The 138,651-nt window shown below is 56.0% G+C and overlaps 2 protein-coding genes across 2 annotated transcripts; both read left to right on the forward strand.

The window, feature by feature from the left end:
• The first annotated feature begins 855 nt into the window (after positions 1 to 855).
• MUC5AC (mucin 5AC, oligomeric mucus/gel-forming) lies at positions 856 to 49,180 on the forward strand. The gene is made up of 51 exons (XM_064288934.1): positions 856 to 942; positions 2,767 to 2,837; positions 3,886 to 3,953; positions 4,254 to 4,515; positions 5,003 to 5,117; positions 5,504 to 5,594; positions 6,133 to 6,242; positions 6,425 to 6,638; positions 6,739 to 6,867; positions 7,076 to 7,193; positions 7,351 to 7,489; positions 8,891 to 9,001; positions 9,401 to 9,470; positions 9,553 to 9,690; positions 9,780 to 9,944; positions 10,654 to 10,748; positions 11,745 to 11,871; positions 12,128 to 12,383; positions 12,487 to 12,539; positions 13,255 to 13,355; positions 13,712 to 13,863; positions 14,171 to 14,309; positions 14,801 to 14,914; positions 15,117 to 15,296; positions 15,911 to 16,150; positions 16,680 to 16,836; positions 17,323 to 17,451; positions 17,701 to 17,863; positions 17,967 to 18,010; positions 18,096 to 18,293; positions 19,022 to 19,105; positions 19,442 to 20,550; positions 36,931 to 39,928; positions 40,263 to 40,435; positions 41,039 to 41,213; positions 41,720 to 41,973; positions 42,212 to 42,395; positions 42,743 to 42,959; positions 43,472 to 43,650; positions 44,080 to 44,167; positions 44,539 to 44,642; positions 44,807 to 44,838; positions 45,374 to 45,545; positions 45,845 to 45,946; positions 46,324 to 46,361; positions 46,730 to 46,852; positions 46,988 to 47,086; positions 47,499 to 47,618; positions 47,815 to 47,878; positions 47,964 to 48,078; positions 48,671 to 49,180. Exons 1-51 carry the CDS (start codon positions 856 to 858, stop codon positions 48,948 to 48,950), a joined length of 10,746 nt encoding a protein of 3,581 aa, XP_064145004.1. The 3' UTR covers positions 48,951 to 49,180.
• A 6,803-nt stretch (positions 49,181 to 55,983) lies between these two features.
• MUC5B (mucin 5B, oligomeric mucus/gel-forming) lies at positions 55,984 to 112,838 on the forward strand. Its single transcript, XM_064288935.1, has 61 exons — positions 55,984 to 56,078; positions 56,512 to 56,587; positions 57,264 to 57,288; positions 57,403 to 57,574; positions 59,662 to 59,842; positions 59,961 to 60,013; positions 60,929 to 61,092; positions 61,849 to 61,963; positions 62,629 to 62,705; positions 63,185 to 63,247; positions 65,184 to 65,255; positions 66,235 to 66,306; positions 66,657 to 66,918; positions 67,052 to 67,166; positions 67,341 to 67,431; positions 67,694 to 67,803; positions 68,438 to 68,636; positions 69,027 to 69,152; positions 69,718 to 69,835; positions 69,951 to 70,089; positions 70,377 to 70,487; positions 70,833 to 70,902; positions 71,402 to 71,539; positions 71,895 to 72,059; positions 72,443 to 72,537; positions 73,272 to 73,398; positions 73,940 to 74,195; positions 75,173 to 75,228; positions 75,501 to 75,601; positions 75,900 to 76,051; positions 76,559 to 76,697; positions 76,786 to 76,899; positions 78,754 to 78,933; positions 79,537 to 79,776; positions 81,912 to 82,068; positions 82,534 to 82,662; positions 82,974 to 83,118; positions 83,435 to 83,478; positions 83,562 to 83,795; positions 84,805 to 92,309; positions 92,360 to 92,853; positions 92,897 to 94,017; positions 96,794 to 97,017; positions 97,359 to 97,530; positions 98,846 to 99,102; positions 100,295 to 100,484; positions 100,793 to 100,933; positions 106,529 to 106,625; positions 106,721 to 106,899; positions 106,976 to 107,045; positions 107,712 to 107,812; positions 108,365 to 108,396; positions 108,711 to 108,891; positions 109,122 to 109,226; positions 109,335 to 109,372; positions 109,897 to 110,013; positions 110,537 to 110,623; positions 110,731 to 110,853; positions 111,248 to 111,293; positions 111,557 to 111,665; positions 112,262 to 112,838. The coding sequence occupies exons 1-61, from the start codon at positions 55,984 to 55,986 to the stop codon at positions 112,464 to 112,466; spliced, it is 16,572 nt and encodes a 5,523-aa protein (XP_064145005.1). The 3' UTR covers positions 112,467 to 112,838.
• The last annotated feature ends 25,813 nt before the right edge of the window (positions 112,839 to 138,651 follow it).

A 138,651-nucleotide genomic window follows, 5' to 3' on the forward strand; every position in this document is an offset into this window, starting at 1 on the left:
CAAGATAGCCCGGAGAGAATGCCCCCGACCCCAGCAGTGCAGAGACCACCCAGACCTGCTGGTGCCCCTCCTGCCAGGACCTGCAGGAAAGGGCCAGTCTCACCCCAGGTGAGCCCTCCTGTGAGCCGAGGAGCTGCTCACCTTGACCATGGTGTGTGGCCACCCAGGAGGGACAGCTGAGTCCAGCCCTAATGCCCCCAGCTGCCCAGATGAGGACCCCACCGCTCACACGCCCCTCATGTGGAGCAGACTGTCCGTCACACAATGGTACCTTCTCCTCAAAGCCCCATCAGTGAGAGGTTCTCGACCTGTCCGAGCCAGGGCTGCCCTGAGCTGGAGCCAGCCGTGTGGGCACTCACCACTCCCAGCTCTAAGCCACAGGGTGGACCAAGCTGGCCTGCTGCCCACCTGGGATGGGGAGCCCTGGGTCTGCGGGGCTGGGCTGCACTATAGGAGGGGTCCTGTGGCTCAGAGTTTGCTGCCCCCAACCTACTGACCACGGCCACCCAGGGAGCGAGGGTCTGACAGTGTCTCCAGACTCTGGACTCGGAGGTCAGGCTGCAGGCCCAGAGAACTGCCCTGGAAAGTCCAGGGGTGGGGGCCCGGGAAGAGGATGCCCTCAGACCAGGACTTCGGGGGCCCTTGGCAAAACTGGCCCCACCCCAACAGACCCGCCCATCTCCTGCCTGCCACAGTGAGAGCCCACTGTTTACCTGGGCGAGGGGGAGCCACAGGCCCCGCCCTACCCGCCCACGTGAAGCCCTGGGCCGTGCCAGCCCCTGGGCTACAAAAGTCTCCTGCAGACTCCATCCCCTCTTTACGGCTGTCCCTGGGGACTCTCCCCTCGCCCACACCATGGCTGTTGGCCGGAGGAGGCTGGCCCTGCTCTGGGCCCTGGCTCTCGCCCTGACCTGCACCCAGCACACAGGTATGGCTCACAATGTCCACCTCTCCCAGGCCAGTCCCAAAATCCTGGGGTAGCCCTGGCCCAGGCAGGCCTCACTCTGAGTGGGCCCATGAGGGGTCTCGCAGCCCCTACCGGTGGCCCCAGCTGGCGCCTCATGGGATGGGGGATGTCTGGGGACTTCAGAGTCCGGGATGCCTACAGGGCTTAGTGGTGGGAAGGCAGAACCCAGGCATCCTAAGCACCCTGCCTGCCCCATCCAGCAACTGATCTTCGGTGGCTGGCTCAACCCTCCAGCAGTGGCCCTGACCCTCCAATGGTGGCTTTGGCCAGGAGGTCCAGTCCTCACAGGACCCACTGCTGCTCGTGGCCCCAACCAGCCAGGCTGGTCAGAGTGGGTGCTCAACCACCTGCCCCTCAGACGCCCCCCCCACCACCACTAGCACACTCCGCACTTGGGCATCAAGGTCTCCTGGTGGGTGCCCAGTCTTGGTGGAGGGCATGAAGTGAGTCCCAGGGAGAACCTACATTGCAAGGGTAACAGGGAGTCTCGTGGGCCCCCACGGCCCTAGACTGCCCATGGCAGATCCTCCGACATGGGCCTCTGCTGCCCAGGGACACTGAGGCCAGGACAGATATGCAGTGACAGCGTTTTTCCAGGAGGAGTTGCCCCAGGGAGGAGCTTGATGTTTCTGGGGTCCTGGCCAGTAGGGTGGGCATTGAGCCCTCGGCATGGTGGGGACCTCAGCATAGCATGCTGAGTTTCCAATGCCATGGCCACCTTGGCTCCCACCCAGGTAGCGGGCTCATCCACTTGGCCTGTACTGTGGCTCGAGCTCCCTGTGTGACCAGAGCTGGGAACGACCTCCCCTCTTTGAATTTGGGCCACCCCCTGGGCCCCCTGTGGCCCAGGACCACTCACAATGGGCCCTCACTCCCTGGGGCATTCGCAGAGCCTTGGAGAGAGAGTGGGAGAGGGTGGCATTCAGGGTCAGGCTCAAGGTGCAGACCAGGCTGGGAAGTCTGGAAGACAAGATCGGCTGTGCGGCTGACCCAGCTCCCGAGGGGCTCCGGAGGGTTTCCGTCCTTGGCTCACCCACTTGTCTGCCCTTGTAGGGTCATCCTTTGGCAGGAGATGCAGAGAACACCCAATAAGGACAGAACAGTAGGGATGGAGCCACTCTGAGCACTCCCATTCCTGACCCCCCAGAGTCCCACCATGCTCAGTGTCCCCTGGAGCACTGACCACCTTCCAATAAGCTGCAGCTGTCTGAGGCCATCCCTATATCCCCCCACCAGGGCCCAGTGCATGAGAGATTCCCAATGCAGATGGATTGGTCGATGATGGATGGATGAATGGATGGATGGATGGATGGATGGATGGATGGATGGATGGATGGATGGATGGATGGATGGATGGATGGATGGATGGATGGATGGATGGATGGAAGGGTGGGTGGATGGGTGGATGGGTGGATGGGTGGATGGGTGGATGGGTCGATGGGTCGATGGGTCGATGGGTGGATGGGTGGATGGGTGGATGGTTGGATGGTTGGATGGATGGATGAACAACCTGGAGACAGAGGGAACCCCCCACCAAATGCTGAGCTCCCATTAGGGCCAAGACTAGGGGAAGCTCACAAGGGTCTCGGCTGAGTTGCCAGCCCAGAAGGACCCCACAGGCTCAGCCTGTGAGGATAGATACCCTGGTTGGCTGAGGCCCCAGCTGGCCAGCATGGCACCCTCACCTAAGCCCACTCTGCCAGCACAGGGGACTGGCACACTGCTTCCCATCCCTCAGCCACACCTCTCTCTCCTTCCACCCACCCTCTGACTCAGGCGCCTCCCCTCCTCTCCCACAGGCCATGCCCAGTATGGCTTCACGGATTCCAGCTATAAGTACTACCCGGACCTCTCTACCATCCAGCCAGGGCCAGGTGGTAAGTTTCGGCACGCCATCCTGCCCACTCGCCACAACTCAACACAGAGCCCCAAGTGCTCACTCACCTTGGGTGCCTCCCAGACAGCCCCCACCAGAGAAACACCCCCACACACCACCCCAGCCCACTGCATGCAGCCCCTCTGTCCACCCCACTCTGTTGCTGGCCCAACAACACCCCTCTCACATCCTGTCGCAGTCTCCTCATGTGGCCAATTGACGAGACAAGCTTCTCTCCCTGAACAGGGCCTGTATGCCCACCACCACTGGTCTGCTGGGGCAACTGTGTGCCGAAGGCGTGTCCCCGGAGTAGGGCCACACTGCCCGGCCTTCCCACCTAGTCCCTGTGCAGGGCCCATGGCGTGACCTTGGCCACAATGTCCAGGCCAGGCCCTGGAGGGAGCATCAGAGAGAGGGCTCAGTCTGGGCAGGTCCCACAAGACCTTGCACCCTGGCCGGGGCATTGGAGCTCACGTGTGCTGGGTTTCTCATCTCCGTGTCCCAATTTGGCTCATGTATCAGAGGCACACTGGTCTTCTTGGCCTTGGCACCATGGTGTGGGTAGTGCTGTGCACTCCAGGTGATGGAAGACCACTGGCCACCGTCCCCTGTGGCTGGCAGAGGCGGGTGCAGGGGCAGCTCCAGGGCAGACCCAGGGTATCTCATTTTGCCTCTCCACACCTAGAGCTCAGGGAGGGGTCACCCGGGCTTAATCTCAGCACCCAGGAGATTGTCTTCAGCTGCCCATGTTGACTCAGGCATTTTTGAAATTCCGGGCGCAGGGAGCCTTCTGTGTGTAAACAGAAATTTCTAGGCCAGGCGAGAGTGAGCCTGACAGCTCTAGGCTGAGAGGGACTGAAGCAGCCAAGGAAAATCTGAGTCCCTGGCTGCAGTGGCCTTATCTGCTCCCATGTGTGTGCATAACGGAACGAGGTGTTGGCACGCTGCAGAACTGCCTCAGAGGAGGCATTTTGGGTCAGCCACTCTGGGCAGTGGATGCTCCAGACCATGGGAATGGGGGCTGTACCTCACACACACCTGTCCCCACAGGTGACCCACTTGGTGGTGTGACCATCTTCCCACCATTGAAGACGGTCCCTGTCGTACGAGGTGGGTGAAACCCAGAGGTGCTGGGCCAGGGACGGGTGTGCTTGCTGGGTTTTTCTTTCCCTCAAAACCAGAGGAGCCCATTGGAAGGGGCTGGCTTTCAGGGTTCACACTGAGTAAGTCTTCAGAAAGGGCTGAGAAATCTCCCAGGAGGACATTCCCACTATTTCTTTGATCCAAGCAGACTTTTTCCCAGGGGCCCACCTGGGGCAGCAGCATGTCTGTGGGAACCCAGACAGGTGGGCTGAAGACAGTGGGCGCCTTGCCTTCAGAAAGCCCCCACTGCTTCCCCCCCCACCCCAGCCCTGAACCCAGCACACAACGGGCGAGTCTGCAGCACGTGGGGTGACTTCCACTACAAGACCTTCGACGGTGACATCTTCCGCTTCCCTGGCCTCTGCAACTACGTCCTGGCCTCACACTGCCGAGCCGCCTATGAGGACTTCAACATCCAGGTGCGCCGCAGCCAGGAGGCCAACGCCACCACACCCAGCAGGGTCGTCATGAAGCTCGATGGCATGGTCCTTGAGTTGACAAAGAGCTCAGTCCTGGTCAACAGCCGTCCGTGAGTCTGGCCCTGGGAATGCCCAGGTGGCCCTGGGTGGGGACACCATTTTGGGGCAGGGCAGAGAATCTTCAGCCTCAGGAGGGATGTGGAGTCATTGAAAGTCCCTGAAAGTGGGGCCAGCATGCACCCTCCCCAGGCCTCCTGTGCTGGCCCACCACCCACTCCCTACCCCGGTAGCCCAGGGCACCTTGCTCTGCCTCTGGAAGCAGGCTCCTTCCTCTGTCTCTTGGATGTCAGAACCAGGGTCTCACATGTCTGTCCTGTGTGCCACCACTGGCACCACACACGACCATGTGTCTCACATCCCTATCCTGTACGTGATTCCACGTGCCACACACCAGCACAGTCTGTGACCACAGTGAACTCTTTATACACGTGGCTGCAGGGACCCTCCAGTTGTCTAGAGCACAGACCCCCTGCTGGGGCCCTGTCCTCAGTGAACCCCTCCCCTGGTCATTCCCCCTCAGCCTAGCCCCTTCTGCAGGGTCCAGCTGCCCTTCAGCCAGTCTGGAGTCCTCATAGAGAAGAGCAACATGTACCTGAAGGTGGTGGCCCGGCTGGGGCTAGTCTTCATGTGGAACCTGGATGACAGCCTCCTGGTAAAACGGGGGTGGGAGAATGGAGTCCTTGATTGGACAGACAGCCATTCTCTCGAGACCACTCTGGGGAAGGCAAGTGGGATGGTGGCCCCTTCCTCACCATGGGCGAGGAATGGTGTCCAGACTCAAATGGAGCCCATGGTCTGCACCCCCTGACTTGGGGACCCACCTATGGGGTGCCTCCTCCAGGGAAGGTCTGTCTTACAGCCTGATACCACCCCAGACACTCCCAGGTATGCAGGGGCTGTGGGAGGGTCTCATGGCTGAGTGTCCTCTGTGTGAGTCGAGCCCCTCCTTGGGAATCGTGATCTCCCAGATCCCATCTGTCACTCACGTCCGGAGTGTCCACAGTGGGGACAAGCATCTGATGTCACCTTTCCTTTCAGCTGGAGCTGGATGACAAATATGCCAACCAGACCTGTGGGCTGTGTGGAGACTTCAATGGCCTCCCCATCTTCAATGAGTTCCTCTCCAACAGTAAGCATCTGCTTCACCCTTGCTTGGGCTGTGAAGGGCTCCCACTTCGAGCTCACCACCACACAGAGGAGCCAGGAGGTTTGATCCTTCAGGTCCCAGCCAGACCCTTCCCAGTGCGTGCACACATGCACACATGTACACACTCATATCCTGGCACACATGTAAACACACACAAGCACACACATATAAGCACATACATACTCACACATGTGCACACGTGCACACAACCCCAGCACACACGCACACACTCACAGTTCTGGCACGCACACATGCACACACACACACATCCATGCACACAAAATCCCAGCACACACATGCACACCTGCAAGCATTCACACACAGGCACACATACTCACACAAGCGCACCCATAGACACCTGCACAATTCTGGCACACAGAAGTGTCCTCAGCCCTGCAGGGGAAAAGCAAAGTTCCCCCTTGGGCCTCTTAGCCCGTCTCTGGGAACCAGCCTGGTGCTTCACTGCTGGGTGAGGAAGGCCGGGAGCCCACAGGCGGTGCCCACATCATGTGTCTTGCAGACATCAAGCTGACCCCTACTGAGTATGGGAACCTGCAGAAGCTGGATGGGCCCATGGAGCAGTGCCAGGACCCAGCCCCCGCGCCCACAAGGAACTGCACGCCTGGCCTTGTATGTCCTGGAACAAACCCTGTGGTGTAGCGGTGGGTGGAGCTGCTCCTGCAGACACGGGGCTGAGGTGGTAGTGAGGGTCTCAGCCTGGGAGATGGAACGGTGAATCTTGAGGGCCAGTCTGGTGGCCTCCCCACTTGCCCTGGACCGGGACTCAGCGTGGCTCGCGCCCCTGCCCTCAGGAGTTCTGCCAGGGGACTCTCCTTGGCCAGCCGTTTTCGGGCTGCCATGCCCTGGTGGACGCCAGCAGCTACATTGCGGCCTGCCAGCAGGACATCTGCCTCTGTGCCAACGCCAACCCCACCAGCTGCTCCTGCCCCACCCTTGCTGAGTATGCACGGCAGTGCGTGCACGCTGGGGGGGTGCCCCAGAACTGGCGGACCTCCAGTCTGTGCCGTGAGTGCCTCCCCCACCCTGCTGCCCACCCGTCACCCTCCAGCCTCACACCCCTGAGGCAGGGACGAGTGTGACATGAACCCCATCTTCCTGGTCGCAGCGGCCCAGGCGTGCCCCTTCAACATGGAGCATCGTGAATGTGGCCTGCCCTGCCCTGACACCTGCTCCAACCTCGAGCGTGCCCAGCTCTGTGAGGACCACTGTGTCAGCGGCTGCTTCTGCCCTCAAGGTGAGACAGCACCCCACCCCTTCCTGCTACCCCGCTGGCCTGGTGCAGCCCCAGAGAAACACAAATGCCCTGGGTACCAGGAGCCTGGTGCAGCCTGGGCCCCTGTGGCCCCAGCCTGAGGCATCCTGGGTCCCTGGGGTGTGAGGACACGGGGCAGCCCCTCTGGGGCCGTGGAAGCTGAGCATGAGAATGTTGCCCATTCCTGCAGGGTTGGTGTTTGATGACATCAGCCAGAACGGCTGTGTCCCTGTGGCCCAGTGCTCGTGCATTTACAATGGACTCTCCTATCCCCCTGGGGCAATCTACTCCACCGACTGCACCAACTGGTATGTTGTGGGGCTCTGCCCTCCACCCTGGGTGAGGCTGGGTGGGCCCCCGGGGGCTATGGCTGGACACTGGCCCTAGTCTCCTAGGAGGGAGGCTGGGTGCTGGCTTGGGGGGCTTCCAGGGGCCAGAACCCATGTGGCGCCTCTCCCCCCTCAGCACCTGCTCTGGGGGCCACTGGAACTGCCAGGAGGCCCCATGCCCTGGCACCTGCTCAGTGCTCGGGGGCAGTCACTTCACCACTTTCGATGAAAAGGAGTACACGGTGCATGGGGACTGCAGCTACGTGCTGGCCAAGGTACTGCACTCGTCCAGGCACGGCCAGCTTTCGGGGGCATCCCTACCTGCCCTGCCCAGCACCCCACCACCCAGCCAGGGCAGCTAGTGAAGTCTTCGGGTCACCACCTGGCCTTCCCAGCACCAGTCCCCATGGGGTCACTTAGTCTGGATGACCCTGGTGGGTGCCCTGACCTCTCTGTGCCTCGGTTTTTGTTTTCAATCTTGTTTTTCAGTTAATACACCTCATTTTTAGAGCAGTTTTAGATTTAAAAAAAAAAATTGCACAGAAGACATGGAGAGTTTCCATATTCCTCTTTCCCCTGCATAGTTTCTCCCGTTATTAATATCTTGCATTCCTGTAATACATTTGTTACACTGATAAGCCAATATGGATACATTGTTATTAACTCAAGTCCAGAGGGTCCTTTAGGCTTCACTCTGTGTTGCACAGTCCTGTGGGTTTTGACTAAAGCACAGTACCATGTGTCCACCACTGCAGTATCTTGTAGGATAGTTTCACTGCCCTAAAAATGCCCTATGCTCCCTGGCCAAGAAACCCCGAGAGTATGGTCCCGGGACACACTTTCAGCTCAGTAGTGAAGTCACTCCTGTGGTTTACCCTTCAGCCAAAAAGATTAGACAGGCCCGTAAAACAAAACAAAACAAGACTAAGTGGGCATACCAGCCCAGGGGCAAGGACTAGAAGGCAGGAGGGGACAGGAAAGCTGGTAATAGGGAACCCAAGGTTGGTAACCAATATAAGAAAACAATGTCACAAAACTGTTTAATGACAAGCTAGTTCTGTAAACCTTCATCTAAAGTATATATATATATATATAAAAAAAAAAAGCCCTGTGCTCTCCCTGTTCATCCCTTCCCCTCCTACGTAGCAACCAACAATATTTTCACTGTCTCTATGCCAGGTTTTTTTCTATGCCAGGTACCATTGAGTTATATCTGACTCACAGTGACCCCATGTGTGTCAGAGTAAAACTGTGTCCTATAGGGTCTCAGTGGCTGATTTTTTCAGAAGTAGATTGCCAGGCCTTTCTTCCGAGGTGCCTCTGGGTGGATTCAAACCTCCAACCTTTTGGCTAGCAGCCGAGGGCTTAGCCACTTGCACTGCCCAGGAACACCACTGTTTCTCTTGTCTCACCCCTTCCTGAAGGTTCTAGTTGGCTAACATGCGGCCATGTCACGCAGGCTGCTCTTGCTGAGCCATGCACTCAGGCTGTGTGTGTGCCTGGGGTCCCATCTGGGAAGGGGGTCCTAAAGATCCCTCCTCGCAGGTATTCTGAAATATGCATGAGCTACCTGGTGCCAAGTTCACGGCATGTGGTGTAATGGGGATTTGCAGCAAGGGCGGCTGGAGTGGGAGGATGGGGGTGTGGCAGGAGAGTGAGGACTCCGTGTCCTGCAGCCCTGTGACAGCGGTGCCTTCACGGTGCTGGCAGAGCTGCGTAAGTGTGGACTGACGGACAGCGAAACCTGCCTGAAGAGCGTGACGCTCAGCCTGGGCAGCGGGCAGACCGTGAGTGTGCCCAGACAGGGGGGCAGTAGGGGGAGGAAGCAGACCACGAGTGTGCCCGGACCCAGGGGGGAGGGGGATGGGGAGGGCCCATGTCTCCCATCTCTTCACAATGTTGCTTACTCAGGGGATGTCGGAGTTACTGTCCACAAACCCACCAGGTCAGTGACTTCTCTGCTGAGGTCAATTTCTCCATTCTGTAACTTGAGCGTTTTCATTCCTAACGAAATTCTCGTAGAAAATGGAAGAAGGCAGGGTGAGCTCCTCCTGTCCCACAAGGCCCCCCTGGCAAAGTTCCTCCAGCCCCTCTGAAGACACATTTCTCAGCTCCCACGGGGCCGGGTTTGGGGGCAGCAGGGATTGGAGCCCTGGCTCAGCCACTGACCTTCACTCCGCCCCCAGGTCATCGTGGTCAAGGCCAGCAATGAGGTGTTTGTGAACCAGATCTACACCCAGTTGCCCGTCTCTGCAGGTGAGGGCTGCCCAACAGGCCCATGCTGCCTGGGGGGCCTGCCCCTCACATCACACTGAAGCCCTGTCCTCTGTGCCTGCAGCCAACGTCACCCTCTTCAGGCCCTCGACCTTCTTCATTATCGCCCAGACCAACCTGGGCCTGCAGCTGGACATCCAGCTGGTGCCCACCATGCAGGTCTTCCTGCGGCTAGTGTCTGAGCTCCGGGGGCTGACCTGCGGTAAGAGGCACTCCCTTCACCCTGGGTGCTGGACCCCTTGCTGGTGGGGGCACCCCAGGGACTTACGCCTGCCCTTTGTCCGCTCCCAGGACTCTGCGGGAATTTCAACAGCATGCAGGAAGATGACTTCCGGACCATTAGCGGGGTGGTGGAGGGCACGGCCGCCTCCTTCTTCAATACCTGGAAGACCCAGGCCGCCTGCCCCAATGTCAAGAACAGCTTTGAGGACCCCTGCTCCCTCAGCGTGGAGAATGGTACGTACTTGCTCGCCTGCTTCCCTGCTGCGTCCAGGGTGAGGTTACCACCCTTCTGTGCTTTCTGTCACGGTGAGGCTTGTCGTGGGCTGTGTCTGTTTATGTGTAGCATCCTGACATTTGGGCCACAGAATCAGGGTAAAAGAAAGGCTACCAAAAAAAAAAAAAAAAAAGCCAAACCCATTGCCATTGAGTTGATTCTGACTCATAGTGACCCTATAGGATAGAGTAGAACTGTCCCAGAGAGTTTCCAAGGAGCACCTGGTGGATTTGAACTGCCGACCTTTTGGTTAGTAGCTGTAGCTCTTAACCACTACATCACCAAGGTTTCCAAAAGAAAGGCTGTAAGTCTGTATTTGACCCCAACTGCTCATCCCCTGGATGGCGTGGGGGGATTCAATGTCTGGGTGTCTTGGGCTCCTTCCCCTCCCTCTGGTGACCCAAGACACAGGAACCCACCAATGCCTAGAGAAGGGTCTGCATGGGCTCTGCGTGTCTGTCCACAGTGGCAACCACTAGCACCTCTAGCGGGGATGCAGCTTGGGGGGCTGGGCAGAGCAGCAGGACAGAGAGAGCAGGGAGCCACCCATATGTGGAGTCTTTGGTGTTTGCATCTTGAATGGTGCTAGTGACGCTGTAGGTCCAGTGAGGACTGGTCTGGGGTGGTGTGTGTCTGAGCCGTCCGATGTCTGTCTCCCTGCATCCACAGAGAAGTATGCACAGTACTGGTGCTCACAGCTGACAGACGCCAAGGGCCCCTTCGCCCATTGCCACGCCTCCGTGAACCCTGCCACCTACTACTCAGTAAGGGCCACCACCTGTGCGCCTTGCAGCTGAGCCCCCGCCACTGGCTGTGAATCCACCTTCGGAGACAGGAGAAGGCACTAGAGGGGGGAGGATGTGAAAGCAACTGTGAGGGCTGGAGGTGACCTGCCCCTGCACCACGTGACTCTCCTCACATGACTCCAGCCTTCCACCGACCACATGCGGTAGAGCCTGGCACCAAGCTTGGGTCTCCAGGTCCATCCTCCTGTCCTGTTCTCCCTCCCTCCATCCAGCCACCTACCCACCCATCCACCTAGCCAGCCAGCCAGCCAGCCGTCAACCCAGCCACCCATCCACCCATCCACCCATCCACCCATCCACCCATCCACCCATCCACCCATCCACCCATCCACCCATCCACCCATCCACCCATCCACCCATCCATCTATCCATCCATCCATCCATCCATCCATCCAGCTGTCAACCCTGCCATCCCTCCACCCACCCCCACCCTCAACTCTCACGCCCACCCATCCATTCACTCATCCATCCATCCACCCCCCCTCACGCCACCCACTCACTCACCCACCAATCCATCCATCTATCCACACATGTTCACTGTGGTCATTCCACACCTCCAGCCCTATACCAGGCACAGAGGTTCACTCTGAGGGTTGTGGCCAGTGGATTATAGTATAACCTCTATACTGCAACCCCTGCTAGGTTGTAGTAACAAAAGTCTGTGGTCCTCCAGGACCTCAGCCCAGCCCATCATGGGAGGGGGTCCCGCACAGGGGCCTGGCTATGAGATCCTCCATGCAAGTCCCATAGCAGACACCCAGTGTCTGGGGGAGAGGCTGGCAAGAACCAAGGGAGAGGTCCCGAAGGAGGTGGTGCAACCCTGGTGAGAAGGACAGGGAACTCAGAAAGGAAGACGCAGTAGGGTTGAGGGCCTGGACACAGAGCCTGGACATGAGGCCGGAATGTGGGGTGAAGATGCTTTTGCGGGGTCCCTAACTGCCCCCTGCCCCCCAGAACTGCATGTTTGACACGTGCAATTGCGAGAAGAGTGAGGACTGCCTGTGCGCCGCCCTGTCGGCCTACGTGCACACCTGCGCTGCCAAGGGTGTGCTGCTGCAAGGCTGGAGGGACGGTGTCTGCAGTGAGTATGCGGCTGCCCAGCCACTGGTGTCCCCAAGGGGCTTGGGCACACACTCCACACACCCCATCCCTGCACTGGCCGCTTGGCCCTGAACTCTTCAAATGAGGACAGGGAGGCTGCAGTCTGGGGGTGGACCCTGGTGGTGGTGGGGCAGAGATAAACTAGAGGCTGGGGTGCCTCATGGGGACCCTGGTGAGGACAATCCAGCTTTGTGCCCACGAGTGTCCTGAGTCCCCTCTTCCTGGGGTCTCCACAGCAAAGCCCGCGACCACCTGCCCCAAGTCGCTGACATACCGTGACCACATCAGCACCTGCCAGCCCACCTGCCGCTCCCTGAGCGAGGAGGACGTCACCTGTCACATTAGTTTTGTGCCCGTGGATGGCTGTGTCTGTGCCGAGGGCACCTACCTGGATGACTCGGGCAAGTGTGTGCAAGCGACCAGCTGCCCCTGCTACTACCGGGGCTCACCCATACCCAGTGGGGAGTCGGTGCACGACAGCGGGGTTGCCTGGTAAGAGCCCTTGGCCAGGCAGGCTGGCAGGTGGGAGGGCAGGCAGACGAGTAGGGTCTGAGGTCAATGTTGGAGCAAGACTCTGACTGCACTATTCTCACAGCACCTGCACCCAGGGGAAACTGACCTGCATCGGAGGCCACGCCCCTGCCCCAGGTGAGCCCTTGGCCTTGGAATGGAAGGGAAGGGCAGCAAGGTCACGAATGGGTTTGGGGCCAACTGTCCCCCAAGCCCACCTGGCTCAGTGACTGTTGATCAGCTCCTCTGGGTTGGGGGGGCTCATGCCCCCCCGGGCTCAGGGAAGGAACGGGAGTGTGTGTGCCACACACGCACACACATGTGCACACTCACACTCATGCACATGTACTCACACACACACAGATACACACACAAGCATACACAGAGATACACACATGTGAGCACGACACACACACACATACACACACACGTGTGCTTGGAGGATTTGGCCCAGGAGCTGTGACCAGCATCATGGGGCCCAGGGGAGGAGGGTCACTCCTTCAGCTATGCTGGGCCTGGATGGCCAGAGGTGGGCTTGGCGGTGGTGGGCTAGTGTGCCTGGCTGCCAGCTGCTACCCCAGGGAACTTTGGTTTTCATGGGATGGAAGTTTCTGCCTCTAAATGTGCTGCGGCCTCCACTTCCTGGCAGCCCACTGGGTTTCAGCCTGTTGACAGTGACCACCTTTACGTGAACAACGGCCCTGTCTGGTCCCCCTCCCCCGCACCGGGTTCCTTGAATGGGTTAAGCTTAAGCCCCAGAGCAGCTATGTTCTCTGTACTTGGTGACGGGGTACCCTGCAGAGCGCCAGGTGGGTGGGGGGGTTCGGTCCCCTGAACGGCACCCTCCCCCCAGTCTGCACTGCACCCATGGTCTACTTCGACTGCCGGAACGCCATGCCTGGGGCTACAGGGGCCGGCTGTCAGAAAAGCTGCCACACCCTGGACATGGCCTGCGTAAGTACATCGGCCCAGTGGTCCCTGCCCACCCCTCACACCTTCACAGCCCCCACCGGGAGCAGAGGGGGCAGGGGGCCTCACAAGCAAGAAAGACCCTCAGGGACACCTGGGGCTGCACTGTGACCTGCACATGCCCTGCCGGGGTGGAGGGTTCCTAGGAGACCCCAAGTACTGCCTCCTGGGCTCCCCACCCCCTTGCTTGCTGGGGTCACTGCTCCTGGGGCCCAGCACAGGCCACCCAGACTGGACGGAGTGGGCCTTCTGCTGTTCTGTCTGAAGGCACAACATGCCGTCTCTGGTCCTCGTCCACCCTGTCCCCAGCCTCACTGCCTGTGTGTTCACTACCCCTACAGTACAGCCCCCAGTGCATCTCCGGCTGTGTGTGCCCAAATGGGCTGGTGTCAGATGGTGAGGGCAGCTGCATCGCAGAGATCGACTGTCCCTGTGTGCACAATGAGGCCAGCTACAAGGCTGGCCAGACCATCCATGTCGGCTGCAACACCTGGTGTGTGCAGGCAGGCCCGTGTCCCAGGGGAGGGCATCTGGGCCCTGTGGGGTCCTCGAGGTGGGCAGTGTCACTCAGAAGCGAGCAGGCCCCCAGAACAAGGTCCCTGGGATTCATGAGCAGCTCATTGGAACAGATGTCACCAGGACTGGCCTCGCCATCGAGCAGGACCCTGCCTTGTCTCCTGGGTGCTGGTACCCCACCTTAGGCTCAGAAGGTGTACCTCAGTTGAGACTCCAGGAGTCAGGCAAGCAGGGCTCACAGCCTGGGTGCCCCTTACAGCCCTGACTCTATACCTGCTCCACAGCACCTGCAAGAACAGAATGTGGCAGTGCACCCAGGAGCCCTGCCTGGCCACCTGCACTGTGTACGGGGACGGCCACTACATCACCTTCGATGGGCAGCGCTTCACCTTTGATGGGGACTGCGAGTACACACTGGTGCAGGTGCTCAAGGGGCCCCTGTGGCAGCCTCCCTGGGGCTTAGCGACACCCCCAGACTCAGGACTGTTCCTGAGGCTCGGCACACACCCAGGCTCAGTGCCCCCTCCCCTCATTGTTTATTGCTCCCCTCCCCCTGGGCTCAGCACCCCACCCCAGGCTCAGAGCTCCATTCCAGGCTCAGCATCCCCCCTGCAGGCTTAGCGCCCCCCTGAGGCTCAGCACACACCCTGACTCAGCGCCCCCCCCCAGGCTCAGTGCACACCCAGGCTCAGCACCCCACCCCAGGCTCAGCACCCCCTCTGTGGCTCAATACCCCCTGCGGCTTAGTGTCCCCTTCCCCACAGCTCAGTGCACCTCCCCCCTGGCTCAGCCCCTCTCCCCTGTGACTCAGTGCCCCTCCCTGTTCCATTGGGAGCCCCATGGTATGGGGGTTAGTCTCCCACCTGGTCCCCCGGAAGGTGAGGAGACACCTGGACAGCCTCCTGCTTTCCCAGGACCACTGTGGCGGCAACAGCAGTGCTCAGGGCTCCTTCCACGTCGTCACTGAGAACATCCCCTGTGGCACAACCGGGACCACCTGCTCCAAGGCCATCAAGATCTTTCTGGGGGTGAGTGGGGGGGGGCCGGGCTCTTCTCAGTGGGATGGGTGAGCAGTTGGGGAGGAGAGAGGGGCCAGGGGCTGTTCCGGAGAAGCTGTCCTCAGTGGGGTGGGCAAGGGGCTGAGGGGGGCCAGAAGTCTGTGCCGCAGCAGTGCCACACGAGCACCTTGGGCAGGGGTGGGGTCTGAGTCTCCGTCTCCCTCGCCAGCAGAGCTACGAGCTGAAGCTGAGTGGCGGGAAAGTGGAGGTGATCGAGAAGGGGGCAAGGCAGGCAGTGCCCTACTCCATTCGCCAGATGGGCATCTACCTAGTAGTGGACACGGATGCCGGCCTCGTATTCCAGTGGGACAAGAAGACCAGCCTTTTCCTCAAACTGAGCCCTGAGTTCAAGGTCAGCCGGCGCTCAGGACACCCTCTGTTCTCCCACTTTCCTGGGAGAGGCTGTTCCCTGCACTGAGAGGCAGAGGACCCACTGGGAACATGGGTGGTGCAGGGGGAGAGAGGAAAAGAGAGAGAGATAGAGACAGAGAGGGGACAGACAGACAGACAGACAGACAGAGGGAGAGTTGGAGGAACCTGAAGCCTGCCCTCAGAAAGGATTGCTTGCAAGGAGGTCCCTTAGCTGTTTCTCACCAGACCTTTTTCCTCAGAGAAATCCACCCTTGCCTCATCCCTGAGACTCTGAGCTGACCTGTAGAGTGGCCAGGCCTCCACCCAGGTCTAGTCAGAGAAGAGGGGACAAGTCCCGCATCCTACATCCTCATCCCGCCGGCATGAACTGGCCGCTGGGGAAGGCGCACAAGAAAGGCATACTTTACTCTCAGATTGGGAGCTTGTGGTCTCCCGGGAGAGCGGTGTAGGCAGGGCCAACCCAGGCTGAGCATGGGGGTACACTGGGAAGACCCTCCCCCATCTCCCAGGCCTTCCTGGGGTCCCTGGTGCCCCAGTGGGGGCAGTGGACCCCTTCCTGGTCCCCGGGCCCATGATCCCCGCCCCCATCCGCAGGGAAAGGTGTGTGGGCTGTGCGGCAACTTCGACGGCAACGCCATCAACGACTTCACCACGCGGAGCCAGTCGGTGGTGGGCGATGTGCTGGAGTTCGGCAACAGCTGGAAGTTCTCGCCATCCTGTCCAGACGCCCGCGCCCCCAGGGACCCCTGCACCGCCAACCCGTACCGCAAATCCTGGGCCCAGAAGCAGTGCAGCATCCTCCACGGAGCCACCTTTGCCGCCTGCCATGCCCACGTAAGGAGCCGAGGGGACCACCCTGGTCCTGCTGTGGTCTGTGGGGGAGGGAAGGGCCCAGGATGCAGGGAGGTGCAGGGGTCGGGGTGAGGATGTGAGAGAGGAAGGGACAGCCATTAGGGTGGGGATTTGGGCAGCTGGGGACAGCTGGAGCCAGGGGGACAGTATAGAAGAGCTGCAGAGCGCCCACCCGGGCCAGTTAAACAGGTTTGTGCACAACCCCTGCCAGCCACTGGATCAGGGCTGCAGCGCAGCCTCCATCTGCAGACAGGCTGAGGATGGAGAATGCCCCCCACAGCCAGAAAGTCTGTTGGAGTGCAGCACATTGCTGGAGGCAGAGGAGGGTTTGGGGTGCACTGTTTAGCGTGGGGATCCAGCTGGTGGTTGTTTGGGGTCCTGTGATTGCTCTTCCTGAGCTCCGGTGGACACCATGAGCCAGGGCCCTGACCCTAAGGAGCCCGGCGGGGGGACCTTGGCTGCACCCCACCTGCCCCCGGCCCAGGGAATCTGACGCCTCCCTCCCCTGCAGGTGGAGACCACCAAGTACTACGAGGCCTGCGTGAGCGATGCGTGCGCCTGCGATTCCGGTGGCGACTGCGAGTGTTTCTGTACAGCCGTGGCCGCCTATGCCCAGGCCTGCCAGGATGCGGGCGTGTGCGTGTCCTGGCGCAGCCCTGATGTCTGCCGTGAGTGGTGCTCTGTCCACGGTGCTGAAGGGGCAGGAAGTGGGGGGCTCTGAGCAGCAGCACCGCCCAGTATGCCTGCCTGAGGGGGAGTGGGCAGTGCCGCTGAAGGCGGGCGCTGACCCCAGAAAACATTCTGGAGCCAGGGGTGCTGGCAGAGCCCCCTCCCAGCCCAGATGGAGCCTAAACCAGGCAGGGCATAGCTGGGGAGCCCTTCCAACAGCACCCCTGGGAGGCCAGGGGAGACTCCTGACCCAGCCCTCCTGCCCATGCACCCATTCCACGGGTGGGCACCCTGAGGCCCTTCTGAGGGCACGTCCAGAGGCACAGGAGAGGGAAATGGCTCCTCACCACCTGCGGGACTTCCCAGACTCTGTGTCAGGGGATGCTGCCCTCTCCCCAAGGCTGTCCATTCGAGGTCACTAAGGGGGCTTCCAGCCTTGGGCTCTGGACTCAGTGACCCCGCTGAGCGCCCCCTCCCATCCCCAGCTCTGTTCTGTGACTACTACAACCCCCACGGGGAGTGTGAGTGGCACTACCAGCCATGCGGGGCCCCCTGCATGCAGACTTGCCGGAACCCCAGCGGTCGCTGCCTCCACGACTTGAGCCACCTGGAAGGTGGGCCTCCAGTAGCCTGCAGGGCAGGGGAGGGGGCCCTGTGGGACCTGGGGGTGGTGGTGTTGGGTCCCTGCAGGGCCAGGGGCTGGCCTGAATCCCTTGATCCATGCTGGGGTTTGTCCCGGGTTCCTAAAACCTGAATCGGGGTCTGTCCTGGGGTTCCTATGATCTGGGGCCCATAGCCACCTACCATCCCCCACAGCTTTGCAGGGCTGGGTGGGGGTAGGACTCAGGTCTCTGACCCTGCAGGCTGCTACCCCAAGTGCCCTCCAGAGGCTCCCATCTTTGATGAAGATGAGATGCAGTGTGTGGCCCACTGCCCAACCCCACCGCCCCCACCACCCTGCCGCTTTCGGGGCAAGGACTACCGGCCTGGCACCTCGGTGCCCACCAATGAGAACTGCCACACCTGGTGGGTCAGCAGGCGGGGTGGATGGGGCCCACAGCATGCAGCAGGAGGGGGGCAGGGTGGGCCCCCACATGCCCCCACTCCAATCGTCTTTCTTCCATTCCAGCATCTGCACTGAGAATGGTGTGGTGTGTGCCTATGATGCCGAGGGTGAGTGGCTGGTGGCTCTCTGGGAGTGGGGTTCCAGGGTTCCTGCTGTACCCCACCTCCTGACACCTCACTGTGCTCTCCACAGCTTGTGTCTGCACCTATGACCAGCGGCACTTCCGCCCTGGGGACGTCATCTACCACACGACAGACGGCACTGGCTACTGCCTCACTGCCCACTGCCTAGCCAACGGCACCATTGAGAAGAAGATCAGCTTCTGCGACACCAGCACCGCACCCACCACCACCTTCTTCTTCTCCAGCACCCAGTATGGTAAGGCAGCATGTGGCTCTCACAGGGAGTGGCTGTTCACAGACAGGCCCTGGGCACCACACTGGGGCTTATCCGCTGATCTGGCCAAGGAGCTTCCTGCTGGACGTGTTCACACTGGGCTCCACAGCCTGAGGCAGCCTCTGAGGGGTTGGCAGGGGCACAGGGATGATGCTGTCATACTCTGTCAGTTTCCCTGCAGCTGGAGGATGGCTCTGGGTCCCAGGGGTGAGGGCCAGTTAGGGCAGGTGCTAGAGCCATGTATCCCGGGCAGCTTCTGGGGGCGATCTAGAATTTGCGGGGACCTGGGACCCACACCTGGGGAGTCTTTGCCTGATCCATTCCTGCTGCTTACCTCACACGCACACCTGACTGCTGAGTTCTCACCCTCTTCTGACAGGGAGATGTTTTAGGGATCCTTGAGCTCTATCAGCACCCCAGGAGCAAACTGAGGTACCTCCAAGTGAGGCTGTGAGGCATTGTCTGGGAAGTGCATTTCCCTGAACAAGAGCAGTCCACCAATTCATTCAACTCATGTGTGTACCATTCCTTGGGGAGTAGGTAGATTCCTGCTCCCACTAAGCTCCGGTGATGGTCAGACAGACAGACAAGCAGGCAATGTGGCCCCGGGTTCAGACTTGAGGCAGATGGTGAAGGAACCAACAAGGCCTAACTGGGTGATGGGGAGGCCCTCACCAAGCTGCGGCCCTGGCACTCAGTCCCTTACCTTCTCTCACCCACAGGCATCTCTCCTGGGTCCACAGTGAGCACAGTTACAAGCAACACCTTCTCAACAGCCCCAGTCACCTCCCCTGGGTCCATAGTCAGTACAGTTACAGCCAACACCCTCTCAACAGCCCCAGCCACCTCCCCTGGGTCCACAGTGAGCACGGTTACAAGCAACACCATCTTAACAGTCCCAGGTACCTCTCCTGGGTCCACAGTGAACACAGTTACAAGCAACACCCTCACAACAGCTCCAGCCACCTCCCCTGGATCCACAGTCAGCACGGTTACGAGCAACACCCTCATAACAGCTCCAGCCACCTCCTCTGGGTCCACTGTTGGCAAGGTTACGAGCAACACCCTCTCAACAGCTCCAGCTTCCTCCCCCGGATCTACAATCAGCATGGTTACGAGCAACACCCTCTCAACAGCCCCAGGCACCTCCCCGAACCAAAGCTGTGGGGAGATTTGCCAGTGGACCCCATGGCTGGATGTCAGCCACCCGGGGCGGGGAGTGGACAGTGGCGATTTTGACACACTGCAGAACCTGCGTGCTCACGGGTTCCGAGTTTGTCAGGTGCCCCGGGCGGTGAAGTGCCGTGCTGAGAATGCTCCCAACTTGCCACTGGAAGCTCTGGGGCAGCACGTGGAGTGCAGCCGGACAGTGGGGCTGATCTGCTACAACAAGGACCAGGCCTCAGGGCTTTGCGACAACTACCAGATCCGCGTTCTGTGCTGCTCCCCAGCACCCTGCCCCACTACCAGCCACAAATCAGCCCCAACTTCCACCTCTGCCACGTTCAGGGCAACCCAGACCACGGCAGGGACCAAGGGACTGTTCACAGCCACCTCAGGCCCTGTGCACACAGCTAGCACCACTCTCTCTACAGCTAGCACAGCACCTGCCACAGGTACCTCTGCACCTGCCCCAGGTACCTCAACACCCATCAAAACAAGTCTCTTGACCCCCAGCCCAACACCAGAGGCAACGACGGAAACAACATCCTCCACTGAGCCCAGCAAGTCTCCTTGTTTACTAGAAATGTGCGAGTGGACAAAGTGGCTGGATGGCAGCTACCCTGAACCTGGCATGAATGGTGGCGATTTTGACACTTTCCATAACTTGAGAGCTGAAGGCTATAAATTCTGTGAGCATCCCAAAGAGGTGGAGTGCAGAGCCACTTGGTACCCAGACACTCCGCTGGACGAGCTGGGGCAGGACGTGATCTGCAACACAAAGGTGGGGCTGCTCTGCCTGAACAAGAACCAGCTGCCTCCAATCTGCTACAATTATGAGATCCGCATCCGCTGCTGCGAGGTCGTGGACGTGTGCAGAACGATAACACCTGTGGTTCCTTCATCCGTACGTACAACCACCAAGACCTGGGTACCTAAAACCATTCCCACCTCTCAACCCACAAGCATGACAACGGTTTCAACCACTTCATCCCCTGTCCCTACACACAGTTCAATCCCTGTCCCCACAACGACAACCCCTGTCCCTACAACCAGCTCCATCTCTGTCCCTACACCCAGCTCAACCCCTGTCTCCACAACCACAATCCCTGTCCCTACAACCAGCTCAACCCCTATCACTACAACCAGAATCCCTGTTCCAATAACCACAACCTCTGTTCCCACCACCAAAACGTCTTTTCCTACAACCACAAGTACCGTCCCTACAACCAGATCAATCCCAATCACTACAACCACAACCCCTGTCTACACAACCACAGTCCCTGTCCCTACAACCAGCTCAACACCTATCACTACAACCACAATCCCTGTTCCAATAACCACAACCTCTGTTCCCACCACCAAAACCTCCATTCCTACAACCACAAGCCCTGTCCCTACAACCAGCTCAACACCTATCACTACAACCACAATCCCTGTTCCAATAACCACAACCTCTGTTTCTACCACCAAAACCTCTGTTCCTACAACCACAATCCCTGTCCCTACAACCAGCTCAATCCCTATCACTACAACCACAACCCCTGTCTCCACAACCACAATCCCTGTCCCTGCAACTAGCTCAACACCTATCACTACAACCACAATCCCTATTCCAATAACCACAACCTCTGTTCCCACCACCAAAACCTCTGTTCCTACAACCACAATCCCTATCACTACAACCACAACAACTGTCTCCACAACCACAATCGCTGTCCCTAAAACCAGGTCAACACCTATCACTACTACCAGAATCCCTGTTCCAATAACTACAACCTCTGTTCCCACCACCAAAACCTCTGTTCCTACAACCACAAGCCCCGTCCCTACAACCAGCTCAACACCTATCACTACAACCACAACCCCTGTCTCCACAACCACAAGCCCCGTCTCTACAACCACCTCAACACCTATCACTACAACCACAACCCCTGTCTCCACAACCACAAGCCCTGTCCCTCCAACCAGCTCAATCCGTATCACTACAACCACAATCCCTGTGCCTACAACCAGTTCAATCCCTATCACTACAACCACAACTCCTCTCTCCACTACCACAAGCCCTGTCCCTAAAACCAGCTCAACACCTATCACTACAACCACAATCCCTGTTCCAATAACCACAACCTCTGTTCCCACCACCAAAACCTCTCTTCCTACAACCATAAGTCCCGTCCCTACAACCAGCTCAACACCTATCACTACAACCACAATCCCTGTTCCAATAACCACAACCTCTGTTCCCACGACCAAAACCTCTGTTCCTACAACCACAAGCCCTGTCCCTACAACCAGCTCAACCCCTGTCTCCACAACCACAATCCCTGTCCCTGCAACCAGCTCAACACCTATCACTACAACCACAATCCCTGTTCCAATAACCACAAGCTCTTTTCCCACCACCAAAACCTCTCTTTCTACAACCACAAGCCCTGTCCCTACAACCAGCTCAACACCTATCACTACAACCACAATCCCTGTTCCAATAACCACAACCTCTGTTCCCACGACCAAGACCTCTGTTCCTACAACCACAAGCCCCATCCCTACAACCAGCTCAATCCCTATCACTACAACCACAACCCCTGTCTCCACAACCACAATCCCTGTCCCTGCAACCAGCTCAACACCTATCACTACAACCACAATCCCTATTCCAATAACCACAACCTCTGTTCCCACCACCAAAACCTCTGTTCCTACAACCACAAGCCCTGTCCCTAAAACCAGCTCAACACCTATCACTATAACCACAATCCCCGTTCCAATAACCACAACCTCTGTTTCCACCACCGAAACCTCTGTTCCTACAACCACAGGCCCCGTCCCTACAACCAGCTCAATCCCTATCACTACAACCACAACCCCTGTCTCCACAACCACAGGCCCTGTCCTTACAACCAGCTCAACACCTATCACTACAACCACAATCCCTGTTCCAATAACCACAACCTCTGTTCCCACCACCAAAACCTCTCTTCCTACAACCATAAGTCCCGTCCCTACAACCAGCTCAACACCTATCACTACAACCACAACCCCTGTTCCAATAACCACAACCTCTGTTCCCACGACCAAAACCTCTGTTCCTACAACCACAAGCCCTGTCCCTACAACCAGCTCAATCCCTATCACTACAACCACAACCCCTGTCTCCACAACCACAATCCCTGTCCCTGCAACCAGCTCAACACCTATCACTACAAACACAATCCCTGTTCCAATAACCACAAGCTCTTTTCCCACCACCAAAACCTCTCTTCCTACAACCACAAGCCCTGTCCCTACAACCAGCTCAACACCTATCACTACAACCACAATCCCTGTTCCAATAACCACAACCTCTGTTCCCACGACCAAGACCTCTGTTCCTACAACCACAAGCCCCATCCCTACAACCAGCTCAATCCCTATCAATACAACCACAACCCCTGTCTCCACAACCACAATCCCTGTCCCTGCAACTAGCTCAACACCTATCACTACAACCACAATCCCTATTCCAATAACCACAACCTCTGTTCCCACCACCAAAACCTCTGTTCCTACAACCACAATCCCTATCACTACAACCACAACAACTGTCTCCACAACCACAATCGCTGTCCCTAAAACCAGGTCAACACCTATCACTACTACCAGAATCCCTGTTCCAATAACTACAACCTCTGTTCCCACCACCAAAACCTCTGTTCCTACAACCACAAGCCCCGTCCCTACAACCAGCTCAACACCTATCACTAAAACCACAACCCCTGTCTCCACAACCACAAGCCCCATCTCTACAACCACCTCAACACCTATCACTACAACCACAACCCCTGTCTCCACAACCACAAGCCCTGTCCCTCCAACCAGCTCAATCCGTATCACTACAACCACAATCCCTGTGCCCACAACCAGTTCAATCCCTATCACTACAACCACAACTCCTCTCTCCACTACCACAAGCCCTGTCCCTAAAACCAGCTCAACACCTATCACTACAACCACAATCCCTGTTCCAATAACCACAACCTCTGTTCCCACCACCAAAACCTCTCTTCCTACAACCATAAGTCCCGTCCCTACAACCAGCTCAACACCTATCACTACAACCACAACCCCTGTTCCAATAACCACAACCTCTGTTCCCACGACCAAAACCTCTGTTCCTACAACCACAAGCCCTGTCCCTACAACCAGCTCAACCCCTGTCTCCACAACCACAATCCCTGTCCCTGCAACCAGCTCAACACCTATCACTACAACCACAATCCCTGTTCCAATAACCACAAGCTCTTTTCCCACCACCAAAACCTCTCTTCCTACAACCACAAGCCCTGTCCCTACAACCAGCTCAACACCTATCACTACAACCACAATCCCTGTTCCAATAACCACAACCTCTGTTCCCACGACCAAGACCTCTGTTCCTACAACCACAAGCCCCATCCCTACAACCAGCTCAATCCCTATCACTACAACCACAACCCCTGTCTCCACAACCACAATCCCTGTCCCTGCAACCAGCTCAACACCTATCACTACAACCACAATCCCTATTCCAATAACCACAACCTCTGTTCCCACCACCAAAACCTCTGTTCCTACAACCACAAGCCCTGTCCCTAAAACCAGCTCAACACCTATCACTATAACCACAATCCCCGTTCCAATAACCACAACCTCTGTTTCCACCACCGAAACCTCTGTTCCTACAACCACAGGCCCCGTCCCTACAACCAGCTCAATCCCTATCACTACAACCACAACCCCTGTCTCCACAACCACAGGCCCTGTCCTTACAACCAGCTCAACACCTATCACTACAACCACAATCCCTGTTCCAATAACCACAACCTCTGTTCCCACCACCAAAACCTCTCTTCCTACAACCATAAGTCCCGTCCCTACAACCAGCTCAACACCTATCACTACAACCACAACCCCTGTTCCAATAACCACAACCTCTGTTCCCACCACCAAAACCTCTGTTCCTACAACCACAAGCCCTGTCCCTACAACCAGCTCAATCCCTATCACTACAACCACAACCCCTGTCTCCACAACCACAATCCCTGTCCCTGCAACCAGCTCAACACCTATCACTACAAACACAATCCCTGTTCCAATAACCACAAGCTCTTTTCCCACCACCAAAACCTCTCTTCCTACAACCACAAGCCCTGTCCCTACAACCAGCTCAACACCTATCACTACAACCACAATCCCTGTTCCAATAACCACAACCTCTGTTCCCACGACCAAGACCTCTGTTCCTACAACCACAAGCCCCATCCCTACAACCAGCTCAATCCCTATCACTACAACCACAACCCCTGTCTCCACAACCACAATCCCTGTCCCTGCAACTAGCTCAACACCTATCACTACAACCACAATCCCTATTACAATAACCACAACCTCTGTTCCCACCACCGAAACCTCTGTTCCTACAACCACAATCCCTATCACTACAACCACAACAACTGTCTCCACAACCACAATCGCTGTCCCTAAAACCAGGTCAACACCTATCACTACTACCAGAATCCCTGTTCCAATAACTACAACCTCTGTTCCCACCACCAAAACCTCTGTTCCTACAACCACAAGCCCCGTCCCTACAACCAGCTCAACACCTATCACTACAAACACAACCCCTGTCTCCACAACCACAAGCCCTGTCCCTCCAACCAGCTCAATCCGTATCACTACAACCACAATCCCTGTGCCTACAACCAGTTCAATCCCTATCACTACAACCACAACTCCTCTCTCCACTACCACAAGCCCTGTCCCTAAAACCAGCTCAACACCTATCACTACAACCACAATCCCTGTTCCAATAACCACAACCTCTGTTCCCACCACCAAAACCTCTCTTCCTACAACCATAAGTCCCGTCCCTACAACCAGCTCAACACCTATCACTACAACCACAATCCCTGTTCCAATAACCACAACCTCTGTTCCCACGACCAAAACCTCTGTTCCTACAACCACAAGCCCTGTCCCTACAACCAGCTCAACCCCTGTCTCCACAACCACAATCCCTGTCCCTGCAACCAGCTCAACACCTATCACTACAACCACAATCCCTGTTCCAATAACCACAAGCTCTTTTCCCACCACCAAAACCTCTCTTCCTACAACCACAAGCCCTGTCCCTACAACCAGCTCAACACCTATCACTACAACCACAATCCCTGTTCCAATAACCACAACCTCTGTTCCCACGACCAAGACCTCTGTTCCTACAACCACAAGCCCCATCCCTACAACCAGCTCAATCCCTATCACTACAACCACAACCCCTGTCTCCACAACCACAATCCCTGTCCCTGCAACTAGCTCAACACCTATCACTACAACCACAATCCCTATTCCAATAACCACAACCTCTGTTCCCACCACCAAAACCTCTGTTCCTACAACCACAATCCCTATCACTACAACCACAACAACTGTCTCCACAACCACAATCGCTGTCCCTAAAACCAGGTCAACACCTATCACTACTACCAGAATCCCTGTTCCAATAACTACAACCTCTGTTCCCACCACCAAAACCTCTGTTCCTACAACCACAAGCCCCGTCCCTACAACCAGCTCAACACCTATCACTACAACCACAACCCCTGTCTCCACAACCACAAGCCCCGTCTCTACAACCACCTCAACACCTATCACTACAACCACAACCCCTGTCTCCACAACCACAAGCCCTGTCCCTCCAACCAGCTCAATCCGTATCACTACAACCACAATCCCTGTGCCTACAACCAGTTCAATCCCTATCACTACAACCACAACTCCTCTCTCCACTACCACAAGCCCTGTCCCTAAAACCAGCTCAACACCTATCACTACAACCACAATCCCTGTTCCAATAACCACAACCTCTGTTCCCACCACCAAAACCTCTCTTCCTACAACCATAAGTCCCGTCCCTACAACCAGCTCAACACCTATCACTACAACCACAATCCCTGTTCCAATAACCACAACCTCTGTTCCCACGACCAAAACCTCTGTTCCTACAACCACAAGCCCTGTCCCTACAACCAGCTCAACCCCTGTCTCCACAACCACAATCCCTGTCCCTGCAACCAGCTCAACACCTATCACTACAACCACAATCCCTGTTCCAATAACCACAAGCTCTTTTCCCACCACCAAAACCTCTCTTCCTACAACCACAAGCCCTGTCCCTACAACCAGCTCAACACCTATCACTACAACCACAATCCCTGTTCCAATAACCACAACCTCTGTTCCCACGACCAAGACCTCTGTTCCTACAACCACAAGCCCCATCCCTACAACCAGCTCAATCCCTATCACTACAACCACAACCCCTGTCTCCACAACCACAATCCCTGTCCCTGCAACCAGCTCAACACCTATCACTACAACCACAATCCCTATTCCAATAACCACAACCTCTGTTCCCACCACCAAAACCTCTGTTCCTACAACCACAAGCCCTGTCCCTAAAACCAGCTCAACACCTATCACTATAACCACAATCCCCGTTCCAATAACCACAACCTCTGTTTCCACCACCGAAACCTCTGTTCCTACAACCACAGGCCCCGTCCCTACAACCAGCTCAATCCCTATCACTACAACCACAACCCCTGTCTCCACAACCACAGGCCCTGTCCTTACAACCAGCTCAACACCTATCACTACAACCACAATCCCTGTTCCAATAACCACAACCTCTGTTCCCACCACCAAAACCTCTCTTCCTACAACCATAAGTCCCGTCCCTACAACCAGCTCAACACCTATCACTACAACCACAACCCCTGTTCCAATAACCACAACCTCTGTTCCCACCACCAAAACCTCTGTTCCTACAACCACAAGCCCTGTCCCTACAACCAGCTCAATCCCTATCACTACAACCACAACCCCTGTCTCCACAACCACAATCCCTGTCCCTGCAACCAGCTCAACACCTATCACTACAAACACAATCCCTGTTCCAATAACCACAAGCTCTTTTCCCACCACCAAAACCTCTCTTCCTACAACCACAAGCCCTGTCCCTACAACCAGCTCAACACCTATCACTACAACCACAATCCCTGTTCCAATAACCACAACCTCTGTTCCCACGACCAAGACCTCTGTTCCTACAACCACAAGCCCCATCCCTACAACCAGCTCAATCCCTATCACTACAACCACAACCCCTGTCTCCACAACCACAATCCCTGTCCCTGCAACTAGCTCAACACCTATCACTACAACCACAATCCCTATTCCAATAACCACAACCTCTGTTCCCACCACCAAAACCTCTGTTCCTACAACCACAATCCCTATCACTACAACCACAACAACTGTCTCCACAACCACAATCGCTGTCCCTAAAACCAGGTCAACACCTATCACTACTACCAGAATCCCTGTTCCAATAACTACAACCTCTGTTCCCACCACCAAAACCTCTGTTCCTACAACCACAAGCCCCGTCCCTACAACCAGCTCAACACCTATCACTACAACCACAACCCCTGTCTCCACAACCACAAGCCCTGTCTCTACAACCACCTCAACACCTATCACTACAACCACAACCCCTGTCTCCACAACCACAAGCCCTGTCCCTCCAACCAGCTCAATCCGTATCACTACAACCACAATCCCTGTGCCTACAACCAGTTCAATCCCTATCACTACAACCACAACTCCTCTCTCCACTACCACAAGCCCTGTCCCTAAAACCAGCTCAACACCTATCACTACAACCACAATCCCTGTTCCAATAACCACAACCTCTGTTCCCACCACCAAAACCTCTCTTCCTACAACCATAAGTCCCGTCCCTACAACCAGCTCAACACCTATCACTACAACCACAATCCCTGTTCCAATAACCACAACCTCTGTTCCCACGACCAAAACCTCTGTTCCTACAACCACAAGCCCTGTCCCTACAACCAGCTCAACCCCTGTCTCCACAACCACAATCCCTGTCCCTGCAACCAGCTCAACACCTATCACTACAACCACAATCCCTGTTCCAATAACCACAAGCTCTTTTCCCACCACCAAAACCTCTCTTCCTACAACCACAAGCCCTGTCCCTACAACCAGCTCAACACCTATCACTACAACCACAATCCCTGTTCCAATAACCACAACCTCTGTTCCCACGACCAAGACCTCTGTTCCTACAACCACAAGCCCCATCCCTACAACCAGCTCAATCCCTATCAATACAACCACAACCCCTGTCTCCACAACCACAATCCCTGTCCCTGCAACTAGCTCAACACCTATCACTACAACCACAATCCCTATTTCAATAACCACAACCTCTGTTCCCACCACCAAAACCTCTGTTCCTACAACCACAATCCCTATCACTACAACCACAACAACTGTCTCCACAACCACAATCGCTGTCCCTAAAACCAGGTCAACACCTATCACTACTACCAGAATCCCTGTTCCAATAACTACAACCTCTGTTCCCACCACCAAAACCTCTGTTCCTACAACCACAAGCCCCGTCCCTACAACCAGCTCAACACCTATCACTACAACCACAACCCCTGTCTCCACAACCACAAGCCCCGTCTCTACAACCACCTCAACACCTATCACTACAACCACAACCCCTGTCTCCACAACCACAAGCCTTGTCCCTCCAACCAGCTCAATCCGTATCACTACAACCACAATCCCTGTGCCTACAACCAGTTCAATCCCTATCACTACAACCACAACTCCTCTCTCCACTACCACAAGCCCTGTCCCTAAAACCAGCTCAACACCTATCACTACAACCACAATCCCTGTTCCAATAACCACAACCTCTGTTCCCACCACCAAAACCTCTCTTCCTACAACCATAAGTCCCGTCCCTACAACCAGCTCAACACCTATCACTACAACCACAATCCCTGTTCCAATAACCACAACCTCTGTTCCCACGACCAAAACCTCTGTTCCTACAACCACAAGCCCTGTCCCTACAACCAGCTCAACCCCTGTCTCCACAACCACAATCGCTGTCCCTGCAACCAGCTCAACACCTATCACTACAACCACAATCCCTGTTCCAATAACCACAAGCTCTTTTCCCACCACCAAAACCTCTCTTCCTACAACCACAAGCCCTGTCCCTACAACCAGCTCAACACCTATCACTACAACCACAATCCCTGTTCCAATAACCACAACCTCTGTTCCCACGACCAAGACCTCTGTTCCTACAACCACAAGCCCCATCCCTACAACCAGCTCAATCCCTATCACTACAACCACAACCCCTGTCTCCACAACCACAATCCCTGTCCCTGCAACTAGCTCAACACCTATCACTACAACCACAATCCCTATTCCAATAACCACAACCTCTGTTCCCACCACCAAAACCTCTGTTCCTACAACCACAAGCCCTGTCCCTAAAACCAGCTCAACACCTATCACTATAACCACAATCCCCGTTCCAATAACCACAACCTCTGTTTCCACCACCGAAACCTCTGTTCCTACAACCACAGGCCCCGTCCCTACAACCAGCTCAATCCCTATCACTACAACCACAACCCCTGTCTCCACAACCACAGGCCCTGTCCTTACAACCAGCTCAACACCTATCACTACAACCACAATCCCTGTTCCAATAACCACAACCTCTGTTCCCACCACCAAAACCTCTCTTCCTACAACCATAAGTCCCGTCCCTACAACCAGCTCAACACCTATCACTACAACCACAACCCCTGTTCCAATAACCACAACCTCTGTTCCCACCACCAAAACCTCTGTTCCTACAACCACAAGCCCTGTCCCTACAACCAGCTCAATCCCTATCACTACAACCACAACCCCTGTCTCCACAACCACAATCCCTGTCCCTGCAACCAGCTCAACACCTATCACTACAAACACAATCCCTGTTCCAATAACCACAAGCTCTTTTCCCACCACCAAAACCTCTCTTCCTACAACCACAAGCCCTGTCCCTACAACCAGCTCAACACCTATCACTACAACCACAATCCCTGTTCCAATAACCACAACCTCTGTTCCCACGACCAAGACCTCTGTTCCTACAACCACAAGCCCCATCCCTACAACCAGCTCAATCCCTATCACTACAACCACAACCCCTGTCTCCACAACCACAATCCCTGTCCCTGCAACTAGCTCAACACCTATCACTACAACCACAATCCCTATTCCAATAACCACAACCTCTGTTCCCACCACCAAAACCTCTGTTCCTACAACCACAATCCCTATCACTACAACCACAACAACTGTCTCCACAACCACAATCGCTGTCCCTAAAACCAGGTCAACACCTATCACTACTACCAGAATCCCTGTTCCAATAACTACAACCTCTGTTCCCACCACCAAAACCTCTGTTCCTACAACCACAAGCCCCGTCCCTACAACCAGCTCAACACCTATCACTACAACCACAACCCCTGTCTCCACAACCACAAGCCCTGTCTCTACAACCACCTCAACACCTATCACTACAACCACAACCCCTGTCTCCACAACCACAAGCCCTGTCCCTCCAACCAGCTCAATCCGTATCACTACAACCACAATCCCTGTGCCTACAACCAGTTCAATCCCTATCACTACAACCACAACTCCTCTCTCCACTACCACAAGCCCTGTCCCTAAAACCAGCTCAACACCTATCACTACAACCACAATCCCTGTTCCAATAACCACAACCTCTGTTCCCACCACCAAAACCTCTCTTCCTACAACCATAAGTCCCGTCCCTACAACCAGCTCAACACCTATCACTACAACCACAATCCCTGTTCCAATAACCACAACCTCTGTTCCCACGACCAAAACCTCTGTTCCTACAACCACAAGCCCTGTCCCTACAACCAGCTCAACCCCTGTCTCCACAACCACAATCCCTGTCCCTGCAACCAGCTCAACACCTATCACTACAACCACAATCCCTGTTCCAATAACCACAAGCTCTTTTCCCACCACCAAAACCTCTCTTCCTACAACCACAAGCCCTGTCCCTACAACCAGCTCAACACCTATCACTACAACCACAATCCCTGTTCCAATAACCACAACCTCTGTTCCCACGACCAAGACCTCTGTTCCTACAACCACAAGCCCCATCCCTACAACCAGCTCAATCCCTATCAATACAACCACAACCCCTGTCTCCACAACCACAATCCCTGTCCCTGCAACTAGCTCAACACCTATCACTACAACCACAATCCCTATTTCAATAACCACAACCTCTGTTCCCACCACCAAAACCTCTGTTCCTACAACCACAATCCCTATCACTACAACCACAACAACTGTCTCCACAACCACAATCGCTGTCCCTAAAACCAGGTCAACACCTATCACTACTACCAGAATCCCTGTTCCAATAACTACAACCTCTGTTCCCACCACCAAAACCTCTGTTCCTACAACCACAAGCCCCGTCCCTACAACCAGCTCAACACCTATCACTACAACCACAACCCCTGTCTCCACAACCACAAGCCCCGTCTCTACAACCACCTCAACACCTATCACTACAACCACAACCCCTGTCTCCACAACCACAAGCCTTGTCCCTCCAACCAGCTCAATCCGTATCACTACAACCACAATCCCTGTGCCTACAACCAGTTCAATCCCTATCACTACAACCACAACTCCTCTCTCCACTACCACAAGCCCTGTCCCTAAAACCAGCTCAACACCTATCACTACAACCACAATCCCTGTTCCAATAACCACAACCTCTGTTCCCACCACCAAAACCTCTCTTCCTACAACCATAAGTCCCGTCCCTACAACCAGCTCAACACCTATCACTACAACCACAATCCCTGTTCCAATAACCACAACCTCTGTTCCCACGACCAAAACCTCTGTTCCTACAACCACAAGCCCTGTCCCTACAACCAGCTCAACCCCTGTCTCCACAACCACAATCGCTGTCCCTGCAACCAGCTCAACACCTATCACTACAACCACAATCCCTGTTCCAATAACCACAAGCTCTTTTCCCACCACCAAAACCTCTCTTCCTACAACCACAAGCCCTGTCCCTACAACCAGCTCAACACCTATCACTACAACCACAATCCCTGTTCCAATAACCACAACCTCTGTTCCCACGACCAAGACCTCTGTTCCTACAACCACAAGCCCCATCCCTACAACCAGCTCAATCCCTATCACTACAACCACAACCCCTGTCTCCACAACCACAATCCCTGTCCCTGCAACTAGCTCAACACCTATCACTACAACCACAATCCCTATTCCAATAACCACAACCTCTGTTCCCACCACCAAAACCTCTGTTCCTACAACCACAAGCCCTGTCCCTAAAACCAGCTCAACACCTATCACTATAACCACAATCCCCGTTCCAATAACCACAACCTCTGTTTCCACCACCGAAACCTCTGTTCCTACAACCACAGGCCCCGTCCCTACAACCAGCTCAATCCCTATCACTACAACCACAACCCCTGTCTCCACAACCACAGGCCCTGTCCTTACAACCAGCTCAACACCTATCACTACAACCACAATCCCTGTTCCAATAACCACAACCTCTGTTCCCACCACCAAAACCTCTCTTCCTACAACCATAAGTCCCGTCCCTACAACCAGCTCAACACCTATCACTACAACCACAACCCCTGTTCCAATAACCACAACCTCTGTTCCCACCACCAAAACCTCTGTTCCTACAACCACAAGCCCTGTCCCTACAACCAGCTCAATCCCTATCACTACAACCACAACCCCTGTCTCCACAACCACAATCCCTGTCCCTGCAACCAGCTCAACACCTATCACTACAAACACAATCCCTGTTCCAATAACCACAAGCTCTTTTCCCACCACCAAAACCTCTCTTCCTACAACCACAAGCCCTGTCCCTACAACCAGCTCAACACCTATCACTACAACCACAATCCCTGTTCCAATAACCACAACCTCTGTTCCCACGACCAAGACCTCTGTTCCTACAACCACAAGCCCCATCCCTACAACCAGCTCAATCCCTATCACTACAACCACAACCCCTGTCTCCACAACCACAATCCCTGTCCCTGCAACTAGCTCAACACCTATCACTACAACCACAATCCCTATTCCAATAACCACAACCTCTGTTCCCACCACCAAAACCTCTGTTCCTACAACCACAATCCCTATCACTACAACCACAACAACTGTCTCCACAACCACAATCGCTGTCCCTAAAACCAGGTCAACACCTATCACTACTACCAGAATCCCTGTTCCAATAACTACAACCTCTGTTCCCACCACCAAAACCTCTGTTCCTACAACCACAAGCCCCGTCCCTACAACCAGCTCAACACCTATCACTACAACCACAACCCCTGTCTCCACAACCACAAGCCCTGTCCCTCCAACCAGCTCAATCCGTATCACTACAACCACAATCCCTGTGCCTACAACCAGTTCAATCCCTATCACTACAACCACAACTCCTCTCTCCACTACCACAAGCCCTGTCCCTAAAACCAGCTCAACACCTATCACTACAACCACAATCCCTGTTCCAATAACCACAACCTCTGTTCCCACCACCAAAACCTCTCTTCCTACAACCATAAGTCCCGTCCCTACAACCAGCTCAACACCTATCACTACAACCACAATCCCTGTTCCAATAACCACAACCTCTGTTCCCACGACCAAAACCTCTGTTCCTACAACCACAAGCCCTGTCCCTACAACCAGCTCAACCCCTGTCTCCACAACCACAATCCCTGTCCCTGCAACCAGCTCAACACCTATCACTACAACCACAATCCCTGTTCCAATAACCACAAGCTCTTTTCCCACCACCAAAACCTCTCTTCCTACAACCACAAGCCCTGTCCCTACAACCAGCTCAACACCTATCACTACAACCACAATCCCTGTTCCAATAACCACAACCTCTGTTCCCACGACCAAGACCTCTGTTCCTACAACCACAAGCCCCATCCCTACAACCAGCTCAATCCCTATCAATACAACCACAACCCCTGTCTCCACAACCACAATCCCTGTCCCTGCAACTAGCTCAACACCTATCACTACAACCACAATCCCTATTCCAATAACCACAACCTCTGTTCCCACCACCAAAACCTCTGTTCCTACAACCACAATCCCTATCACTACAACCACAACAACTGTCTCCACAACCACAATCGCTGTCCCTAAAACCAGGTCAACACCTATCACTACTACCAGAATCCCTGTTCCAATAACTACAACCTCTGTTCCCACCACCAAAACCTCTGTTCCTACAACCACAAGCCCCGTCCCTACAACCAGCTCAACACCTATCACTACAACCACAACCCCTGTCTCCACAACCACAAGCCCTGTCCCTCCAACCAGCTCAGTCCGTATCACTACAACCACAATCCCTGTGCCTACAACCAGTTCAATCCCTATCACTACAACCACAACTCCTCTCTCCACTACCACAATCCCTGTCCCTAAAACCAGCTCAACACCTATCACTACAACCACAATCCCTGTTCCAATAACCACAACCTCTGTTCCCACCACCAAAACCTCTCTTCCTACAACCACAAGCCCTGTCCCTACAACTAGCTCAATCCCTGTCCCTGCAACCAGCTCAACACCTATCACTACAAACACAATCCCTGTTCCAATAACCACAAGCTCTTTTCCCACCACCAAAACCTCTCTTCCTACAACCACAAGCCCTGTCCCTACAACCAGCTCAACACCTATCACTACAACCACAACCCCTGTCTCCACAACCACAACCCCTGTCCCTAAAACTAGCTCAACACCTATCACTACAACCACAATCCCTGTTCCAATAACCACAACCTCTGTTCCCACCACTAAAACCTCTCTTCCTACAACCACAAGCCCTGTCCCTACAACTAGCTCAATCCCTGTCACTATAACCACAACCCCTGTCTCCACAACCACAAGCCCTGTCCCTACAACCAGCTCAAAACCTATCACTGCAACCACAATCCCTGTTCCAACAACCACAACCTCTGTTCCCACCACCAAAACCTCTCTTCCTACAACCATCAGTCCCGTCCCTACAACCAGCTCAACACCTATCACTACAACCACAACCCCTGTCTCCACAACCACAATCCCTGTCCCTAAAAGCAGCTCAATCCCTATCACTACAACCACAATCCCTGTCTCCACAACCACAATCCCTGTCCCTACAACAAACTCAATCCCTATCACTACAACCACAATCCCTGTCTCCACAACCACAACCCCTGTCCCTAAAACCAGCTCAATCCCTATCACTACAACCACAATCCCTGTCTCCACAACCACAACCCCTGTCCCTAAAACCAGCTCAATCCCTATCACTACAACCAGAATCCCTGTCTCCACAACCACAATCCCTGTCCCTACAACCAGCTCAACACCTATCACTACATCCACCATCCCTGTCCCCACAACCACAAGCCCTGTCCCTACAACCAGCTCAATCCCTATCACTACAACCACCATCCCTGTCTCCACAACCACAATCCCTGTCTCCACAACCACAAGCTCTGTCCCTACAACCAGCTCAATCCCTATCACAACCACCATCCCTGTCTCCACAACCACAACCCCTGTCTCCACAACCACAAGCCCTGTCCCTACAACCAGCTCAACACCTATCACTGCAACCACAATCCCTGGTCCAATAACCACAACCTATGTTCCCACCACCAAAACCTCTGTTCCTACAGCCACAAGCCCCGTCCCTACAACTAGCTCAATCCCTGTCACTACAACCACAACCCCTGTCTCCACAACCACAAGCCCTGTCCCTACAACCAGCTCCACATCTATCACTACAACCACAATCCCTGTTCCAATAACCAAAACCTCTGTTCCCACCACCAAAACCCCTGTTCCTACAACGACAAGCCCTGTCCCTACAACCAGCTCAATCCCTATCTCTACAACCACAACCCCTGTCTCCACAACCACAAGCCCTGTCCCTAATATTAGCTCAACACCTATCACTGCAACCCCAATCCCTGTTCCAATAACCACAACCTCTGTTCCCACCACCAAAACCTCTCTTCCTACAACCACAAGCCCTGTCCCTACAACTAGCTCAACACCTATCACTACAACCAGAATCCCTGTCTCCACAACCAGAATCCCTGTCCCTACAACCAGATCAATCCCTATCACTACAATGACAACCCCTGTCTCCGCAACCACAATCCCTGTCCCTAAAACCAGCTCAACACCTATCATTACAACCACAATCCCTGTTCCAATAACCACAACCTCTGTTCCCACCACCAAAACCTCTGCTCCTACAACCACAACCCCTGTCCCCAAAAGCACAGCCCCTGGCCCTGAAACCACAATCACTGTCCCTACAACCACTTCCACCACTGTTCCTACAACCACCACGAGTCCTGTTCCTACAACCACTCCCACCCTTGTCCCTGAGACAACCCACTCCAGGACCATCACCACCAAGTGCCGAAAACGGTGCACATGGACCAAATGGTTTGATGTGGACTTCCCAGCCCCTGGGCCCCACGGTGGAGATGTGGAAACCTACGAGAACATCATCAGACATGGAGAGACAGTCTGCCACAGGCCCGAGGAGATCACGAAGCTGGAGTGCCGTGCAGAGAACCACCCCGTGGTCAGCATCCAGCAGCTGGGGCAGGTGGTGGAGTGCAACCCAGACGTGGGGCTGGTGTGCCGCAACCAGGACCAGAAGGGGCAGCTCAAGATGTGCTTGAACTATGAGATCCGTGTGCTGTGCTGTGAGCTGCCTACTCCTCCTCCAGTAGCCTCCACAGTTCCAGGCACCTCACCTGTGACTGCCACCAGCTCAACAGCGAGCACCACGTCTGTGTCTACAACTTCAAAGCCTGTGTGTAAAAGCAGCTCAAGCACTCCTAGAAGCACAACGGCCGCAACCACTCCCTCCTCTCTGCCTGCTACCGCCACAACCCCTGCGCCTACAACCACCTCTGCTCCTACAACCACAATCCCTGTCCCTAAAACCACAACCCCTGTCCCCACAACCACCACCTCTACTCCTACAACCACAATTCCTGTCCCTAAAACCACAGCCCCTGTCCCCAAAACCACAATCACTGTCCCTACAACCACTTCCACCACTGTTCCTACAACCACCACGAGTCCTGTTCCTACAACTACTCCCATTCCTCTGTCTACAACCACTCCCACCCTTGTTCCTGAGACAACCCACTCCAGGACCATCACCACCAAGTGCCGAAAACGGTGCACATGGACCAAATGGTTTGATGTGGACTTCCCAGCCCCTGGGCCCCACGGTGGAGATGTGGAAACCTACGAGAACATCATCAGACATGGAGAGACAGTCTGCCACAGGCCCGAGGAGATCACGAAGCTGGAGTGCCGTGCAGAGAACCACCCCGTGGTCAGCATCCAGCAGCTGGGGCAGGTGGTGGAGTGCAACCCAGACGTGGGGCTGGTGTGCCGCAACCAGGACCAGAAGGGGCAGCTCAAGATGTGCTTGAACTATGAGATCCGTGTGCTGTGCTGTGAGCTGCCTACTCCTCCTCCAGTAGCCTCCACAGTTCCAGGCACCTCACCTGTGACTGCCACCAGCTCAACAGCGAGCACCACGTCTGTGTCTACAACTTCAAAGCCTGTGTGTAAAAGCAGCTCAAGCACTCCTAGAAGCACAACGGCCGCAACCACTCCCTCCTCTCTGCCTGCTACCGCCACAACCCCTGCGCCTACAACCACCTCTGCTCCTACAACCACAATCCCTGTCCCTAAAACCACAACCCCTGTCCCCACAACCACCACCTCTACTCCTACAACCACAATTCCTGTCCCTAAAACCACAGCCCCTGTCCCCAAAACCACAATCACTGTCCCTACAACCACTTCCACCACTGTTCCTACAACCACCACGAGTCCTGTTCCTACAACTACTCCCATTCCTCTGTCTACAACCACTCCCACCCTTGTTCCTGAGACAACCCACTCCAGGACCATCACCACCAAGTGCCGAAAACGGTGCACATGGACCAAATGGTTTGATGTGGACTTCCCAGCCCCTGGGCCCCACGGTGGAGATGTGGAAACCTACGAGAACATCATCAGACATGGAGAGACAGTCTGCCACAGGCCCGAGGAGATCACGAAGCTGGAGTGCCGTGCAGAGAACCACCCCGTGGTCAGCATCCAGCAGCTGGGGCAGGTGGTGGAGTGCAACCCAGACGTGGGGCTGGTGTGCCGCAACCAGGACCAGAAGGGGAAGCTCAAGATGTGCTTGAACTATGAGATCCGTGTGCTGTGCTGTGAGCTGCCTACTCCTCCTCCAGTAGCCTCCACAGTTCCAGGCACCTCACCTGTGACTGCCACCAGCTCAACAGCGAGCACCACGTCTGTGTCTACAACTTCAAAGCCTGTGTGTAAAAGCAGCTCAAGCACTCCTAGAAGCACAACGGCCACAACCACTCCCTCCCCTCTGCCTCCTACCACCACAACCCCTGTGCCTACAACCACCTCTGCTGCTACAACCACACTCCCTGTCCCCACAACCACACTTCCTGTCCATACAAGCACACTCCCTGTTCCTACAACCACAACAATCCCAACCACTCCCTCCCCTGTGCCTGCTACCACAGCCCCCGTTCCTACAACCACCTCTGCTCCTACAACCACACTCTCTGTCCCTACAACCACAACTCCTGTCTCTACAATCACACTCCCTGTCCATACAACCACAACTCCTGTTCTTATAACCACAACCCCTGTCCCTACAGCCAGAACCTCTGTCCCTACAACCACAACCCATGTCTCCAAAACCACAACCCCTGCCCCTGCAACCACTCCCACCTCTGTTCCTACAATTGCCTCAACCCCCACAACTCATGTTCCTACAACTACTCCCATTCCTCTGTCTACAACCATCTCAACCCCTGTGCCTGAGACAACCCACTCCCAGACTATCATCACCACCTGCCCAAATCAGTGCACATGGACCAAATGGTTTGATGTGGACTTCCCAGCCCCTGGGCCCCACGGTGGAGATGTGGAAACCTACGAGAACATCATCAGACATGGAGAGAAAGTCTGCCACAGGCCCGAGGAGATCACGAAGCTGGAGTGCCGTGCAGAGAACCACCCCGTGGTCAGCATCCAGCAGCTGGGGCAGGTGGTGGAGTGCAACCCAGACGTGGGGCTGGTGTGCCGCAACCAGGACCAGAAGGGGAAGCTCAAGATGTGCTTGAACTATGAGATCCGCGTCCTGTGCTGTGAGCACTACGATGGCTGTCCCCTGACCTCTGTCCCCCCCAACGTGACGTCCCCCACAGCAAGCACATCACCACCAGAATCCACCTCTATCACTGCTACCACATCATCGCCCAGCCCTGTGACAAACTCTACCACGATCTGCTACTGTTTCGTGGCTAACAAGTTATACGCCGCTGGTAGGTGGCAGCTCTGTCTGTGCGTTTGGTGTGTGCTAAACCTGGTGTGAGTGTCCCGTCTGAGGAAGCCCAATCTGAAGGGGATGGGGTGGGTCCTTATTGTTCCTGTGGCAGAGGTTGGATTGTGTCCAAGAGCAGCAGCTCTCTGCCCTGCTTGCCATCTCTCTCTTCGTCAGCGTCCCCATCACCACTGTCAGAGGGGAGGAAGAGGCCCCCTCCAGGGTGGCTCTCCCCAGGGTGGACGCACCTGATGGACAGGAAGGGTTGAAGTGCTCCTCCGGCATGTGGCTCCCTGAGCTGGCCGTGAACCGCCAGTATGACCCTTGTCCTGCAGGAGCCACCATCTACCAGAAGAAAGATCTGGATGGGCACTGTTACCACTCCCAGTGCACGCAGGACTGCCATGTTGTCAAGAATATCAGTCATGACTGCCCACGCACCACGCCAGCTCCCACGCCAGAGACTTCCCCTCCACCCAGGTGCACAAATGTGGTTCCTCCAAGAAAGGTAATCCCACCTTCCCCCCTTCTCCTGAGGAAACGGTAGTTGGGAGCTCAGGGGTCCAGACAGGAGCCTTCTGTGGACAGTGTGAGTCCATAAGGAGTGCAGAGTTAGGGGAGCCAATTCAGACTGACCAGGAGGTGTCCCGTCCTGGGGGTGGCAGTGCCTGCCAGGGACTGGGGGTGTGGGGCCGGATATGTGCCTTGGCTGGGAATGGGGGGACCGGGGCCCCCAGGAGGCCCTTGATGCTCTGGACCAGCCAGGGAGGCATGTGGGAGGTTGAGGCCGACGCCCAGGAGTGGTGACCAGGGAAGTCCATGTCTGAGGAACAGGATGGGAACGGGGGGCAGAGAGAGGGCCACCTTCTACCCGCTAGGGACCCTCAAACCGGCAGAGCCTGGGAGCCCGAGGTTGAAAGTGGCTGGGCTGCTGGGGTTGGGGGAGGCCTGACCGTGAATGGGGGCCCTGAGGGCACAGTGGATTCCATTTCCCACCTCTCTCTGAGAGGAGACTGTAGGGGCCCATCATCCCCAAAGCAGGCCTCCCCCATACCAGGGACCCTCTGAGACGTGGAGGGGCTGAGACTCTACACTGTCTGTGCTCCCACAGAAAGGCGAGACCTGGAACATGCCCAACTGCACCCAGGCCATCTGTGAGGGCAACAATGTCACCACCTTGCACCAGCGGAAGTGCCCACGACCCAGGGCACCCACCTGTGCCAACGGCTACCCAGCCGTGAAGGTGGTGGACGAAGACGGTTGCTGCCATCACGACGAGTGCCAGTGTGAGCCAGCCAGCCAGTGGGGATGAGGGGGACAGGATGGGGGCGCAGACAGGACAGAGCATGGGTGGGAGGGTGGGCAGGATGGGGTGCTCAGGGCAGAGAGGCCTCCACTGAAGCAAGAGAGAATTGGGTTAGGCTCCAGGAAGGACTTTTAAACAGCCAGGCAGCGGAGGTGGAGTGGCCTGGGTGCTGGTGCAGAGCTTCTGCCCAGGGGTGCTGGTGGGAAGAGCCTGAGCCGCGGAGCTGTAGTGCTTGCTGGGCGGGGGAAGGCGAAGCGTCAGCCCTGATCCTCCAAAGCCATCTCAGCACCTCCTGGCAGAGCTCTGGGAGGGCGTTGGGTGCGTGTGCTCCAGGGTCAGAGCCCACCTGAACCACACCTGCCCCCCTCACCTGCAACCGCAGTGGTGGGTGGGGCCAGGCCTTGGATGTGACCCACGGATGGGGAGAGAGGTGGTCTTCGGGGTAGCCTGGCCGCCTCTGCACCATCAGCTGCCTTCATCCCACAGGCGTCTGCAGTGGCTGGGGTGACCCCCACTACATCACGTTCGATGGAACCTACTATACCTTCCTGGACAACTGCACCTACGTGCTGGTGCAGCAGATTGTGCCCAAGTATGGCCACTTCCGTGTGCTGGTCGACAACTACTTCTGCAACGCAGAGGACGGGCTGTCCTGCCCCCACGCCATCATCATTGAGTACCAGCAGGACCGAATTGTGCTGACCCGCAAGCCCGGCGTTGTGGGCGTCTCAGCCAACCAGGTGGGCAGGCCTTTCTGCTGGGCAGGGGGTACAGGGAGACACTGTCGTGGGGTACCTCTGGATGCTGACTTGGGGTAGGGGCACAGGGGAATGCTCCCTCATGGGGCACTTCTGGATGCTGTCTTGGGGCAGGGGCACAGGGGAACACTCCCTTGCCGGCACCTCTGGGACCAGAAGTGGGTCCTGGCCCCCCAGCATTGCTGACCGGCCTCCTGGCCTCTGTCCTGTACGTGCCCAGATTATATTCAACGGCAAGGAGGTCCATTCCGGCTTCAGCAGCAACGGAGTCGACATCGCCCAGGTTGGCATCAAGATGTACGTGAGCATACCTGCCATCGGCCTGCAGGTCATGTTCTCCGGCCTCATCTTCTCAGTGGAGTTGCCCTTCAGCAAGTTTGCCAACAACACTGAGGGCCAGTGTGGTGAGCAGCCCCCGCCCCCTGCCTGGCCTCTGCCCTGACCCTGGGACCACTGTTGGGAGGGTACCGGCATTGGAGGAGGGTCAGGCTGGGTAAGCCCCACTGGAGTGGCAGTCTCAGCCAAGGAGAGGCTGCCCCACAGCCACCAGCCTCGAGTGCCCTGCTCTCCACGACCCAGCCCAAACAGCACATGCCTGCTGTCCTGTACCCTGTACACTGGACTTACCCAGGGTCCTGCTTCTTGAAGTCAAGGCACAGGGAGGTGAAGGGACTGGGCAGGCCCAGCTCATCATGAAGTGGCTGCTCTGGGACACCAGAGCTGATTCCCTGACCCCAGCACCCACCCTCAGGCACCTGCAGCAACAACCCGAAGGACGATTGCCGCCTGCCAGGAGGGGCTGTGGCTACCTCCTGCTCCAAGATGTCCAGCCACTGGAAGGTGACCATGCCTGACCAACCGCACTGCTACAGGCAGCCCCCGACACCCCTGCCGACCACCCCTGACAAGACCAAAACCACGCCCACCCCATGCCCACCAGCGCCCATCTGTCAGCTGATCCTAAGCAAGTAAGACACCAAATGGAAGGGGACAAGGAGGGGGAAGGGAGGAGGCAAGGGCTGTTGGGGAAGGAGAGGTGGGACCTGGTAGGGGGGAAGGTCAGGGCTTGGGAGAGGCTGCTGTGTAGGGCATGAAGGGCCCATCCACGTGGCTCCGAGCAGAGTGGGCAGCGATGGGCATCTCAGGCTCAATGGGGCTGTCCAGCGGGTCAGCCTCTGGGGCTGTATCTGCTCCCAAGATATTGTTCCGGGCGTGAGCAATTATGCCAAAGAGAATCAGGTTTGCAGAGCCAAGCAGAGACCAATGGAAAATTCAGTGGGGAATTTGCAGAGACACACTATGCCACAGCCAAATGCCCAGCCTGGCACTTGAGAATTGGTGTCCTTGTCTCAGCTAGGTGGGAGGTCCACAGTTGGGAGTCCGAAGTCCCCAGAAGGAGGCATCACGTTGGTTAGGGCCCTGTGTCTGGGAACCCCTGCTGCCACGCTGGTGGGTAGAAGAGGTGCCCCTGTGCCCCCAGGGTCTTTGAGCCGTGCCACAGTGTCATTCCCCCGTGGTCGTACTACGAAGGCTGTGTCTTCGACCAGTGCCACGTGACAGAAGTGAACGTGGTGTGCTCCAGCCTGGAGATGTATGCCTCTATCTGTGCGTCGCACGGCGTGTGCATTGACTGGAGGGGCCGCACTAACAACACCTGCCGTGAGTGTTCCCCCCCCGCAGCCCTGCCCTCAGGACACCCTGCCTGGCCGGGGAGGGAGGCACTGGGTGACCATTGGTGGGCAGGAGTAGGTGGGCACAGCGGGCTTCCTGGAGGAGGAGGACGCTAACCCTAGGGAGGGAAAGGAGCAGGTAGGCACTAGGGGCACCCTGGCCTGGGGCACAGGGGTGGTGGTCGTGGGCTCTGGCAGCCTGGGTCCATTCAGGCAGGTGGGGCAGGTGAGGCTGAAACAGTAAGCGGGCAGAGCTGGAAGGACCCAGAATTTGGGATGTGGGTCTAGAATGACAGGTGGCTGCGGAGGGTCAGCATGTGGCTGGGGTACAAAGCGTCCATTGGGCAAATCCAGGCAGGACAGAGGCTCTGAGATGGGTGCTCCCAGACTCTCAAGGTGGGCTTCTTCCTCCTTGCAGTTTTCACCTGCCCTGCCGACCAGGTGTACCAGCCCTGTGGCCCAGTCAACCCCCCCTACTGCTACGGAAACAACAGTGCCAGCCTCCAGTGCGTACCCATAAGCCCACCCCAGCCTTCTGTGTGTATCTGTAGCCCCCTCCCCTGCCCCTGCATACCTGTCACCCCCTCCTCAGCCTAGTACAGTATCTGCTCCATACTTGCTGCCCTTACCCTAGAACCCACAGACCAAAAAACCTATTGCCATGGAGTCTATTCCAACTCATAGCAACCCTATAGATCAGAGTAGAGCTGACCTATAGGGTTTCCAAGGAGTGGTTGGGGGTAAATGCATCGCAGATGAGCCCCAGGCCCCACTCAGGCAGTATCTCCCCCCATGGCCTCCCGCCAAGGCCCAGAGGGGGACCCTCCATCTCTGAAAGCCCCTGACTGGCCCAACTCCTCCCTCTCTCTCCCTTCAGGTTCTTTCAGGACATCGGGTCCTTCACAGAGGGCTGCTTCTGCAATGAGGGCCTGATGCTTTTCAGCCCGAGCACTGCTGTCTGCGTGCCCACCGGCTGCCCACGTACGTCTGGGACTGGTGGGCTAGGGCAGGGAGGGGGGCCAAGAGTGCGCCTGAGGCTCTCTGCCAGGGCCTGGGGTTTCCCCGGTCCCCGAGTCCGGGCCCCACCCTGTAAGGCCTGGGCTGCGGCTGCTGGGTGAGACCCTCGCTCCCCTCTCTCCCTCCAGGGTGCCTGGGGCCCAGCGGAGAGCCGGTGGAGGTGAGCATGGAACATGGGCTCTGTCCTGGGGTTGGCGGTCTGAAACCCGGCACCAGAGTGCCAATGCAGAGCAAGGGGGCCAGAGAAGGGGTGGAGGACAAGGCCCCGAACAAGGTTCCCTGATGTGCTCCACCCACTATACCACCCTGCCATCTCCCAGAGGACACCTGGGGGCCCTTTGGCCTGGAGGCTGCCCTGTGTGGACCCCGAGTTGTCCGTGTTCTTCCTTCAGTGGGGCCCTCCTGCTCTGCTGGACACAGTGACAGCATTCAGCAGGGGGAGGGCGGCTGGTCACCAGCATGGTGGGGCTGGGCCAGCCCACCTGGCCCCACCCCACCTTGGACTCTGGCAGGCACTGACATCTTCCCTCCACTTGTTTTCTTTGTGGCCCCCCTGTCTGGGAGCTCCAAGACCCTTTAGCCAGCCTCTCCCCAAGCTCAGCAGAGGACTCACAGGGGCTCCTAGCCCAGCCCTAACAGAGCTGGCGTGGAGGAAGCTGCCCCCTGACCAGCCCACCTGCCCTTCCCCCCCACAGCTGGACCAGACCATTATCCACAACTGCCAGGAGTGCACCTGTGAGAGCAGTACCCGGACCCTGGCCTGCCGGACACTGACTTGCCCACCGGCCCCCAACTGCCACACGACTGGCCATGTGCTGGTACACACACCCCTGAAGGCTGGCCAGTGCTGTGTAGAGTACCATTGTGGTGAGCCAGGGCCAGCGCTGGTGGGCAGGTGGATGGTGGGCCCAGGCCTGGGGGTGAGTGTGTGCACGGGGCACACACACTAGAGTGCTTCCTGGGGCGGGGGGGGGGGGACCCAGCACCCTCCACCCCGCTGCGACATCAGCTGGTGACCCTGACTAGGTGTGCCCTGGGGAGTCTGGGTGTTTGAGGGAGGGTGGGGTTCCTTCTGCCCTCCCCCATGAGCCACTTCTTGGCCAACACCCCTGGAGGCCCCTGGGAGGCCTGAACGCAGACCGTGAATGCCTCCTCCCACTCCACAGTCTGCAACGCCAGCTCCTGCCCCCAGCTCGCCCCCTGCCCCAGGGGCTCACACCTGGTCCAGAACCCCCAGGAGGGAGAATGCTGCCCAAGCCAGAAGTGCAGTGAGTGTCTGGGGCCCGCTGGGGGCTTGCCCCAGACGACCAGGGCTTGTCCACCAAAGGCCCAGCTACAGACTCTAGCGACGAGCCCAGAACGTGCTGGCTGCTCTGGAGGCCGGAATGGGCAGAGTAGAGGGTTCGAGGCAGGGGTGGTGGGTCCAGGTGGGATGACGGATTGAGGTCAAGGTGAGGGAGCAGCGGGTCCAGGTGAGGGAGCAGCGGGTCCAGGTGAGGGGAGACAGTGGGCCCAGGTGAGGTGGGACAGTGGGTCAAGATAGGGGCATGGGGCAGGTCAAGGTGAGGGTGGGGTTTGGGGGTGGAGAATGAGCAGGGATCTCTACCAGACAAGGTCTGGAGCCTGTTTGTCTCTTTCTGAGCAGTTTATGATGCCTGCGTTGTCAACGGCAGTTTGTACCAGGTAAGAATCAGCTGAAGGGGACCTCTCTCAGCAGGAAATGGAGGCCCCCTCTCCTGGGCTTTCCCCAGGACCCCTGACCTCAGAGAAGCGACTTCTGAGCAGCGGTGGGCTCCACCCCTCCCCCCACCCTGACTACAGCCAGGCCACGCTGGCCTCTGCAGTGTGAGCCCTGCCTTCCCCTGCTGGCACCCACCATGGGGCCCAGCTCTGGGCTCTGTCCTTGACGGTGGCACCCAGGGCTGCCATCTCTGTGTCAGGAGGGTCACCCAGGGGCTGGTTGGCTTGGCTGGCGCTAGGAAGGGAGGACAGAAGAGGGGCTGCACCTCCCGCGAACTTGCTGACGCCCACCCTCCTGGGACCGCCCCCAGCCTGGCGCAGTGGTCTCCTCCGACCTGTGCAAGACATGCAAGTGTCAGGCGACAGACGACCCCGAGACGGAGCCATTCGTGGTAACCTGCGAGACCCTGGTCTGCAAGCGCCATTGTCCCGTGGTGAGTGCGCCCCCTCCTCCCGCTCCCCTTCCCCCTCCGTCATCTCCTCTTCTTCCCCTCTCCCCATCCTCGCCTCCCTCCTGCCGAGTCCTGGGGCGGCCTTGGGGCTCAGGCCGCGTGCTGCTGCCCCCACAGGGCTTCGAGTACCGTGTGCCCGTGGGCCAGTGCTGCGGCTCCTGTGTGCAGGTAGCCTGCGTCGTGAACACCAGCGATGGCTCTCCCCACCTCTTCTACGTGAGTAGCAGCTGCTGCCCGGGGCGAGGTGGTGCGCCTTGGCGGAGGCGCTGGGGCAGAGCAACCCCCACCCATTTCCGGAGCTCCAGGGAAAAGATACGGGGCGTCCTCAGGGTCCTGGGGGGTGTGAGGGCGATTGGGCAGATCCCGGGGCGTTGGCGCTTGGGGAGCCAGGGTTGAAATATTTTTGCCTGCAGGGGCCAGGGCGGTGACCCAGTACAGGGTCCACCGTTAATAGCAGTCCCTGAGGCAGGGACACTACCCCCACCCGCAAAGCCCTTGGAAGGCCAGGGGAGCCAGCTGCTCTTCGCTCGCCCAGGGCGGCTGGAAGCGTTGGGGCGGGGCAGACAGATTCAGCGGGACTCTGCGTGGTGGGCGGGCACTCACGGTGGTGGGTGGGGCCTCCTCGCAGCCCGGCCAGACCTGGTCGGAGCCCGGGAACCGTTGTGAGACACACGAGTGTGAGAAGTACCAGGACGGGGTCGTGGTGGTGACTACAAGGAAGGCGTGTCCTGCACTTCGCTGTCCTCAGGTGCGTTCCTGAGCCCAACCTCCCCCTTTGCCAAGAGTGGACCCAGCCCACGGCCAACCACGGGGACCGGGTGAGGTGCTGCCAACCACTAGGGCAGTGCCTTCCGAGTCTGGCCTAGTGTTGGGCCCCCCCCCCATTTCCTGTGGGCTTCCCAGTGGCCTCCCCGGCTCTCACTGAGCCCACCTTGCCCACACAGGACCAGGCTGTGCCTAGTGAAGATGGCTGCTGCCTCTCCTGTCCCCAGCAGCCACCCCAGAACAGTAAGTGGGGCATCTGTGGGTGGGGCTGGTCCCAGGGAGGGCCAGGGGCAGCGGCCAGTCCTGACCCTGTGCCCGTTCCCTCCAGGGTCCACCTGCACCGTGTACGACAAGCAGGAGGTCATCCGAGTGGGCAGCTGCAGCACCACCCAGCCTGTGCGCCTCACCTACTGCCAGGGCAACTGTGGGGACACCATCTCGATGTATGTGAGCGCCCCCCAGGCTGTACCTCTCAAACCTCAGGGGGCCCTGTGGGGCAGTGCCAGAAGAGATGTAGGCAGGGGGGCGCCATCAGGACCAACCAGGGTCAGAAGTCCTGGGCAAAGGAAGCCACCCTGAGGAAGTAGAGGGCCTGGGGCCCTGGGGTGCAGCCAGTGGTAGGCAGCTGGGTCTGAGACTGGGCTGAGGGCTAGGGACTAAGAGACCAACAGCCCGCATCCTGTTTGAAATCATACTTCGCTGTTTACTGAGGCTCTGGGCCTCAGTTTCCCCATTGGTAACTTGCTGCAGCTATTGAGGGCGGATTCCGTTGGTCTCTCCCTGACCCTTCACTGGCAGCTTGAAGCGCCCTTGGTGGGAGCATTTACACCAGGCAGTTGGCGAGCGCTGCAGAGCAGGAGTGTTGGGTTTTGCCCTGCCTTCTGGAGAGCCAGCTGTTAAACCTTGGTCGCTGTGATGACGTCTTTGAGAGCTTAGCACAGGGCCTGGCACACGGCAGTGGACGTTTGCTGGGGCCCCAAAGGGCTGGCTCAGGGCTCGCGGCAGCACATGGCACTAAGTGGCCCCTGCCCACAGGTACTCCTTCGAGGCCAGCATGGTGGAACACAGGTGTAAGTGCTGCCAGGAGCTGCGTACATCGCTGAGAAATGTGACTCTGAGCTGCCAGGATGGCTCTACCCGGGCCTTCAGCTACCGCCACATCGAGGAGTGTGGCTGTGTGGGTCCACGGTGCGATACGCTGGGCAACTCCAGCCACTCAGAGCTGGAGCCTGAGCAGAGCAAAGAGGAAGAAAGCCAGGAGACGAGGGTTGGGCGCTGGAGCAGAGGGCTGGCCCCGGCCACCCCCGTGCACTGACCGTGCTGCTCTTCTGGCTCCCACACCTCCCTCCTGGACCCAAGAATCTGGACACCCATGCATTTCCTTCCCTTCTCAGCCTCCAAGACCAGGGGAACTGGGGCCCTGTCCACGGTGACCAGAGCCCAGATCCACTGCCCACCCCACCTCTTTCTCTCAGGGCTGGGGTCTGCCACCTGGGCTGCACCCCAGCCACGCAAGCTGGCCACAGCTCCACCTGCCCATGGGCCTGGCCTGGGGCAATCGGGGCACCTCTGGCCTTGGGTCCAGCATCATAAAATGTCCCATCAACGACAGTCACTGTGGTGGGACCTGGACTCTCCTTTGGATGTGGCCATCGGTTGCCCGGCTGGCCACTGGGAGGCAGAGCCTCATGCTACCTCGGCCTTGGGCCTGTAAATACACTGAAGCATTTTGCAGTTCATGACTCTGTGCAGTTTTTAGCGGGCCAGTGCACCCAGGGACGGGGCGGGGCAGGCCCAGGGTGAGGGGAGGGCTGGTGAGAAGCAGCACCTGGAGTGGAGAGGCCAGCAGGTGAGCCCAGCCTGACCCCGGTGTGTGCTGGGAGGAGCCTGATAGGCTCCGGGGCCTGGCAGGTGATGCAGTGCCTGCCACCTGGAACATCCTGGGGTGCAGAGTCCTGCCCGCACCTCCTGTTGTTTCTGTCTGGGTCCCAGAGGGACTCAGGGGCACTGTGTACACTGGGCAGAGGGTGTGGATGGTCCAGGGATGCAGGGAGATGGCAGATGGCCACACAGATGCTTTCTCAGGACATGCCAAGCCCCTCGTCTCACAAAGGGGAAGCTGAGGCCCAGAGAGGGGTGGCTTGCTGGAGGTCAGCCGAGTGAACACAAGAAGCTGGTCCCATGTCCCCTAGGCTGGGTGGGCAAATTCCCTCCTCAGCCTCCTGGAATTAGATGTCCATTGCTTAACCCTCACACTGCCTAGGTTAGCTGCGGAGCTAAGCACGGCCTGGGGTGGGGTGGAGTCTGTGATGGGTGGGGGCGAGATCTTGGATGCAGCCTGGGGTGGAGCAACACCAACCTATTTCCAACAGGTCACCTGTGCTCCTTGTGGCCTCCACTAGGTGGCAGCACAGCCAGTACCTCCTAGGCTCAAGCTGGGGCCTGGGGTTCTGGCGGCCGAACTGAGGTTCCGTGGGCATCAGGGGTCCTAGGGCTCACCGCTCACATCCAAGATGGCTGGGCCTCCCGTCAAAGCCACCCACCCCCACGGGCACAGTGGAGCTGAGGCTCAGAGACAGAAGGGGCCAACCAGGGTCTCAGGGCCGCAGGCCCCCAGGAGGCGAGTGAGGACAGCCCTTCACCGTTTATAAGGTGCACCATCTTAGGAGGTCTGGGCGTGGCCAATGGACCTCGGCTCTCTCCTGCCCTTCCTGTCCTCACGTCGAGGTCTGTGCGGCATTACTGACTTTCCCACCACCAGAATGGCAGGACAGAGGCCTCCAGACCGACAGCTGAGTCAGGTCCTCCCAGGGGGACTCGTTGCTGAGGTCCAAGGGCAGGGCTGGGGGTGCTGCCAGCACAGTTGCAGGGCCCCCGGCTGCTGGGTGTCATGCCCAAAACTCCCCAGTCTCCAAGCAGTTCAGCCCCTGCTGCCTGGCTGGCTCTGCCATTGGCTCTGGCCTGTCTGTGGCCAGTGGGAGCTGGAGGAGGGAGCCTGGCGCCTCCTGTTAGTGATGGGGTGGGGGGCCCAGAGGGCTCCCTGAGGGCAGTGAGCAGAAGCTGGGCACTCCAGCACCAGCGGGCACAGCCCTGTGATCCTTCAGCACTGCCTAGTGGGGAAGCCCAGGCTCGGTACTCCAATCAGATAGAAAAGGCCAGGCCGGCCCCTCTACAGTGAGGTGAATGGAGTCAGCCGAGGTGGGCAGTCACTCATCACCCACCCTGGGACGCCATCGCATTTCCCTGGGAGAAGGAAGTCCCTGATGCTGGGAAGACCCCTGCTTTGGAGCCCTCTACAGTGACCCAGTGACCCCGTGGCCAGCGGGCGACACTAATCAGTGCTGCTGGCCCAGTTCCCGGCCTGTGGGCTGCTGCCACCCCCCCCCCCGCCCCGGCCCCAGCGGATCCTGTGTCTGAACCAGCCGTCTCTTCCTCTCAGGGTGGGGTGGACTCGATGACTAATCCCCACCCCCTGTGGTGTGGACAGGCTGACCTGCGTCACCCCCTGCCTGGAACCAAGGTCTGGGCACAGGGAGTAACCTAATAGAAGTGGGGGCCACAGCAGCCTAGGCCAGGTTATGCAAGACAGTTTCCGGAAAGAGCTCTGAAACTGGGCACAGCTCACGGGCCTCTCAACAGAGGCAGACAAGCTGGGGTCCACCATGCACTTAGGGGTGAGGGGGTTGGGGAGACAGGGGGATGTCTTGCCACCCCTAGAGTGAGGAAATGCACTGGGAAGGGACCCCAAGGGCCAGGGCTGGCCTGGAAGTCTCGCAGCCCCCTCCTGCTGCATCTGTGGTCCCCCCAGGAGTCTGCCTCGGGCAAGACATCACTTCTTGAGCCTGACATGAGTGTTTCTCAGGCGAGGCTCACATATGTCTGTGGGCGTCTGGGTACTGCCATTGGGAGCCGCACACCACCCCAGTCTAGGGGGAGTGGTGCCTGGCCTCATGCTTATGGTTCCAGATGGGGGGACAGCTTCTGGGAGGCCTGGGGGCTGTGGCCAGGGTGGGCAGGTTGGAGTCACAGCTCCTCCTGACTCTCACCCTAGAATTGCCACCCCACCTGGGCTACTTGGAACTCTGCAGACTCCCACCCTGACCTCGGCTCAGCTCTTGGGCCACAGGCCTGGGCCCTGGTGGCAAGCTGAGTCCTTGGGGCACAGGGAGCTTGGGCACCTGCCTGGCCGAGAGGCAGGCTCAGCCTGAGAGTGGAGACGAAACAGGAAGGTTTTAGAGACTTAAGGACAGGGCTCAGGGCAGGTAGGTACTGACCACTCACGCTGGGCACAGCTACTGCTGGGCATTGGAGCCTCACCCCTGCCCTCAGTGCCCGTTGGCCAAGGCTGGCTTCCCAGGCAGGCGAGGTGATGGTGGACACTGACCGAGAGTTCACAGCGGTCTGGTCCCTACTCAAGACCCTGGACACATCACCTGGTGACCCTTCAGATACACCTTGTGGAGGAAGAAAGACTACCCAGGAAACGACCACCTACATGGAAAACAGGAGTGAACAGTGTCCCCCCAAAGTTATGTTGAAGTCCTAACCCCGTACCTGTGAGTGTGATACCGTGTTTGGAAACAGCCGTTATTTTTTGTTAATGAGTGTAGGGTGGGCCCTAAACCTAATCACTTCTGAGTGGTGTCTTATAAAAAGAGCAGGTAGACCCAGACACATTTGGGGTGGAGGCAGGTGCCATGCGAGGACCTATATACAAGCAAAGGAACGCCAAGGATCGCTGGCAGACCCCAGAAACTAGAAGGGAAGCTTACAGAAGGAATCAACATGGCTGAGACCCTGATTTGGACATTTAGCCTCCAGGACTGTGAGAAATAAAATTTGTGTTCTTTAAAGCCACCCACTTGTGGTATCTTTTGTTACAGCAGTCCCAGGAGACTAAGAAAAAAACCCAAAAGAATCAAACAGACAAACCACAGGAACCTGGGCGGCCCCGGAAACCCTGAAGTAACTGGATACCCTCCAACGCGCCTGAAAAACGCAACAAAAAATTTGGCAACCTCCCCCCAGCAGCAAAGTCCCTGACTAAGCAGGGGTGCCCACATCTTGGAGAGGGGCACGCGGGATCCCAGTACAGGAAATGGACCAGACCTGAGTAGGGGACAGGAAGCTGTAACACACAGAGGCAACTCCCCAAGGCGTCCATGACTCGATGCAGCCCCAAGCGGACTTGCAGGTGGGGAGGAATTCTGGGGAGCTTGGCCAACACTTTGTAAAATTCATACAGCAGGGCAAAGGTCCACAAAGACCAGGTCAATTTTGAAAAAGGAGAGCAAAGCAGGTCTGCCCTGCCAGCCCCGGAGCTTTCCACCAAACTACAGGGAGACCACTAAAAACCAAATCAGTTCCTATGGATTCTGACTCATCGCCACCTCACATATGCCGAGGACAACTGTCTCGTAGGGTTTTCACGGCTGCGGCCTCTCGGAAGCACATCACCAGGCCTTCCTCCTGAGGCCCCTCTGGGGGGCTGAACCACCAACCTTTTGGTCAGTAGCCCAGCACTTAATGGTTTGCACCACCCAGGAATTTCTAAACCTAACCACTTGCTGGCAAGATGATTCTAACTCGTGGCAGCTCACGTGTTGCAGAGTAGAACTTCCGTCTAGAGGGTTTTCAAGGAAACCACTAGAGGCTCGTAAAATCCCCCAGTAGCTCACTCCCAGCCCTTTTACTGATTTTTTTAAACAGAATAGAATAAAAATAGAACATCCGAGCGTGTCACACGTGGAAAGCACACCGTTGCCCAAACCTGTTGCTTCCGAAATAAAGCTCGTGCAGCCTGGGTCCTGGAGAAAAATATGTTTATTACTGACATTGGCCATCAGGGAGATGCAAATCGAATCACAACAAGACACGACTCGACACCCACGAGGATGGCTACAGTCTAGGAGACACCCACAACCACAGACAACAAGTGCTGCGGAGGATGTGGAGAAACCGGAAACCACACCCATTGCTGGTGGGAACAGAATGGTGTGGAATAATTTGGTGGTTCGGCAAAAGGTTAAAAATACAATTACCAAAAAAAGGCCGTTGTCGTTGAGGCGACCCCGTGTGTATCAGAGTAGAGCTGAGCCCCAAAGGGTTCTCAGTGGCTGACTGCCCGGAAGTAGATCATGAAGACTTTCTTCCGAGGCTCTGCTGGGTGGAGTCCAACCTCCAACCTCCCAGTTAGTAGTCGAGCGCTTAGCCATTTGTACCACCTGAGAACCATGTGGCCCAGCAACTCCACTCCTGGGTACATACCCCAAAGAACCGAAAACAGGTGTTCGAACAAACAGTTGTACACCAATGCTCACAGAAGCACAATTCCCAAACAGCAAAAGATGGAAACAACCAAGTGTCCATCAGAGATGGAATGGATACACAAAACCTGGTCCATCCGTACAATGGAGTATTAGTCTGTCGTAAAGAGAAACGAAGTCCTTACGTATGCCACCACGTGGCTGAACCTTGGAAGCCTGATGCTGAGTGAAACAAGTCAGACACAAAAGGACAAATATTATATGATCCCGCTTGTATGAAATGTCCAGAATAGGCAAATCTGTGGAGACGGCAGATAGGTGGTTGCCAGGGGCTAGGAGGCTGGGGGAAGGCAGCTCATAGTTAAGGGGTGCACTTTGTTTTGGGGTGATGAAAATGTTCTGAAATTGACTGTGGAGATGGCTGCAGACATCTGTATTAATTGTGCTCTCTGAGGTGATTGTATGGTGTATGGATTATATCTCAACAAAGGAGTTTTTAAAAGAGAGATGTGGACACCGTGGCCTGAAATATGCACAGAACTACAAATCGAAAATAGAAAGACAGAAAGCCCATCCAAAACCCGTTGAAGGGTGTGGTCAGACGAGTTTCTGACGGGGTCCTGGAGGCTGATGAGATCGTGAGGAGAAGCTGCGATTGATCAGTGACCAGAAAATGCATATCCAAATGCTGGAGAGGCCCCAGGATCCCACGGTGGCATTGCCTGTGGCAACTGGGATTTCCGGAACCTGGGTGTGGGTAGCAGGGAAGGGGCGAATGAATTTGGGGTCAGTCAGGTGGGGCCACAACGCTGGAACAAGGAGTGGAGGTGTAGCAAGGAATCCAAGCAACTCCTGCACAGGACGGGGTGGGGGGAACTGCCACTCCCCTCACAGTCCCCTCTCATCTCGGTCACTGTTGGGGTGACTTGGTTTATTGACTTCCTCCCGTGTGCATTCCCACTTGGCACAACAACGATCAGAGGTGTATCTACAAAAAATAGTGCTGATGGCAAGCACTGAAATTGTTCCCATGCAGGAGCACATGTGGGGGTAACAGCACCCGGGGCAACCGCTAAGTTGTGCCCCCCAACTTCAAGATGAGGAGATGCTGATAGCGAGGGTGCGTCAGCAGAAACACCTTCCCCCCTCTTGTCCGGCTGCTTCAGCCAGGCGCCTTTCATATCTGTGGTGCCTCGAATATCATTGCTTGCCTTGTCTGGCGCCCTCTTGGACTTGCACCCCAGGGGCCAGCACCCCCTCTGCCCTGCTCGCTACATCTCTGTCCACCATACCTGAGGAAGGACATTGGGCTGTAATGGGCTAATGCAAACTGCTCGGCGGCTTGCCCCAACCCACAAGCGGCCCCCAGGGAAGGTGCCACACCTTAGATATGCCTGTGACCTCACCACCCACCTTCACTAAGCTGGGACTCCCCACCTTCAGAGCCTCACCACGGGGGCCCTGCCTCAGCTGTGACAGTTGGTGATTGGAACCAGCTGAGGGAGGAGTGAGGCCCTCTGGACCCCACCCGGGTCTGCCCTCCCCAAAACACAGGTAGACAAGGTCTGGTCCTCCTGCTCTGGGGGCCTGGGGGAGCCGATGAGGGGAGGGAGCGACGGGGCAGGTGGACCCTCCCCACCCCTGTGCTCAGACTGACGGAGGGCCGGGCCTAGCTTCTGGACCCCTCCTGGAACGCCCCAACTCACGACCCCCTCTCCCCCGTCCCCCCCCCCGCCCACTGCTGCCGCCAGCACTGAGGGGCCAGTCAGAGCTTATCAAACAAGAAATGGAAACCTTGGAAGGTACCTCACCCCAAACCTGGAGAATGAGGCCAAGGATCCTGCAGCCCTTCCTTCCTCCCTCTCTCTCTCTAGCCGGCCCTTTCCAGCTGGTCCCATCTGCCCCAGGTACCCAGCCTCCATCTCATCCTCACCTCATCTGTCCATCCACAGGCAGAGCTCAGGACGCACCTCCCCCAGTTCCTACCCCTGGGGCCTGAGTCAAGCAGGGCTGCCTGGGTGGGGGCTGGATGAGGGCTCCAGGGGAGGGTCCCATGTGAGTCAGAGGAGGCACAGAAGCGTAATGGCCCCTCCTCCAAAGCAAACAGCTCTGGGCTTCTGGACATCCCCAGGACAGCTGGCCAACCAGGCCCACTCCCTTGGTGCCAGCAATGAAGGGTAGCCAAGCCCCTTCCCCAAGGCCCAGATGGGGGTCACCTGCATCTGCCTAGCTTAGGGCCACCCCATCAGTAGTCAGTGAGCACCCCGGCCCCCTCAGTTCTGTGACATGGGAGCCCAGGGAGGAGGGAAGGGTCACGTTCTGTGGGGTCTTGTCTGGTGGGCACTTCCCACCCTCTTTCCCCTGGGCAGCGCCACCTTGCTTTTGGGAAGTGAGACTGATGGGTGAGCCTCAATGGGGCTGGTGTGCTCCTGGCAGCTCTGGAGAGTCCTGCAACACCTTCACTCGCTGGGGGACCCAGACTATCAACAGGCAGCCTCTGAGAGCATTAGCAACCTTGGGTCCCACCCCCGGCCACCTGGGAGGGAGCCCTCCGCCCTGAGTGTGAGGTGGTGGATCCCTCCGGCCTGCCCAGCCCTTTCTCTTCCCCAGTCCCTTCTCTGGCCCCCCTCAGCCTCCTGCACCCATCCCCGGAGGGGCCAGCCCAGCTCAGCTGAGCACAGAGCAGGCAGGCCCAAGGGCCTCTCTTACCCCCATTCAAGCCCAGGGTACATGGGAGGTTTCCGGAGCCTTTGCACCATCCGATGGCCCAGGCTGCCTCCCCGAAGCCCCAGGCTATAGCTTCCAACCCATCTCAGCGGAAAGAAGCCAGGACTTTGTCTTTGGGGTGGGGTTCCATCTCCAGACGGTTTCACTCTGACGATAGGTTCCAGGCTGGCTCTGCCCTCAGCGGCCTGCTCCCCCCGCCGCCCCCACCTTGACAGTTCCCTGAAAAAAATGGACATTCACAGTTTTGTCCCCTTCAGCTCCCCAGGTCTGCCCCTTCCCATGGGGCCGAGGGCGGGGTCTGCTCTGCTGGGCAAAGAAGGGCTCCCCTGACAGCCGGCCTCTGGCCAATGGGCTCGGTTGAGTTTGGTCCTATAGCCCTCCAAGCCAGCTCTTAGCCAAACGGGAGGGTAGGGGTGGGGGTGGGAGGACCCAGGCAGCCAAGGCCAGATCACAAGGCTTGAGGTTTGTCCACTGCCTCACCCCCACAGACACCTGGGCTCTTGCTTCCCGCCAGGCTTTCCCTGACTGCCCCGGCCCTGCCATGTACCCCGCCATGCATCCTGCAATGCACCCCCTAGCCCCCAAGCACTGACCTGAGGCAGCTCTAACCCCTCGGCTGGCTTTTTGTCCCACAGGGTGACCACACCCAGGACTCAGGTGGTAGGATGGTGCAGACGTGACCTTTCCCCTGCCTGCCCTGCCCCCCGCCTTGTTGGACACTGGCACCACTCTCTCACCCTGTGGGCCTGTGGGCTCCCAGGCCCCCCCCCCCAGGCCCTGCCAACCCCGCAGGCTCTGAGTCAACACGGGGTTCCTGGAGGAAAGGAGGGCCCATGTTTGCCCACGAACTCTGTCATCTCCGGCCAGCGCCCACCTTGCCGCGCATGTTTGCTGGAGGTGTGGGCATCGCTTGTCACCCCGCTAATCCTGAGCAAACGCAGCAGGGGTGCTGGGTGCATCCTCACCCACCGCACCCCTGTTGGGCCTAGCCAGCCCCCAACTCCTCACCCCAGGGGTGGCCCCCTTTAGCCATCCCTACCCCTGGCCCTGTGGGTGCTTCCCAGGCAGTTGCTCAAGGCTGAGGGAGGGAGAGGGGCTAGAGGAGGAGGGGACAGGCCTAGATCCCCTCGTGCCTGCCTAGGACCTGGACGGGTCACAGGTGTGCGCAGAGAATAAGAGCCGCTGTCATCTACCCCCTTCAGCTCGGCCCCCTTCTGCTTTGCCCCCCTTACTCGTCCCTCACTTCTCCCCCTCCCGCCCGACTTCTCTCCTCCAATTCAGATTTCTCCATTCTCCATTTTCCTCTTCTCCTCCCCCTCCCCCACTTCCCTTTCCCCACATAGTGCTCCTCTGAGTGTCCCCTTTTTCTCCTTGATCTTCCCCCACCCACCCTCCCTTTTCCTCCCCCACTTCTCCTCCCCCCCAAGTCTCCCCCACTGCCCATTCTCCAGCTCACAGCCAGCTCTAGAGCTCTCAAATGTGCAGGCAAGCTGCAAAAACCAGCACCAGGGGCCCTCCCACCACCTGCCCTGATTCTCCGGTATCTGAACCTCATTTGCCCCACCTCTCTACCTCACGCTCCCACCATCTGTCTTCGTAACATCTACATGGCTTTTCTGAACCTTTTGAGTTGACGTTACAGACAGCATCCCCTTCCCCCTAACTTGTGGCCCTGTGTGTCCCAGGAATGGGGAGGCACGACCTCAGGCAATGAGATGACATAGCCCATCTCCCTGCCCACAGCGGACTCGCTCTGCGTGGCTCAGCCATGTCCACAACCCCCATTGGCACTTGTCCTCTGTCCTTCTCCTTGTGTCTTGCCCTTGACTCTTCCCGGGAGAGCAGAAGGTCATGCTGCAGGGTGCCCCCAAACCCAGGCCTGTCTGCTGGCTCCTCACGCTTATATTTGGGGCACACACTTTGGGCAGCAACACCCTGGAAGCTAAGCTGCATCCTCCTCGGTGCTGCAGACCCAGAGGCACCAGGCACCAGTGCGTGAAAACCCGTATTCAGGGTCTTTGGGCTTTTTTCGGGCTTTTTCTCGGAGAGCTGCTCAGGGACCAGGGTACCCCACCCCCACAGCCCACTGGAGTCCGTGTCCAGGCGGCCTTTGTTTGTGTCATTCCGCTGTGGGAAGGGCTCCCTGTCCTGCTGGTTTATCTCTCACTAGTTCATTGGTCTCAGTAGGGCTCACAGACTCCAGTGTTCAGAATGGGTCTTTCTAAAGTAAAACCAATTTCTGTGGTTTTCCGACCTTAAATGCCCCACTGCCCCACCCCCCAACTCAGAGGAAAGCCAAGCTTCTCCCATCATCTGAGCTGCCCCCATCTCTGTCCCCCCGCCCAGCCCAGTCCCAGCCTTGCCAGGGGCCCCTGGACTGTCCACTGGGCCACATGAGAGACCACCGGAGGGCTTGCACCTGCAGGTCCGTCTTAGGCAGAGCTGTTCCTCCGGTTTGCAGAAGGCCCCTCAACACATACGGAGCTGACTTATCCCTTGGCTCTTTCTAAGCTTTTACTGCTGCCAAAATGATCATGTTTATCACAGGCTGAGAAGGGGCAGGATCTCTTCACTTGACCCTCCTGAAGAGGCCAGGCTTTGTCCATGCTGAACCCATATCCTGACACAGCTGAGCATCCGAACCTGTGAGGAAGAGGAGGGAGGGAGGAAGGCGGGAGGGAAAGGGAGGAAGGGAGAAGGGAGGGAAGGGGGAGGGAGGGAGGGAGAGAAGGAGTGAAGGGAAAAAAGGCAGAAGACGGACACGCCAGGGTCTGGGGCTACAACGGCCCCAGGGGTCCACTACCAGGCCTGTCCCACCAAGTATCACTGAAGCCTGCCCAAGCACGTCAGTGAGGGGACCGGACCTGGCTACCCCACAGCCCATGTTGCCCTCGGCCATGGGCCTCTCTGCCCACTGGGGTTCGTGATCCCCCGGGGGGCATGGATCAGGTCTGCTGGGACCCCCATCAGAGAAGTGGAGTGCCGACCTACCATGGACACTAGGCAGCTTACGGTCACCATTCCCCACCCCAGGACAGCCCAGGTTTGGGGCTCTGTGCGCCTGGAGAGCCTGTGTGCCCTGTTCTGCCAGACTCTCCACACAGCCAGCCCTGGTCAGTGTTCACTCCCAATGCCTCCTGACTTCTACCAGGGCTGGGAGCTGGGCCTGAGGCAGCTGGTGACAGTGGCCTCTGGACCTGGCGAAGCGGGTTCTGTGTGGCGAGGGGGTCCTCACTGAGGGAAGGACCAGGCCCACCTCTGGGTCCTGTGTGGCCCAGGTGAGTCCTTACTCAGATGGGATGGGCCCCCATGAGGCTCTTTGGCCCCATCAGCTCCTTTGGGCCCAGCCACTCCTGGCCTCCATCGACCAGCCCCCACTGGCCAGGTAGGACTCGGCAAAGCCGCAGGGCAGGTTCCTGGCATAGTGGCTGATGGCTGTGGTGGGGGCCCTCCTTCCCAGCAGGAACAGCCCGGTTCCCCTCTCCCTGTCCTTTATCTTCTGTTCTCGGCTCCTTCAACTGTGAAGAGGTAAACTGGCTGAGCAAACAGGACAGGTGTGCTGTAACTGCGTCCGGGATGTCACAACAGCACGAACCTGCCAGCCAAGCAGGGCGGGCAGGCTCGTCGCCCGCCCCCGCCGCCAGCCCCAGCCTGGGACCACTCCATCCCCCCAAAGCCCTCTGCCCAAAGCGGGAAGGCTGAGGGCTGCAGCCAGGTCTCCCCCTCATTCATTCAACGCAATTACTGAGCACCTACTGTGTGCCAGGTGGGAACCCCTCGGGAGTCCCCTGCCCACATCCTGGGGTGGGGGAGGGGAAGGGCAGACAACAGACCGTGGAGCCTTGGACAGATCATGCTGCGGTGTGGGTGGGGTGGGTGGGGGGCCAGGTGCCACCACTGAAAAGGCAGGGGACGCCCTCTGAGTGGGGACCTGAAGGCTGGGAAGCGACGGCTGTGGTCAGGATGGACAGACAGACAAGGCCCCAGCCTTGAGGAGGGCATAGACTTGTGAGCTGGAGAGTGGGGCAGGGCACTGGCGAGGCGTCAGTGAGGACAAGGTGGCCTCAGGGGTTTAGGTGAAGGAGTTGGGTCCTGTTTCAGAAGGTCCTTGCTTCCTTCCTCCCGTGTGGCAGCATGCCACGTTGTCCCCAGGAGGGATGAGATCCCCAGCATCATTGAGCACCTGCTGTTTGCCCGAGGGCTACTGGCTTCCCCAAAAGCCCCTCCGGGGGTGGGGACAAGGGGGCTGTATGTGAAAGAGGACTTCACAGTCCCCACGCCTCTGCCCCGGGACCTTCAGGCCTAGACATGGCAGTGAGGGCGGGGAGGAGGAGGAGGCGGGCAGCCTGAGCACCCCATCCCAGGGCCGGATGCGCACGGGGAGCAGGTGTCCAGCCCGTGCTGAAACCTGTGCCACCTCGGGCCCAGTCCAGAGCCCAGATCTGTGGGCCACAGGCATAGCGGGTACCGTACAGGCCCGCTTCAGCAGGCACACCCCACTTTAGAGGAACCGTGGACAAAATAAAAAGCAGCTTACCCTCCCAGCCTCTGTCACAACTATGGTGTGTCTGAGAAGCAGCTTCTGGAAGTTTCCGGGGCATCAACCATGCTGAGGGGAGACAGTTGGGCAAAAGGAGTTTAAAGATGGACTTTCTGTTTGCCCCAGCAATCCCACATCCAGGAATTAGTTCACCCCCAGCAAATGAGCAGGAGAGTCCTGGGCCAAGTAACTAACAAAACTGATAGCTGCCCCAAAGCCCGTTCGGGCTGGCTAAAGCCGTCCACTGTGCCCCTGCACCCCACCCCGCCCAGGGTGCCCCCCATAGAGCAGCCATGGGGCTGAGAGTTTATGTGGTTACATGTACCAATACATTCTGCTGTAACAGCAAGAGAAGGAAAGCAGTTCGAGTGAGGTTGGAGAGGGAAGAACTGGCCTGGGATGCTGCCTTCAGATGCTGCCATGGAGAGAAACATTTGTGGAGGTTATTAGTTGAGGAGGGAGATGGTGATCCTGCCTGAACTAGCAAACTACGAGATTACACCTGCTGGGGGCCCACCAGCACCAGTTGTCGGGATATGGGCCTTGGGGGATCCCCTCAGTGCAGGCACTGGGGACCTGGGCTCCTGGCTCCTTCCTGCCCCCCGTCACATGCTCTCCATCACCACTACTGCAGCAGAGCACAGGGTGAGGGGCGGTACCGGGACCCCACTGGCGTGTAGCATCCGAAGACCACGGCAGTGAGAACCATGGGAGCAGCAGCCACCTTTGCACCAGCCAGGTGGTGGAGGGCAGTGGCCGAGTGGGAGCTCTGAACCTCTGTGGCTCGGAGAGCAGGTTGGACACAAGCCAGCCACCTCTAGGAGTGGTGACCAGGGCATCACTCTCTAAGCCTCAGTTTCCCCATGTGCTAGAACTTCAAGGCAGAGAGGGGACCTCCTGGGTCTTTGGGGGGCTCTGGCCAGCACGGCTGGGTCTCTGGATAGAACCTCCTCCCAGGACCCCCACAGGCAGGAGCTCACAGCCCCCCACTTCCAGCTCACAGACCCACCCATCTCCTGGGTAGCCTGTGGTATGTGCCTCTCGTAGCCCTCCCCCAAGACTGGACTCCCTTCAGCCCCACCCCTCAGCCAAGCCTTGCTGACCACTGACCATCTGCGGGACAAGGTCAGGGGCTGCAGCAGAGCAAGACCCAGGGCTTTGCCATCTAGAGTGGGGCACCCGTACCACCTCAGGCACCAGGCCGAATGTCCCGCCCCTGTTCTCAGGTGGGGTGGGCGGGGGTCCCGGGGCAGCCCATCTCCTGGGCACAGAGCTGCAAATCCTCCTGCTGCCCGCCCATGGTCCCTCCCTGAGAGCAAACACACGTGGCTGGGGGGGGCAGCACCCTGTGTGGCCTAGGCGCTGGGCACAGGGCCAAGGCTTCCTGCTACATAAGCCCCGGGCCCCAAGGCAGTGGGCATCTGGCCCCACTCCCTCCTCTCTGCCCGCTACCGTGCCAGCCCCAGGATGGGCACAAGGAGCCAGTGCCCGGCACTGGCCTGGGCCCTCATGGTCCTGCTCTCGGCACAGCAGGCAGGTAAGGTCATCACCCACCCCTGCTCCCTCCTGATCTCTCCTGCCCTCAGAACTTCAGCTTGGCGGCAGGGGTGCTTGGCCTGGAATGGACAGGCAGAGCCCCCCTCCTCAATGCACCCCCAGATATCCCAGGACACCATGGGCCCTGCTACCCACAAGAACCCTGGCTCTCAGCCTGGACACTCAAATCCTCTGAGCCAGGGCCCCTACCTGTCCCCCAGGGCTGGTGGAGGGATGGATGGCAGAGGCTTGCTTGAGGGTGTCTGAAGAAGCTGGGTTCCCAGACCCAGGGACAGGCCCCGGGGTGCTGCCCAGGGAATCTCAGCCTCAGGGGAAGCAGAAGGAAAAGCCAGGGGAGGGGGTGAGGCTGGGGGCCCTGTGAGGCCCCCTCTCAGAGTGGACAGGGTCTGCCCTCCCTGGACAGCAAGCCAGAGTAACACCAAGTAGGTCCCTGCCTTTGGGCTGATCCCTTTGGGCCAGCACAGGCCTTCCTGCTGGGTGGACACCACCTCCAGTCCATGGGCTGGGATCAGGGCCAGACAGGTGAGGTGACTGCCCACGGTCACATGGCTATAGGCCGGAGGGTCCAGCACTGCCACCCTGTTCCAAGGCCCTGTACCTCGCCTGGCAGCCTGGCCCCCAATCCCTGCAGTTTCCTTCTGTCCCCTTCTGTCATCTCAGGGGCCCTGAGGCACTTAGCAGCTCAGGGATGAGCCACTAATACCTACTGTCAACAGAGAAAGACACAGCCCCAGGGCTGCTGAGCAGCGCCCTGACAACACCTGGCCTGTGGCCTTGGAGCTGTGGTGTCTCTGGGCCCAGCTCTGCTCCTGCCAGCCTTCCCAGTAGTCTCAGCCCAGCTAGGGGGTCTGGGCAGGCGGAGGCACAAGCCCCAGGAAAGGGGCCTGTAAAGAGATGTAGCTGGTCTCCTCAGAAACCCCGGCCCAAGCCCAGTCAATCACTTTCTTGGGGGTGAGCAGGGCTGAGTGGGGTAGGTTCCTGAGTCAGCTCTCAGCACGGAGCTCCAGGGAAGCCTCCAGGTCATGGGGCCCCAAGACACATCCAGGTCCTCGCTGGCTACGTGTGGTCTAGGCTCCAGTCACCTGTGCTGGGTTGGCTGGCCCAGGAGACCCAGTCCCACAGGGTCCTCCACTCACTGCCCTCTGGGTACAGGATAAACGCAGCCCGCATTAGGGACCTGTGAGGCTGGGTGCCGCGCAGAGGGCGTCTCCACCTGGGAGGTGTCCTGGGTCTTTAGTCTTTGCCAGGTGCATGGAGGTGAGGGGGAAGATGACCCCAAACCGGGGAAGGGAGGGTTTGGGAGGCATTGAACAAGGGTCCGCATGGAGCTTGTGCGTGGGAGGAGCTGGACCAAGAACAGTAGCCCTGGGAGAGGGAGGGGTGATGTGCACCTGCAGCCATGCAAACCGCCCCTGCCCACCCACTGAGGAGTGGGGGGCAGCGAGAGGAGTGGGGTCCGTGGGGCAGGGGGCGTGTGCACAGGCCAGTCCTGTGGTTCCACAGGCCCCAGGTCACAGCTGGGAAAGTCCAACAGAAAGTGAGAGCCTGCGGGGCGGTGGGGTGGAGGGCTGGGGAGGGGGGTGGAGGGGCATGATCTGAGGCTAGGCCTCTAGGAGGGGGGTTGGGTCCAGGGAGGTCTATTCCCCCAGGCCTGGCAGGTGAGAAGTGCAGGCTTACTCAGGGGGAACCAGCCCTGCCCATGCCACGGGGACATCAGTACCCCCCCAAAGCATAGGTGTGGGTAGGGTACTGGGACTCGGGTTGGGTGTGAGGAGGGCATTCTGGGTGGCATGGCTACGTGTGTGGAGGGGAGCACCACCACCCGGAGCTGGGCAGAGAGGTCTGGAGATGACAGCCTGGCCACTGGGGCTGGGCAAGTGATGAAGCAGCCCATCTCCAGAGACCCGTACCCCCCAAGCCACAGGCCTTGGATGGAGGTGATGGACAGGTCTGGTGGCCTGGGGATGGCCCCCAGTGGCCACATGCTGGGCCAGGGCCAGGGCCAGCCTCCCTTGGCCAAGATGGACGGCTGTAATGAGGGGCTGGCCCTGGTCTTGGGTTTCTGCTAAGTCATACCTGTGGGCCTCCCTGTCTGTGTTCTTCTCCCCAACAAAGTGGCCTTTGTCTTCCCCCAAGGGGTGCATGGGAGGGGGCTGACCCTCCTTGAAGAGCTGGGGCTCTCAGGCCAATGCCCTTTCCTGATTCTGTCTTCTTCCATGACTCACAGCTGGGGAGGGTGGGGGTCAGCAATTGGCCATGCAGCCTGGATGGGCTCTCTGCTGGAACTTCCCACCCTGGGGGGCCTTGCTTGCTGTCATGTTGGATGGGATGTGTCTGCATTCATGGGACAGGAGGAGACATGGCCTCGGGATGACCCCACAGTGCCTACAGGCCACCTCCAGGTGCACCTCCTGGTGGTCCCTATGTGGCTCCTCACACACCCCACCCTCTCCCTCAGAGACCCAGGGCAGTGAGGAGCCCAGCAGGATGAGCAGGGAGGCTGTCACAGATGGTCAGAGGATGAATGGCGGTACGTGGCCACTTGCAGTGTGGGGCTTCCAGGCATCTGGGGGACAGTGTACCTGTGGCAGGCATGTGGGAGGGAAGGACCCATTTCCACAGAGCTACAGGTCACACCAAGTCCCTTCCTGGGCCCCTTCCTGGGACAGGGGAGGGGGTGATGGAGACGTGCAAAAAGACCAAGACATGATCTCCACAGACCAGAGTCACTCACACATATGTCCATACATATGCATGCACTCACATACATGCAACCACTCACACATATGCTCACACACATACACGCACTCACACATATACTCACACAATGCACCCAAACTCATATACATGCACTTAAGTGTATGTTCACACACATACATACATTCACACGTATGTTCACACACGTACTTGCATATATACTTACAAAGATATACATGCACTCACACATGTAATTACACACACATGCACTCATACTCACATGCACTCACACACATACATGCATTCACACATATGTGCACACACATCCATGTGCTCACACACATACATGCATTCACACATATGTGCACACACATCCTTGCGCTCAGACACATGTGAGCTCACACACATACATGCGCTCATACACACCCCTGCACTCACACACATCCATGCGCTCACACGCATCTCTGCACTCACACACATCCCTGCGCTCACACACATCCATGCACTCACACACATCCCTGCGCTCACACACATCCCTGCGCTCACACACATATGTACTCACAAAGATATACATGCAATCACACACTGACAAATGCGTGCACAGATGCACACACACTCCAGGCTTAACGCCAACCAAAAATCCCAGGCAAGAGAGTGTCTGGGGCAGCAGGGAGGCTACTGGAGGAGGCGAAGGAGGATCAGAACAGCACCCGACCCCAAGTGGCCACTGAGGAGGTTGGGGTCCAGGAGGGTGCTCCCAGCTGGCCCCTGGCTGGGCCACACCCTTAGGTGACCTGACTCTCACCCTGCAGTCCAGACCACACCCTCACCTACCCGGCGCTTGACCTTCATCCCACCCATCACCATGTCTCCCAGCATGAGCCGTAAGTGGATGGGGAGGGGGTCACAGGTCTGGGGTGCAGCCCACAGTGTAGGATGGTCAGCAGATGTATAGCTTGGGCAGGCCCTGAGGGTACCCCCCAGACAGTCCTATGGGCGCCAAGTGCCAGGGTGCCAGCGGGCATTGGAATGGGGGCCAGGCCAGAGTAGGGGTCTTGGCAGAGATCCAGGGGCAGCTATGCAGAGGCAAGACCAGGTGTAGCCAGTGCAGAGAGTAGTGGTCACCTGGTCACCTTGCTCCAAGGATGAGGCCTGTCCCCAGGAAGGCTGCCATGAGTAGCGGGGTGGGGGAGGTGGTGTCAGCAGGCAGCCTCCTCATGCCCACTCTCCCCAGCCCTGAACCCTGCACACAACGGGCGGGTCTGCAGCACGTGGGGTGACTTCCACTATAAGACCTTCGACGGTGACATCTTCCGCTTCCCCGGCCTCTGCAACTATGTCCTGTCCTCGCACTGCCGCGCCGCCTATGAGGACTTCAACATCCAGGTGCGCCGAGAGCTCTTGGGCGCCAGGCCTACCATCAGCCGCATCGTCCTCAAGGTGGAGGGGCTGGTGCTGGAGGTCGCCAACGGCTCAGTGCTCATCGACGGGCAGGGGTGAGTGGTGGCAGGCTGGGCAGGACAGTTGGTCCCAGGGTCACACCCTGAGTGGCGGGCAGTTAATGGGGAGTGGCTGGTGGGGTTAGGGTCCCCAGCGACGGCTGTGGGGGACCAAGCTCTACTGACCTAGGGAGGAGCTGCCCTACAGCCGTGCTGGGCTCCTGGTGGAGCGCAGCAGCAGCTACGTTAAGATCAGTGTCCGGATGGTCCTGACCTTCCTCTGGAATGGAGAGGACAGCGCCCTGGTGAGCACCCCCTTACCCCTCCCCACCCAGATGCACTGAACCTTCAGGCCTGCTGTGGGAGAGAGGGCAGAGCCAGGGATTTCCTGGGGTCAGGCAGTGGGCCGGGGGCTGCCAGGTGGAGGGAGGGGTGCCATGGGCCAGAGACTGTGCTGAAGCTGCCCCTCGCCCCCTCAGTTAGAGCTGGACCCCAAGTATGCCAATCAGACGTGTGGCCTGTGTGGGGACTTCAACGGCCTCCCTGTCGCCAATGAGTTCTACGCCCACAGTGAGTGCTGCCCTCCCAGGGCCAACGCCTTCCCAAAAGTCCCAGGGAACCCCAGTGGGGGCCAGGTCTGCCGGGACCACAGGCCAGTGGGGCAGGGACTGACACTGGGAGGGGGTGAGGCCCCAGAGGGGCCCCTGGGTCCTGGGCAGGGGTGGGAGCCCTGGAAGCCAGCCCAAGGAGCAGGCCCCCCCCACCACACACACTGTCCCTGGCCTCTCAGTGCCCCTGCCCTGGCTCACCAAGCACACCCATCTCCCAACAGATGTCAGGCTGACAGCGCTCCAGTTTGGGAACCTGCAGAAGCTGGACGGGCCCACAGAGCAGTGCCAGGACCCACTGCCCACCCTGGCTGAAAATTGCACGAACGCTGGGGTAAATGGCTTCTCCAGAGCCCTCGGGGCTTGGAAACAGCTGGATGACTGGGGGCGTGGCTGGGGGAGCTGGGCTGGGGTCCCTGGTGTCCAGATGAAGAGGCTCAGCGTCTGCCTACCTGGGGCACCCGAGGACATGGCCGGCACTCCCTGTAGCTAATGCCCCCAGAGCCGAGCCAAGCTCTGCACCCAATGGAGGCAACTTAACAGTGTATGGGTGAGGGGGCGGGTGGAAAAGTAGAAGGAAAGATGGAGGGAGGGACTAAGGGAGGGAAGGATGGATGGATGGATGGACGTATGGTGGATGGATGGATGATGGATGGGTGGATAGACGGACGGACGGACGGATGGATGCACGGATGGATGGATGCAAGGGCGGTTGGAAGAATGGATGATGGATGGAGGGGTGGGTGAATGGAAGGATGGATGGAAGGATGGGGGGAGGAGGAGAGGGAGGGAAGGAAGGAAAGAGGGAGGGAGGAGTCTCAGGGGAAGGGAGAGGACTCCTCAGTCTGGGTAAAGGCTGTAGAGTGGCAGGAATCTGGGACACATTGCCATGACCATCATCTCTGGAGGTGGGGAGAGGGGCCGAGGGGCCTCGCTGTAGTGCCCATCTCCACTGTGGTCTCTAGGAGGATGCCTGCCGCCGCACCTTGCTTGGCTCTGCCTTCGCCCAGTGCAACAAGCTGGTGGACCCCGACCCGTACGTGGCCTCCTGTGCCCAGGACCAGTGTCGCTGCCCCAGCTGCCCATGTGCCACCTTTGCCGAGTATTCCCGCCAATGTGCCCATGCAGGGGGCCAGCCACAGAACTGGAGGGGCCCCAACCTCTGCTGTGAGTGTCCCATGAGGAGTCCAAGAGCAAGAGGGCAGGGAAGGGAGGAGGGGCGTGGGGAGGTGGGTGAGCGGGCAGCTGGTCTCTCAGGTGGGCACAGGGAGGGCTGACCCAGGAGGTGCTGGGTCCTGGGCTCTCCACACCTCCTACCTGACCCAGGAGGCAGCTAAGCAAGCAGACAGGTGGGGCTGCAGCTACCTGAGAACAGATGTCTGCCTGCTCCTTGGGCCCTAGCCGTGGCTTTCGGGTGATCTCTTGGTGGCCTACAGAAGGTGGGGTGGAAGCCTGGTTGGTTCAGGAAGCACTTCCAGTGGGGCCCTGGTGGGCTATCAGGCAGCCCACCCCCCCATGCAGCTATTCAACCCAGTGCCTCCCTCCCTCTGGCTGCAGCCCAGACATGCCCAGCTGGCATGCAGCACCAAGAGTGTGGCTCGCCCTGCGCCGACACCTGCTCCAACCCTGAGCACACCCAGCTCTGTGAGGACCACTGTGAGGACGGCTGCTTCTGTCCCCCAGGCAGGTCCATTGGCCCATCTCCTGGGACTGCCCCTGTGCATCTGTCCTGCCTCCAGTGTCACTGTGTTCCCAATGCCTGATGCTGGCCACAGCTGATTGGTCCAGAAGTCACCCTTCCCCAACGATTCGCCTGTGGCCAGGGTCCTCGGCCATGGTGGGAATTGAACGTTAGGAAACCCAGGAGATATGCTGATCTGATGGGGGAAGTGGAGCAGGCACCACGGGCCCTTGGAAAAGGCAGGGAAACTGAGGCACAGAGACGCTCAGAGCTTGTCCAAACCAGGCATGGATCAGACACCAGGTCCAGTGCAGACACCAGGTCCAGTGCTCTGTCCTCAAGGAGCCCCCCAGCAGGGAGGTGGCTTGTCCCCTCGGGCTCCCCTTCTTAGAGGCAGGTGGTCACAGGCAGTGACTCAAGCTTCCTCTGGCTACTCTGTGGCCTCAGACAGGCGAGCCAGACCTGGGCTCAGTCCCTCACCTGTGCAGTGGGATAGGAGAAGCCCCTGTCTGCTGGGCAGACATGGCTCATCCTCCCAGTTTCTCACTGCTCCTCTCTGCCCCCCAGGCACGGTGCTGGATGATGTTACCCACTCAGGCTGTGTGCCCCTGCCTCAGTGCCCCTGCACCCATGGTGGCCGCACCTACGCCCCGGGGGCTGCCTTCGCCACCAGCTGCAGCTCCTGGTATGCCCCCCACCTGCCCCAGCTGGCCCTCTTCCTGGGTGGTGGGGGTATATGAGGCCTGGGGTGTACTCCTCCCCCCATCGCTCTCCTCACTCACAGCCTCCCCTGCCCTCAGCACCTGTTCGGGGGGACGGTGGCAATGCAAGGACCTCCCATGCCCGGGCACCTGCTCCGTGCAGGGGGGCGCCCACATCACCACGTATGACGAGAAGCTGTATGATCTACACGGGGACTGCAGCTATGTCCTGTCCAAGGTGCACTGGGTGGGGTCTGTGCCCCTCAGCTCCTACCCCAGGAAGGACCTCATGGGGGGGGTGTCCACATGGTGGCTGTGTCCTGAGAGGGAGGACTGTGGGCTCATGCTTACCTGGTGGCCCAGAACCTGGAGATCCCCGCAGGTGGCAGAGGCCACTTCCCCTGGGGGCCGCTGTCTTCTTCCCCTAGGTGGGCATGCCGGGGCTCCCACATGCCTGCACACAGTCCTGCCCGCCCCCTCGGGGACTGGCCGTTCCCAATGCATCTGTGGCTTTGTCATCCTCAGAGATGCGCTGACAGCGCCTTCACTGTGCTGGCCGAGCTGAGGAGGTGTGGCCTGACAGACACTGAGAGCTGCCTCAAGTCAGTGACGCTCAGCCTGCAGGGTGGGGACACGGTGAGAGCCGGCCACAGCCACGGAGATGGCAGAGACAGAGAGAAGGGAACAGGCAGAAAGGGACAGAGATGGAGAGACAGGTGGGGAGATGGAGAGACAGACAGGTGGAGAGATGGAGAGACAGATGGAGAGGAAACTGAAGCTTGCATGGCCCCAAGTGGCAGCCGCCCCTCCTGGGCAGTTCTAGAGCTGGACCAAGGCTCAGAGGCCTGAGCGCTCCTCCGGCTCTGCCACCAGTGGGGTGGCCACTCCCCCATCTGTGGAGTGGGGCTAGGGTGGCCGATGGACAGGCACTGTGTCCCTCCACCCCCGGCACTCACCAAGGTCCCTGCCGCCTCTCGCTAGGTCATCCGGATCCAGGCCAATGGTGCAGTGTTCATGAACTCCATCTATACCCAGCTGCCAGTGTCAGCAGGTACTCGCTCCCTGCACAGCCAGACCACGCCCCACCTGGCTGAGCACCCCTGCCTGGGGGTGGCGCCTCCACAGCACCTGGGCCAGTGCCCAACTCCATCCATCGAGGGTTCTTTGTGGCTTCAGGCAGCTCCAGAATGTCTCACGGACCAATTTCCCATCTGCAGAGTTGGGGTGGCAATGGTTCCCCCATGGCTGCAGGTACTTGGGTCAGGTCCCTGCCCTCTGAGGGAATATCGTCCTCACTCACGACAGGCACTCGCTTGGGCAGCCCACAAAGATGGCAGCTGTGGGCTGCTCTGTGATGGGATCACCGAGTCAGCCAGGTGTCTGAGTTTCACCCTAGCACTACTACCCCTTCAGCCATGGGGCCTGCCCCACCTGCAGAGCCCCCCAGGAGCACAGGGGTGAATGTGCCTGTCCAGCCGTTGGGGAGGCAGGCCTCCATGTGGCCTCTGACACCCCACCCCATCCTTCCTCCTCCCCTCCCCTCCCCGCAGCCAACATCAAGGTCTTCAGACCCTCATCCTTCTTCGTTCTCGTGCAGACGGGGCTCGGCCTGCAGCTGCAGGTGCAGCTGGTGCCCCTCATGCAGGTCTACGTCCGGCTAGACCCGGCCCACCATGGCCAGATGTGTGGTGAGGCCCCATGGCAGCTCAGGGGGGAGCCGGGATCAGTTCTGCTGCTTGTAGGAGGTGCGGCCGGGGCTGGATTTGGGAGGCCCGGGCCCTCAGGGGATGGATGGACACAACCCAGCCAGAGCTCACCAACATCAGACCAGCGCCAGGGAGGCAGCCTGGTGGACAAGAGGGAGGACCAGCTCCGGAAGTGTTGGGAAGGGCTGACCCCCACCAGGGCTCGTCTTCAGACAGTCTGAAAGCGAAATCCCCAGAAGGAGTTTTCCGGCCAGTCGGCTTTGGCTCCTGGCAGGCTGGAGGGACTGGGCCAGGTTGGACATCTGCTGACGCCCTCCCCCACCCACCTGGCCACCAGGCCTGTGTGGGAACTTCAACCAGAACCAGGTGGACGACTTCACAGCCCTCAGTGGGGTGGTGGAGGCCACAGGTGCCGCCTTCGCCAACACCTGGAAGACCCAGGCCGCCTGCCCCAATGCCAAGAACAGCTTTGAGGATCCCTGCTCCCTCAGCGTGGAGAACGGTACCCCAACCAAGCGGGTGGAGCCATGGGTGCCCCTAAGGACAGGGGTGGGGGGGATCCCTTGGGCAGGTGTGCAGGCAGGCAGACAGGAGGGTGTAGGGGCCAGAATGGCAGGGGGCGGAGGGGTGCAGGGCTGGGACAGGGCGGAAAAGCACCTCCCCCACCCCCAGAAGCAGCATCACATGGAATAGTAGGTGGCGACCCCTCTCTTCTTTGAGCCCCACATTCCAATCCACATGGCCAGGGGAGACGGCCCCACCAGCCTGTATTTGAGGAGTGGGGGCTGCGGGGGTTTGGCAGGTTCAGGGTAGCAAGGTTGTGGGAAAGAAAGCCGCAGCCAAGCTACAGGAAGTGTGACTGCAGCCCCCACATCCCCATCCCAGAGAAATACGCCCAGCACTGGTGTGCCTTGCTGACCCACCCCACTGGCGCCTTCGCCCCCTGCCACTCCATCGTCAACCCTGCGCCCTTCCACTTGGTGAGCTCCACCCCCAGCACAGGGGAGGGGGCGAGGGAGGGACTTACGGGTCCTGAACTGTCCCTCTCAATCCTCCTACCTGGCAACTTACCTTTGGGGCCTTCTCCCATGGACCCCCTCCATCCCCAGTTGGTGGGACTCCCAGCCCTGCTCACCCATTGGGCAGCTCTCTTCCTGGAAGCCTAAATCCTTGACAGGAACGGGGAAGGATCTCCAGGTGCAAACCCTGAGCAGGCCTCTGCCCTTCATGTCTGCCTTGGGGGACACCTCTACCCTCCTGGGCCCTCACCCAGGGTCTGGGCATCCCCCATCCCTCCCCTTCACCACCCATGTCCAGTCTACCCCTTCCCCACTGGTTTCCTGCCCCCGGTCTGCCCCCACCCCGCCCCCTAGGGGCAGTACAACCAGAGTGATGCCTCCAAAATGCAAGCTGTGCCCCCCCTTTGTGCATCACCCCCACCTGTCCTGACCCTACAACCTTCCTGCCCCCTTCCCAATGCCCCGCCCTGCACCACATTGCTTACTTATGGTCCAGTATTCTTTCCACCTGGTGGTCTTTAATTCAGAGCTCAGGAGGGACAGCCTTCCTGCCTTGAATCCCTGCCCACCTCCCTCCCAGGACTTCCCTGCTCCTGCCTGACCCTGGGGGGGGGCAAACGCCTGGTGGGGGCTAGGGAAGGGGGTCGCGTGGGCTGGGGTCACAGGCAGTGCCCTGACGGCCCCCTTCCCCCCAGAACTGCATGTTCGACACGTGCAACTGCGAGAAGAGCGAGGACTGCCTGTGCGCCGCCCTGTCGGCCTACGTGCACACCTGCGCTGCCAAGGGTGTGCTGCTGCAAGGCTGGAGGGACGGTGTCTGCAGTGAGTACGCGGCTGCCCAGCCACTGGCGTCCCCAAGGGGCTCGGGCACACGCTCCTCCTGTCCCGCCCCAGCTACGCAGCTCCAGACCATGCAGACGAGGAGGGGCAGGCCAAGGTCCAGGGGTGCACACAGGCAGTGGGGGCAAAGAGAAGCCAGAGGCTGGGGTTTCCAGTGAGGATCCTGGTGAGGACCGCCCAACTCTGTCCACGAGAGTCCTGAGTCCTCTCTTCCTGGGGTCTCCACAGCAAAGCCCATGATCACCTGCCCCAAGTTGCTGACCTACCTCAGCCATGTCAGCTGGGGAGGGCAAGTGAGGACACCCCAGGCCACGCCCCTTTGGGGCGAGGGAGCAACTGTCACAAACCCCAGCTGACTCTTCAGCCTTCTTGCTGGCCTCACAAGATCCTTGTAATCTTACAACTCCAGTTTCACAGAGGGAGAAACTGAGGCTTGGGGAGCTTAATAACAGCTGGGGAGAGGGGAAGCACAGGCTGGAGCCAGGCTGCCTGCTCTGACCGCTCTGCCCCCCCCCACCCCCAGCCAAGTACATGAACAGCTGCCCCAAGTCACAGAGCTATGAGTACGTGGTGGACACCTGCCAGCCCACCTGCCGCGCCCTCAGTGAGGCAGACGTCACTTGTGGTGTCTCCTTCGTGCCGGTGGATGGCTGCACCTGCCCTGTGGGCACCTACCTGGATGATGCCGGCATGTGTGTGCATGCTGAGGAGTGCCCCTGCTACCTGCGCGGCACCATGGTGGCCCCGGGCGAAGTCTTACATGATAACAGTGTGGTGTGGTAAGGGGCACTGCCAGGGAGCTGGGGGTGGGGGGGCATGGAGCAGCCCCCTCGTCTAAGCTCTGGAGACTCAGCCCACATCACCAGCCCCACGCTGAGGGAAGGGGTAGGGGAACAGGAGGTGGTGGGGGTTAGGGAGCTGGCTCTCCATCAGTCCCTGCTCTGCCCTGAGGCAGTCCAAGGTTTGGGGCCGAGTGGAGACACAAGAGGCTGGGGGTCCCGGCGGGGATGCTTGAATGCCCTCGCTGCGTTTCCAGTAGGTCTGTGTTCACTTAGGGCGTGCAGGGCTGTGGGGGATCCTGCCTGGTGTGCTCAGAGCCACCACAGGGCAGAGGGGGTACAGCAGAAGCAGAATCTCTGTCTGTGCTGCAGACAGCTCTGGGCGCAGAGCCAGGCGCACCCCCCAACCACCAAGTGCCAGTGGCCTCGGCTGGGCCCCACCACAGCCCCTTCCCAGTCCCCGCCTCCCCAGCAGCATACCCCTCCCAGGTGGCAGGGAGCTGCTGCGTACCTGCTCCATACCCTGAGGGTTTCTAAACATCCTGGGGCCACCCCAGGGAGGGGACAGGAGCACAGGAGGACCCCTTGCCCCACCACGAACCCATTTGCAGAGAGGGGGTGCCCTTTTCTCACTCGGGGGTGCTCTGAGGGTCTAGGGTCCACAGGGGCAGAGGTGAAGCAGGTGCGGGGCACGGTGGGTCCCTTGACAGGACCTCCCTGACCCACAGGCCAAACCGCAGCCAGGGGGGTGCCCACTCTGCCCCGGCTCTGGCTGCAGAAGGCCATTCCTTCTAGAGTCGAGGGTACTCTCCTCACGTCCCTGCTAGGTGCTAGGTGGAGGGCACCATCCTCAGGTCACTGCAGAGCCCCAGCATGGTCCAGGGAGAGGGGTCCAGTTGGCCCAGTGGGGTTCAGTGTCTGTGGAGGGGCAGAGAAAGTGGATTCCCATCGTCCGTCTATCCTTCCGTCTCCTGTAGCTCCTGCACTAGTGGGAAGCTGAGCTGCCTGGGAGCCCTGGAGCAGAGGAGCACAGGTAATGCCTGACACCCTTAGGTTTTCACCCCACCCGAGACCTGCACTGGCCCCTGGCTGGTCCCCCACCCTGGACCCTGCCACTGGTGCTCCCAGAAAGAAGAGAGGGGCCTTCCCCTTGAGGCTGGGGCATGTCTCAGGGCAGCAGGGCACTAGATGGTCAGGCAGAATCAGAGATGTCATGGAGCTGACCAGCCAGACTTGAGGTCAGCAGTCTTGGGGTGCCTGGGGTCGCCCTCTCCAGATCCCTACCAGCCTGCTCTCCCCACCTAGGGTGCGTGGCCCCCATGGTTTACATGGACTGCACCAACGCCTCGGCAGGAAGCCTAGGGGCTGAGTGCCTGCGGAGCTGCCACACCCTTGACGTGGACTGTGTGAGCAGCCTACGGGGGTGGGGACAGCCACACTGCCACCCCTGTTGTCCTCAACTCATCCCTGGCCCCTGGGCTTGCTGACACCTGGGTGCCCCACCCCTTCATGCCCTGCCCTCTCCCCCTGCCCACAACACATGGCTTGGGGCTGACCAGAGGGCCTGTCCCTCGGCCTGGGCCCCAGGATTGTACCGCGACCCCTCATCATGGTGTCCCCAGCATGAGGAAGGGGACAGGTGAGCAGGCTGAAGCCCTTGCAGGTTTCCCCCTTGCCCCTGACTGTGCCCGTCTGTCCCTACAGTACAGTACCCACTGTGTCTCCGGTTGTGTCTGCCCCACGGGGCTGGTGTCAGATGGCAGCGGGGGGTGTGTTGCCCAGGAGGACTGCCCCTGTGTGCACAATGAGGCCACCTACCAGCCTGGGGACACCATCAGGGTTGACTGCAACACCTGGTGGGTCCAGGGTCCCGGAGGAGTTAGGGGCAGGTGGGAAGGTCCCTTTGCTGGAGCAGACACAGGGAAGGAGAGCAGGCAGAGAGGTGGCCAGCCCAGTGAAATGGGGCATCTGCAGAAGGCAGAGGGGCTGTGGCCTCGGAACGCCCCCAGAGGCAGTGTCCTGCTTGTCCTCTGGAATGTGCCCCAGGGCCAGCCAGTCATGGGGCCAGTCAAAACTGACACCCAGGGCCATAGGCCCTTCTAGCTCAGAAGCTGGGGGCACCTCAAGGTTATAACTGACACCAGGGCCACTGCCCACCACTCTCTTATCATCTTAACAAGCCAGGGAGGGGAGCATCACCTTGATCCCATCTTATGGGATTTGGAGCAAAGTTTCAGGAGATGAAGTGACTGGCTGAGGCCCCATAACTGGGGAGTGAGTGACCAGCCAGGGTGTGGCCGGGGTGGCCGGGGTCTCCTGCCCTGGGCCCTCCTGCTGAGCAGGGGGTCCCCCCCACCCCACAGCACATGCAGGAACCGGAGGTGGGAGTGCAGCAGCCAGCCCTGCCTGGGCACCTGTGTGGCCTATGGTGACGGGCACTTTATCACCTTCGACGGTGAGCGCTACAGCTTTGAAGGCAGCTGCGAGTACATGCTGGCCCAGGTGCGCCACCCCCCCGCCCCACTCCCCAGGGCTGTCCGTGCCCAAGCCCCTGACACTGACTGCTCATGCTCACTTCTTCCTGATCCAGGACTACTGCGGGGGCACCGCTACCACCAACGGAACCTTCCGGATAGTCACCGAGAACATCCCCTGTGGCACCACCGGCGTCACCTGCTCCAAGGCCATCAAACTCTTCCTGGAGGTGAGGGTGGCTGTCAGATGGCCTCTCCCACCCCTCTGTGGCCTGAAGCCCACCCTGTGGGAGCATCCCAGCCTTTGTGTTCCAGTCCCCAGGCGAGGTCTTCTGAATCAGCTTCATCGCCGCACTAGCTCTCTGGGTGTTCTAGCTTCTGGCCCTCCTGAAACACACTACCACAAACAGGTGGCAGAAAACAACCTACACCTCCTCTCTCACAGCCCTGGAGGCTGGAAGTCTGAATTCAGGGCATCAGCAAGGCCATACTCCCTCCAGAGGCTCTAGGGAAGGATCCCTTCCTGTCATTTCCAGCGTCTGGTGGCTTCGGGTGCACCTTGGCTTGTGGCTGTGTCACTCTGAGCCCCGCTTCTGTTGTCCCAGAGCCTTCTCCCCTCCTCTCTCTGTCTCTCCTCTGGGGTCTCTTAGGAGGAAGCCTGCATTTTGTATTGAGGGCCAAACCCAGTCCAGGACAGTCTCATCTTGAGAGCCTTCATGTCACCGCATCCGCAAAGACTCTTTTTCTAAACAAGGTCACGGTGAGAGGTTCCTGGGGTTAGGATGTGGACATATCTTTTAGGGGCTACCATTCAAGCCACCACACCAAGGAACCACCATTTCCAGCAGACAGGGTCAGAATCCACAGGGTAGAATCAGGCCTGTGGCCAGAGAGTGTCCCCACCACCCAGGGTGGTGGGTGTGATGCCCACGCTGCATCAGGTGTTGGAAGAGGCGAGGCTGGAGACAGGTCTGGGTGGGCGCAGGGTGGGGGTGAAGTGCTGGGGTGAGAAGTGGGGCACAGAGGGGCAAGCCCACCACGGTCCCCCCACCTTGCTGTGTGTGGCCATGCCCTCTTTGCTTGCACGGCCCCCTCAGGCCTGCGTCCACCCGCCGTTTCAACGTAGCTTCTGTGTTGGGCCCCCAAGACCACCCTGAGGCTCATGATTCTCTGGAGGGGCTAACAGAACTCACGTGCACCATTGCTATGCAGTCGTTACAGAGTAAATAATCAGCCAGAGGACACAGATTATAGCCAGCAGAGGGAAGAGGCACATGGCGGGGAGGACCCAGGAAAGACCAGGCACAAGCACCCAGAAGTCCCCTCCCAGTATAATCAGCTCTTCACGCTTCCAGCAGTGATATGTGACATGTGAAATGTTGCCAGACAGGGATGTGCCCCTGAGCTGTGCCCAGGGTTTATACTGGGCGACAGTCACATGGGCATTGCTGACCACTCACAAGGCTGACCTCAGCTACTCAGTCTCCAGCACCCCCAGAGGTCAAGCTGATGCTGTGCGGCCCACAGCCCCCACCGTCATGGCACTGTTAGCACAGACCACCCGATGTGGTCCACGGCCCCCACTGTCATGGCACTGCTAGCACAGACCACCCGATGTGGTCCACGGCCCCCACTGTCATGGCACTGTTAGCATAGGCCACCCTACGTGGCCCAAGGCCCCACCATCATGGCACTGTTAGCATAGACTGTCTGATGTGGCCCATGGCCCCCACCATAAACCACACTGTTAGCATAGGCTGTGTACCGTGGCCCACGGCTCAGGTAAACGAAAAAACTCTCATCAGTTGGGACAGTCCAAACTTAGAGGTCCCCTCCCAGGTGCCCATTCATAGCAGGCCTCTCTTTGGAAGGAGTGGGGTTTGGACAACCCTGGCCTGCTGAGTTATCCCTTACTGTCAGCCCCTCACCTCACGTTCCTAGGAGGGTCTCAGGAGCCCAGCTCACCCTTAAAGCTGGGTCCGCTTGGCTGTGACTGGGCCTCAGGTCCTCTCCAGGGTCTGTGGGTCAGCTCCTGCCCCCAAAGCTGCCCCTCAGCTCCCAGCAGCCCTCTCCTCCCTCTGCAGAGCTATGAGCTGATCCTCATGGAGGGGCACCTGAAGGTGGTAGAGAGGGGGCCTGGTGGAGACCTCCCCTACAAGATCCGCTACATGGGCATCTACCTGGTCATTGAGATCCGAAGTGGGCTGGTCGTGTCGTGGGACCGGAAGACCAGCATATTCATCAGGTTGCACCCGGGCTACAAGGTGAGTGCGGGCCAGCTGGGCACAACCACAGCTGTCCTGGGAGCCATCCGAGAGGAGGTTACAGAGCCCTGCACCTGGCAAACGTCAAGGGGCTGGTCCTTACCTGGCAAGGCCTGGGGCTGAGGTGAGGCCAGGCACAGCACAGGGCTCACAGACAGCAGGGCAGAGACCCAACCAATCTACAGGTGGCTTGGGGAACCGTCCTATTGGTAAAGCAGATGCCCAGCCTAGCACAGCCACAGCTGCTGGGCTGAGGGCTTCAACAGAGGAGCAGGTACCTGCCTACTTGCCCAGCTGCCCAGCTGCCCACCTGCCCAGCTGCCCAGCTGCTCACCTACTCACCTGCCTGGCTACCCATCTGCCCACCTGCCTACCTGCCCACCAGCCTACCTGTCCAACTGCCTACCTGCCCACCTGCCTACCTGTCCAGCTGCTCAGCTAATTTATTGTGCACCTCGTCCTCCTGCAATTCCCCATGGAGCTGCCTGGAGGCACCAGGTGCCCTGCAGTCACCCCAAGCAAGGCTCCATGCTGCTTCCCATGGGTGACCACCTGTGTGTGGTCCCAGCTCCACACGCTCTGTCTGTACACACCTGTCCATAGGGGAAGGTGTGTGGGCTGTGCGGCAACTTCGACGGCAACGCCATCAACGACTTCACCACGCGGAGCCAGTCGGTAGTGGGTGACGTGCTGGAGTTCGGCAACAGCTGGAAGTTCTCGCCGTCCTGTCCGGACGCCCGCGCCCCCAGGGACCCGTGCACTGCCAACCCATACCGCAAGTCCTGGGCCCAGAAGCAGTGCAGCATCCTCCATGGGGCCACCTTCGCCGCCTGCCAGTCTCAGGTGGGGATCAGGACAGCTGGGGCTTGGCAGGCAGGAGCTTGGGGAAAAGGGCTGGGCAGGGCTAGGCATATGGCAGGCCTTCGAAGGTGGCCTTGACTGACCAGAGCCCATGCACAGGCCTGGGTTCAAGGGATGCCTCAGTCTCCTGGGGCTGCCACACCCAAGAACACCACTGAAGGGTGGCTTTAGTGTCTCACAGTCTGGAGGCTAGAAATCCAAATCAGGGTCTCAGCCATGTGGGTTCCTCCTGTGGGTCTCTCTCCCAGTTTCTGGTGTCTGCAGTGATCTTTGGCATTCCTTTGCCTGTAGACAGTCCTTACATGGCGTGTCTTACCCTCGAGCATGTCTCTGTGTCTATTCAGCTCTTTTTATGAGATACCACTCAAACACACCAATGATCGTGAAGATGCCGCAGGGCACGGCAACGCTTCGTTCTGTTGTGGTGGGGTTTCCATGGATCGGAGCCAACGCAATTGCGACTAGCAACACTTAGGACAGATGAGGTTTAGGAACCATGATACCTCAGTGTCCTCACTACCATAACAAAAGAAACTCTATTCCCAAATAGGGTCATATTCACAGGTACAGGGTTAAGACTTCCACATAAGATTTTGGGGGACACAGTTCAGCCCATGACCCAGGTCATGGGTCTGAACCTTCCACCAGGCAGTTCCCAGGCCCAGCACAGACTACAGCCTCAGTCTCCCTCCCTCTGGAAATGGGCCATGGGTCCCCACCCACAGTCTCCTGGTATAGGTGACTGCAGACAAGAGGACCCCTGAGCGGGGGCTGCACAGGCTAATCTCGCCACTGTCCCCCATGCCCTGAGATACCTGAACCCCAGAGCTAACAAGGAGGTTGGGGTACCCTTTTCAGCTCCACCACATAAAATCCTTAGGGAGAGACTCGTTTTAAAAAATCATCTCATTTTATTTATTTGTTCTTGTGGTAAAATACACATAACATAAACTTACCATTTTAACCATTTTTAAGGGTAAAATTCAGTGGCACTAAGTACACTGGGGTAAACCCTGGTGATGTAGTGGTTAAGTGCTACGGCTGCTAACCAAAGGGTGGGCAGTTCGAATCCACCAGGCACTCCTTGGAAACTCTATGGGGCAGTTCTACTCTGTCCTATAGGGTCGGTATGAGTCAGAATCGACTTGATGGTACTGGGTTTCTCGGTTTTGGGTAAGTACACTGGGAGCTGTGGCGGCACAGAAGTTAATGGATGAGCTGCTAACCAAAAGTTTGGCAGTTCGAATCCACCAGCTACTCCTTGGCAACACTACGAGGCAGTCCTACTTGTGCTACCATCACTACGATCCATTTAAAACTTCTCTATTACCCCAAACAGAAACTTTGTATCCACTCAACAGTAACTCCCCACTCCCTCTTTCCCAGCCTCTGGTAAACACTTCATTTTAACAAGAATATAAGTGGCCACTTACAGACACAGTTTCATAATCCCTGACTTTCAGTGGTGACAATAGGAGGGGGGGGTTATGAAGGAATAGTTCCCCACTGAGCAGGAGAAGGTTAATGCACTCACTGCAGACATGGTGGACACGTAGCCTCTTGGAGCCTGTCTATCAGGGGACCCGTGGGGGCAGGCTTGTGCTGGCTCATGGCCCTGGTGAGGGGCACACATGCCCTACAGAGCTCGCATTTGGGAGGGGATCGCAGTATATGTGTGCTGGGGCTCTAACAGCAGGGCACTGGGATGGAGGGGCAGGGAGCTCCCAGAAGGTGGCTCTTGAGTGGAGCCCTGAACGTCATGTGGGGAGCCATGTGGCTATAGGGGCGAAGCATTCCAGGGAAGAAATGGTCAACACAGGCTGAGGTAGGCAGGGCAGTGGGCTGGAAGCCAGGCAGGATCAGGTTCAAGGGATGCGGGGAACTGAGGGGGAGAGCGGACGCTGGAGCCTCCTGGAGAGGAAGATTCTCAGGGAACAGGTGAGTGGTTCAGGTGGAGCCAGAGAAGGTAGTCCTGGCCTCAGGACCACGGACCTCCCATCGGTGGTGGGGCTTTGAGACGCAAAGGCTAGGGGACATGTTCAGGGGCCCAGTCCCCTGGCCTGGGGTGGGTCTGGGCTCTCCTTGGCTGACGCCACCGCGGCTGCCTCCGCTCACAGGTCGACTCCACCAAGTACTACGAGGCCTGTGTGAGCGACGCGTGCGCCTGCGACTCGGGCGGCGACTGCGAGTGCTTCTGTACGGCCGTGGCCGCCTACGCCCAGGCCTGCCACGACGCGGGCGTGTGCGTGTCCTGGCGCAGTCCTGAAGTCTGCCGTGAGTGGGGCTCTGTCCGCGGTGCTGAAGGGGCGGAGTGAGGGAGGAGGCGGGGCTGCAGCTCCACTCCAGGAGCGGCCCCTGCCCCTGAGCCCCAGCCCCGAGCCTGGCCCACACACGTGCACACACGGAGCCCCACACATGGCTCCCCTCAAGACATTCAGGGCTCCGCTCAAGAGTGCACACATACACGGGTGTGCGCACATCCACCAGCAGAGATGTAGATCTGCATAAAACCAGGCAGGTCAGTCCAAAACGAGATGGCTCAGCAAGAGACAGGAACTCCAAGGGCAGGCCTAAGAAAAGAAGCTGTCCAACTCCCCAGACTCGCTACCCTTCTGGGAAAAGCCCAGATCCCGCTCCTGGGGCACAGACCCACACCAAGCAGGTTTTCCGGAGTGGCCAGGCGCTGCGCAGCCCACCAAGGGCATGGGGCACGCTCTGAGCCTGCGTTCCTGTGTTCAGCCTTGTTCTGTGACTACTACAACCCCCGCGGGGAGTGTGAGTGGCATTACCAGCCGTGCGGGGCCCCCTGCATGCGGACCTGCCGGAACCCTAGTGGGCGCTGCCTCCTTGACCTGCCTGGCCTGGAAGGTGAGGGGCAGATGGCTCCCATGGGCGGAGGAGAGGTGGCTGGGGACAGTCCACAGGCGCCGGGGTATGTGTCCAGTGGTGCAGCTTGGGGCTCCTACCACTGGGGCCCTGCGGCCCGGGTCTATCCAAACATCCTCTCAGCTGCCCCGTTCTATCTGCTCAGGGCAGTGCCCGAAAGAGTCCTTGCTGCTCCTGTCCTCCACCCCAGGACAGGGGAAAACAGAGCCTGCAGGCTGGTGGGGGCAGCACCCACCCCTGACCTGCAAGGGCTAAAGGGTCCTGAGTGAGCCTCCCTTCCGCGATGGCTCCAGGCTGCTATCCCAAGTGTCCGCCCAGCAAGCCGTTCTTCAGTGAGGACCAGATGAAGTGCGTGGCCCAGTGTGGCTGCTACGACGAGGAAGGAAACTACTACGAGGTCAGCTCGAAGGTGGCCACCGCTCAGAACTGCCAGAGCTGGTGAGGGGACTGCGGGACCGGGCGACGCACGGGATGGGGCGGGGCGGGGCGGGGCTTCAGGGCAGGAGGCTGGGCTGTGGACAGGGGAGGGGCTGCAGGACGGGGTGGGGCTACAGCATGGGTGGGGCGGGGCTTCAGGGCAGGAGGCGGGGCTGTGGGCAGGGGCGGGGCTGCAGGATGGGGTGGGGCTACAGCATGGGTGGGGCGGGGCTTCAGGGCAGGAGGCGGGGCTGTGGGCAGGGGCGGGGCTGCAAGACGGGAAGGGGTGAGGGCGGGGCTGCGCACCGGCCCCACAGCTCTCCTCCCTCCCCCCCAGTACCTGCACCACCCACGGCATCCAGTGCGACCACAGCCTCGAGGGTAAGGAGGGCCAGGCTTCTCTGGGGGCTGGAGGTGTAGGGGGCCTAGAGGACTGGGGTGAGCCGTCACCTGCCTGCCCGCAGCCTGCACGTGCACCTACGAGGGCAGGACGTACGGCTACCAGGACGTGATCTACAACACCACCGACGGGCTGGGCGCCTGCCTGGTCGCCATCTGCGGGGACAACGGGACCATACACCGCAAGGTCGTGGAATGTTCCGGAACCCCTCCCACCACGCCGTTCGCCTTCACCACCACGGCGGGGCCTCCCACCAAGCCGTTCCCCTTCACCACGGCGGCGCCGGAGTCCACAGCAGGTGAGTCCCGGGTGGCCACGGGTGATTCTGACGCCCGAACCCAGGCTCAGAGCGGGGTGGTCCCCTCCTCATCTCTCGCTGTGTCTGGGTGACCGGGAGAAACTCAGCTGAGCACTCGGCTATCTGTGCCGGCTGCCAGGGCAGCCCGGGTCTGTCCAGACCATCTGCGCCGCGGCCCCTGCCGGGTGTCTACAGCCCCAACTGTTCCCGCTGCATCTCCGGGTGATTGACAGCGGCCGCCCCCAAAGAGAGACAATGAGCCCTCCCAGACCTCGCCCCATCTGTAGGAGGGCCTGCCTTGAGCTCCAGCCACAGGGCCATCCCTCCGACCAGGAATGGCCCTCACCCAGCCTGGGGCCCGGCATAGGGATCCCCTCTGGATCCCCGAGGTACAGGAGCCAACCCTGGTGCCAGAGGGCATTCTGTCACCCCGACCAGGGCCAGGCTCACCATCAGGGGTGAAGAAGGCCCCTCTCTTCCTCTGGCCCCTCCTCCATGCCCGCTTCTACCCTAATACTCCCTCCCCCTGACCCCTCCTCCCCCAACGCCTTCTCCGCCTGACGCCCCCCAATGCCCCCCCGCGCTGACCCCTCTGCCTGACCCTGGTCCTCTCCCTGATGTCCCTTTCCTCCTGACACCGCCTTCCCCTGACATTCCTTTCCACCTGAACACTCCTTCCCCTGATGTCCCCCTCTTCCTGACTCCTCCTCCTCTGACGCCCCTCCCCCTAATTCCCCCTTCCTCCTGACCCCTCTCCCCCTGACGCCCCCCTTCCCCTGACTTTCCCATCTCCCTAATGCCCCCCTCCACCTGACTCCCTCCCTCTGATGCCTGTCCTTTACCTGATGCCACCTCCCCCTAATACCCCCTCCCCCTGACACTAGTCCTCCCCCTGACACTCCCTCCACCTGACACCGGTTTTCCTCCTGACCCTCCCTCCCTCTGACGGTCTTTCCCTGATGCCCCCTCCCCCTGATGCTCCCCCCAGGTTCAGTGCCCACGCCCTCAGTGGCTCCCACCGTGTGTGTGCTGGAGGTTTGCAGCTGGTCCAACTGGTACGATGGCAGCCGTCCGGAGCCTGGGATGGGAGGAGGCGACTTTGAGACATTTGTGAACCTGAGGCAGAGGGGGTACCAGGTGTGTGAAGGACCGGCGGACATCCAGTGCAGGGCAGAGCCCTTCCCTGACATGCCCCTGGAGAAACTGGGCCAGAGGGTGGACTGTGATCGCGCCAGGGGACTGACGTGTCTCAACCAGGAGCAGAGCCCCCCTCTCTGCCACAACTACCAGCTGCGGGTCCTGTGCTGTGCACTTGAGCCCTGCAGCCCCTCCACAACCCTGCGCACCAGCCCCCGGCCGTTCCCCAGTGTCACCACCCAGCCTGGAGCCACCACAGAAACCCCTGTGCCCACCCCCAGGGCAGAAACATTTTCCCCCATGTCCTTGCCCACCCCGACCCAGATCATCTCCACAAGAGAAACCACCCTGCAATCGACCCCAAACTCCAATCCCACCAGAACACTGACCTTGCAAACTCAATCGACCTCAGCCATGATAACCTTAACCCAATCGCTCACAAGCTCCAAGTCTCCAGGTGCCACCACCTGTCAGCTCAGGTGCCAGTGGACAGAGTGGTTTGATGTGGACTACCCCAAGTCAGAGGAGGCTGGGGGTGACATCGAGTCCTACGATAAGATCCGCAGAGCGGGAGGGGACATATGTGAGCAACCACAGGACATAGAGTGCCAGGCTGAGAACCTCCCTAACAGTACTCTCCAGCAGGTGGGCCAGAGGGTCCACTGCGATGCCAGCTTTGGCCTGGTCTGCAGAAACAATGAGCAGAAAGGACCTTTCCAGATGTGCTACAACTACAGGATCCGTGTTCTGTGCTGCAGCCACTGTGGGGGACACACCACCATACCACCCACCCAGACCCCCCTAGCTGGCACCACCACAGCACCATTCCCCTCAACAGGGCCAACTTTTCAGCCCAGCTCCACCAACACGCTCACCACATCCACCACCGGAGGCACAGGCACAGAGGCTCCCACGTCTCCCCCAGGGTCCCCTACACTTACCAGTCCAAAAGGCTCCACGTTGGTCCCTCCAACTCATACCACCCTGCATGCTACCACAGGGAGCATCAGCACTTGGGGGACATCCCAGGTGTCCACGCCAGTATCGACAGCAAGAACAAGCCTCACTGAGCTCCCATCAGCAGGAACATCGCCAGGGGCCCAAAGCACCAGCTCAAAGGCATCACAGCTAACCACGACGACAGCCACCACGGGCCAGGGGCCCACCCGCTGCCAGCCCAGGTGCGAGTGGACCGAGTGGTTTGATGTGGACTTCCCCACCTCGGGGGTTTCTGGGGGCGACATGGAGACATTCGACAATATCCGGGCGGCTGGGGGAAAGATGTGCAACGCGCCTGAGCAGATTGAGTGCCGCGCGGAGAACTACCCTGAGGTGAGCCTGGACCAGATCGGGCAAGTACTGCGCTGCAGCCTGCAGGAGGGGCTGGTCTGCAGGAACAAGGACCAGCAGGGCCCCTTCAACATGTGCTTCAACTACAACGTGCGTGTGCTCTGCTGTGATGACTACCAGCACTGCAGGGGCACGGAGGGGCCCACGTCCACCCCCGCACTTACCATTACATCCACCTCCATGACCGAGAGGCCCACATCCACCCCCACATCCACCTCAAAAACGGCAGGGCCCATGTCCACTCCCGCTTTCACCCCCACATCCTCCTCCACGACGGCAGCCCCTGAGACCACCCCCATCCCCACATCCAGCACCACCACCACCAAGCCCTTTAGCTCATCAAAGGTCCCAGAACCTTCAACCTCAGCCACCACAAACACTCATCTGACCTCACCTGGCACCACTGAGTGGGTCACAGTCCTGACAACTTCTCAACCCACCACTGAGACCCTCACAACCACTGCTGAGACCACCACAACCACTGCCAGGTCAGCCTCACCCAGTGCACCCTCCACGTCTGCCCTGACCACCACACCAATTGGCACGACCCAGGGATCTATGCCCACTTTGGAGACCACCATCGTCTCTAGCCCCCCGACACCAGGCACCTTCACCAGCACCTCACCCACACCACCCGTCACAGGCTGTGAGCCCAGCTGTACCTGGACAGACTGGTTCGATGAGAGCTACCCCATACCCGGGCCCTCCGGGGGGGACTTTGAGACCTACGACAACCTGCGTGCAGCTGGCATCACCTTCTGTGAGAGACCCGTGGACATCCAGTGCCGCTCTGAGTCCCAGCCTCAAGTTCCACTGTCCAAATTGGGGCAGGTGGTGCAGTGTGACCTGACCGTCGGGCTGGTGTGCCTTAACCGAGACCAGAGCAGCAGGTTCCAAATCTGCCACAATTACCATGTCCGTGTCCTCTGCTGTGACAGTCACTGCCAGACCACCCCGCATACCACCACCATGTCTCCCACAGTGACCAGCCGAGTTCCTGGGTCCTCGTCACCCCCCAGCACTACGGCCCTGCCCTTGCCCTCCACCAGCCCCTTGACCCCCAGCACCGGCCCCACCTCAGCCCCCACCAGGTGCCAGCGCACTTGCTACTGGACAGACTGGCTGGACAGTGACCAGCCCCAGCCAGGCCGCTACGGGGGCGACATCGAGACCTACTACCACATCAAGGACACAGGAGGGCAGCTGTGTGAGGAGCCTGTGGCCATTGAGTGTGAGGCCGTGCTGTACCCAGGCGTGCCGATGGAGGTGCTGGGTCAGTCGGTGCTGTGCAATGTGGAATTTGGGCTCATTTGCCGGAACCACAGGCAGACAGAGGGCCAGACCTGCCTCAACTACCACGTGCGTGTGCAATGTTGCAATGACTACAGCCACTGTGGGACCACAGCGGGCCCCACCACCACTCCCACCACAGTGGGCCCCAGGTCCACCGTCCCCACAGCAGGCCCCACGTCCACCACAACAGGCCCCATGTCCACCATCACCACAGTGGGCCACACGTCCACCGTCACCACAGCAGGCCCCAGGTCCACCACCACACCCACCCCTATCACGGCCTCCCCCGCCACCACAGAGACCCCTGTCCACACCCGCACCTCCACCACAGCAGCCCCCATCCCAACCTCAACAGCTACAACGGAGGTCGCCACCCCCACAACCACATCGACCACCACCCTAACCATAGGACCCTCAACTTCAGCCACCACACAGACTCGACCCATCTCGCCTGGCACCACTGAGTGGATCACTGTCCTGACCACATATAAGCCCACCCCTGAGACCACCACAGCCATGGCTGAGACCCCCACAACTGCCACCAGGTTACCCTCACCCAGTGTGCCCGCCACACCTGCCCTGACCACCACACCAATTGGCACAACCCAGGGATCTATGCCCACTTTGGAGACCACCATCATCTCTAGCCCCCCGACACCAGGCACCTTCACCAGCACCTCAGCCACACCACCCGTCACAGGCTGTGAGCCCAGCTGTACTTGGACAGACTGGTTCGATGAGAGCTACCCCATACCCGGGCCCTCCGGGGGGGACTTCGAGACCTACAACAACCTGCGTGCAGCTGGCATCACCTTCTGTGAGAGACCTGTGGACATCCAGTGCCGCTCCGAGCTGCAGCCAGACAGACCCCTGGGGGCCCTGGACCAGGTCGTGCAGTGCAATGTCACCTTTGGGCTGGTCTGCAGGAACAGGGAGCAGCACATGACCCCCAGGTACTGCCACAACTACCACATTCGCATGCTGTGCTGTGAGGACCGTGGTCACTGCCTCTCCACACCAGCAACCACAGGGACAACCCGCACATCTGTAGTGGGAACCAGCAGGACCACCCCGCCACCCTCAACATCTGGGACCACCAGCACCAGGACCACTCCACCACCCTCAACATCTGGGGCCACCAGCACCAGGACCACCTCGCGAACCCCAACATCTGGGACCACCAGCACCAGGACCACACCGCCACCCCCAACATCTGGGATCACCAGCACCAGGACCACCTCACCAACCCCAACATCTAGGACAACCATGGCCACCACACTACTCTCCATTCCTAGCACCACCAGAACCAGGAGCACACCTTCATCTCCCACACCACTGGCCACCAGCACTGGGATCAGCACGTCACCCCTCACAGCTAGAGTCACCAGCACTGGGACCATCTCACAACTCTCCACAACTAGGGTCACCAGCCCTGCGACCACCTCACAACCCCCTACAACTAGGGTCACCAGCACTGGAATCAGCACGTCACCCCTCACAGCTAGGGTCACCAGCACTGGGACCACCTCACAACTCTCCACAACTAGGGTCACCAGCCCTGCGACGACCTCACAACCCCCTACAACTAGGGTCGCCAGCACTGGAATCAGCACGTCACCCCTCACAGCTAGGGTTACCAGCCTTGCGACCACCTCACAACGCCCTACAACTAGGGTCACCAGCACTGGGATCAGCACATCACCCATTACAACTAGGGTCACCAGCAAAAGGAGCACACCTTCATCCTCCATGCCTGGGGTCACCAGCACTGGAACCACCCTGCCAACTCCCACAACCAGGGTCACCAGCACTGGAACCACCCCACAACCCCGCACCCCAGAGACCACCAGCACTCTTCTGAGTACAACCCAGGAACCCACCACTGCCACTTCCATAGCCACGTCAACTCCCAGTATGACTCAGACCATCACCCCCACGCTAACTACATTGACCCCAGGACGAACAACCACTAAGTGTGAGCCTCGCTGCACCTGGACAGACTGGTTCGATGAGAGCTACCCCATACCCGGGCCCTCCGGGGGGGACTTTGAGACCTACGACAACCTGCGTGCAGCTGGCATCACCTTCTGTGAGAGACCCGTGGACATCCAGTGCCGCTCTGAGTCCCAGCCTCAAGTTCCACTGTCCAAATTGGGACAGGTGGTGCAGTGTGACCTGACCGTCGGGCTGGTGTGCCTTAACCGAGACCAGAGCAGCAGGTTCCAAATCTGCCACAATTACCATGTCCGTGTCCTCTGCTGTGACAGTCACTGCCAGACCACCCCGCATACCACCACCATGTCTCCCACAGTGACCAGCCGAGTTCCTGGGTCCTCGTCACCCCCCAGCACTACGGCCCTGCCCTTGCCCTCCACCAGCCCCTTGACCCCCAGCACCGGCCCCACCTCAGCCCCCACCAGGTGCCAGCGCACTTGCTACTGGACAGACTGGCTGGACAGTGACCAGCCCCAGCCAGGCCGCTACGGGGGCGACATCGAGACCTACTACCATATCAAGGACACAGGAGGGCAGCTGTGTGAGGAGCCTGTGGCCATTGAGTGTGAGGCCGTGCTGTACCCAGGCGTGCCGATGGAGGTGCTGGGTCAGTCGGTGCTGTGCAATGTGGAATTTGGGCTCATTTGCCGGAACCACAGGCAGACAGAGGGCCAGACCTGCCTCAACTACCACGTGCGTGTGCAATGTTGCAATGACTACAGCCACTGTGGGACCACAGCGGGCCCCACCACCACTCCCACCACAGTGGGCCCCAGGTCCACCGTCCCCACAGCAGGCCCCACGTCCACCACAACAGGCCCCATGTCCACCATCACCACAGTGGGCCACACGTCCACCGTCACCACAGCAGGCCCCAGGTCCACCACCACACCCACCCCTATCACGGCCTCCCCCGCCACCACAGAGACCCCTGTCCACACCCGCACCTCCACCACAGCAGCCCCCATCCCAACCTCGACAGCTACAACGGAGGTCACCACCCCCACAACCACATCGACCACCACCCTAACCATAGGACCCTCAACTTCAGCCACCACACAGACTCGACCCATCTCGCCTGGCACCACTGAGTGGATCACTGTCCTGACCACATATAAGCCCACCCCTGAGACCACCACAGCCATGGCTGAGACCCCCACAACTGCCACCAGGTTACCCTCACCCAGTGTGCCCGCCACACCTGCCCTGACCACCACACCAATTGGCACAACCCAGGGATCTATGCCCACTTTGGAGACCACCATCATCTCTAGCCCCCCGACACCAGGCACCTTCACCAGCACCTCAGCCACACCACCCGTCACAGGCTGTGAGCCCAGCTGTACTTGGACAGACTGGTTCGATGAGAGCTACCCCATACCCGGGCCCTCCGGGGGGGACTTCGAGACCTACAACAACCTGCGTGCAGCTGGCATCACCTTCTGTGAGAGACCTGTGGACATCCAGTGCCGCTCCGAGCTGCAGCCAGACAGACCCCTGGGGGCCCTGGACCAGGTCGTGCAGTGCAATGTCACCTTTGGGCTGGTCTGCAGGAACAGGGAGCAGCACATGACCCCCAGGTACTGCCACAACTACCACATTCGCATGCTGTGCTGTGAGGACCGTGGTCACTGCCTCTCCACACCAGCAACCACAGGGACAACCCGCACATCTGTAGTGGGAACCAGCAGGACCACCCCGCCACCCTCAACATCTGGGACCACCAGCACCAGGACCACTCCACCACCCTCAACATCTGGGGCCACCAGCACCAGGACCACCTCGCGAACCCCAACATCTGGGACCACCAGCACCAGGACCACACCGCCACCCCCAACATCTGGGACCACCAGCACCAGGACCACCTCGCCAACCCCAACATCTAGGACAACCATGGCCACCACACTACTCTCCATTCCTAGCACCACCAGAACCAGGAGCACACCTTCATCTCCCACACCACTGGCCACCAGCACTGGGATCAGCACGTCACCCCTCACAGCTAGAGTCACCAGCACTGGGACCATCTCACAACTCTCCACAACTAGGGTCACCAGCCCTGCGACCACCTCACAACCCCCTACAACTAGGGTCGCCAGCACTGGAATCAGCACATCACCCATTACAACTAGGGTCACCAGCAAAAGGAGCACACCTTCATCCTCCATGCCTGGGGTCACCAGCACTGGAACCACCCTGCCAACTCCCACAACCAGGGTCACCAGCACTGGAACCACCCCACAACCCCGCACCCCAGAGACCACCAGCACTCTTCTGAGTACAACCCAGGGACCCACCACTGCCACTTCCATAGCCACGTCAACTCCCAATGTGACTCAGACCATCATCCCCACACTAACTACATTGACCCCAGGACGAACAACCACTAAGTGTGAGCCTCGCTGCACCTGGACAGACTGGTTCGATGAGAGCTACCCCATACCCGGGCCCTCCGGGGGGGACTTCGAGACCTACAACAACCTGCGTGCAGCTGGCATCACCTTCTGTGAGAGACCCGTGGACATCCAGTGCCGCTCCGAGCTGCAGCCAGACAAACCCCTGGGGGCCCTGGACCAGGTCGTGCAGTGCAATGTCACCTTTGGGCTGGTCTGCAGGAACAGGGAGCAGCACATGACCCCCAGGTACTGCCACAACTACCACATTCGCATGCTGTGCTGTGAGGACCGTGGTCACTGCCTCTCCACACCAGCAACCACAGGGACAACCCGCACATCTATAGTGGGAACCAGCAGGACCACCCCGCCACCCTCAACATCTGGGACCACCAGCACCAGGACCACTCCACCACCCTCAACATCTGGGACCACCAGCACCAGGACCAGACCACCACCCCCAACATCTGGGACCACCAGCACCAGGACCACTCCACCACCCTCAACATCTGGGACCACCAGCACCAGAACCAGACCACCACCCCCAACATCTGGGACCACCAGCACCAGGACCACTCCACCACCCTCAACATCTGGGACCACCAGCACCAGGACCACTCCACCACCCTCAACATCTGGGACCACCAGCACCAGGACCACTCCACCACCCTCAACATCTGGGACCACCAGCACCAGGACCACTCCACCACCCTCAACATCTGGGACCACCAGCACCAGGACCACTCCACCACCCTCAACATCTGGGACCACCAGCACCAGGACCACCCCGCTACCCCCCACATCTGGGACCACCAGCACCAGGACCACCCCGCTACCCCCCACCTCTGGGACCACCAATACCAGGACTGCCCCACGACCCCCGACTTCTGGTGCCACCAGCACTGGAATCAACACATCACCCCTCACAACTAGGGTCACCAGCACCAGGACCACACCTTCATCCTCCACACCTGGAGTCACCAGCACTGGGACCACCCCACAACCCCCCAAAACTAGAGTCACCAGCACTGGGATCAGCACGTCACCCCTCACAACTAGGGTCACCAGCAAAAGGAGCACACCTTCATCCCCCACGCCTGGGGTCACCAGCACTGGGACCACATCACAACCCCCCATACCTGAGACCACCAGCACTCTTCTGAGCACAAGCCAGGGACCCACCACTGCCACATCCATAGCCACACCAACTCCCAGTGTGACTCTGACCTCGACCCTGGTGACCATCATCCCCACGCTGACTTCATCGACCCCAGGACGAATGACCACTAAGTGTGAGCCTCGCTGCACCTGGACGGACTGGTTCGATGAGAGCTACCCCATACCCGGGCCCTCCGGGGGGGACTTCGAGACCTACAACAACCTGCGTGCAGCTGGCATCACCTTCTGTGAGAGACCGGTGGACATCCAGTGCCGCTCCGAGCTGCAGCCAGACAGACCCCTGGGGGCCCTGGACCAGGTCGTGCAGTGCAATGTCACCTTTGGGCTGGTCTGCAGGAACAGGGAGCAGCACATGACCCCCAGGTACTGCCACAACTACCACATTCGCATGCTGTGCTGTGAGGACCGTGGTCACTGCCTCTCCACACCAGCAACCACAGGGACAACCCGCACATCTGTAGTGGGAACCAGCAGGACCACCCCGCCACCCTCAACATCTGGGACCACCAGCACCAGGACCACTCCACCACCCTCAACATCTGGGGCCACCAGCACCAGGACCAGACCACCACCCCCAACATCTGGGACCACCAGCACCAGGACCACCCCGCCACCCCTGACATCTGGGACTGCCAACACCAGGTCAGCTGCTTCACCACCCACACCAGTGGCCACCAGCACTGTGGCACCACCAACATCACTGCCGGGCACTCAGAGCTCTCAAACACCTTCGGGCCTCCCCGGCAGCCTGCCCACATTCAGCGTGTCCACTTCATCTAGTCCTGTCCTCACCACATTCAGGCCCACTTCCTCGCCCAGCTTGACCTCCACCATTCGCTGTTATTGCCATGCGTTCGGCACTCTCTTTTCCCCAGGTGAGTACTGGAAGCCCCCCTCACCTTCCCAGGCAGGAGCTCCACCTGGATCTGCGCATGTGGGAAACGGCTGTTCCCTGAGTCTGGGGCTCCCCTCCATTGGCCTCACTGCAGTCCCAGGACTGTGGGCACCCTGCGGTCCTCCATGGCTTCCTGTTGTCTCCTCGCTGCTCCCTGGTCCTGACTCCTCCCTGGCACTGGCCCTGGACCTCTGACCTCTCTGTCAGTCTGGGTGTGGTTTCCTTGTCCGCATCTGATTAAAAATTTTTTTTAGAGAAAAGCAAACTGATTGCCATCAAGCCAACTCTTACAGTGACCCTACAGGACAGAGTACAACTGCCCCTTAGAGTTTCCAAGGCTGTAAATCTTTATGGAAGCCAACTGCCACGTCTTTCTCCCACAGAGTGGCTGGTGGGTTCTAATCGCTGACTTTTCAGAGCTTACAGCAGCAGAGCTTAGAGTAATGGTTAAAAAAAAAAAAAAAAAATTGCTGTTGAGTTGATTCTGACTCAGTGACCCTACAGGACAGAGTATAACTGCTCCATAGGGTTTCTAAGGAGCAGATGGTGGATTCAAACTGCTGACCTTTTGGTTAGCAGCTGAGCTCTTCACCACTACACCACAAGGACTCCTGAGCAGTGGTAAGTTTACAGAATAATTGTGCAGAAAGTACAGAATTCCTATATATCCCCTTCCGCCTGCACAATTTTCTCTATTATTGACAGCTTGCACTGGCATGATACATTTGTTACAATTGATGAGCCGCTGTTGATACACTGTTACTGCCTAAAGTCCATGGTTTACATGAGGTTCACTCTGTGTTGCACAGTCCTGTGAGTCTTGACAAATGCATGATGTCATGTGTCCACCATTACAGGCTCTTACAGAGTAGTTTCACTGCCCTAAAAATGCTCTGGGCTCCACCTACCCATTCCTCTCTCCTTTCTCCCTCCCTCTCATAATCACTGATCTATTCACTATCTCTATAAACCCATTTAATTCGATGCCGTCTAGTCAATTCCAACTCACAGAGATCCTATAGGGTAGAGTAGAACTGCCCCATAGGGTTTTCAAGGATGTATGGCTGCTAACCGAAAGGTCAGCGGTTCTAATCCACCAGCCGCTCCATGAGAGAAAAATGTGGCAGTCTGTTTCATTTAAGAGGACACCCTTGGAAATCCTATGGGGGCAGTTCTACTCGTCCTATAGGGTTACTATGAGTCAGAATCGACTTGACAGCATTTTTTTTTTTCTGGAATCTTTACAGAAGCAGATTGCCACATCTTTCTCCCGAAGAGCCACTGGTGGGTTCAAACGGCTAACCTTTAGGTTAGCAGCCGAGTGCTTAACCATCCACATCGCCAAGACTCCTAAATTTTGCCTTTTCCAGAATGTCATATAGTTGAAATCATTCAGCATGTAGCTTTTTTCAGACTGGCTTCTTTCACTTAGCAGTATGCTTTTAGGGTTCCTCCCTATCTTTCCCTGGGTTGAGTGCTCTTTTTTTTTCATCACTGAAAAATGGATGTACCACAGTTTGTTTATCTGTTAACTGTCGAAGGACCTCTTGGTTGCTTCCAATTTTTGATGATTATGAATAAGGCTGCTACAAACATTCGTGAGCAGGTTTTTATGTGGACATGAGTTTCCACCTCGTTTGCGTAAATACCTAGGAGCACGATTGCTGCATCAAATGGTAAGACCGTGTTTAGCTTTTGTAAGAGTCTCCCAGACTGCCTTCCAAAGTGGCTCTGCCATTCTGCACTCCCACCAGCAATGACTGAGAGCTCCTGCAGCTCCATCCTGCACTCCCACCAGCAATGACTGAGAGCTCCTGCAGCTCCATCCTGCACTCCCACCAGCAATGACTGAGAGCTCCTGCAGCTCCATCCTGCACTCCCACCAGCAATGACTGAGAGCTCCTGCAGCTCCACATCTTCCCCAGCAGCTGGTGTGCTCAGTGTTTTGAATTTTAGCCTTTCTGATAGGTGTGTAAGGAGCCCTGGTGGCACAGTGGTTAAGCACTCGGCTGCTAACCAAAAGATCGGCAGTTTGAGCCCACACAGTGGCTTCCCAGGAGAAAGCCTGGTGATCTGCTCCCATAAAAATTACAACCTAGGAAACCCTCTGGGGCAGTTCTACTCTGTCACTTGGAGTGACTGAGTCAAAAATTGACATCACAGCACCTAACAACAAGAACAACAATAACAAATAGGTTGTAGTAGTATATCATTGTTGTTTTAATTTGCAATTCCCTAATGACATACAGTGTTCAGCATCTTTTCGTGTGCGTATTTGCCACCGTATGTCTTCTTTGGTTAGGTGTCTGTTCAGGTCTTCTGCCCATTTTCAAATTGTGTTGTTTGTTTTCTTATTCTTTAGTTTTAGAAGTTCTTCTTATATCTTGCATAAAAATTCTTTATCAGAGATGTGTTTTGCAAATATTTTCTCCTAGTCTGCGGCTTGTCTTTTTATTGTCTTAATGATGCTTTTTGCAGAGAAGTTTTTTTTATTTTAAGGAAGGCCACATCACCACTTTTTTCTTTTATGGATCTAGGTTTTGGTGTGTGTCTAAGAAGTCATGTCCAAACCCTGGATCACCTGGATTTTCTCCTGTGTCAGCTTCTAGAAGTTGTATAGTTCCATGTCTTACATTTAGATCTCAGATCCATTCTGAGTTAATTTTTATGAGAGGTGTGAGGTTTGTGTCTATGTGCACGTTTTGGCAGGTGGATATCCAATTGTTTCAGCACCATTTGTTAAATCTTCCTGTGGCTTTTCTCCTCCCCAGGGGACATTGTGTACAATAAAACTGATGGGGCTGGCTGCCACTTCTATGCCATCTGCAATCAGCAGTGTGACATCAACCGCTTCCAGGGCTCCTGTTCCACTACCTCTCCGCCTGCCTCCTCCTCCTCCATGGCACCATCCTCTACCCCCGTCACCACGCCCCAACCCTCCCCTGCTCCAGGGTGCAACCACACCACCCCTCCGCGACAGGTGCTGCCCCTGTGCTCTCCCTCTGCCTCCTCCTGTGGTGCACTGGGTCTGGGCCTGGGTCTGAGCCGCTGGGATGGTTGTCCGGGGCACAGCCCTTGCCTGGACCTGCTGAGGGCCCTGGTGGGGCAAGGTCATGACACATCACCATCCACCCCGGCTGGCCCTCTGTCTTGAGGGGAAGGCACTCAGGGTCCAGGAGTTGGATGGCTAAAAGCTGGTCCCTCCCCTGGTGCCAAGTCTCCATTGTGGACCTGCGTCTGCAGGCAGGTGCTGGGCAGTGGGAGATGAAGGATAGGCAGGCCTCGGCGGGGTGGGTCACGTGAGCCGTTCTCTGTCACCAGGTGAACGAGACCTGGACCCTGCCAGACTGCACCGTGGCCAGGTGCGAGGGTGACAACCACATCATCCTGCTGGAGCCGAAGCCCGTGGCCAACATCACCTGTGCAAACCAGCACCAGCCAGTCAAAGTGGTGAACCAGAGCTACCCCTGCGACTACCACTATGAGTGCGAATGTGAGTGGCAGGGTCCAGGGGTGGAGTCATGGATGGACGGGGCCTGGATGGGGCGGGGCTGGCATAGAAAAAATAGGGACGGGGCTAAATCCATAGGGACCAGCTGGGGTGGGGCCTGGGATGAGGCAGGGCCAGAGCCGGGTATGGGTGGGGCCTGGGCAGGGCCTGGGCAGGGCCTGGGCGGGGCTGGCACCAAGGGCTCCTTAGAACCTCTGACCTTAGGCTGGGCTGTGGTGGCGCAGGTCAGGCTTGGGGCTGGCAGAGCACTACAGGAAGTAGCACCCTAGGGTGCCCAGGGCTGCAGGCAACTGGGTACACAAGTCCTAATACCTGAGGAACTGTGACCAGGGCTAGAAATAGATGACCTCAAGAAGGGACAAGGCCCGCCTGGCTGACCCCTCTGCCTGGCAGACTTGTTTGAAAGGACAACCAGGTATTTTTTTCTCAATAGGCTTCAGTTTTTAAAGCAGTTTCAGGTTTATAGAAAAACAGTGCAGAAAGATAGAGAGTTCCCACTATCTCTGTCCTGGGCACAGTGTCTCCTATTATTGACATCTTGCATCGGTGTCATACATTTGTTACAGCTGATGAACCAATGTGGATACGTTGTCACAAACTAAAGTCCTGTGGGCTTTGACAAAGCATAAAACCATGTGTCTACCACAACAGTGTCATGTACAGTAGTTCTCTGCCCTAAAAATGCCCTGTGACAACCAGGAATATCTGAGAGCAGGTGGTGTTGGGGGTGGAGGCAGGGAGCCCTGGCGTGGGGGAGGGGGAATTTCCAGGAGTCCTGGTGCAACCTTCACAGTGGGAATGGTCTTGCTGATCAGGTCACATTCACAGTTTCCAAGAATTAGGAACTGACATCTTTGGGGGCTATCATTCAGCCCACTAAAATACTTAATGTGTATTTAATAAGTTAATAAATTACCTGTTACTAGGATTATTAGTGAATCTTTAACTTTTAGAAATCAGAACTAGATATCTGATAAAAATATAGATTAGTGACACCAATCTTAAAACTCAGTTCAAGATACATTGTTTCCCCTTCATTTCAAGAATTATACCTCACCGTAATTACACACCTCACCTTAATGATGCCTGCAAAGACCCCATTCCCAAATAAGGTCCCATCCACAAGTTCTGGGTGGACATGTCTTTTGGGGGCACCATTCACCCCTTTTGTTGATGAGGCCCATGAAGTCGAGGGGCTTTCTGAGGTGCCAACTTTCAGCGGTGGTGCTGGGTGACAGGAGCCAGGAAGGTGGTGAGGACGATGCCTCTAAGAGCCTCGCTGTGCTCTGTCCCGCAGGCATCTGCACTGGCTGGGGTGGCTCCCACTACTCCACCTTTGATGGCACCACCTTTTCTTTCCTGGGCAACTGCACCTACGTGCTCCTGCGGGAGATCCGCCCCCACCACGGGAACCTAAGCATCCTGATTGACTACCAGTATTGTGCGGCCGCTGCCGTGGGTGCTACCCGCTGCACCCGTGCCCTCCTCATCTACTACCTGTCCATGGAGATCGTCCTCACCGTCACCGAACGTGGCGGGGAGATGCACAGCCTGGTGGGTCCCATTCTCCCTGCCCCGTCCTTGGCCTCAGCAACCTGCAGGCCCTGCGGTCCCTGGTGTGGACGCTGAGAGGACACAGGCATGTGCACCTTCAAAGGGAAAGAACAGGGAGGCAAGGGGAGGGTGAGCAGCAGGAGGCCCAGCTGCCTCACAGGCAGCAGAGGAGGTGGGATGCCAGCTGGAAAGTGCTGGAAGAGCTGGGCTTTCCCGTAGGGTCTTGGAAGAGAATGGCTGGATCAGGCCGTGGGTTAGCCAGCTGGCTGGAGGACCAGGGCTGGAGGGCTGGAGGGCAGAGGCCCAGAAGGAGACCAGGCAGAGAGCGTGGTGCCGGGCTGCAGAGAGCAGAGGTGGAGACAGGGCAGGGAGGAGTTCCGGGTGGCCAGAACCCTTTGAGGAGGTGCAGGGGGAGGCCCAGAATGGGAGGGACATGAAGGCAGTAGAGGCGAAGGGGCAGAGGAGACTGGACAGGAAGGGCCAGACCAATGGGCAGACTCTGGGGAGGGGACCCAGGGGCAACAGAGGTGGAGCCCCCCGAGCATGGGCTCAGGCAGCAGAGAGGTTACAGAGAGGGGAGGGAGAGGGCAAGGCCTGGCCTCCCGCTGCATCACAAGCCAGCTGGGAAACCCAATTGCAACTGGGGGCTCTTGGGACCCATGCTGACTGACTCCCCCAACACCCCCAAGTCCGTTAAGGTTGCTGTGTAGGGCCTTGTGTCAGTCGGTCAGGGCTCCCCCAGAGTGAGGGGTTAGGGACCTGGCAAACGGTTCCTAACATCACCTCCCAGGAGCTCAGCGACAACACAGCACCCCCCACCCCCCGCAGCACCCCAGCTCAGCAGGCTCAGGAACAAATGTCTCAGGCCATTTAAGGTGGGTCTGTCCTGGGCACAGGTTGCACTTATGCTCCATGGCTGCACCCCAGGTCTGGGGTCACACGTGTGGCAGAGAGAATGGCACCCACCTGTGGGGAGATGTGTGGGAGCAGGGAAGGCCAAGGGGGCTTCCTACAGCAGAGGGCACCTCTGTGGATCCTGACATAGTCGACAGCGCTTGGGCAAGCCTAGTGAAACTGCGCCTGGGAGGGGGGTGCTGGGGGGGCCTGCATTTCAGGAGCAGCTCTGCAGGCTGCCTGGGAGGAGGCGGCTCTGTGGTTGCCAGTGACGGGCTCTTCCCGGACTCGCCCCCAGATCCTGTTTGAAGGTGAACGCGTCAGCCAGGGCTTCAGCAAGAACGGCGTGAGCATCTCCGAGACCGTGGCTGGCACCATGGGGGTGGTGGACATCCCTGCCATCGGCGCCTACATCTCCTTCAACGGGAACTTCTTCCAGGCCCGACTGTCTTACAGCCAATTCAGCCACAACACAGAGGGCCAGTGCGGTGAGGGGCCCTGACACCGCAAACGCGTGCCTGCCTGAGGCCTGAAGCCTTCCCCAGCCCCACCCACCCACACCCATCACAGATCTCATCTGTTCCATGTGGCCGCAGAAGCAGACCACAGCCTCAGCTTAGGCCGCCCCCCTCCCCCCGCCCCAGGCTGGAACTGCTGCTTGGCCTCAGTCAGTGGGAGTTCTTATAGCCGAAAGGCCACAAGGGGAGAGTCTGGATTGGGAGGGGATGACAGGTGAGTGACAGCAGAATCCTGGGTTCTTGACCTGGCCTGCAGTGACCCTCCATTCCTGCCCTAGGCACCTGCACCAACAGACAGGTGGATGACTGCCGCCGGCCAGATGGCACCATGGCACCCACCTGCAAGGACATGGCCCACCACTGGCTGGTCCCCGATGGCAGCAAGGAGGGCTGCCTGGAACCAACCACCCTGCCCTCAAGCACCAGCCCGCAACATACCATGTCCACTCCTTCCACCACACTCGCTGTGTCCACCCCACTGACCATATCCACCCAACCAACTGCATCAACCCCACCCACCCCATTCACCGTGTCTACTGTGCCCACTGCGTCCACCCCACCTACCACATCCACTCTATCCACTGTGTCCACCCCACCTACTGTGTCCACTCTATCCACTGTGTCCACCCTACCTCCTGCATCCACCCCACCTACTGCGTCCACCTCACCTACTGCGTCCACTCCAGCCACTGCATCCACCCCACCTACTGTGTCCACTCCAGCCACTGCATCCACCTCACCTACTGCGTCCACCTCACCTACTGCGTCCACTCCAGCCACTGCATCCACCCCACCTACTGTGTCCACTCCAGCCACTGCATCCACCTCACCTACTGCGTCCACCTCACCTACTGCGTCCACCCCACCTACTGCGTCCACTCCAGCCACTGCGTCCACCACACCTACTGCGTCCACTCTAGCCACTGCATCCACCTCACCTACTGTGTCCACCTCACCTACTGCATCCACCCCACCTACTGCGTCCACTCTAGCCACTGCGTCCACCACACCTACTGCGTCCACTCTATCGACTGTGTCCACCCCACCTAGTGTGTCCACCCCACCCAGTGTGCCCTCTCTATCCACTGCATCCACCCCACCTACTGCGTCCACCTCACCTACTGCGTCCACTCCAGCCACTGCGTCCACCTCACCTACTGCGTCCACTCTAGCCACTGCGTCCACCTCACCTACTGTGTCCACTCTATCTACTGTGTCCACCCCACCTAGTGTGTCCACCCCACCTAGTGTGCCCTCTCTATCCACTGCGTCCACCCCACCTACTGCGTCCACTCTAGCCACTGCGTCCACCACACCTACTGCGTCCACTCTATCTACTGTGTCCACCCCACCTAGTGTGCCCTCTCTATCCACTGTATCTACCTCACCTACTGCGTCCACCCCACCTACTGCGTCCACTCTAGCCACTGCGTCCACCGCACCTACTGCGTCCACTCTATCTACTGTGTCCACCTCACCTAGTGTGCCCTCTCTACCCACTGTGTCCACCTCACCTACTGCGTCCACCCCACCTACTGCGTCCACCCCACCTACTGCGTCCACTCTATCTACTGTGTCCACCCCACCTAGTGTGCCCTCTCTATCCACTGCGTCCACCTCACCTACTGCGTCCACCTCACCTACTGCGTCCACCCCACCTACTGCGTCCACTCTATCTACTGTGTCCACCCCACCTAGTGTGCCCTCTCTATCCACTGCGTCCACCTCACCTACTGCGTCCACCCCACCTACTGCGTCCACCCCACCTACTGCGTCCACTCTATCTACTGTGTCCACCCCACCTAGTGTGCCCTCTCTATCCACTGCGTCCACCCCACCTACTGTGTCCACTCCAGCCACTGCGTCCACCTCACCTACTGCGTCCATCCCACCTACTGTGTCCACTCTATCTACTGTGTCCACCCCACCTAGTGTGTCCACCCCACCTAGTGTGCCCTCTCTATCCACTGTGTCCACCCCACCTACTGTGTCCACTCTAGCCACTGCATCCACCTCACCTACTGCGTCCACCTCACCTACTGCGTCCACTCTATCTACTGTGTCCACCCCACCTAGTGTGCCCTCTCCATCCACTGCGTCCACCTCACCTGCTGCGTCCACCCCACCTACTGCGTCCACTCTATCTACTGCGTCCACCCCACCTAGTGTGCCCTCTCTATCCACTGTGTCCACCCCACCTACTGCGTCCACTCTATCTACTGCGTCCACCCCACCTACTGCGTCCACCCCATCTACTGTGTCCACTCTAGCCACTGCGTCCACCACACCTACTGCGTCCACTCTATCTACTGTGTCCACCCCACCTAGTGTGCCCTCTCTATCCACTGCGTCCACCCCACCTACTGCGTCCACTCTATCTACTGTGTCCACCCCACCTAGTGTGCCCTCTCTATCCACTGCGTCCACCCCACCTACTGCGTCCACTCTATCTACTCTGTCCACCCCACCTAGTGTGCCCTCTCTATCCACTGTGTCCACCCCACCTACTGTGTCCACTCCAGCCACTGCGTCCACCTCACCTACTGCGTCCACCCCACCTACTGTGTCCACTCCAGCCACTGCGTCCACCTCACCTACTCCGTCCACCCCACCTACTGTGTCCACTCTAGCCACTGCATCCACCTCACCTACTGCGTCCACCTCACCTGCTGTGTCCACTCTATCTACTGTGTCCACCCCACCTAGTGTGCCCTCTCTATCCACTGCATCCACCTCACCTACTGCGTCCACCTCACCTACTGTGTCCGCTCTATCTACTGTGTCCACCCCACCTAGTGTGCCCTCTCTATCCACTGCGTCCACCTCACCTACTGCGTCCACCCCACCTACTGCGTCCACTCCAGCCACTGCATCCACCTCACCTACTGCGTCCACCTCACCTACTGTGTCCACTCTATCTACTGTGTCCACCCCACCTAGTGTGCCCTCTCTATCCACTGCGTCCACCCCACCTACTGCGTCCACTCCAGCCACTGCGTCCACCTCACCTACTGCGTCCACCCCACCTACTGCGTCCACTCCAGCCACTGCATCCACCTCACCTACTGCGTCCACCCCACCTACTGCGTCCACTCTATCTACTGTGTCCACCCCACCTAGTGTGCCCTCTCTATCCACTGCGTCCACCCCACCTACTGTGTCCACCCCACCTACTGTGTCCACTCTAGCCACTGCATCCACCTCACCTACTGTGTCCACTCTATCTAATGTGTCCACCCCACCTAGTGTGTCCACCCCACCTAGTGTGCCCTCTCTATCCACTGTGTCCACCCCACCTACTGCGTCCACTCCAGCCACTGCGTCCACCTCACCTACTGCGTCCACCCCACCTACTGCGTCCACTCCAGTCACTGCATCCACCTCACCTACTGCGTCCACCTCACCTACTGTGTCCACTCTATCTACTGTGTCCACCCCACCTAGTGTGCCCTCTCTATCCACTGCATCCACCTCACCTACTGCGTCCACCTCACCTACTGTGTCCGCTCTATCTACTGTGTCCACCCCACCTAGTGTGCCCTCTCTATCCACTGCGTCCACCTCACCTACTGCGTCCACCCCACCTACTGCGTCCACTCCAGCCACTGCATCCACCTCACCTACTGCGTCCACCTCACCTACTGTGTCCACTCTATCTACTGTGTCCACCCCACCTAGTGTGCCCTCTCTATCCACTGCGTCCACCCCACCTACTGTGTCCACTCCAGCCACTGCGTCCACCTCACCTACTGCGTCCACCCCACCTACTGTGTCCACTCTAGCCACTGCATCCACCTCACCTACTGCGTCCACCTCACCTACTGCGTCCACTCTATCTACTGTGTCCACCCCACCTAGTGTGTCCACCCCACCTAGTGTGCCCTCTCTATCCACTGTGTCCACCCCACCTACTGTGTCCACTCCAGCCACTGCGTCCACCTCACCTACTGCGTCCACCCCACCTACTGTGTCCACTCCAGCCACTGCGTCCACCTCACCTACTGCGTCCACCCCACCTACTGTGTCCACTCTAGCCACTGCATCCACCTCACCTACTGCGTCCACCTCACCTACTGCGTCCACTCTATCTACTGTGTCCACCCCACCTAGTGTGCCCTCTCCATCCACTGCGTCCACCTCACCTGCTGCGTCCACCCCACCTACTGCGTCCACTCTATCTACTGCGTCCACCCCACCTAGTGTGCCCTCTCCATCCACTGCGTCCACCTCACCTGCTGCGTCCACCCCACCTACTGCGTCCACTCTATCTACTGTGTCCACCCCACCTAGTGTGCCCTCTCTATCCACTGCGTCCACCCCACCTACTGCGTCCACTCTATCTACTGTGTCCACCCCACCTAGTGTGCCCTCTCTATCCACTGCGTCCACCCCACCTACTGTGTCCACTCCAGCCACTGCGTCCACCTCACCTCCTGCGTCCATCCCACCTACTGTGTCCACTCTATCTACTGTGTCCACCCCACCTAGTGTGTCCACCCCACCTAGTGTGCCCTCTCTATCCACTGTGTCCACCCCACCTACTGTGTCCACTCTAGCCACTGCATCCACCTCACCTACTGCGTCCACCTCACCTACTGCGTCCACTCTATCTACTGCGTCCACCCCACCTAGTGTGCCCTCTCCATCCACTGCGTCCACCTCACCTGCTGCGTCCACCCCACCTACTGCGTCCACTCTATCTACTGTGTCCACCCCACCTAGTGTGCCCTCTCTATCCACTGCGTCCACCTCACCTACTGCGTCCACTCTAGCCACTGCGTCCACCACACCTACTGCGTCCACTCTATCTACTGTGTCCACCCCACCTAGTGTGTCCACCCCACCTAGTGTGCCCTCTCTATCTACTGCATCCACCTCACCTACTGCGTCCACTCTAGCCACTGTATCCACCCCACCTACTGCGTCCACTCTAGCCACTGCGTCCACCACACCTACTGCGTCCACTCTATCTACTGTGTCCACCCCACCTAGTGTTCCCTCTCTATCCACTGCGTCCACCTCACCTACTGCGTCCACCCCACCTACTGCGTCCACTCTATCTACTGTGTCCACCCCACCTAGTGTGCCCTCTCTATCCACTGCGTCCACCTCACCTGCTGCGTCCACCCCACCTACTGCGTCCACTCTATCTACTGTGTCCACCCCACCTAGTGTGCCCTCTCTATCCACTGCGTCCACCTCACCTACTGCGTCCACTCTAGCCACTGCGTCCACCACACCTACTGCGTCCACTCTATCTACTGTGTCCACCCCACCTAGTGTGTCCACCCCACCTAGTGTGCCCTCTCTATCTACTGCATCCACCTCACCTACTGCGTCCACTCTAGCCACTGTATCCACCCCACCTACTGCGTCCACTCTAGCCACTGCGTCCACCACACCTACTGCGTCCACTCTATCTACTGTGTCCACCCCACCTAGTGTGCCCTCTCTATCCACTGCATCCACCTCACCTACTGCGTCCACTCTAGCCACTGTATCCACCCCACCTACTGCGTCCACTCTAGCCACTGCGTCCACCACACCTACTGCGTCCACTCTATCTACTGTGTCCACCCCACCTAGTGTGTCCACCCCACCTAGTGTGCCCTCTCTATCCACTGCGTCCACCTCACCTACTGCGTCCACTCTAGCCACTGTATCCACCCCACCTACTGCGTCCACTCTAGCCACTGCGTCCACCACACCTACTGCGTCCACTGTATCTACTGTGTCCACCCCACCTAGTGTGCCCTCTCTATCCACTGCTTCCACCTCACCTACTGCGTCCACGCCACCTACTGCATCCACTCCACTCACTGTGTCCACCCCACCCACCACATCCATCTCACCTACTGCATCCACTTCACCTACCGTGTCCACTCTATCCACCGCATCCACCCCACCCATGGCATCCACCCCACCTACCATGTCCACCCCACCTACTGCGTCCACCTCACCTACTGCGTCCACCCCACCTACTGTGTCCACCCCACCTACTGTGTCCACCCCAGCCACCACATCCACCCCACCCGTGATGTCCACTTCATCCACTAAGCCCACCTCCACCTCATGCCCCCCGGCCCCCCTCTGCGAGCTGATCCTGAGCCCGTAAGTCCCTGTCTGTGGGATCAGTAGTTGGGGGGACCCTCATGCCTGAGCCCAGGACAGCAGCCCCTAACCACCCCCCACTGCTGTGCTGGCAGGATCTTCGCTGAGTGCCATAGCCTTGTCCCACCCAGCAAGTTCTTTAGCGCATGTGTCAGCGATGGCTGCCTGGGGGACCACCCAAAGTTGTACTGTGAGAGCCTGGAGGCTTATGCTGCACTCTGCCGCACCCAGGGCGTGTGCAGTGACTGGCGTAATGCCACCAGAGGGTTGTGCGGTGAGTCGGGCAGCAGCTGGGGCTTGGGGGGCTCTGCCCACCTTAACCCATCTAACCCCATCCTCTGTGCCTGCAGACCTCACCTGTCCACCCACCAAGGTATACAAGCCATGTGGCCCTGTGCATCCTGAGACCTGTAACTCCAGGTGTGTGCTGATCAGGCTGGGGACAGATGGAGAGACAGTGGGGACTGGGGAACAGTGGGGATGTGGGGACAGATGGGGGACAGTGGGGACTGGGGGACAGTGGGGATGTGGGGACAGATGGGGGACAGTGGGGACTGGGGGACAGTGGGGATGTGGGGACAGAAGGGATACAGGGACAGAAGGTAGGGATGGCAGGAACAAATGGCAAGGAATGAGACTGGGGGGACTGCCTCATTCCTGGGGAGACTGTCTCATTCCTGGGGGGACTGCTCTCAGGCCTCCCAGGCCTGAAGGTTTGGAAAGAAACCTGGAGACCTAAGGAGGGCTGTGTCCCAGAGCCAGCAGACTGAGGTTCCCAAGATCTCTGGGGTGCCCTTTCCCCAGAATCCCTGAAGGATTCCCTGCATGCCTCCACAGGAACAGCTCTTAGGAGACCCCCCAGACTCCTGGTCCCTTTGCAGTGGAGACCACGGAGGGCACCCTCATGCCTGACTCCAGGAACAGCCCTCCCCACTACACACACACACACACACACACACACACACACGCCCTCCTCCTGGCCTCCTTTGGCAGCCCAAGCTACTTGCTGCCTGATGGTCCAAAATGGGACCCAGTCACTGGGCTCTCCTGGGACCATGGGCCCAGCACTGTCCACTGTCCTCACAGGAACCAAAGCCCCCTGAGCTCAGGGCTGGCGGAGGGCTGCTTCTGTCCCGACGGTGAGACCCTCTTCAATGCATACACCGGCGTCTGTGTGCCTAAGTGCAGTGAGTACCCCATGTACCCACCATGGCCAGGACACCCCTGGGGCTGTGGCTGCATTCCCACCATGAAGGTAGCCCTTGTCCCCCACCTCTTGTTCCCAATCCCAGCACCTGCGGGGCGGGGGGTAGGGGGGAGGTGAGACGGTGGGAAGGCTCCGGGCTCAGCCCTTGGGGCCTCCACAGTCAGACTATGAATCTGCACAGATGTCCCAAGCAAGCGTGCCCGCTCCCTCAGCCCGTTGCCTGGACCCTGTCCACCTGGCACATCCAAAAGGCCAAGGGAGTGATGGTCTGAGGGGCCCGAGTCACTTGGGAGTACGGGTCCATCTTGAGTGTCTGCAGCATGGTCCTGATCCTGGGCACCAAGCCCGCCATGCCAGAAGCAGGGACCTTCCCTCCCCAAGGCCTCCAGAGGCTTCCAACAGTGCAGGAAGTCAGAGGCCTTGGCTGCGGGGAGGGCGGCATGGCCTGAGCAGCTTCCCAGGTCAGGCCCCGTGGCTCCATCACTGCCGCACAACACAGCACCTTCAGTGACCCTGTTCTCCTTCCCTGCAGCCTGCGTGGGGCCAGACGGGTACCCCAAATTCGTAAGTGGCTCTGTCTTCTACTGGCCCATTCCCCACTGGTGTCAGGGCCCTGAGAGTTCTGGAAGGGAGGGAACGTGCCCCATGTCACGTGGAGCGGGGCTGGTGTGGGGCCTTGTGGCAGCATGTCCTACCTCCCCCATTTCCCTGTCTGCTCCTGGAAGGGCGGCCTGAGGGATGATGGCCAGGCTGACGAAGGAGCTGGCCTGGTCCTTGGAGGGTGGTGGCCGAAGAAACAGCTGGGCACCCTGAGGAGCCTCATCCCAGGGTTGGGAGCCACCTGGCACACCAGGGGATTCTGATATGGTCTGTTGCAGCCAGGAGATCAGTGGTTCAGTAATTGTCAGGCCTGTGAGTGTGAGAAGAGCACGGTGACTGTGCAGTGCAGGCCAGTGCAGTGTGAGGCCCAGGAAGAGCCCAGGGAGTGCAGCCGAGCTGGCTTTGTGAATGTGATCAGGCCCCGGGCCAACAACCCATGCTGCCCCGAGACCCTGTGTGGTGAGCCCTTTGGGGCAGGTGGAGGGAAGGGAATGCATGGGGGCCAGTCAGGGGGTGGGTTCTGCCTCTTAGAAGAAAGTGCATCTTTGGGGCTAAAATGTGGGACCACAGCACTCGCACAGGGAGCTAACATGTCAGAAGGGAAGCTGGGGGGTCATTGGGCTGGCAGCAGGGGGGGTGGGCCCCTGGTGGCTCCCCATAGCCCCCTGACGGTCTGGCTCTGCCTGCAGTCTGCAACACGACAGCCTGCCCCCAGGACCCGCCCAAGTGTGAGCCAGGCTTTGAGCTGATTCGAACCCAGGAGCAGGGTGGCTGCTGCCCTACTTTCCACTGCTGTGAGTGGGGCCTAGGCCTGGCCTCGCAGTCTGGGAGTTCGCTGGGTGGGGCTGGGGGTGTCCAGCACTCAGGTCTCCAGGCGGCACTCAGCCCACCTCTTCTTCCAGGGCCTCAGTTCTGCACCTACAATGGGACCTTCTATGGGGTAAGCCAGAGCTCACCAACTCCTCCTACAGAGAAGGGCATCTGACCCGCTGGGGCCCAGAGTGTGGTCCGAGGGGCAGGTGTGGGTGGTGATGCAGTTGTGCCCTGGGTGGATGGGACCCTGGCACATCACTGGGAGCTCTCCGTGTCCCTCTGGACCCCTTATCCTCATTTGGACATGCCCAGCCCAGGCTACCCCTTCCTGCCATGTGGGCAGAGAAGCAGAGGGGCCCCAGACCCACAACGCCATGCTGGGATGTGGGGGACACAGGGGGGCACATGGGGGACATGGAGCTGCACCTTTGAGTGACAGTTGTGTGGGGCTGCGTCCCCGAAACCTACTGCTGCAGAAGGTTGGGGCATCAGGTGAGCCCAGCAGCTTCCTCCAGCGGCCCCTCTACCTGCCCAGGGTCCTGCCTGTGGTGGCACTGGGGGAAGTACCCAGCTGGGGGGCACAGCCCTAGTGTACCTTGGGCCACCTGGCCATGGCTGCCCCCCCGTGCCACCACCTCCCCCCTCTGGCAGGTTGGAGCAACCTTCCCAGGGGTCAAGTCCTGCCACACATGCACCTGCCTGTCAAGGGGCACTGAGGCCCCAGATGTGCTGTGCGAGGAGGATGCCTGCAATACCACCTGTCCCCAGGTGGGTCCCCAAATCCAGCCCCCCCCCCCACTGCCCATTAGCTGCCCCGGGAGTGGGTGCCAAGCCCACATGTGTTGCTGACAAGCCCTCCAGCCCTGCTGTGCCTGCCATGGGCCTTGTCCTGAGCTCAGCACAGTGCCTGGTGGGCCGTGGTATGAGTGTCAGTAAAATGGGATGGGAGTGTATGGGGCCAAGGGACAGCAAAGGCCAGACAGGGGTGCCAGACAGGGGACAAGACTCCTGGCCCTGATCACCCAGGGATCTGAAAGGGCTGAGGCCACCCCCAACTCTGAGTGCCACAGGCCCTGGAGGAGCAGGGACTGGGACAGGCTCCTGGAAGGCAGAAGTAGACAGAAAAAGGGGGGTGGTGAGGCCCCGTGGGGACAGCAGAGCAGGATAGATCTAGGCAGGACGTGGCCTGCAGCGAGCTTCACAGGAAGGGCAGGAGGCTGGAGCTGGGGGGGCTAGGCTGGGTGTGCGTGTGTCCACAGCGACCTGACCCCCGTCCCCTGTCCCTGCGCAGGGCTTCCAGTACAGGAAGGCGACCGGGCACTGCTGCGGAGACTGTGAGCCCATTGCCTGCCTCACGCCCGACAGGCAGCCGGTGCAGGTAACGTCGTGGGGCGGTAGGCCTGGTGGAGACCGTCACCCCGGCCCTCTTGGGCCCATGAGATAATCCCGACCCACTCGGCCTCGGCTTTCCTACCCGCATTTCAGCCCAACGACACGTGGGTCAATCGCAGCGTGGACAACTGCACGGAGTACCGCTGCGAGGCCGTAGATGGGCGCCTCGTGTTGGTGCCGCAGCCAGCACCATGCCCGGAGGTGTCGACCTGCAGGGTGGGTGCACCCCCCGCTCCTGTCCCAGCTCCGCCCCTCCTTACCCCTCACCCCTGCCCGGGGAAGACCCTCCCCCGTCCGGGCCCCTCCCACGACCACGCCCTCTGCCCCTTCCCCACCCACCTTACCCCTCACCCACCCGGGAGGCCCCATCTTCCTCCCACGACCGGCCCACCTTACCCAGCATTCCCACTCTGGGAGGTCCCGCCCCTCACCGCACCCCTGGACCACCCCACCCCACCTCTCCCCGCCCGGTCACACCTTACCCAGGGAGGCCTCGCCCCTGCTCCGCCCCTGCCCCGCCCCTAACCCCTGCCCCTGAAGGACCCTCTCCTGGCCCCGCCCACAGCCACCCCTGCCTCACCCCGCCCATCCTCTGTCCTCCGCCCTCCAGGGGGTTCTCCGGAAAAGTGGGTGCTGCTACTCCTGTGAGGAAGTAGGTGAGTCGAGGCCGCTTTCCCTCCTGAGCCACCTCCTTCTGCAAGCGCTGCCTCCATCGACACTAGGCGGAGGACCCCGACTTCCCCCTGGGCGCCTTCCCCAGAGTCTTGGGTCGCAGTGAGACCCGGGGTTCCGGCGGCTGGCGGGGAGGGTGAAGCTGGAAGACGCAATCGGCGGGGAAGTGCGGACGAGGAGCAGGAGGTCCCACCCCCAGAGCCCGCGATTGCAGTGGGGGGTCCCTACATTGCCATTTCCCTCCCAGACAAGTGCCAAGTGAGAGTCAACAGGACAGTCCTGAGGCACCGCGACTGTGAGACCGAGGCCGCTGTCAGCCTCACCTTCTGCGAGGGCTCCTGCCCCGGGGTGTCCAAGTGAGTCCGACTCTGCACCCCCACCCAATAGCCACCACCTCCCGGTCACCCCCACCCCATGCCGCACCTGGCCCTGCCCCAGCCCTTCCCCACTGGCCACCTTTTCTCCCCGAAGGCAGGAAGGTGAGTCCAGTAGGGCCCCCTCCCTCTAAGGCAGTGGGAAGGAACAGGGGCTGCCGGCATGCTCCATGGCCTCTCCCTGCCAGCCTGGAGCCAGACTGGGCCATGAACCTCCCATGATGGGCCTGAGGGGCATGTCCGCTGGGAAGGAGGCGCAGGCAGAATCGGACTCAGGGGCAGAATTGCAGGCAGAGCACACCTACCCCAGACGGCCCGAGCTATGAGCAGGAGCATTTGAGCGCCAGGATTGAGCAGGAGGAAGGGCCCAGGGAAGGTGCCCAGAGGCGGGTCGGCGGGGAGCGGGAAGGGTGACCGGCCAGGAAGGTCGGACCCGTTCAGGGAATCCATAGCGCCCAGAGGATGAAGCATGCGTGCTCCTCCCGCTCCGAGGTCGGAGGACAGCGCAAGACCACCCTGGAACCATGAGGGCATGAGCTGCAGGCTGGGGGCCATGCTGAGGGGCCCTCTGCACCCAGGTACTCGGCGGAGGCGCAGGCCATGGAGCGCCACTGTGCCTGCTGCCAGGAGACCAGGACGCACGAGGAGGCAGTGACCATGTGGTGTCCTGACGGGACGCGAATCTGGCATACCTACATCCACGTGGACGAGTGCAGCTGCAGCCTGTCCTGCGTTCCCACAACTGTGCCCCAGGCTCCCATGGACAGCTCTACCCTCTCATAGAGGCCCCACTGCCTGACAACAGAGTGCCCCCTGGAGCCAGAACATGTTTACCACGGACACCTCAGGGGCTGCTCCTAGAGCCCACCTAACCTGCTGGGCTCCCACTGCCCTTCTTCAGAGCCCCTCCCCCATGTCCCGACCTGGACTTACTCTTTCCTGGTGACAGAGGGACACCTGGAAGCAAAGCTGAGCATCCTCCACAGGCACCCCCAGTGCAGGCAGCAAGTGCCCATGGCTTCCCTGCCAGCCACGGCCACCACAGAGCAGACCGAACGCCTGCCCAGGCAGGGGGCCGCCCGCTCCTGTGGGTGAGGCCAGATGGCTGAGGGGGCTGAGAGGACCAGGCGGTGGAGGGGCCGGCACCCAGACAGCACCCCCCGTCTTTACCAGCCCTTATTTTCCAAATAAAGCTCAGCATCTCTGATGCCTCCTGGTCCCGCTGTCTTTTCCAGCTATGTCTCCCCCTGCTCCCCACTCCCTGCCCGGCTACCTGGACCCCACAGGCTGTATGATCCCCCCTCAGTGGGGCTTGTGTTGGACCCAGCAGGGACCAAGGAGAGCGGAACAGATGAGTGGGAGGCAAGGAGACTTCATTTACCCTCCTGTGGGAGTCTTGGGCTATGGGCGTCTTGAGCAAGGGCAGTTATTTCAAACAGGGGATTAGATAAGGAAATGAGTTCACGAACGGAGAAAGACCTACCCCCGCATGAGTCAGTGCAGGAAGCAGGAGTCCCCTGGGACTGGGTGGGGGTGGCAGCAGGAAGAGGGTGCCCCGGTGTTGCACAGACCCCAAGGGTCAGGTCCCCTACTTCCTGTCACCCTTCCTTGTGGGGTATTTTCTTCTGGGCACCTCTCACAAGCCAACACGAGGCTTATTCTGCTCCTTTCTCTGCCCTGGAGGGGCAGGAGATTTTGCGTCTCCTCCAGTTCCTACTTCCACCCAGCAGGCCTGCATGTGGTGGTGGGGGGGCATGGAGGGCATCCACGGAGCTGGTGGGTGTATGGGGCTTGATGAAGGACGGTGGCCTGGCAGCGGGATGTCCCACTGCTCCTGGAGCAGAGGGCGCCTGAGGGGTGGGTCGCCGGTGGGGCTACGACCTGGGGAGGCAAAGGCAATGCTGCCACAGCCCAGGAAGGGTCCGGTGGTGAGGGGGAGGGGAAGGGTTAGCAGTCGGCCGCTTTGACATCTGTGCCACCAAGGCTCCTTCCAGTTTACAAAAGGTAACACTGAGGCACAAAGAAACTTGCTCAAGGCCACGCACTTAGTCAGCGGCAAAGCTGGGACCCAAGCTAGCCTGCCTCAGAGTCCACACTCTGAACCACAGTACTCCCCTGCTGCCCCGAAGGTGGTAACTACGAAATTACACACAATGAATGAAAACAACGACATTACTTAAGCTTTAAATATTTTTAAAAGAGAGTTTGGTTTCCTGGTACATATTTTCCCCCCCAGACACAAAAAACATGACAATGATAGAATTTTTAAATAGCAGCAACTGACAACAAGAAAGTAAATTCTCTGTAAACTTGACATTCTAGAAAGAAGGCAATATTTCGGAAGCCCCAGTGTGAGAGGAACCACGGCCACAGGGCTGCCCCACCAGGAGGCCTCCGGAGCCTTTCTTCACAGAAAATGAACGTGCAGCCCAAAATAACCAAGCGAGGGAAGATAGCCAACGTCATTAAAGACAGTAAAGCTCAATAAATAGAAGAGCGTGCCTTCCAGCAGACAGGGATAATAGAGTGACCAAAAAAAGCATAATTTACAGTAGCAAAAACATGGAAACAACCGAAGTGCCCATCAACAGATGAATGGATAAGCAAATTATGATACCTACACACATTGGAATACTATGCAACAGTAAAGAACAATGACGAATCTGTGAAACATCTCACAACATGGATGAATCCGTAGGACCTTACGCTGAGTGAAATAAATCAATCGCGGAAGGACAAATACTGTATGAGACCACTATCATAAAAACTCAAGAAAAGTTTTACACACAGACAGAAACAATCTTTCATGGTTATGAGGGAGGGGAGGGGAAGGGCGGGAAAGGAAAAACGCTAACTAGATAATAGATAAGTGGTAACTTTGGTGAAGGGAAAGTCAGTACACATTATAGAGGAAGTCAGCACAACGTGACAAAAGCAAAGTTATAGAAACTTTATAGACACATCCAAACACCCTGAGGGACCAAGTTACTGGGCTGAGGGCTGTGGACCATGGTCTCAGGGGACATCTAGGTCAACTGGTATAACATAGTCCATAAAGAAAATGTTTTACATCCAACTTTGGTCAGTAATGTCTGGGGTCTTGAAGGCTTGTGAGTGGCCATCTAAGATACATCTACTGGTCCCATCTGGTTCAGAGCAAAGGAGAATGAAGAAAATCAAAGATACACTGGAAATGTTAGTCCAAAAGACTAATGGACCACAATACCACAGCCTCCACCAGCCTGAGCCCAGAAAAACTACATGGTGACTGGCTACCACCACTGACTGCTCTAACAGGGATCACAATAGAGGGTCCTGGACAAAGTGAGAGAAAAATGTAGAACCAAATTCAAATTCACAAAAAAGAAAAGAAAAAGACCAGGCTTGCTGGTATGACAGATACTGGAGGAACCCCAAGACTATGGCCCCCCAGACATCCCTTTAACTCAGACCTGAAGTCACTCCCAAATTTCACCTTTAGCCAAAGATTACACAGGTCGATAAAAATAACAATAACACACATAAGGAACGTGCTTCTTAGCTCAATCATGTAAATGAAACCAAATGGGCAAAGTCTGCCCGAAAGCAAAGGCGAGAAGGCAGGAAGTTACAGGTAAACCGAATTAATGGAAACAGGGAACCTGGGGTGGGGAAGGGGAGAGTGACAACACATTGTGGGGGTTGCAATCAAAGTCACCTAACCATCTGTGTATAAACTGTTGAATGAGAAACTAATTTGCTCCGTAAATTTTCACATAAAGTACAATAAAAACAAGGACCAAAAGAAAAGAAAAAAAAAAAAAACCCAAAGCTACCAGCTTTGTTAAATTAAAAACAAAAAAAAAGATTTAAAGGTATGCAGGACAGATCCAGAAGTGTCAGCATCTTTCTAACACAGACAGTCACTGACTTACGACACATTCCAGTTACAATGAACAGCACTTACAACAGCCCTTTTTTTGTACATCTTATCGTTACCAACATGTATTACATACAGTGCTGCAGCACATACTATGCAGATGTCATCATATCTGTAAGTTTATATGTAATGTTTCCAACCTCAAAGACAAAGATTGTGTTTATAAAGATACTGATAATAAAAGGCAATAATAATGAAAAACAAAAAACTGAGGTATTTGACTGACATCAGAACTGACTTATGACGGAGCCGTCGGAATGGAACCTTGTTATAAGTTGGTTACTACCTGTACAAGTTCCAAAAAAAAAAAGAGAGAGAGAGAGAAAGAGACAATATTTGAATAGATAGTAACAATAATTTTCCAGAACCAAATATATGAGTTCTTAGACTGACAGAACCCAATGAGTGCCAAGAAAGATAAAGAAAAATCCATTCCCAGATACTTGGTAGAGAGATTCTTGGAATATCAAAGAAAAAGAAAAAACCTCAAAGCTACCAGAAAGGAAAGAAAGAAAGAAAAGTTTACCTACAAAGGAATAAGAGTCAGATTGATACAAGGCTTCTCGTCAACAACACTGAATGCAAGGGCTGATGGACAGTAACTTTGAGATAGAATTCTATACCCAACCGAATTATCATTTAAGAGTAGCAATGAAGAAAGGACATTTTCAACATACAAGGATTCAGAAAGTTTACCTCCAACAGATTTCAGAGAAATAGCTACTGAAGGAGTATGAGCTCCAGCGACGTAGAGAACACAGAGAACGCAAACGACAGTGACAAGCAAGTCGAAGACAAAACGCAGTGTTATATCCACGTAAGAAAGACACCTCTCAGAAACTGACAGATCAAAGCAGAAATCTCCGGTGGGAAGAGTGAGGTGATGAAAAAAGTATATAATTTTAATGTGCCAAATTTATTAATATTTTCCTTTAAGATTAGTGATTTTTGTCTTCTTTGAGAAATCTCTGCCCGGAGATCAGGAAGATTATCTTCTAGATTGTTTTCTAAAAGCTCTATAGTTTTGCCTTCTACCCAGAATCAATGTTTGATTGTGGTGTGAGGCAGAGGTGTGATTCCATTTTATTTCGTATGCCTGGTCAACAGCACCACGTACTAAAAAGTCCAGCTTGTCACCACTGCAGTGCTCATATCTGTTTGGGTTTGTTTCTGGTCTCTATTCTGTTCCACTGGACTCTTTACCTATCATATTATATTGACGATAGTTTTTATAGTCTTGATATCTATTTGAGCAAGTCTTCACACTTTGCACTTCTTTTACAAGAATTTTTTGACTCTTTTAAAGAAGTTCTTTTGGACTTCCATATAATCTTTGGAATCAACTTATCAAGTTTTACAAATAACAAGCACAACAAAAACAGAACTTGGGATTTTGCTCGGGATTGCATTGAGTCTGTAAATTAATTATAGGGTAATTGCATATTTACATATTATTTTGATCCACGAACATTGTACATCTCTCCATTTACTTTGACATTTTCTACTCTCTATCCCTTCACTGGGCTATCTGAACTGAAGCTCAAGTTTGTTGGAATCACCTTTCTGGGCTCCCCCATACCCTTGTCATCTTTTTAAAAATGTCAGGAAGAATTTTTATACATATGCTATCCAAAATTCTTGGCTGTTTTCAGTGGGAGGGTCTCAATAAACCTAACTCACCATATGCATGGAAATAAGTGTCCCCCTTCAAGAGGGACCACCGACCTCAGAGGTGCTGGTCATAACCTATCATCTTGTCCACTCCTTGAAAGGGGAAAACCTGGTGTCATGGATTGAATTGTGTCCTCCAAAAATAACTTGGCTAGGTCATGATTCACTTGTATGATTGCCCACCACTTTATCTTCTGACGTAATTTCCCTATGCATTGTAAATCCTATCACTATGATGTAATAAAGTGGATTAGTGGCAGTTATACTGATGAGATCTATAAGATTAGATAGTGTCTTAAGTCAATCTCTTTTGAGATATGAAAGAAGGAAGTGAGCAGAGAGATACAGGGACCTCATGCCACCAAGAAAGCAGCACTGGGAGCAGAGCGTGTCTTTGGACCTGAGGTTTCTGCACTGAGATGCTCCCAGACCAAGGGAAGACTGATGATAAGGACCTTCCCACAGAGTTGACAGACAGAGAAAGCCTTCCCCTGGAGCTGGCACCCTGAATTCAGACTTCTAGCCTAGTGAACTATGAGATAATAAAGTTCTCTTTGTCAAAGCCATCCGCTTGTGGTATTTCTGTTGTAGCAGCACTAAATGACTAAGACAGAATTTGGTGCCGAGAGTGCAGTGTTGCTCTAACAGATACCTAAAATGTGGGGGCAGTTTTGAAACTGTGAACAGATAGAGGACTGGCAACAGCAGAGGACTGAAAACAGAAGACCCAGGAGACCAGCATCAGACAGCACTGGAGCTGACCCATGGAGCTAGAGAGCTGAGTGCTTGTGCACAGTCTTCCTGGCAGAGTGGGGTGCCTTTGGGCACTTATCGGTGAAGCTAGGCTTGCCGACCCACAGAGTGAGACAGCTGAGTGCCTTCCAGTCAAAGTTTACTGGCAGAGTGTGATGTCTCCAGGCACTTATCGGTGGAGTTACAGAGTTTTGGAACACTTGCTCCAGCAGGGCAGATGTGCACGTGAGGCCTGAAGAGCCGAGAGGCCGAGAAACCAGGAAGCAGAAGCTGAAGAGACAAAGAACACAAGAAGCTGAGCTGCCTCAGTTTCAAAAGGTATAGCCAGGACCTCTGGGGTTTCAAAGGGTGGAGCCATGGCCTCTGGTGTTTCTAAGTGGAGTTGCCATTCAGATGGACTGGAAGAATGGTGCACCTAAAGCTGAGGGAGTAGAGTTGCCATCCCAGTGGGCCTGGAAGATGGAGCTGAAGCCCAGGGCCAAGGGGCCTCCACTCATCATCTGGAGAACGTGGCCAATGCTTAGAGTCTGGAGGGCAGGGCTATTGTGTAAATGGTCTCAGAGAACAGAGGATTCTTTTCAAGCCTTGAGGGCTAATGTAATGTGTCCTGCTAACTTGCTTCGTGCCTGCTATTCCTTCTTTCTTTCCAATTTGTCCCATTTGTAAGGAAAATATCTAGCTTGTGCTTGTTCTGCCATTGTACTTTGGAAGCAGATAACTTGTATTCTGGATTTCAGAGATGAAGAGGAATTTTTGGACTTGGACTTGATTTAATACTTTTGGTATGATATGATGGGCTGAACATGTTTTACATGTGGCGAGGACATGAATTTTGAGGGCCAAAGGGTGGAGTGTTGTGGATTGAATTGTATCCCCCCAAAGTATCTGTCAACTTGGATTGTACAGTTGTCTACCATTTTATCTTCTGATGTGATGTCCCTGTGTGTTGTAAATCCTATCACCAAGATGTAATAAAATGGACTAGTGGCAGTTATACTGAAGAGGTCTACAAGATTACACAGTGTCTTAAGCCAATCTCTTCTGAGCTATAAAAGAGAGAAATGAGCAGAGAGACATGAGGACCTCATGCCACCGAGAAAGCACTGCAGGGGGCAGAGCACATCCTTCGGACCTGAGGTTCCTGCACGGACATGCTCCCAGACCAAGGGAAGACTGATGACAAGGACCTTCCCCCAGGGCTTACAGACACAGGAAAACTTCTCCTGGAGCCGGCACCCCGAATTTGGACTGCTAGCCTATTGGACTGGGAGAGAATAAACTTCTCTCTTCATTTTTTTCCAGTATTAAAACTTTTGACAAAGATGGTTTTGAATAAAACTTCTTTATAACCTGATGCCATAACACCTGTTTCTCTGATACTTTCATTTAGTTGCTAATGTTGGGCCTAAATGGTATTCCGTCAATGCTTATATTGATATTAACCATGATCATTTTAATATCTGTAATAAAGACTAAATAGATAAGGCCATACACAACTTGGAGGCCATTTTGAGTTTTCACCAACATTTGTGTGCGTGTGTTTTAATTTTTGTTGTGTTTTAAGCGAAAGTTTACAAACCAAGTCAGCCTCTCATGTTGTTGCTGTTGTTAGGTGCTGTTGAGTTGGTTCTGACTCACAGCGACCCCATTCACAACAGAACGAAACACTGCCCGGTCCTGCGCCATCCTTACAATCGTTGTTATGCTTGAGCTCATTGTTGCAGCCATTGTATCAATCCACCTCACTGAGGGTCTTCCTCTTTTCCGCTGACCCTATACTCTGCCAAGCATGATGTCCTTTTCCAGGGGCTGATCCCTCCTGACAACATGTCCAAAGTATGTAAGACGCAGTCTCACCATCCTTGCTTCTAAGGAGCATTCTGGCCACACTTCTTCTAACACAGATTTGTTCATTCTTTTGGCAGTCCATGGTGTACTCAATATTCTTCGCCAACACAATTCAAAGCTGTCAACTCTTCTTCGGTCTTCCTTGTTCATTGTCCAGCTTTCACATGCATATGATGTGATTGAAAATACCATGGCTTGGGTCAGGCGCGCCTTAGTCTTCAGGGTGACATCTTTGCTTTTCAACACTTTGAAGAGGCCCTTTGCAGCAGATTTGCCCAATGCAATATGTCTTTTGATTTCTTGACTACTGCTTCCATGGCTGTTGATTGTGGATCCAAGTAAAATGAAATCCTAGACAACTTTAATCTTTTCTCCACTTATCATGATGTTGCTCATTGGTCCAGTTGTGAGGATTTTTGTTTTCTTTATGTTGAAGTGTAATCCACACTGAAGGCTGTGGTCTTTGATCTTCATTAGTAAGTGCTTCAAGTCCTCTTCACTTTCAGCAAACAAGGTTGTGTCATCTGCATAATGCAGGTTGTTAATGAGTCTTCCTCCAATCCTGATGCCCCATTCTTCACATAGTCCAGCTTCTCATATTATTTGCTCAGCATACAGATTGAATAGGTATGGTGAAAGAATACAACCCTGATGCACACCTTTCTGATTTTAAACCTATCAGTATCCCCTTGTTCTGTCCGAACAACTGCCTCTTGATCTATGTGAAGGTTCCTCGTGAGCACAATTAAGTGTTCTGGAATTCCCGTTCTTCACAATGTTATCCATAATTTGTTATGATCCACACAGCCGAATGCCTTTGTGTAGTCAATAAGAAACAGGCAAACATCCTTCTGGTATTCTCTGCTTTCAGCCAGGATCCATCTGAAATCAGTGATGATATCCCTGGTTCCAAGTCCTCTTCTGAAACCGGCCTGAGTTTCTGGCAGTTCTTTGTTGATATACTGCTGCAGCCGTTTTTGAATGATCTTCAGCAAAATTTTGCTTGTGTGTGACATTAATGATATTGTTCTATAATTTGCACATTCAGTTAGATCACCTTTCTTGGGAATAGGCATAAATATGGATCTCTTCCAGTCAGTTGGCCAGGAAGCTGTCTTCCATATTTCTGGGCATAGACGAGTGAGCACCTCCAGCGCTGCATCTGTTTGTTGAAACATCTCAATTGATATTCCATCAATTCCTGGAGCCTTGTTTTTTGCCAATGCCTTCAGAGCAGCTTGGACTTCTTCCTTCAGTACCATCGATTCCTGATTATATGCCACCTCTTGAAATGGTTGAACATTAACTAATTCTTTTTGGTATAATAACTCTGTATATTCCTTCCATCTTCTTTTCTTTTTTTTTAATTATTTTTATTGTGCTTAAAGTTTACACATCAAGTCAGCCTCTCACACAAAAACCCATATACACCCTGGTACACACTCCCAATACTCTCCCCCTAATGAGACAGCCCGCTCTTTCCCTCCAGTCTCTCTTTTCGTGTCCATTTCAGCAGCTTCTAACCCCCTCCACACTCTTCATCTCCCGTCCGGGCAGCAGATGCCAACATAGTCTCGAGTGTCCACCTGATTCAAGAAGCTCACTCCTCACCACCATCCCTCTCCAACCCATTGTCCAGTCCAATCCATGTCTGAAGAGTTGGCTTCAGGAATGTTTCCTGTCCTGGGGCAACAGAAGGTCTCGGGGCCATGACCACCAGGGTCCTTCCAGTCTCAGTCAGATCAACAAGTCTGGTCTTATGAGAATTTGGTGTCTGCATCCCACCGCTCACCTGCTCCCTCAGGGGTTCTCTGTTGTGTTCCCTGTCAGGGCAGTCATCGGTTGTAGCTGGGCACCATCTAGCTCTTCTGGTCTCAGGATGATATAGTCTCCGGTTCACGTGGCCCTTTCTGTCTCTTGGGCTCGTAATCACCTTGTGTCCTTGGTGTTCTTCATTCTCCTTTGATCCAGGTGGGTTGAAAGCAATTGATGTATCTTAGATGGCTGCTTGCTAGTGCTTAAGACCCCAGATGCCACTCTTCAAAGTGGGATGCAGAATGTTTTCTTAATAGATTTTATTTTGCCAATTGACTTAGATGTCCCCTGAAACCATGGTCCCCAGACCCCTGCCCCCGCCACACTGGCCTTCGAAGCATTCAGTTTATTCAGGAAACTTCTTTGCTTTTGGTTTAGTCCAGTTGTGCTGACCTCCCCTGTATTGTGTGCTGTCTTTCCCTTCACCTAAAGTAGTTCTTATCTACTATCTAATTAGTGAATGCCCCTCTCCCACCCTCCCTCCCTTCCCCCTCCCGTAACCACAAAAGAATGTTTTCTTCTCAGTTTAAACTATTTCTCAAGTTCTTATAATAGTGGTCTTATACAATATTTGTCCTTTTGCAACTGACTAATTTCACTCAGCATAATGCCTTCCAGGTTCCTCCATGTTATGAAATGTTTCACAGATTCCTCACTGTTCTTTATCGATGCGTAGTATTCCATTGTATGAATATACCGTAATTTATTTATCCATTCATCTGTTGATGGGCACCTTGGTTGCTTCCATGTTTTTGCTATTGTAAACAGTGCTGCAATAAACATGGGTGTGCATATATCTGTTCATGTAAAGGCTCTTATTTCTCTAGGATATATTCCAAGGAGTGGGATTGCTGGATCATATGGTAGTTCTATTTCTAGCTTTTTAAGGAAGCACCATCAATTTCCAAAGTGGTCGTACCACTTTACATTCCCACCCTTCCATCTTCTTTTGATGTTTCCTGCATCATTTAATATTTTCCCCATGGAATCCTTCACTATTGCAACTCGAGGCTTGAATTCTTTCTTCAGTTCTTTCAGCTTGAGAAACGCCGAGTGTGTTCTTCCCTTTTGGTTTTCCATCTCCAGCTTTTTGCACATGTCATTATAATACTTTACTTTGTCTTCTCGACAGGCCCTTTGAAATCTTCTGTTCAGTTCTTTTACTTCATCAATTCTTCCTTTCGCTTTAGCTGCTCGACCCTCAAGAGCAAGTTTCAGAGTCTCCTCTGACATCCATCTTGGTCTTTTCTCTCTTTCCTGCCTTTTCGGTGACCTCTTGCTTTCTTCATGGATGATGTCCTTGATGTCATTCCACAACTCGTCTGGTCTTCGGTCACTAGCGTTCAATGCATCAAATCTATTCTTTAGATGGTCTCTAAATTCAGGTAGGATATACTCAAGGTCCTATTTTGGCTCTCGTGGACTTGCTCTGATTTTCTTCAGTTTCAGCTTGAACCTGCATATGAGCAATTGATGGTCTGTTCCACAGTCGGCCCCTGGCCTTGTTCTGACTGATGATATTGAACTTGTCCATCGTCTCTTTCCACAGATGTAGTCAATTTGATTTCTGTGTGTTCCACGTGGTGAGGTCCATGTGTATAGTCGCCGTTTATGTTGTTGAAAGAAGGTATTTGCAATGAAGAAGTCGTTGGTCTTGCAAAATTCTATCATTTTGCAGCCTCTCATATGAAAACTTATATACACCTTACTATATACTCCTAGTTGCTCTCTCTCTAATGAGACAGCACATTCTTTCCCTCCAATATCTGTTTTGGTGTCCATTCGGCCAACTTCTGACCCCCTCTGCCCTCTCATCTCCCCTCCAGACAGGAGCTGCCCACATAGTCTCACGTGTCTACTTGACCCAAGAAGCTCACTCCTCACTAGTATCATTTTCTATCCCATAGTCCCTGTCTGAAGCATTGGCTTTGGGAATGGTTCCTGTCTTGGGCTAACTGAAGGTCTGGGGCTCATGACCACCAGGGTCTTTCTCAGTCAGACCATTAAGTCTGGTCTTTTTATGAGCATTTGAGGTCTGCATCCCACTGCTCTCCTGCTCCATCAGGGGTTCTCTGTTGCGTTCCCTGCCCAGGCAGTCATAGGTTGTAGCCAGGCACCATCTCGTTCTTCTGGTCTCAGGCTGCTATAGCCTCTGGTTATGTGGTCCTTTCTGTCTCTTGGGCTCATAATTACCTTGTGTCTTTGGTGTTCTTCACTCTCCTTTGCTCCAGGTGGGTAGAGACCAACTGATGCATCTTAGATGGCTGCTTCCTAGTGTTTAAGACTCCAGAAGCCACTCTCCAAAGTGGGATGCAGAATGTTTTCTTAATAGATTTTATTATGCCAATTTACTTAGATGTCCCCTGAAAGCACGGTCCCCAAACCCCCACCCCTGCTACCCTGGCCTTCAAAGCGTTCAGTTTATTCAGGAAACTTCTTAGCTTTTGGTTTAGTCTAGTTGTCCTGACCTTGCTTGTGTGTTATCTTTCCCTTCACCTAAAATAGTTCTTATCTACTATCTAATTTGTGAAAACCCCTCTCCCTCCCTCCTTTCCCGCTCTCGTAACCATCAAAGAATATTTTCTTCTCTGTTTAAACTATTTCTTGAGTTCTTATAATAGCGGTGTCATACAATATTTGTCCTTCTGAAACTGACTAATTTCACTCAGCATAATGCCTTCCAGATTCCTCCATGTTATGTTTCACTGATTCATCATTGTTCTTTATCCATGGGTAGTATTCCAATGTGTGAATATACCATAATTTATTTATCCATTCATCCATTGATGGGCACCTTGGTTGCTTCCATTTTTGGTTTTTGTAAACAGTGCTGCAATGAACAGGGGTGTGCATATATCTGTTCGTGTAAAGGCTCTTGTTTCTTTAGGATATATTCCAGTGAGGGGGATTGCTGGATCCTATGCTGGTTCTATTTCTAGCTTTTTAAGGAAGTGCCAACTTGATTTCCAAAGTGGTTGTACCATTTTACATTCTCACCAGTGTTCCAGTCTCTCCACACTCTCTCCAAGATTTACTATTTTGTGTTTTTTGGATTAATGCCAGCCTTGTTGGGGTGAGATGGAATCTCATTGTAGTTTCTATTTGCATCTCTCTAAATGGCTAATGATTGTGAGCATTTCCTCATGTATCTGTTAGTTACCTGAATGTCTTCTTCAGTGAACTGTCTGTTCATATCCTTTGCCCAGTTTTTAATTGGGTTATTTGTCCTTTCATAGTTGAGTTTTTGCAGTACCATGTAGATTTTAGAGATCAGCCGCTGATCAGCAATGTCATAGCTAAAAACTTTTTCCCAGTCTGTAGGTAATCTTTTTACTCTTTTGGTGAAGTCTTTGGATGAGCATAGGTGTTTGATTTTTAGGAGCTCCCAGTTATCTAGTTTCTCTTCTGCATCATTAGTAATGTTTTGTACACTGTTTATGCCATGTATTAGGGTTCCTAGCATTGTCTCTATTTTTTCTTCCATGATCTTTATTGTTTTAGATTTTATATTTAGGTCTTTGATCCATTTTGAGTTAGTTTTTCTACATAGTGTGAGGTATGGGTATTGTTTCATTTTTTTGCAGATAGATATCCAGTTATGCCGGCACCATTTGTTAAAGAGACTGTCTTTTCCCCATATAACTGACTCTGGGCCTTTGTCAAACATCAGCTGCTCATATGTGGATGGATTTATGTCTGGATTCTCAATTCTGTTCCATTGGTCTATGTATCTGTTGTTGTACCAGTACCAGCCTGTATTGACTACTGTGGCGGTATAATAGGCTCTAAAATCAGGTAGAGTGAGGCCTCGCACTTTGTTCTTCTTTTTCAGTAATGCTTACTTATCTGGGGCCTCTTTCCCCTCCATATGAAGTTGGCGATTTGTTTCTCCATCTCCTTAAAAAAACGTCGTTGGAATTTGAATTGGAATTGGGTTGTATCTATAGATAGATATTTTTATGATGTCAAGTCTTCCTATCCATGAGCAAGGTATGTTTCTACACTTCCATAGGTCTCTTTTGGTTTCTTCCAGTAGTGTCTTGTAGTTTTTTTCGTATAGGTCTTTTAGGTCTCTGGTAAGATTTATTCCCGAGTATTTTATCTTCTTGGGGGCTACTGTAAATGGTATTGATTTGGTGATTTCCTCTTCGATGTTCTTTTTGTTGGTGTAGAGGAATCCAACTGATTTTTGTATGTTTATCTTGTATCCTGACACTCTGCTGAACTCTTCTATTAGTTTCAGTGGTTTTCTTGAGGATTCTTTAGGGTTTTCTGTGTATGAGATCATGTCATCTGCAAATAGAAATACTTTTTCTTCCTTACAAATCTGGATGCCTTTTATTTCTTTATCTAGACCAATTGCTGTGGCTAGGACCTCCAGCACATTGTTGAACTAGAGTGGTAATAAAGAGCATCCTTGTCTGCTTCCCAATCTCGAGGGGAATGCTTTCAGGCTCTCTCCATTTAGGGTGATGTTGGCTGTTGGCTTTGTATAAATGCCCTTTATTATGTTGAGGAATTTTCCTTCTATTCCTATTTTGCTGAGAGTTTTTATTCATGAATGGGTGTTGAACTTTGTCAAATGCCTTTTCTGCATCAATTGATAAGATCATGTGATTCTTGTCTTTTGTTTTATTTATATGATGGATTACATTAGTTGCTTTTCTAATGTTGAACCATCCCTGCATACCTGCTATAAATCCCACTTGGTCATGGTGAATTTTTTTTTTTTTTATATGTTGTCGAGTTCTATTGGCTAGAATTTTTTTGAGGATTTTTGCATCTAAGTTCTTGAGGGATATAGGTCTGTAATTTTTTTTGTGGTGTCTTTACCTGGTTTTGATATCAGGGATATGCTGGTTTCATAGAATGAATTTGGGAGTATTCTGTCCTTTTCTATGCTCTGAAATACCTTTAGTAGTGGTGGTGTTAACTCGTCTCTGAAAGTTCAGTAGAACTCTGTAGTGAAGCCGTCAGGGACAGGGCTTTTATTGTTGTTGTTATCGGGAGTTTTTAAATTACCTGTTCAATCTCTTCTTCTTCTTTTTTTTTTTTTTTTGTTCAATCTCTTCTTTTGGTATGGGTTTATTAAGTTGTTCTACCACTGTTTGTTAGTTTAGGTAGGTAGTGTTTTTCTAGAAATTCATCCATTTCTTTTCGTTTTCAAATTTTTTAGAGTGCAATTTTTTGTAGTAATCTGGTATGATTCTTTTAATTTCAGGTGGGTCCGTTCTCATATTGCCCATCTCATTTTTTATTTGGGTTATTTCCTTTCTCTCCTGTTTTTCTTTTGTCCCTTTGGCCAATGGTTTATCAACTTTGTTACGTGTTTCAAAGAACCAGTTTTCATTCTTGTTAACTCTTTCAATTGTTTCTCTGTTCTCCATGTCTTTTAATTCTGCTCTAATTTTTATCATTTGCTTTCTTCTGGCACCTGGGTGTTTCTTTTGTTGCTCTCTTTCTATTGGGTCAAGTTGTAGGGATAATTCTTTGATTTTAGCCCTTTCTTCTTTTTGTATGTATGCATTTATTGATATAAATTGACCTCCGAGCACTGCTTTCACTGTGTCCCATAGGTTCTGATAGGAAGTGTTTTCATTCTCACTGGATTCTATGAATTTCTTTCTTCATTCCATCCTTAATGTCTTCTATAACCCAGTCTTTTTTCAGCAGGGTATTGTCCAGTTTCCAACTGTTTGATTTCTTTTCCTTGCTTTTTCTGTTATTGATTTCTACTTTTATGGCCTTATGGTCAGAGAAGATGCTTTGTAGTATTTCAGTGTTTTGGATTCTGCTAAGGCTTGCTTTATGACCTAATATGTGGTATTCTAGAGAATGTTCCATGTGTACTAGAAAAGAGCGTATACTTGGCTGCTGTTGGATGGAGTGTTCTGTATATGTCTATAAGGTCAAGTTGGTTGATTGTGGCATTTAGATCTGTCTTTATTGAGCTTCTTTCTGGATGTCCTGTCCTTCACCAAAAGTGGTGTGTTGGACCCTCCTACTATAATTGTGGAGCTGTCTATCTCACTTTTCAAGGCTGTTAGAGTTCATTATGTATCTTGCAGCCCTGTGATTGGGTGCATAAGTATTTAATATGGTTATAGCCTCCTGTATATTGTCCCTTTAATCATTATATAGTATCCTAACCTTTGTGGTGGATTTAACTTTAAAGTCTATTTTGTCAGAAATTAATATTGCTACTCCTGCTGTTTTTCGATTGTTGTTTGCTTGATATATTTTTTTTCCATCCTTTGAGTTTTAGTTTGTGTCTCTAAGTCTAAGCTGTGTCTCTTGTAGGCAGCATATAGACGGATCATGTTTCATTTATCCATTCTACCACTCTCTGTCTCTTTATTGGTGCATTTAGTCCATTTACATTCAGGGTAATTATGAATAGGTATGAATTTAGTGCTGTTATTTTGATGTCTTTTTGTGTGTGTTGTTGACAGTTTCTTTTTCCTACTCAATTTTTTGTGCTGAGTAGTTATATATTGTCTTTTCCTGATATTTGTTGTTGATGATTTTGTTTCTGCTGAGTCTCTATTTTTTTCTTGTATTTTATTTTGATGTGTAGGATAGTTTGTCTCCTTTGTGGTTACCTTAATATTTACCCCTATTTTTCTAAGTTTAAACCTAACTCTTCTTTATATCACCTTGTCTTCCTCTCCATATGAAAGATCTATTACTACATTTCTTAGTCCCTCTTTGTTTTAATGTTGTCTTCTTTTATATAATGACATCACTGTTTCCCTGTTTTGAGCTTTTTTTTTTTTTTTAATCTTGATTCATTTTGTGATTTCCTTATCTGAGTTGACATCTGATTGCTCTGTCCAGTGTACTAGTCTTAGGTTGATATCTGATATTATTGATTTTCTAACCAGAGAACTCCCTTTAGTATTTCTTGTAGTTTTGGTTTGGTTTTTATGAATTCCCTAAACTTCTGTTTTTCTGGAAATGTCCTAATTTTGCCTTCATATTTGAGTGACACTTTTGCTGGATATATAATTCTTGGCTGGCAATTTTTTTCCCTTCAATGCTTTATGTAAGTCATCCCCCTGCCTTCTTGCCTGCATGGTTTCTGCCGAGTAGTCCGAGCTTATTCTTGTTGAATCTCCTTTGTAGGTGACTTTTCATTTATCCCTAGATGCTCTTAAAATTTTCTGTCTTTGGTTGTGGCAAGTTTGAGTATAATACATCTTGGCGACTTTAAGATCTACCTTATGTGGAGTTCATTGAGCACCATGGATATATATCTTCTCATCTTTCACAATATCAGGGAAGTTTTCTGCCAACAGATCTTCAACAATTCTCTCTGCATTTTCTGTTATCCCTCCCTGTTCTAGTAGTCCAGTCACTTGTAGGTTATTTCTCTTGATGGAGTTCCACTTGATTCTTGGGGTTTCTTCACTTTTTAAAATTCTTTTATCTGATTTTTCTTCAAATATATTGGTGCCAAGTGCTTTATCTCTTCAATGTCACCAGTTCTGCCTTCCACTTTCTCAATTATGCTCCTCTGACTTTCTATTGAGTTGTCTAATTCTGTAATTGTATTGTTAATCTTCTGAATTTCTGATTGGTGTCTCTCTATGGATTCTTGCAGCTTATTAAATTTTTCATTATGTTCTTGAATAACATTTTACTTCTTCAACTTCTTTATCTGTGAGTTCTTTGGCTTGTTCTACATATTGCCTAATCTCATTCCTGATCTTGTTACTGATGTCTTGAAGAGCTCTGTATATTAACCTTTTGTATTCTGCATTCAGTAATTCCAGGAAGGCACCTTCATCGAGAAGATCCCTTGATTCTTTGTTTTGAGAGCTTGTTGAAGTGATCATGGTCTGCTTCTTTACGTAATTTGATATTGACTGTTGTCTCCAGGCCATCTATAATTTATTATATTAGTTTATTTTATGTTTGGTTACTATATCCTAGCTTCTTGCTTTGCTTTGTTTTGATATGTCCAAATAGGTTGGTCGGGTGAGCTACCTTGATTATTTTCACCTTTGAAGCTCTAATGTCCTGTCACCAGATGGCTAGAGCTGTTATCAGGTATATGAGCCTAGGAGTCCATTCACTTTTCTTGTATGGATTCAGCTCAGGTGTCCAGGTAGTTTCGCACCAAGTGTGTGGTACAGGCTCTGTCCTATAGTCTTATAGGAGCAGGGGTGATTGGTGTAGGGACCAGCATCTGGTTGCAGCAGGGGGTCACGCTCTGAACAAGGCAGGGGGCTGACAACCATCCCTTGAGTGTCTCTGTGGAAAGGGTGTCCCTGTTTCCCAAAGCACACTGGTGGGTGGGTTCTGCAGACAGACCTTTGATACCCAATGCTCTTGGTTGTAAGGACTGGGAGGTACCAGTTTTTCTTGGACCCCTGTCGTGGGTGGCTGGGTGACCTGAGTGGAGCCACCAGTCCTTAGGCCCCTGATATAGGTAGATGAGGACCCTGTTTCAAAGGCAAAAAGCAAAGTGGTGTTAAACATTAAACATCCACCTCTCCACCACACAGCTAAAACAGTTGCAGTCTGCCAGCAAGGGCCTATTCTCCTGAAATAGGCCCTCACAGTTCCATGCGAGAGGGAAAGGTATTCAAAGTCCGTGGACCATTTATGCCTGTACAGGAGTCGCTTCTGTCCTGAGCTCCCCAGGTTAGTGGAGCTGGCAGATTTACTTTTCCCCAGTGGTGAATTTATTCCTTCTTCAAGGCCAGGAGAATTGCTCAGGACACGCAACAGGACCTATCTCAGGCCCAGGAAAATTAACAGCCCCTGAAGCTGACTTGGCAGTTGGGGGCATGGTAAAATACACGCAAGTACTTAGCTTTTGCTGAGAGCACCGTTCTCCTCTGGTTCCAGAGGTGTGAGTAGGCTGTGCAGCTGGCTGTTTCTCTCTGAGGAAACTGTGGCCAAACGTTACCACCATGCTGCCACAGCCTGACGGTTCCCAGCATTTCAGGCCTGGCAACTCCTTTCCACTTCTGAACCATCCCTCCCTCCCCCTGCCACTCAGTTCACTTTCTAACTTTGCCTTTGATATTCAGGGCTTCAAGCTTGTCAGAAATGTAAAGATTTCACTTGTTTTTTCAGGTCTTTGTTGTAAGAGGGTTCACCAGAAGCATCTAACTGCTCCTCCATCTTCGCCCTGCCTACTAAACTTCTCTTTGTTAAAGCCATCCACTTGTGGTATTTCTGTTACAGCAGCACTAAATGACTACGACATATGGTGTGGTTGTGTCAAGGGGCTCTGAAGTCTCATCTAAGAGCCCGTGAGTCTCCAGAACTCAACCCTTGGAGGGTGTCCTACCCTCAGGACACTCTTCAGCTCACAGCTGACCTCTGCATGGGCTCTTCTCAGGAGAGGCCTGGAGACTTTACCTGCACCAGTGGACATAACCAGATGCTCCCAGCCCAGGTCTTCCCTACTGAACTAGAAGCTCAGCAAGAGCAGAGGGACAACACTTGTTCCTCATGCTCACTCTGGGGCCAAGCTTATAGAAGCCCTCTCCGCATGCTTGTTCTCTCTGCCTGGACGAGCACATACCCACTCATTCTATTTCTTCCCCATAATGTTAGAGCTATGGATGTTAAACGTGCTTCTAGGGAGGGCTTCAAAGGAAATTATGAACATATTATTGCACACTGGAGGAAAAATGATCCTTGTTATAAAGTGGCAAAGAACTTGTCTCAATTACGTTAAAATGCTTTGTGGAAAGTTGTGGAAACTTGTAAGTAGTGAACTTGGATATTTAGCGGAGGCAATTTCTAGGGAGGAAAGAGATAAATTAAGTAATGAACTGTGCAGAAAGGAACCAGATTTGGAAAGCTCCAGGAGGCAGGGCTACCACCCAGCATCTGAAGGGTTGAGGCCACCACCTTGGAGGGGTCAGAGGAGAGGACATTCAGCCAAAGAGGTTATCTTCAAATCTTGAGATACAATGGAATTTGCTGTGCTGGTTTTTAGGGCTTACTTGGTGCCCGTGACCCCTTCTTTCTCTCCAATTTCTCCCTTTGGGAGTGGGATTGTCTACCTTATGCCTGTAGCACCATTCTATTTTGGAAGAGATAACTCATATTCTAGGTTCCTCAGGTGCACAGATGGAGAATTTTGCCCCAGAATCTCATCCATACCTGATTCAGATAGTTTAGAAAATGAAATTTTTGGACTTAGAGTTGATGTGGAATGAGTTAAGCTTTTGGGGAAGCCTGGGCGGGATGAATATTTTGCATGTCAGAAGGACATAAATTTGGGGGGACCAGAAGGCACACTATCACTAACTGAATTTCCTCCCCAAAATTATGCTGGAGTCCTAAGCCCTGGTGCCTGTGAACACGACTTGGAAGGAGAGGTCAGTTAACGTGAGGTCATACTGGAGAAGGGTGGGCCCCAATCCAACATGACTGGTGTCCTTATGAGAGAAAAAAGAGGCACAGAGGAAGTGATGCGCCACAAGCCAAGAACACCTGGGGATACCAGAAGCTGGGAGAGGCAAAAGAGGATTTTCCCCTAGAGCCTTTGGTGAGAGTGTGGCCCCGCCAACACCTTGAATTCAGACTTCAGGCCTCCAGAACTCAAGACAGTGAATTTCTGTTGGTTTAAGTCTCTCACATGGCAGACCCAGGACATGTGCCTTATGGGAATGTCTGTGGTGAAGCAGCATTGAGGGCAGAGTTCCCATCCCCACCACTCTGCCTACCCTGCTGCAAGGGACAAGGAGGGCCCTGTAGGAGAGAAGTTTGTCCTCAGCTTGGCAAAGCCCCGCCCCAGGGCCTCGTCCTCACACCTGATCCGCTTCCAGAACATTCCTGGTATCGGTATTCGAATCGCATCCCACATTCACTGGTGTAAACCTGGCACGCTTGGGTCATCCTGCACCGTGGCACCTAATCGACCATTTAACCCAAATGACTACAGGAATAATCACCACCCACCTTTACACTATTTCCACGCCGAGTTAATGACTTCTGCATTAATTTTATACTTTTCCATTTTCTCCTAAATGAGGTTTAGTGTTTTACTTTGAGCAATATCTTAGCTAATAGGTGTAGAAGGTAATTTTCTCTTAATGACATTATTACAAATTAGTAAAAGGAGGACGTTTTGTCTTCTGTTAAATTTAATGTTTTCCACAAAAGTGCCTGCTGGCTGGGAGCTGATTTGAAGCAAGTTTTTGAGGCACTAATGAATTGGTTGTTTTTTATGTTATCAACCTAGGAAAAGTTCGATGAAAAAAGTCCTCATCAATACACTTATCACAAGTAAATCAAGCTCACTTTAATTCATTTTACTGCTTTATTTTCACATCTACTAATAACCCAGCTGACATCTCCCCCATCACTGAAATGTGGTACTGGCATTGTCCTTCTTGTGCTAAAAATTAAGGAAATTAAGGAGCCCTGGAGCCCTGGTGGCACAGTGGTTAAGACCTTGGCTGCTAACTAAAAGGTCGGCAGTTTGGATCCACCAGCCACTCCTTGGAAATCTTATGGGACAGTTCTACTCTGTCCTATAGGGTTGCTGTGAGTCAGAATAGACTCGACAGCAATGGGTTTTCAGGTACTGGTGACGCAGTGGCTAAAGAAATCAATCGCTCTTGGTTGGGAGAAAGACGTGGCACTCTCTGGTCTGTAGAGACTTACAGCCTTGGAAACCCAATGGGGTTGCTATGAGTCGGAATTGACTCGAAGGCAGCGGGAGGCACTTTGCAAAGCACTGGGGAAAAGTTACTTTCCTAGGGGTATTACTTGTTTCCCAATTTGAGTGCTTTAAATTTTGAATATAAACTTAGTTGCAGCTTGTTATGGGTTCAATTGTGTCCCCCAAAGTAGATGTTGGAAACCTGACCCCTGTACCTATGGATGTAATCTCATTTGGAAATAGGTTTTTTTATGTTAATGAGCTCATATCCAAGGAGGGCATTTTCTAAGTCTCATCACTTGTGAGTTACAACAAGAGCAGATTAGACAGTCACACACGGGGGAAGACAGACGCCCCGTGAGGATGGTCTACAAACCAGGGAACCAAGGAGTGCCCAGGACTACCAGCAAGGCAAGATTTGACATACTGAGATCCTGATTTGGACTTTTAGCCTCCGGAACTGTGAGAAAATAAATTTCTGTTCTTTAAAGCCACCCACTTGTGGTATTTCTGCTGCAACAGCACTAGGTAACTGAAACTTTTTTCACACCCACGACAACATATTGTTGCAGAGATCTACGATTAAAGAAAATGCTTTGGGAACCTTTCAATAATGAAAATTGAGGCGTTTCAGTCATTTCTTCAAAGACAATAATAATAAATTGGATCCTCCCTGGCCCTGGTGAGAATCACCCGAGAGAGTCCAGGGCGCTTGCACCACGTGGCTCGTGAGCCAAGCCGACAGGACCAACCAGAAGACTTGCTCAGGAGGGCTGGGGTCTGTATCCAAACTGCTGGGAGGATGTGTATTCTGGGAGCCCCCACCCACCTCGTGCACCCATTGGCACTTTCCTTGAAGCAATTTAAGTTTCCTCTCGGATACAGGCAGTAGGGTGTCTACTAAACCTTGTGGCTCTTTTTTCATGCTAGGTGGAGTGAAATGTAGCTCTTTTAACTTGGAAAGGGTATCTCAACATGCTCCATATCATTGAACCCACAGAAACTCTACAGAGATGGTCGGCCACTGAGTTTTTGTGAGGTTCAGCTCCCACCCTCATATTTCCACGTCTTACTAAGGCAGGGTTTCTCAACAACAGCACTACTGACATCTTGGGCTCAGTAATTCTTTGTTGCGGGGGCTGTTCTGTGCATCGTAGGGTGTTTAACAGCATCCCTGGGTTCTACTCAGTAGATGCTACTAGCACCCTAACCTCGCCCCCGATTGTGACAACTAAAGATGTCTCCAGACATTGCCAAATGTTCCCTAGTGGGCAAAATCAGCCCTAGTTGAGAACCACTGAATTAAGCCATCTAGAGTTTTGGAGTTAGACTACTAGGTCATCAGATCCAATCAGCGTAACATCTTCAATGCAGTGGACCACCAGTCTCTACTTGCTATTGGTCTGTTGAGATTTTCTGGTTCTTCTGGAGTCTGTTTAGGTAATTTTTGTGTTTCTAGGAATTGATTTCATCTACATTATCTAATTCATTGGCATATAACGTTTTAAAATTTTTTAATTACATATTTGGGTATGTTGGAATCCTGAGAGGCCCAAGCTGACAATATATTCCTTCAGAAAGAATGTGCGCTTGCTTCTACCACACTGGAACACGGACTTCTCTCCTGATGTTTCCCGGAACATACACAGAGTGTAAATTCAAACTCCAAACCTGTGTAGGGAAGGGCTACTGGTATAAATTCTGTTTTCACAATTTCCTTGTCAGCACTTTTCAGCAGTAGGTGAATTTTTTCTAGCTCATGCTTTCAATGGAGGGATTTCCCTTCCAAGGTAATTCAAAGGTTTCTGCCATCAGCAGATGTGTGGGGCTTTAGCACCTCTGTGTTCTTGTAACACTGACTGAGCACCTACCACGTGCCTGGCCCAGCAGGAAGCGAACAGGTACAAATCTATTCCACCCACCGAGCTGACCCATGATGTAATTACCACCTCCTCCCCTGACTACCTTGGGGATTTTCCCCTCATGAGCTCAGCTCTGCATGTAAAAGTGTATCTGTGGTTTCCCCAGCACTTTTGTATTTTGTCACACTAGAGTTTTTCAGGAGAAGAAATGCCTGTTTTCTTTGCATCACGTCCAGCACACTCACATGCCCGACTTTTCTCAGCTGCCTTGGACAAAAACCACTCACTGTAACACAGCATCAACGACAGAAAGGTCACTGTGGAGTAAGCACACCATGCAGAACTACGAATGCAGGGTAAGGCGTGGAGAGTCACTGGCCAAGAGCTGTTACAGGACAGCGATACTCACTGGCCCACGTGAGGCCACCTGTTTCTGGGTTGTCGTATGTTTTCAACCAGATTCGAGCTGTACAGGAAAGCAGTGTCGGCTACCGTCCTCACAAGAGGCAGTGTTGGCTACCGTCCTCTCACAGGAAGAGGAAGCAGTGTCAGCTACCCTCCTCACAGGAAGAGGAAGCAGTGTCGGCTACCGTCCTCACAAGAAGAGGAAGCAATGTCGGCTACCCTCCTCACAGGAAGAGGAAGCAGTGTCGGCTACGTCCTCACAGGAAGAGGAAGCAGTGTCAGCTACCGTCCTCACAGGAAGAGGAAGCAGTGTCGGCTACCGTCCTCACAGGAAGAGGAGGCAGTGTCACCTACCCTCCTCACAGGAAGAGGAAGCAGTGTCGGCTACCGTCCTCACAGGAAGAGGAGGCAGTGTCAGCTACCGTCCTCACAGGAAGAGGAAGCAGTGTCGGCTACGTCCTCACAGGAAGAGGAAGCAGTGTCAGCTACCCTCCTCACAGGAAGAGGAAGCAGTGTCGGCTACCGTCCTCACAGGAAGAGGAGGCAGTGTCAGCTACCGTCCTCACAGGAAGAGGAAGCAGTGTCAGCTACCGTCCTCACAGGAAGAGGAAGCAGTGTCAGCTACCCTCCTCACAGGAAGAGGAAGCAGTGTCGGCTACCGTCCTCACAAGAAGAGGAAGCAATGTCGGCTACCCTCCTCACAGGAAGAGGAAGCAGTGTCGGCTACGTCCTCACAGGAAGAGGAAGCAGTGTCAGCTACCGTCCTCACAGGAAGAGGAAGCAGTGTCGGCTACCGTCCTCACAGGAAGAGGAGGCAGTGTCACCTACCCTCCTCACAGGAAGAGGAAGCAGTGTCGGCTACCGTCCTCACAGGAAGAGGAGGCAGTGTCAGCTACCGTCCTCACAGGAAGAGGAAGCAGTGTCGGCTACGTCCTCACAGGAAGAGGAAGCAGTGTCAGCTACCCTCCTCACAGGAAGAGGAGGCAGTGTCAGCTACCGTCCTCACAGGAGGCAGTGTTGGGTATGTCCTCACAGGAAGAGGAGGCAGTGTCAGCTACCGTCCTCACAGGAGGCAGTGTTGGGTATGTCCTCACAGGAAGAGGAGGCAGTGTCGGCTACCGTCCTCACAGGAAGAGGAAGCAGTGTCGGCTACCGTCCTCACAGGAAGAGGAGGCAGTGTCAGCTACCGTCCTCACAGGAAGAGGAAGCAGTGTCAGCTACCCTCCTCACAGGAAGAGGAAGCAGTGTCGGCTACCGTCCTCACAAGAAGAGGAAGCAACGTCGGCTACCCTCCTCACAGGAAGAGGAAGCAGTGTCGGCTACCGTCCTCACAGGAAGAGGAGGCAGTGTCGGCTACGTCCTCACAGGAAGAGGAAGCAGTGTCGGCTACCGTCCTCAGAGGAAGAGGAGGCAGTGTCAGCGACCCTCCTCACAGGAAGAGGAAGCAGTGTCGGCTACCGTCCTCACAGGAAGAGGAGGCAGTGTCAGCTACCGTCCTCACAGGAAGAGGAAGCAGTGTCAGCTACCGTCCTCACAGGAAGAGAAGGCAGTGTCAGCTACCGTCCTCACAGGAAGAGAAGGCAGTGTCAGCTACCGTCCTCACAGGAGGCAGTGTTGGCTATGTCCTCACAGGAAGAGGAAGCAGTGTCAGCTACCGTCCTCACAGGAAGAGAAGGCAGTGTCAGCTACCGTCCTCACAGGAGGCAGTGTTGGCTATGTCCTCACAGGAAGAGAAGGCAGTGTCAGCTACCGTCCTCACAGGAGGCAGTGTCAGCTACCGTCCTCACAGGAAGAGGAGGCAGTGTCAGCTACCGTCCTCACAGAAGGCAGTGTCGGCTACCGCCCTCACAGGAAGAGGAAGCAGTGTCGGCTACCGTCCTCACAGGAAGAGGAAGCAGTGTCAGCTACCCTCCTCACAGGAAGAGGAAGCAGTGTCGGCTACCGTCCTCACAGGAAGAGGAAGCAGTGTCAGCTACCCTCCTCACAGGAAGAGGAAGCAGTGTCGGCTACCGTCCTCACGAGAAGAGGAGGCAGTGTCGGCTACGTCCTCACGGGAAGAGGAAGCGGTGTCGGCTACCCTCCTCAGAGGAAGAGGAAGCGGTGTCGGCTACGTCCTCACGGGAAGAGGAGGCGGTGTCGGCTACGTCCTCACGGGAAGAGGAGGCGGTGTCGGCTACCCTCCTCACAGGAAGAGGATGCAGTGACAGCTACTGTCCTCACAGGAAGGATCAGTTGTCATCTTGTGGGCTCCGCAAGCATGAACCTGTGGTTCCACGGGGTGCTCGATGGAAGAAAAAGACCACGATGGACCTAGTCTGGAGCGGTGATGTGATGGTTTCCAAGGTGGCTCTCCTTTCTTAGAAACTCTACTTTGTAGCCCATGTTCTAACACTTACTCTCAGGTGGAAATGGCCTCGAAAAGAAAAATTACAAACACAATTACAAGGAATTGAGAAAGAAGACGGACACTTTGTGACTCACGAACCACACTTGCTCTTGTTAGTTGCTGTGGAGTTGAGCCGGCTCCTGGTGACCTTCTGCACCACAGAGCGGACACTGCCCAGTCCTGCGCCATCTTCATCATCTTTGACGTTTGAGTGCATTGCTGCAGCTAAGCTGTCCATCCATATCATGGAGGGTTTCCCTTGTTTTTGTTGACCCGCCCCTTTACCAAACAGGAGGTTCCTTTCCAGCAATTGGTCTTTTCTGATGACATGTCCAAAGTAAGCGAGCTGAAGTCTTGCCATGCTCACTTATAAGGAGGATCCTGGTTGCACTTCTTCTGATCTGAACCACATTCACACACCTAAAATCCACATCCATTACCAAAGAAGTGGAGCACCTGCGAAGTTTCTTCCATGATTTTAACTGGAAGAAACTCACACTTAGTATAGACATGTTTCTACCCCTTAGATTCTACCCCTCCTTTCCCTGTTTGGGTTTTTTATGTATGTGACCCTGCAGCTGGCTTATCAGTAAGTGACGAGCTTACTGTGGCGGGTTAATCCATTCTGTATATTATGCACTGAACGAGCACTGGCATGCAGTGGTTAGGTGCTC

This window comes from Loxodonta africana, chromosome 7, assembly GCF_030014295.1.
Source record: "Loxodonta africana isolate mLoxAfr1 chromosome 7, mLoxAfr1.hap2, whole genome shotgun sequence".
In the NCBI taxonomy this organism is placed as follows: Eukaryota; Metazoa; Chordata; class Mammalia; order Proboscidea; family Elephantidae; genus Loxodonta; species Loxodonta africana.

Coding starts and splice junctions, on each gene's coding strand:
- MUC5AC (XM_064288934.1), top strand. CDS start 856: ATGGCTGTTGGCCGGAGGAGGCTGGCCCTGCTCTGGGCCCTGGCTCTC. Junction 943..2,766: donor ACACAGGTATGGCTCACAAT/GTCCACCTCTCC, acceptor CCTCTCCCACAG/GCCATGCCCAGTATGGCTTC. Junction 4,516..5,002: donor GTCCTGGTCAACAGCCGTCC/GTGAGTCTGGCC, acceptor CCCCTTCTGCAG/GGTCCAGCTGCCCTTCAGCC.
- MUC5B (XM_064288935.1), top strand. CDS start 55,984: ATGGCCCCTCCTCCAAAGCAAACAGCTCTGGGCTTCTGGACATCCCCA. Junction 78,934..79,536: donor GGTTGCACCCGGGCTACAAG/GTGAGTGCGGGC, acceptor ACCTGTCCATAG/GGGAAGGTGTGTGGGCTGTG. Junction 100,485..100,792: donor CAACACAGAGGGCCAGTGCG/GTGAGGGGCCCT, acceptor TTCCTGCCCTAG/GCACCTGCACCAACAGACAG.